This window comes from Aythya fuligula, chromosome 3 (assembly GCF_009819795.1).
Source record: "Aythya fuligula isolate bAytFul2 chromosome 3, bAytFul2.pri, whole genome shotgun sequence".
Classification (NCBI taxonomy): Eukaryota; Metazoa; Chordata; class Aves; order Anseriformes; family Anatidae; genus Aythya; species Aythya fuligula.
The window spans coordinates 21,856,403-21,999,113 of NC_045561.1; the positions used below are offsets into that span (position 1 = coordinate 21,856,403).

Below are 142,711 nucleotides of genomic sequence, written 5' to 3' on the forward strand. Positions count from 1 at the left end.
ACGTGGGCTTCTAAAGGTGGCAGTGAGGACAAGAAGCAGGGCAATGGCAGCACACAGCTTTCAGCATGCTCTTTGGGGCAGCTCTAACAGCTGACATGCTTGCCAGGGCTAAGAGGCATTGTGCAGCCATGCTTAGTCTGCAAGGAGCTCTGGGTAGGTTTAACAAGGTTCAGAAAGAAAAAAAGCACACCCAGGCAGAGGAGCGTGCACACAGCTTCACTGGTCAGAGCGTGGTGAGACATAGATGTTACAGCACTTTCTTTACCCACAGATAACCATGTGCTTAAACACAGACAACCATTCTGGTGGCTCCAGACAAGAAAGCCCAGAGATGTGAAGTCATCTTCTTCAGAGACGTAAGGTCATCTCTCTTGGTCCCTCCACATCTGGGCTTCTAGAGTGTCTCTGTCTCCAAGGCAAAGGACAGATGTTGTCAAGACCTCTACATAGTGAAGAATACAATGTCCTATGGCTAGCACACTTTCTAAACATTTTCAACAAGGAGATATTTTTGATAGCAATGTACATAGACACAACTTATTTTTAATCCAGGGCAGGGTAGAAAAAATATTCTAGCTCTATCTCAAACTGCAGAACTGTCACAAAAACATCTTTCCTTTGCAGCCAGTTCAGCTTGGAGCAGGTAAGATCTCAATTTTTCAAAGATCTTAAGGATCACCAGATATATCACAATCAGAAACACTTTATTTTAGCAAATACCTTCAAATCTGATCTGGATCAAATAAATAACTTGGTTGCAAACAAAACTAAGTCAGACAACATCTCTTCTTCCCCCACTTTAAGATGTGTGTAAAATGCATATTAGCCTGAAAAAAAAACATATATATATACTGCTTTGTATTCAACAACAAGAGTGCGCAATGAGGCAGAAACAGAGCTGTTACTTTGCAGTCTGACTTGAGAATAGTGATTGCTTCTCCAAAGAAAAGTAGTGATACTCAAATATGAGTGATGAGCACCAAAACACCTATTAGATGAGCTGGCTTAAGAGCAAACAGAGATACGTGGGGAAATGATCTTCTCTACAGGTCCCTTATGTACTATGCCATCTTCCTGAAAAAAAAAAAAAAAAGAAGGAGAATTTAATTTTCATAAGACAATCAATCCCTGGCTCCCCTCCAGATCTGCACAAAATGCTGTTAAAAAGACAGGATTTTTTTGCATGTGACAATGGATATTTGTCCAAAAGATGACTACTGACACACCAAACTAATTTTGAATTGTCACCATATCTGCTGCACGTTTGAACTTCTTTCCTCTGGAAAGCAGAGTATCAGAGAAGGGGAAGGGTGCTCACCAGCAGCTCATGCTAGAATGGAGTAGGGATGCAAGGAGCATACAAGCTCAAACCTGTACATAGGCTTTGCAGCCTCTGCTGCAAATGGTAACTGCTAGTGGAAAAAATAATGACAGGCTATTTTTGGTGGGTTTTATCTAGTCTTTTTGTTTGTTTGCTTATTTTCTGTACTCTGTGCTTCAAGCACAAGTGAATCATTCCTGTATAATTTAAATAACTTAAAAAAAAAAAAAAAAAAAGACTGCTCAGTTCTAAACCACAGAACAGGACATTTCAGGTGTTTCTCAATCAAATAACACCTAAAGCTTCATATGCAGGAGAGAAGGCAGGACTCAACCACACCCTGAGATCCTTCAGTGCCTGAAATACCACAATGACCAGCTTCAAAAGTCACTCAAACTTAGCTGGAAGTGTTCCTCTGACTATAATTACATTTTATTAAAAAAAAAAAAAAACTTGTGCTTGAACAAAACAAATTAACCCATCAACACTTGATAATTAAAATGAACACATCAAACTTGGGCGCCTTTCAATTACTACAGTTTTTTTAAGAAACAAAACTGATAGTACTGAATCTGTCAAATAACTAAAAGGCCCAGAACATCACATTTCACAAAAAGACTGGTAAAAGAAAAAGACTGCTGAAAATCCATTCTCATTGACAAGGAAACGCAAGCATGTGAGTTTTGGTGATCCGTACTTCTGCTGAGAATATCCCTGGTGCACCAGGCTGCCCTGAGACATAGAGAATGCAATGTGAAAAGGACAAAGGCAGGCAAGCCACAACAACCTGTTATGAGACACACCACATCTGCAGAGAAAGCTCTCACTGCTATTTATCTCAGACCAATGCAGCCCAAAGCGGATTTGTGCAACAAAGAACTGAATTGTGCAAAAACACCGGTAAAATTGAATTCAGCCTGGATGGTTAGCCAGGTAAAGGAGTTTAGAGAATACTGGAGTGTAGGAGAATTTCTAGGGATGAATCATGAACTTGTCTATAGAGTCAATCCTTTGGTTTGCTTCTCCTTTTAACAGTTAAATGTAAGATATGACAACACGATCATCTGGAATGTGTGTGAGATTAGCTCACTGCTCTTAACAGTGATGGATGTAAATTCACAGCAGCATGGTTGACATCTGCAAACCAACATCAGCTTCACACACAGTTAAATATACGTTTGTTCAGTGGTGCTGTTAAGGACATTCGGGGAGCTGATCAGGAACAACTAATTTATTTATTTATTTTTAATAATGGCCTTGGTGCAGACTGAGGGTAAAATTACACCTGCACTTACACTGGCCATGAACTTTTCTAGTTCATTGCCTATCCCTGTTGTAGAGAAGGTTTAGGATGTGTCTTTCAAATCTCGCTCCTTCTTAACGGCTTTCCTCAGGAAAGGAGAATGTGCTATGTGCTGCTCCCAATGACCTTCAGCATTCCTCTGTACCTTGGGAGTGACTCTGTTACAAAACTGTTCTGTATAAACGAGAAAAAAAATAAATGGGTTATACCAGCAAGGCAGTTTACAAAGGGCCTGCCTGCTTGCTTTCACACTGCTTTTACTATACAACTTCTATTAGTCCTCCACTTTTATCAGCATTAATTCAGTGAACCAGACAGAAAAGAATGAATGTTTGGTAAAGGCATGATATGGCAAGGGGGACACGTAACAATTTTAATCTGCAAATCAGCAGAAAATTTACAGGGCATATATCAATACAGATTTTTCATGTGTGGAACATCTTTAAAGGTAAATTGTCCTACAGAATCATTTATTTATTTATTTATTAAACCTGTATGTTAAAAATGCACACTTACCAGCATTTGAAGTCTGTTAAAACATGAACATTTTCCCCAAGCTTTCACGCAGTACTTAGGTTCCACCTAGTGGCTTTCAATGGCAATAATGTCAGCCTGAAGACTAAATGGGCTTTTTTTTTTTTTTTTAATTGCCCAACTGCTTAACTTTCAAAATCTATATGTTTAGTTGCAGAAATATTCTGAGAGTCTTCTCCAGACACTTAATTTATCTTTCCATCTACCTAAAAGTTCTCTTGGTCCTCTGATGGGAACACTCCAGCTACCTTTATTCTAGTTTAAACATCTAAGCAAAATAGTCTTAAACTAAAGCTTATTCCCGTGCAAATGTGACTGAGAGGATGGGCTAGCTAAGGGCATTAGCAGCTTGCAGACAGGAGCTATGCGGTGCTGTTATGTCTGTTAAACATAGCAGTTACCACATCCATCCCACGCCATGCCTCTGCAGGATAATGCCTGGTCACTAGCAGAACTTAGTTGGTAACAAACCTGTCAGCACCAGGGAGATCTGCCTCATTTAACAACTGACATTTTCAGCACAGACTCCCTTTACAGTCAACTGAGAAACAGGCAAGTTCTAGACCATGATTCAGACAACCTACTTTAGTGGTTTCCCTTCAGGTGAAATCTGTGAGAAGTTTCTCATTTCCTCATTTCTATTATAAAGAGAAGCTAAAGGTCTTACTGATGGCATGGTCTCTCCATCACCTCTTGAATCCTACCCAGGGTGCCTGACAAAGACTGTGTGCTACACTGCATAGAGCTCCCAGTGAGCTTGAAGCAGACAGTAAGGGAATCTAGAGGCAGGGCAATTATGGCATTTACAGACTTTGCACCTAAAAATCAACATTGACAAGTAGCCATACCACCACAGAAAACTTGATTTCAACACTGTTCAGTCCTCAGTATACATCTCATCCTGATGTTCAGCTCTGATAGATTGGTTAAAGTAGGTTTGTTTTACTGTAGGAAGAATGTAAGACCATTCTGCTCCTATCTAGTTTAAAGGGAAAGTTACAACACAAGCTACAATTATATTTCAGTTCCCCCTTGCAGTAACAGAACACTCACCCCAGGCATTTTAGCCCTCTTTAGAAGAGTTTCACCAGCTCTAAAGAGTCACCAACTTCAAAGGGAAGGAGAAAAAAAACAACCATCAAAGAAATGTGAAACTTCACAAATATATCAGCTGCCACATTAGAGGTCAAAAGCATTTTGATAAGATATTTTAAAGTAATTTTAGCGTCTTACATAAACAACAAGACAGAGTTCACCAGAACAGGTTTAGTTTGTCCACAGAGATAATAGCCGTTTAAAGAGAAGGTATAATAAAATAATAATAATAAAAAAAAAAGACCTAGCTCACAATCTGTGGAGTGGATGAAAGGTCTCTAATGCCTTAATGCAGCTTTTTCGCTGCCTTCTTATTTCAAGGAGCTTTATTTTTGGTTACGTGCAATTTGAGGCTTGTACCTAGCAAATTGTGGCTGCTTTTCTAGATGTGATTCCAGCGTTCAGCAGTACTGCCCAGACTCATTACGCCAGAGCAGTGTCTCCCAGTTTGGTTGCCTTTTCACCTTCTCCTAAGCTTTCATGGATGAAGACTTTGCATACAAAAGACCAGCTCTTGTATGCAAAGAAAAATGGAAAATCTTCAATGGTTTCAAACTTTCTTGTGCTGTAAAAAATGAAAAAAAGAAACGGAGGCTGTACAATATCTGTCGGGCTGTTGGTTTCAACATATGCTCGTGGTTTATTGCAAGAAAATTAAGCCCATTTTTCAGCAACAGTTATTTCACAAAAGCTGTTCGGATTTACAACACCAGTTGTAATCTCTCAGTGTAAGCTGTTTGGGGTTTTGTTTTGGGGGGAGGAGGGGGCTTTCACGCTGCACAGAGCATCGGGCAGCCCGACCTCACGAAACCTTCACTCAGCTTCTCCGTAGTGGGTTACGTTGCTAGGTGGTTTGGGGGCTGGAGAATACTTTAACAGCCCTTGAAGAAACACTTTCACAAGCCTCAGTTTGTCTCTGAAATACTTCTTACTGCAATAGTGTATTTAATTATGTGCAAATGTTAGTTTATTCTGCATTTATAGCAACTGCACACACAGTTGTCGATACACTGGGTACTTCAGCCATCCCTGGGCAATACGGCACAGGTGAGCGTGCTGTTTGAGGGGGCTCGGGCTGTGATTCCCATTCAACTAAGCTCTTCCACCTCAGGGTAAATTTTGGGGGACACGACTGAGGAAGGGCAGGAAGACTGAAACACCCCCAAGACCCGAGAAGCAGAAGTGTGGAGCCCGCAGCTCCCTGGCTCTGGCCTAAACGGCTTCCAGCCGCTGCCGAGCCCCGGGGGCAACCGAGGTGGCCCCGAGCTGGCCCCAGAGGGCGACGAAGCCTGGTTGGGGCCACCAGGAGCCCGGCTGGGGCCTCCACAGCCCCGGCTTCGGCGGGCGCCCGGGAGGGGCCGGTGCAAGGCAGGGGGCGCGGGTACAGCAGCTGTCGGCAGGGATAGAACTGATAGGTGGCTCCATAGCTCAGTGGTTAGAGCACTGGTCTTGTAAACCAGGGGTCGCGAGTTCGATCCTCGCTGGGGCCTTCCCAGCTTTTCCCGTCCATAGTTTGTTTTTTTTTTTTTTCCTGCCTTTTCTGAGGAGGTGATTCTCTGCCGGAGCCACTTCCCCGCTGCTGGGCGGGTCCCGGTTCTACCCCGCTCTGGGTGGAAAAAACACGCGTGGCCCCCGGGCAGCAGGAGCCGTGTCGGCCTAGGGCCGGCCTGGGGCCAAGGCTGTGTCCTGGAACAGCCAGTCCAGAAGATGGCAGCAGGAGAAAGCCCAAGGCGGTTCCATCTTAAGCTGAAGCTGCGAAATGGTGCAGTTGGCTTTGGCTCCATGTCAGCCTGAGGGGAGGAGGTGCGGGTCCAGCCCAAGCCAGGCCATGGCTCCGCGAATCCAGCGGATGCGCTTGTCTGTAGCAAACACGCCACTGCTGTTTGTTACTCTCCAGGTTACACCAAGAATAACACAAAAACCTTTTTCTCCAAATCCTTGTGCACATGAGTGCCTGTGCATGAAGGAACTTTGCTATTGCCACGGTGTCTGCACCCCAGAAGCCCTCAAGGCCGAAGCCCTGGCCCCAACACCTCCCAAAAACAGAGAAAACACTTGGGAAAGGAGAGGTGCTATGCCCAGGAACCTGCCCCTGGCTGTACCACGTCCTTGCTGTTCTGCAAGGTCCATGTTTCTGTTCCCTCTGGACACCCGTGCACCTGGCAATGGGGGGAAAATCTGTGTGGTGCAGTTCATGCTGTGGAAGAAGTGTTAAGCAACACAAACTGCCCCGTGTCATGGCACGCAGCAGGACAGACTCCAGCTGCAGGTTTTGTGTTCAACTAGGAGCCAACTAATCGCTCCATTTGGTAGCTCAGCTACAACTGGGTTTTGGGGGGTTGCCTGGTTTCTGTGCTTTCAGCTTGGGTTTTGATGGGTTGGTGGGCTTTTTAGATTTGCTGAACATTTCCAAGCTCATATCGAATCCTTTGGAACCTGTGGGTGGATCTACAACTCGAATAAAATCTTTTAAAAAAAATGTTAATTATATTGTCACCTGCAGGACATCTACTTTTAAAATATACTTGAACTGAAATTCAGTACCAAGGACCAAAAAACTAACCATACCAAAAGAAAGGTGAGGCCAGTGACATATTCTTGTATTAATGATGCAAATCTTGAAATCTGAAGGCAGTTGGATTTATTAGACAGACAAACATGGTCAAAACTTGCCAGTGAATATCCATCAGACTCTCTTATAACGACTTATGTCAGAAAAGGACATCACAGCAGCATTTGCAAAGCAAGTTGCTATTAGGAAGCTGGTGTTAAGGTTTAATGGAACATATAAAGACTGCTAACACTGACATAAACGGAGGAGCGCCTGAGAGCAATAGTGAGCTCGTCCATGAAAACATATTGGCATAACAAATCAACTGATTCTTTTTTTATTTAGTTGCTATTCAAAATAATTGTTTCACCATCTTATAAATAACTTCGGCTTTTTCAAAAGCTGCTGCTTAATCTACTCTCTTTCCTCCTCTTCTCCAGTTTCCCTTATTTCGTGCTGCTTTCTTTGGAAGAAGCTTCTTGGTTCCAGTTAGGTGGGAGCTCTTCTTTTTTGGCACAGGTGGTGCTGGTGTAGTTCTGGAAACCCTTGCAACCTTCTTTTTCTGCTTTGACCTGTGATGTTCATCTTGAGCCTTGATTTTCTGTGTCTTTTTACCAGATGGAGCTGTTCTCACAGTTGATGCTTTTATTTTGGGGGATGGTGTCTTTTTAGATTTCTTAGAAGAAATTGTTGAGACAGCTTCAGCAGGGGTAGAAGATTTTTTCAGAGGTTTGGTTGCAGGTTCATTAAGCAACTCAAGGACAGTCTCTGAGAAAAGCAATTAAGATGTTTCATCATCCCTGCTTTAAGGCAGAAGGCTAATTTAGAAAATTACTGATATAAACCCTTAGTAGAGGTATAGCTAAGAAAAAAAAATCTAACATTCTAGGAAAAGAAATACAGACTGTATAAACATCTTTTCTTCTACCAAAAGACCCTTGGGTTTCTTGGAAATTAAATTTGTTTAATCTTAGAAAGTATGAATTTAGGAAAATAAGTCCAGAAAGAATACGATGAGACCTTACACACTTTGACAAACTTAACGTTATGGACTTTTCATATTACACTAGTGTCTGGAAATCCCAGATAAGAAGACTTCAGCTTGCTGAACATCTTCTACTGAATAATACGATGCAACCCCTGCTCTGGTTGCAAAGGACCTAAAACAGAAAAGCCAGAGAAAGGATCAACTCCCCTAGATTTACGGAGAAGGGATTATGTTGTTTGACCCAAGGAGCTTGTCACAGAGCACTCTGGACAGGCACTCGGAATTTCCCAGACCAAATGCTTACATCAAAGCCACCAATTCTTTTGTGATGCCCATTTACACTGTTACTTGACAATATTTAGAAAAAATCAGAGACTGGGGTTAAGAAAAGGTACAGCATCTAGTAGACAACAGAAGCACACGTTAAACATGATTACCTAACTTCAGGACACGTCCTGCTCAGTGCTTTCGTTTTTAAGATCACTAGCAATGTCAATCACATATATGTAAGACTTGACAGTTTTGTTTCTTGGTGAAATTTAAGCTGAACAACTTACTTGCACGTGGAACAAATGGTATCCGTTTACTCTTTATTTTCACTGGAACAGGCTTGTATTTACACTTCCCTGGTGGAGCTCTCCTTGAAAAACAAAAAGACATGCAGATATCTGAGAAGTTGTTAGGAAGTTTGTTTATTCCAGAGGCATATATCAGCCCCCCTACACACACACATCCCTTGCCTCCACCAGAACAGGTATAAAAGGACTTTAGGCACCTAGAGTGCTTAAAGGTAGAATTTGAGAGCTTAATTCAGGGTACAAATGGTAAAATCCCTGCCTGAATAGCAGTAGCAGCTGGAAAACTACAGCTTATCTTCTACCACCCTTCTGGTAAGCTTTCTGCCATCACACAGCCTGGACTGTCTTTATTCAACACTGATAGCTGAACCGTCAGTCTATGGGATACCTGCCTGCCTGCATGTCTGTGTGGTTTACCACTGAATTCAAGGGTACTGACTCGGTGCATCCAGCTACATCCTGCTGCTGGAGGCACAGCACAACGCTGGTTCCAGAGCCCTGGTGGTATAATGCATTGATTGAACTCCAGCTTAAAAAGCCACTTTGGGTTGCTCTCTCACCCTGCTTTGGAGGAACAGCCAGGTTCTGGTTGTTGTACCCCACGCTGAGGCAGAAGAATCTTATATGTGTATGCTTGCACATGAGGCTTGTCAATGACAGAGTGCTTTCCACCCACCGATAGTACAGCATAAGGAACTCCATCCACGTGGGGGAATATGCCCACTCAGCCCCACAGTTGTTGTTGTGATGTTCAAAGGGCGCTGCTTCAGACACAGCATGGTGCTGACGCAGGAGCTGAGCATGAGGAAGGAAAGGAGCAGGCAAATAAATGCTATCCCAGCTCCTCTCCTGGCAGTCCCCAACAGCTTCCTACAATACAAAAGCACCCCCAAAAAAACACATTACATGACAGTAAGGTGGGGTACAGAGACCTACATTTGCTTATGTTTTTTTTTGTTCTCCACCAAAGGATCTGCTGTAAGATAAATAAGAACAGGCATTTGGCATGCTTGGTAGCACAGAGTAAAGCAGAGCATGACCTCAGGCATTGCATTTTCTTGTAATTAGCATTCTCCTTCAGACATGGGCAACTGCCAAGGAAGTGCTTCCTCCATGCCATTTCAATTAAAAAAAAAAAATACTAAAGCAGGGCTGATAATGGCTTTTTTTTTTTTTTTTTTCTTTCTGCCTCTCCAAGTTTTAAAGCACCTTCTAACACCTTTTCTTTCCAGTCCTAACTGGGGGGAAGATGGAGGGGTGAGGGGGTGCTGGTACCAGTCCAGGCAGAGGCACACCAGCCCCTCTGACGTCTCTGAGAGCATGGCTGGAGAGGCAAGCTGACATGGGGACACCAGGCTCTGATGCCCTTCATTTTCCTGAAAGGTTCATAGGGAAGCTAGAGCTGCCCTCGGGCAGATGCCAGTGCCCCCACCAGCATTTCAGAGCAGGCGTTTGCGTGGCTTGCTACCCTTGCTGAAACACAAGGGGAAAGCAGGGAGCATCCAGGCTGGATGGAACAGGACTGCGCCTGTTAGAGCAGCCTGTTGTCCCAGCCACAGCTCCCTGGGGGACGGAAAGGGAATAATCCCATAAGCAGCATGACATCGCAGAAGGGAATGGAAAAAGCTCTGCACATGGTAAGATCAGAAGACCAGCGTGCAACCGAGGATCTGGAGGTGTAAGGACTCTGCTCCAGAAGCAAGCTGTGCACACCCTGGACAAGCTTGTATTTATTTAATGAAACAGGCGAGGGCAACACTGAGCAGCACAGCTGCTCAGAAAGCCAAGGGAATAAGCGCCCAAACCTGCTCTAGAAATGATGGGTATGAAGCTCCACAAAGCCGTAGGGAAGAGCTGGCTTCTTTCCAGAAAGGCTTTCAGGGCAGTGAAATCATCCTTTCTGCCCCCTGTGGAGTCAGCCTAATGTGGTGCATTACATCTCTTCCTGGAGAGGCTCCCACAGGGTGCTTGGGATACAGAAAGCTGGATGTCTGCCTTTACAGCTAGGAAGAAGAGGATTTATCATTCTGATAGTCTTCATGACAGAGTAAGGAGTGGCACAGGGACTGCATGGCTTTTATTGATGAAACAGAGCATGCTCAAGTAGTCAATGTTTATGCAAGTTCACGGTATTTTATTTTTAGAGATTAAAAGGTTAGGTTTGGTCCGCCACAGTTCATGCAGCTCAAAGGGTTCCTGGCAGACAATGAGCTGCCAAAGACAGGAGGCTCCTTGTAAGCAGTTACAGCAAATGCACCAGAGTAAAGGACTCGAGGTCCTCTTCCCACCACCTTGGCACAGAGCTCAGGTCAACTACCTAGCTTGGGATTTAACTTCCCAAGAAAGCATTTCTTGTTTTCTTCATGGCGTTAATGTCTGAAATCTCAGCAACAGCAGATAGACACTTTATCTTCTTTACAGGGTGATTTGAAAAACTCATTTAATGCTTCTTTAGCGTGATCCAAAAAAATGCTTTAAGTAAGAGCCAGAAGTTTAGTAGGGGAAAAAATTGCATAAGCATGCTTATTATTGTAAAACCAGACTTTTGCAGGGATAACTTCATAGGGAAAAAACATTTTGCTTAGAAAACTTGGGTTCAAGCTCCAGTTATTTGAACACTGCATGAAGCACCAGGTTTCTTTCTCCCTCATTAGAGGGCTTTGCAGCTAAACTGTTAACTGCTTTTTAAACTTTTGTTTATTAAAAATAAATATACATCACAAATATCTTATGTCACTTCAGGTCTCTGCCAATTAAAGTAAGCCTTTCAGAGATTCCTTATTAGACAATTTCCACCAATTTCAGGGAGAATTGGGTATTTAATCTGCAGAAGTGATCTTGCAACCTGTTTCTCCCGTCAGCTTTAATTTTCATCTGTGTAAGATCTTCCTCAAGGTCTCTGCACTGAGAGCTAATCCTCCTTCCCAGTTTCCATGGAGGGGAGGATTTTCACATGGAAAATTAAACAAGGATTCAAAATTACTCATCTGCCTGCCACGGGGTGTTTCTTAAGGGCATACGACATTGACTCCTGCAAGCCCATTTTCCTTTGCATACCTTTAGGGACAGACATCCCTCCAGTCCTTCTGCCAAGTCAGGAATTACAGTAAATCATGGAAGAACCAGTACTTTTCAATTACTTAATGACCAGCAGAAGATCACTCTTAAATGGCCCGAGGAAGATTCATAGCTGATCTTGTCAAATGCCGTTGGCGTTGCAGAGTTCACAGGAGCCTAGGAGGGTGGCCCCAGTGGAGCTTTCTGCATCTGTTTTCTATTTAAATCACTTTAGCAGCAGGAAATGGTCAGTGCTGCTTTGACCATCCAGAAAAACAAAGTCCTTTGCAGACAGAAACTGGGTGGCAGGAAGGTTGGCAGTGCCTTCTTTCTCTGACAGATGCATGGTGCCCACATCTCTGGGCAGAAAGTCACCTATCCCTGCACAGCCCATCCTGTGCCTGCTTGTGCAGGCTGGGGGACAACGTCTCAGGCACACCTGAGTCAGAAAATACAAGTCCCAGTAGGACACGTGGTAAGAGAACTGATTTATGTCTTTAATTTGCTAGTAAAAAGGAAATAGTTTCAACCTTTCACAGCTTAGTCTAGGTTTGAACTTGTGAGATGGACCAAGAGCCATAAAGACCATAACTATTTACTTTAATGTTGCCATGCACCAGTTGCCTTTCACTGTGTTTTACTATTTCGTGGCTTATCAAATCATTTTCTGACCTCCATTTCATGATGGAAAGGGAATTGCTGGCCAGCACAAAGTGTTTTTTTTTTTTTTTTCTTAAAGAAAGAGAGAGAAAGAGGTAGAGAGGGAGAGAGACATTACTTTACTGTTATCAAATTACTTTTAATTTCACAAAATCCTTGCTTCAAGTGTAGACAAAATGTTCTCCCTCCTGACCTTGAGAAATATGGATCATTGTCTTTAACCACCACTTTGTTATACTTTAGACATGCAAACAGGACAACATTTTGATCCTTACTGTCCCAGACCCTAAAGATCTGAACTTGGTCCACAGACATGATAAGTGAGGAGTACATTCACTGAACCTGATAAAGTTGCACCACACGTACAGTGGGTCAGCAGAAACCAAGGCCTGGATGTAGACGCTAGTGAGATTATGCATTGGAAATACTTTGCATTCTGTCTGCTGTGATAGCTGAAGAACGCAAGTGATTATAAAAGAATTTGGCAATGAAAAACCATCTTTAATTACTAACCTTGCAGGATCCACAATTTTGTAGAGAGATCCATGTGGTGCATAGGCACTGGGATAAGAAGTAGACAAAAAATACAGCTCACCTAAATGGAAGTGAAAAAAAAAAAAAGCAGTTTCAGATGCAAGTGCCCAAACTGAATCCTCCTTCTCAATTTCAACTCTGTTTTCTGTCTCTTCACTGATTTACATGGTTAGAAAATAAAACCACTTCAGCCATTCCCTCAGTTGTCGCTTACTTCCAAAAAGTGGGCTTTGGTCTCACCTTGCCCTATGCAGGTGGACCTGGGAACATCAGATGAGCCCCTGGTTGCAGCACAGAGCCAGCAGCCCTTAACCAAACAGTGCATGAGAAGGGCCTTCATTACCTCTTGTTGGTGCCCTTCCAAGAGGTTACCTTCCTATGTAAAAATATATGGTTTTTAATCTTGTTTACACCAAAGAAACATCCAGAAGCTACAAATTAGAAGGGGAAAAAACACACAAAAAATATTTAGCCATCTCACAGTGGTACCAAATATATACGTATATATACCCAACGAGCTAAATTGGCGATCCATGCAAGACAGAAGCTTCTTATTACTGCGTGGCTGCTGAGACCAACTGTTCCTGATGCCTTTTCTTCAGCAGCCACTAAAACAATATCCAGGCAGATTATAGTAGCTTGCAAAAGAGGCAACGCTATTGTTGCATTTCAAATTACATTACAATACCACATTATTTTCTAAAATAACAATCAGTGGAAGAGACATTTAACATCCCCCCACTCTACATGTTGTTAGAACATGTTGTTAGAATTGTACATATTTTACAACAAAGACTACATCTGACAGATATAAGCTAGCCAGCTGATCTAAGATCTTTGATCATGACAAGCAAAGCTCTTTTCTGCTAAATCATGAAACACCAGAGCTCACTAAAGCACATCTGAGTTCTGTCACTTTTTGTGTTGCACAGAACTTAGTCAGGAGACTGAGCAAAAGTGAACAACATATGCTTCAGTACTTCTACCCTGGTGAAAGTTCTGGACATCACAACCATAGTAATTCTTGGCACCGAGGGATTTCCACTAAGCTTTGAAGTTAGCAACTGACTTCATCCCCAAATAAAGCCTTGATCTATAATGTAACAGTGTGAAGTGCTGTTATTGTGAATAAGACTGAGGAATTTGTACTAATGAAGAGAAAAAGATTCAGGTAGATTATAAAATTGACAGTATAATTTCCAATAAAGCAGTGGCTAGCAAGATACTTCACCTGCTTCATCCTCAGCAAATGAGATGATGAATTTGCTATAAGAACTGATCATTCCAGGGAAAGCACAAACTTTTGTGCTACCAATGCAGATATCTCTCTTCTTCCACTTATTTGTCTTCTCATCTTCCTGTAAAGCCATCAGTCGACTAGGAAAAGTAAAATTCCTTGTTTTATGTTTTGGTTATCAAGATTAGTTCCTGGCAAAATCACACATTACTGAAATAAAATGTCAGTGAGCAGGGGATGGTTGACTAGCTTTGTCTTCCAGAAAAATAAGCCCAACCATAAGCAAACTTATCCTAAGGACCCTACGTTTGAACAAGTTTATATCCTCACCAAACTGTTGTTATAATGGTCAAATGCCTTAACCAAATACACAAACATTCGGGATTCTCATTTACTGCAGCTCAAAAGGTTTCAGGATGCTCTACTACATTTAAGGTAAATGCATGTACAGAATGGGAGATGCAGAGAAAGTGATTCGTTTTACCCATTCATGAAATCGCCAAAAATATAGAGACCATTCAAGTTAGGTGATTCACATCCTCTGTATACGTAACCTCCAGTGACTGACTTCCCCACATTGCGGCCATATGCAAATATTGGAAGAATGTCATCTGTTAAACAAAGAACCGTGAGCAATGAGAAAAATTACATCCAGAGAAAAATCAAAAAGCAACTGATCAGTAACAGCAATGGGCACAAATGCAATGAGAAGAATTGGTACAGTTGAATAAACAGCATAGTAAACCTCAGTGGGGATCCAGTAATTTATTCCAAGACAGAAGTGACCCACGGGCTCTAAAGAGCTCCCTGGAGCTGCTCATCAAGGCTTAGTCTTGATGAGCTTCTATAAGATGTAGAACCAAAATTGTCTACACCAAGCAAGTGATGCCTGCAGGAGATACTATCTTACAGGTTTGTCATTGCACCCATCGTTTTAACAGAAATTGTCCTTACAAATTCCAGGATATCTACAGAAGGGGATACAATCAAAGTCAGCTCAGCAGGTTTCCTGCCATTCTCAGCACGGGACACGCATAAATGTGCAACCTACAAGCAACTTTTGCCATAAGGCTTCTAAAGATAAAGGTTTTGTCTCTGGCAATGTTCACATTGAATTCAACCCTTTCTGGAAGCACAATATCAGAACCCACAGAATTTTGGTCTTGTCCTCACTTTTTTCCCCCGGCTCAAATATCTCATCTTTGATATTTAATGATGAGCATAAAGACCACAAATGTAGCTCATTAAAAAATTAACAGGACAAACTAAAGTAGATGTGTTGTCAGTTGACACTTGGGCTATTGTTAAAAACAGTGATTTGCTTTTATTTATTTAGGAAAGCCATGTGGGCACCAGCATAGCAGAAGAGAAATGTTGATAACGAATACTCTGTGTGTACACGCTCATGCAATATTTCCGAAACATGAGCTTAAGACCAGGTGTTGCCTTCCAACAGCTTGAGGGGCTTTATGATACAGAGTTCTTCTACCATGCTTTCCAATAACCACTAGCAGCCTCTAAATAAGCCAGCATATCACATTTGTACTTAAATTCAATCCACTGCCTTCTTCCTTGGGAAAACTGTCTGCAAAAGCCACAGGCTTTGACCCTAACCTCCACCTTCGGAAAAGTGTATAACAATGCTGCCCTTCCCTAGACAGGAAGGGCAGCATTTCATACCAACACTTAAATGCTGGGGAGAAAGGGATTTCTGCTCTTAACAAGTCAGCAATCTCCACTTAACACCCACTGGATTATTTAGCTACATGGAAAAAGTGATACTGTAGTCAACCAAATGCATCGAGTAACCTTGTGTAAGAAGCTTCTTCCTTACCCAAGGAGGAATTGTGGCAAAGCTTTCTGTCATAACATTCAAATCCCTCCTTTGCTCTCCAGCCATAGTTTCCTCCTTTAACAATGATGTCAATTTCTTCAAACCTGTTCTGCCCAACGTCCCCACAGAATATCCTCCCTCTTCCTTTCTTTGTGACAGGGTCCCCCCTGTCAACACCACAGCGCCACATATTCCTGACCCCATAAGCATAAACTTCAGGGCGGGCCTCGGGATCAGACACAAAAGGGTTATCAGGAGGGATGCGATAAGGCTTGCCATCAGGACTGTCTCCATCCACATCAATCCTCAGGACTTTCCCCAACAATACGCTCCTAAGGAGAACAACAGATAAAGACAGGTTTATAAAACCCAACGTGAGAGAGAACTGAAAACATGGACAATTCCCTTCTCTTCCCCCCCTTTCCAAAGGAAAAGTTATCTGTCTAAAAGAAATAAAACAACAGCTGGTACGTCTTCCAAACAAGTCACAGAAGACTCTCCCCCCCCCCCCATTAATGAATTGGGTACCCACAACTTTCAAGACAAAATTTTAACTAATTTTGAGATACTGCATTCGACTACCTGCAGACAAAAAACACTTCTAGGAAGCAATCTTAATTTACTCTTCCACATTGTCTTATTTCCAAACCTAGTGTCTTGATGGACAAGCTCAAGGTTTGTTTTTTGTTTTTTGCCTTTTTTCTACTTACTTGTTCTGAGCATTGCCAAATTTTCCAAAAGGGTCTCCAGCTTTCCCTCCGTCCCCTGTGAATACATACATATAGCCATCTACCCCAAAGAGCAGCTGCCCACCATTGTGATTCGCGGCTGGTTCTTCAAGTTCCAAAAGATTCCTAACAAATAAAAAATAAAAATAAGAATGACCTCCAGATGTAGTTACTGGAAAGACTTGAGGTAGGCCACAGAAACATTGCATCACAAAATCCTGAAGAAAGCAGCATTTCCCAGCTGTGCAGACCTTTCAGCTTGTCAGATATGGTGCAAGGGCTGAGCTGCACCCTATTTCCAGTGAGCCTTCAGTATGGTGCTCGCTGCATGCCTCACGGCAGAGCTCTTCCCAGTACTGCATCCCTTAATGAACCACGTTTGCCATGAGCCATGCAGCACACTCCTGCTCCATGCACCACGCCTGTAACCTGCACTGCATTAACACCTTTGTGCTACCTAGAGTTGTTGCCCTTTAAATTGAGACTGTGACAGGTGGCTTCTCTTTTATAGGAGAAGCAGCTGGTGAATCTGAGGGATTCAGGGCCATCTCTGGGGGCTTTACTTGTGAAACTTGGAAGAAAGTCTGCTATTAATAAATTTTTCTCTATAACTAAGAATTAGCCTTGGTGGAGGGATGAACAGGAGGGGGACACATCAGATCCAATGAATATATAGTGCTATAGTGAAACAGTTTCTACAGTACAAACAACTTCCAAGGCACTTGTTAACTCCACGATAGGCTTAAAGCTATTACTGTTCTTTAAAAAGGCAGGAGTACAAGACAGGAGAATATGACCTGAAAGCCTAGATCTTGGGTTCTATTTTCTAATTCATGCCTTAGCTTGCTGCGTGGCCCTGAACTGAACCGCCTCTGGTAGCTTCGTAACAGCCCTAGTCATGTCCCTAGATCAGGGTGACTGCACATGAACAGATTCTGCAATGGGGAAAGAAAGGGACAGAGGAAATTATTTCTCATCAAGGTATACAACAGCATTCAACATGGACTTTACCTTTCTGAGTGTGGATCAGCTTTGTTGGCATCAGAGGCCAAAACCTTCAATTCGCTGATTCTGACCTTTTCCACTCGCTTCTTATCCATGTATGAATAGTAGACATAAAATTTCCCATTGTGCTTGTAGTTGGGGTGGAAAGCCATCCCCAAAAAGCCTCTCTCGTCCCCTATCCATGGCGTAGCCAGCACCATGCTTTTAATATCCAGAAAGGGTTCCTCCAGCCGGCTGCCGTCAGGTAAGTAGACCCAGACCACCCCCAGCTGCTCGGCGACGAAGGTGCGGTGGGTACGGTCGTTGGCATGCAGCATGAGCACCGGGTTCCTCAGCCCGTTGGCGACCTCGGCCAGGCAGAGCTGGAGGCAGCCCTTGTGGCCCTCCACCACCGAGCCCAGGTTGCGGTTGAGGACGGCGTTCTTCAGCACGTTGGGGAAGCAGTAGTCCTCGTCGTGTAGGTGGAGGAGGTTGCAAAAGCTCGTCGTGTTCCTCTCGCAGCACTCCTGGACGTGCTTGTCGCCAGCCAGCAGGCCGATGGCGGAGTGGCAGTTGAAGTGGAACTCGGAGCAATAGTCAGAACAAAGCCCCGGGAGGTTCCTCAGAGGCGTTCGGGGGTTTTCGGCATCGTAGAGATGCGCAGCGTATGGAGAACATTCCTAGGAAGTAAAAGAAATCAGACGTGTGGCTACGTACACACATCCAGGAGAAGCCAGGACTCCTCTTCATGGAGCAAAAGAAAAAAGTTAAAAATAAGACAGAGCACAGTAAGTCATTTTTGAAGTGGAGTAGCAGAAAGTCACTCCATATATATGGCTAAACAGGCTTTAGAGGTCAGTAGCAATTTCCTTTATCACAGCACAATCAGCTCCACCCAAGTTCCCAAAGGAAGGGTGTCTATGGGGGCTGTGTATTCTCCAGTGCTAGAGGTTTTTAAGGGCATGAAAATCTCCTCTACCAACCTGTTCTTACCTCTCCTTTTAGAAATGTCCTTTTGTTGCCTCTACTAGATTTTAAACTTGGTACTCTGGAACTTGCTCCCAACAGACTGGGAGAAGAATTTTTTGCTCCCTTGCTGCAGTAACCCATTGCTCTACAGAGAACAGTGGACTTCATACTTCTGTAGAAGTCTTCTTCAAGACTTCTGCAGACCAGCAGTCCCAAATGTGGACATACCCTTCAGGTCAGACAGTACCACTGCCTATTTCAGATATATTTAAGATTTCACTTCATTAAGCCACTCAAGCCCATACCTAAATCTAATCAAGCAGTAGGGAAGAAAACACAGAACAAAGAAACATGTTTGAATTTGTACCTATATTTAAGTTCCTCATCTTCCAAAAAATCTGGGCCAGAATTTCTGTAAAACATCTCTATTAAAATCCCACCTATTCATATTAGCAGGAAAAAAAAAGTTAGAAGTGAAGGACCTAAATTCTGCAAACAGATTTTACTGGTTTTCATGCTCAGCCTGAAACAGTCTATCCAGGGCTTTTAGTGGGCAGAAATAATAGGAAGTACATGGACAAGTCTAAGAATGAAGAATTACTAAACTAGTATTTTTTTCTGCTTCTGCTTTTCTGAAATAAGTCTACTTCATTAAATGAAAATAAACAAAGCTGGAGCAACTGCATAAGCACCGACACTATTTTTGTTGTAAGCAGAAGTCATTCCAGGATGTTAAGTGTGAAGTCCACAGGTATCCATTATTAACTTCGTCTAGCAAACTGCTTCCTTTGCTCACAGGAGAGCCCGAGGGTTTTTGGCCACACTAAGAACAGATACAACTCATAAGTAGTCACACACTTTCAGAGAATCATAGAATCATCTAGGTTGGAAGAGACCTCAAGATCATCGAGTCCAACCAGCCCTTACACAGCAGTAGTGCAGCTGTCTCATCTCTGCTGTGCACAGGTCTCCATAATTCACTTGCAGTCTAAAGCTCCTCTTCATTCTGAAGTGAAGAATTTATTAACGTCTTTGAAAACACATTTACCTTCCCTCAGTCAGCGGGAACAGAATGAAGCTCCCAGAAGAGTACTGAGTGCTACCACCACCAATAAAAAAAAAAAAAAACGAAACATCTTCCTCTGAAACAAGGCACACCTCACTGCATCAGAGCTCCATCAGCTCTGTTTTGCTGGCAGCCTGCACTACGAGGGTCTCCCGCAGTCTGTTTCAAGTAATTGGAGCCCCTGAGCCGCTACCATGCTTTTCCAGCCATCCAGCTTCCCAGGCATTATTTGCCTGGCAAAGAATACCCTGCAGCACCCAGAGCCGGTACAGCTCACAGGGTGGAAGCATCCCTTCGACTCTATACACACCCCAAGGATCAGGTGGCCTTGCTCTTGTTATTGATTGTCTGCCTTCATTTTGCTCAAGCATGCACAAAACAATACAATACAGGGAAGTCACTGCACCAAGCCTGTCTGAGTTTAAGAAGCGTTTGGACTGTGCACTTAGTCACATGGTCTGAATTTTTGGGTAGACCTGTGTGGTGCCAGGAGTTGGACTTGATGGTCCTTATGGGTCCCTTCCAACTCAGGGTATTCTATGATTAATGCAGCTACTTCATAGAGCAGAAACTGCCCAGATCATGTTAATATTTCTTTGCTATTTTAAATCAGTTTCTCTGGAAAAAAAAAAAAAACACATTCAGCAATAAAGTTAGGCTTCAGATGGAAGCTGGCTTTAGGAGTAAGTTAATTTGCCCACACCTATTCCTTGCTACTATCATGGCTTTCAATCAGCTTGAAAAAGGCGTAGCTGGCCCTTTGTTTTTCACGATCATTTGGTTTTTAAGCCTTTCCTTTAGCAACTTTCAGAGCACAGAAAAATCCTCTCAGCCAGTGGCCAAACAGCTGTCCTAACGCATGTAGCAAAGTTTGCATCCAGGGCATTTCACAGCCATGCTACTTGTACATCCCCTTAAGAACATTTCAGGCAGTTTTTGGCACTGGTGGAACATCTGCCAGAATGAGTCACTTTGTTACAAGGCATCACTGCTCTCCCAGTCTGCCTCAAAGACATGGAATTACATTAGTTTTGCTTTAGAGCAGCCACTGATTGTTCAGATCTATTAATAGGCACCTACAGTATTTTTTTCTGTTTGTTCAAAAGAAAAGTTCGTAGCATTTTGTCTGCCAATGCTTCTGAATAAACCTTTCTGCCTGAAGTTCAAATAGCATCAGTAAGAAAACTTGCTACCAGGAACAGTTTATCCTGGTACTGCTGCACACAGCAAAAATAAGCACTCGTCAAAATCACATCCTGGTGATATATAAGTGCATCTGTCATCGTGTATTTGAGGGTGCACTAAACATGTCAATGCTTCACAGGCAGTGCCCACAAATTATTGTGATACTGTGGAGAGAAGGTAGAATAGAGACTCATTATTTTCCATCCCTTCCATATGAGATCATCAGTAATAATATGACCTAGCAAAGTGACATCCCTGAAGTGGAACCACGCAGTAGATCTTTGCTTCTCCGCTAATTAAACAGCCAAATAATATTTGCCAGATAACCGGATTTTATTCCCATGGTTGTCACCAATGTGACCAGGAACAGCAAGATGTAACCCAACTGAAAGTTTCTCTCCAAAGACTGAACAGCAATCCTATTTTAGTAAAAGATGAAAAGAGTATAAATGAAAATGAGAAGGTGAAAATGTATAGAGACATTTATAACAAATGCAAAATTCAACTGTGCACTGCAGAACAACCAGCTCAAGTCTGAAGAGGCAGCAGTCACATTTTTACAGTATTTCCTTTCTACCTGCAAGGTGCAGAAAGTCTTCCTTCCTAAGGCCACCACTGGTGGTTCTGCTGGGACCTGTAAGGCATCATTTGCTCGCTTGCCAATTACAAAATGATGAAGAGAAGGCAGCTGTTGCTTTCTCTGCCCTGGTGCTGAAAGGGTTTCCATGCCCCAAGCAGATCCAAAAATCCCTGCCAGCAACCAAGAGAAGAGAAACATTTCGGTGCACAGATACTGTTCTAGGACTAAGGAAATTTTAACGAGAAGAGTTTTTATATGTTCTCAGTAAAACACAGTGTGGCTTTTGGCTGCTTGGTGTTTTGGCACGCAGCAAGTCCTGCTCTGCATGACTAACAGTTGTTAAAAAGACAGGTCAGGTCTGCCCTTTATTCAAAAGCTAGGGGGGGCAGGCAGGGAGAGCCCAGCCAGAACAGAGATTTGGTCTTTTGTCACTGCACCATGCCTGTTTCTGCCAGCCAGGTGCACAGCACCCATGGAAATGCAGGGACTGAAGCCTCAGGACCTTGCAGCAGCTGCCTGAAACCACTGCCTGATAGATGTTGTCCAACTTGAGCCACCACATTTGAAACGTTCTCAGCAGGAGCACTATCAAAACACATCCTTACTGGAACCCAGGGATCTAAATCCCTTCCTGATCATTCTCATGTCACTGCATCCTGCGGCTTGTAATCCAGCCCCTAGCAGCTGCAAGCAGAAAATAAATATTGATCTGGAGCTCTCCCTTTCATTACAGGAAAACAGGCAGAGCAGCAGGATTCCCGTCATCACCTGAGCTGAGCAGAGCTTTCACATAAGCCATTATTGCTATTAAAGCATCAGTACATATTGCCAGCTACCACAGAGTGCTGTCCTCACACAAAGCACTTGGCAGACGGCGTGCTGAGGATCCAGCACCATTACTCTGGCAGCCTGCTTTTCCCCTGCTCCCACACCTCTTCTGCAGCAGGACAGCTAGCTACGAGAGGCTGCCAGAACCAAAACTGACTCAAGAATCAGCCAAAAGCACAGGATACGGGCACTGATTTTCCACCCTACCTGACAGAGAATATCTTTGATGTACGTCCCGCACAGCGCACGCCCCCGCGGATCCATGGAATCCACGATCTCCTGGTACCTTACTGCAATGCTGCTGTCTCTCTGCTGGTCACAGCAGCCAAAGTTCTCATAGGAGGAGCAGAACTCCAAGTGAAGAGGGGGCTGGAAAGGCGGCCCGTAATCCAGGCACTGAGGGTGCCCCCAGAGACCGCCTGCCCAGCATAACAAGGAGAGGCAAAGAAAGGCACGTGAGCAAGAAGAGGAAGCTCTAGAGCTGCTGCTGCTCCTTCCAGCACATGGCCAAACATGTAATGTCTCCAGGGTAGGTTTCCTGAGGTCAGATATAGGGAAATCCTGGGCCTCTTGGTGGTACGATTCAATCATCCTTTCTGCTTTATGAATTGCCAGCCAGAGAGATCAACATTTGCTCAGGTTTGCTTACATTCTCTCTTTCTCTCTGAAGTTTACTATTTGACTGGAGAGAAACCTTCCAGGCTGACTCCTTGGTATTTCACACGTCACATAGCTGAGCCCTCCCCTCTGGACTTTTCTCATGCCCCTAGAAGGGCTCACTAATCTAATCCCTATGGCTTAGTTTAAATAGGCTGAGAAATCACTCACCAAGAAACACAAGCAACATTAAAATGTAGCATATGATCCCTACATAGAGAACGTGATCATCTCTCTCCATTTACAAAACACAAGATAAACAGTTCCCAATTGCTAACTACCATTCCACCTGGCTTTTAAACTGGGTCCAACTTGGGTCTGGTTTCATACAGACTGATCAAGGGTGATGAAATAGAACCAAATTAAGGCAGTAGCTGACCAGAGATAAAAGTCATTTTATGACAAAAATTTTTGCTACCCACAAATCTAGGTGCAGATTTATGGCTAATATGAGACGAAATTCAGAAAGCATGAAAGAGAAAACAAACATTAAGGCATGAGAACAACCTGAGCTTGACTGTGATGTTATGTGGTAGCCCTGACCTTAAGCTAATTGATTTTAGTGGTTCTGATCCCAGGGGATGTTAACTCGATTTCAAGATGCACAGGATTTTTGCCCACTTTCCCCTCTGGTGAAGAATGTGCAAATGCCTCCTCCGCTTGGCTTGTGAAGTACAGCACCAGCTGCACACTCAGGTGTACTGTGCTGGCACACACCGTACTCAGCTTGGGTTTCTTGACACCACAAATGACACCTGCCTAGCTCCACTCTCCCCCAGACCATTCTGATCATAACCAAGCTCCTTTATCACATAACCAAGTGTTTGCCTTGCCTGCATACACCCCTACTCATAACCACACCAGAAACCCAGACCCACCTGAGCACTCATCACCCCCGTGCTGTGTGCATCACAGGGCAGGAACAGCCACACACCGGGAGCCGAAGAGATGTGTTGAAGAGAAGCAAGCTGTGCTTTCCCTTGCAGGCAGGAGCAATGCAGCCCGCACGATTCAGTGCACAGAGAGGCTTCAGCACACACTCCCCCACTAGATGCTTCCATGCGACAGACCTTACTAAAGGACAACACTTCGCAAGCTGTTCTTTTGCTTCTGGAACATTGGTGAGGAACCAAGCAATCACAAAAAGCAGTTTGATATCTTCTTTCCACAGATCCCAGGAGAAATGATTACAGCCAATACAGAGATACGCTTTAAGCTGTTTCTTGTAGCTTCCAACTCACTCTCTTTTCTTGATGGGATACAGGCATAGAATGGGGAAAGGGAAACTGACAGGAGATTTTCTTGTACAGGGACACTTCCACTCATCCAGAACTTCTTCCTCTCTCCCCACACGTAATCATTTACTCCCATGGTCTTATCTGTGTGTGATTCCTGGGGGAAGTCAAAGCTCCAAGTCCTAGATCCTCAACACAATAATCAGGGCAATGTGATAGCTGAGAATACCCTGTGATTATGGGTCTCCTCATGGTCTGTACTGGGAAATGATTAATTTAAAAAAAGAACTTTTTTTTTTTAAAAGAAAACATCATATCTTTTACTGTAGCTCTAACTTGTGGCAGTTTGCCTGTCCAGCCGCCTGTCAGTAACACTGCCTCTGCTTTGGCCTAACTGGACTGGGAATACACCAATCACACAACTCAGTCGTCACGAGGTAAAGCATTTATATCAAAGTACTTGGATCTGTTCAAATATCAGCTTATCTCAGTTATTGCTCTCATACATTGCAGTGTCGCTGAAATTAAGGCATTACCTGCATCCCCTGGCAATTGTGTCATTTTGAAATGGTAACAAACAGCAAGGACAATAAATAAGTTTTTCATTTATAACCACAGCCTAAGCTTTTTCATTCCTTTACCATTAGTGTCCCTTTGGGGTAACTAACATTGTCCACTAGTTCAACTTTTTACTGCTAAGAGCATTTAACCCCCTCTCTTCCTTTCCTAGAGACATGCAGACAAAAAAATAAAAAATAAAAGTAATTAAAAAAAATATTTATGCACTTAGAGAACTGCCCTTCCAAGTTACTGGAGATTTCAGACCAAAAGACAAGAGCACTCCTTGCTGCTCCCCTGATGAGGGCGGAAAGCTAGAACAGCTTTACTGGTATTTAGACAAGGAGAGCACACACCACCCCCCACAGAGCCTGCTCCTCACTTTACCCAAGCACTGTTTGCAGCGGTCGGTCTTTTTTCTTCAGCTAACATTCCCCCTGAGCCACTTTTTAAATGCAACAGGACACGTCTGAGTGGAACTTTCCATTTACCATCACATGTAAGAACATCGATCACAGAAATCCCCCTAAAACTTTAAATTCAAAGCAGTACAAAGCACATCAATGCTCTGATTCCACAGGGGCTACTTCAAGAGCAGCACATGCACCTGTTTAGTGCTAACAACCTGCATACACTGCTCTGAAGTCCTGCCTGAGTTCCAAGACAGCTGCTCACGATGCAGAGAAACTGGTGGGGAAGGTGGGGAGGGGGGCCAGAACAGGTGGGGGGCCAGAACAGGTGGGGTCATTGTGCTTGACAAGCTGCTGACATCTCATTAGCTCACTTTTCTTTGCCTTTAGGAATGCAGTCTTAAAGCTGAGGCTGTACAAACACGAACAAACACAGAAAGCAGAAGGTAGAGCTGAAATGAGTTCTGTGAAATCGTCACGTTCAGTTTGAATGTTAATTGTACCAGAACAAGAGGTGGAATAACAGAAGGACAACACACACTGGGTGGGTAGCCCAGAGATGCGGATTCTCTTAGCAAGTTCCTTGCCTCAGCGTAAGTGGGAAAAGCAAAGATACGCTATGTGCTTCATGGAAGGGAAACAAGCACCTCACAGAAGTTTTGCACACAGAACAAAGAGTTAATTCAGAAGAAAACCAAACCCAGACCACAGAATTCAAAGCCAAAGCAGAATATTCCGATCCACTGGAAGTTACCATTCGAAGTCCAATGCACAGGCTTGAAACACAGCATGTGCTCAATAATCCACAGAGGGAATTCCACACAGGACTTGAGATCTGCAGGTTTGTCTCAGGTGTAAGTACTACATGTAAGGCAGAACTCAGTTCCATTAAGACCTACAACAAAACCCTACACTATTACAGAATGAGGTAGCAACATTCTTATGGAGTCAGAACTAAACTAGCACACAGGTTGAAAACAACTTGGATAATTGCTGGTCTTTTTACCTTTTTTTTTTTTTTTTAAAAAAAAAAGATAGAGCAAGCAGTTACGGCAAGTAGCTCATGATGTTTCAGATTCAAAGCACATCACAAGACTCAATATTAACCCAGACCAAACTCCCAGATAAACACTTGGCTATTAAAAGCACAGATGAACTTATCCATATACCACCATGCTTTTAAAGACATCTTTATTTCATGCCCAGGTGTGGTTCAAGCAGGTCATCCACAGGAGTTCTACAGACCTGCCATTAAGACAGCAGTAATATTTGGAAACGTTGTTGTTTTTAAATGAACCAGAATGCTAGCTTATGACAACACATCAACATTTGCTTTCTAAACACAGCAGCAGTGTGTATTTCAACTCCTAGGCTAGACTGCAAAAAGGTTCTAGCAAATCTCTTCCAAGGTGGTGAAGTTTTCAGTAGTTCTGTGCCTTTCTCTCTCAGGCACTGGCACGCGAGCTTTCCTCTGTAACCATGCAACTGCAGCAACCTTTCCCTCACTGCTACCAGCAGCATGAAGAGGTTCCCTGAACTGGACCCAACCCACAGATGTCACATGCAGGAACACTGATATTGGTTACGTTGAAGTGCCTCATCTACTTGAACAGTCTGCAATAGACCTTCAGGACCTGTAACTCTCAATATACAATGCAAAAAAATAAGGTATAGAGCTCTTCTCGTTTTCCATGTATTTCAGGAAGTCAGTTATAAGTACAAGTTAACATAATATTTACAGGCTGAGAGACTTGTTTTCACACTGTACCACATACTGTTCCTAGGTGAAGGCACCAGCCATTATGAATGCTACAGCTGGCTGTGATTGGATTTCAAACTACTTTCCAGCAGCCTTTTAAATCACCATCTATACATCTGAACATAAGAAGGATCAACCCTAAAACATTTTTGATACAAAAGTTCTATACCACAATTACCAAATACAAGGTGTATTTGAAATCAGTGTTGTTTGCATTTCACACAAAAGCATGGGACTAATATTAAAGAAATTCTTCAGCCCCATATGTTGGTTGATATTCACTTTATTATAAAGTAAGTAAAAACCAAAGCACTTTCTTTTCAAAACAAATATATAAAAAAAACTGACTGAGTTGATAGGGTCTGCCTTTTTAGACCACTACCAATACACAAGTCAGTTTCACAGAGGGGAAAAAACACAGCAAGAACCTCAAAGACGCCTTCTAATCACAGCTGTACAGAAGAACCTCAAAGACCAGATATTCTCAGGCAGACAGGACCGTGCCTATTCACAAATTTCTTCAGTGTCCGAAATCTTTTCACCTGAGCTTTGCAGCCTTGGTGTGATACGTATTTAAAGTACTTACAATCTAAGCAAAAAGAAGAAAAAGTGATGTCAGTTATACCATGATACAAGTAAACAAAATCCTTCCACTTTTTAAACAACATAAAAACATCTAAGTTCTCAGTAACAAAAAGTAATAAAATAACCCAAGGCACATTAGTAACATAACTGCAGTACTAAATAAGCTATCCTCCTCTTACCCAGGAAACATTCTACATTTATATAATTGTATGCTGTATCTTGCAGAAAATTGTATTACTCTTCAGATACAATAAGAAATAAGATGTCAGAAGTGAAGAAATATTTACTTATCACATTGGATAAATAAAATAGAAGCTTGCATCAGCACCAATACACAGAAGCTCCATTAGAGAAAATCAGGACTGGAAAAAATTTATTAGACATCTGGAAATAAAAGCTGGGAGACAATAACATATTACTGAAAACAAGAAAGGTCTGCAACATAAGAAACTGTTTTTATGAATTATGGAAGATAAATTATAGATAAGCTACCAAAATGTCTAATCAAACAGAAGCCCAAATTTGTCTGTATATTTTACTCTCTAGACCATATTCTTATTTTCAACTTCGCTACTGCTTCTCAGCCTGATTTACCACTTAGTTACAGCAGCATTTCAGAGAATGCTACCAAAGAGGTCAGTCTGATAGGAAGATGAGGATCATGACTGTTTCCACTCAAGACCTCCTTCTTCCTCTTTCCAGCACTACAACACTCACTTGGTCCCTAAGGACTGTCTCCTCCCCAGTATTTGCTGATATACTGCACCGACTGTAATCCAGCAAGCAAGCTTTTTCACAGTCCTCACAATACCCATTCAGGAGCCTGTTGGATATTTTTTTAAATTGTGGTTTCAAGGTTATAAACAAGAGAATAAGTAGTATTGTGACTGCTCAGCAAGGCAAATAAAATGGAACCCTAAACCAGGATAAAACAAGTTACACAAAGTATGTGTTACTGAGGAACACCCAACCATTTTAAACAACTTTCTCATGTTCAGCTTCAAAGACCATAGTCAATAAATGAATGGATCTGCACTTCTTACGGAGAGTAGTCCAGTTACCTGTCTTGTTCAGGCTAGAGCTAGACATTATTTCTATCCTATGTAGTAAAAAAGGAAAGAACATTTAGTATTACCTTTTCCTAATAAGACTCCAGCCACCAGAGCTTTTTCATATGTAAGGCTTTCATTTTCCTGCCAATTCCTTTTTGCTGAATAGCGGCTAAAATGGAAGGCAGGCCACCAGTCCTTTCTGGAGTTCCATTCTTCCTTGATCCAGTCAAGATGCTTCTCAGAACTAAAAAAGTAAAACAAAATATAGAAAAACTTAAATTGGGATGAAATGATGAAAAGGAGGCGCTGAATTTTATGATCAGCTTGCTACAAGTCTCAGCAATTGCTAACAGACTGGCCTTACACTGCAGACTGAAATATTAATTGTAAACAGAAATGCCTTTATTTTTTTAATTAAAGTCCTTGGCAGCACTAGTGAGGCAGGAGGTAAACTCAAACAGCCTTATTGAAAGTTGGCAGTAATGCAGATTATGGTGTTAAATGAAGTAAGTTTGACTCCTACGACAGTTTGTCAATAGTAATAAGACATTTGATTCATGTCAACAAATTAGTAGTATGAATAGGTTTGTTTTTTTAAAAAAGGTTTGTGTTACCCTAGGCATACTCAAAGACTAACTTATCCTGAATACTTATCCCAGTAACTCACATAACAAAGACCTTAAACCAAGCATTTCAGAAATGTAAGCAACCTAGAATGAGAAAGTGATATTCCCCTAATATGACCAAGATGTCCTCTATATTTGAAGATACTCTGAAGTTGTGTCTTCAAGTAAAAAAAATGCAGGAAAAGTTCAAGTATTACGCCATTTTTGTTAACCGTATGCAACAACACTCCCAGCTTTAATCCATCAACTTCTGGACCTTAACAGCAGATGTTTTACTAAGAGGTAGAAGCAGCAATGAATCAGAAAAATGGGTCAAATGCAGTACTGAATTAATTTACTATAAATATATTTAAGACTTAAAAATAAAATCTTGTTTGTTGGGAAAAAAGTCTAGACGTTAGAGGCCTTCTGGGCATGGATTGCCTGGAGATGATTCCTTCTTAAATCAGAGTCCCTGTCTGGCAGCAATGAGACATCAATCCCCAGGCTCAGCTTTTAAGAATACACTAGCTGCATTCTGTAACAGTTACCATCATCACACAGCAAAGGACAACACAACACACCAGTTTGTACACTATATACCATGCCCCTATTGCAGCCCAGCAATTCTCAAACCACCTTCTAATAATGTATGCATAACAGAGCAGAAAATCAAACAAGTGTGGTTTTTTTTTTTTTTTTTTTTCCTTTTTAGTGTTTGAGCAGTTCCTTGTGCATAAGCACATAGCCTGGTAAAAACCTTTGTCAGGTGATGACAATACTGAAAACTTGAGAATTTCCTTTAGTAGTTTCTTCTTTTCTCCCAGTGAAAGCATACTGAAGCCAAGCAGTGCCACAGGATTCAGGTGAACTGACTCTTCCATTCACCGGCATGGAAGATGAAGGCTACAAAGGGGGACTTTATCAATTTTTCCCAGAGATGAAGACCTCTAACTGACACACGTTTGGTTTTAGTATATTGTATCAGAGATACCACACTTACATTACAATTTGTTTCACCTGTCTTGCCAAACAACTCCATGCTTTTACGTTTTCCTTTGTGCCAGCATAATCCAAGGCTGCAAAAATTACTTCTAGCCCCAGTCGACGTTTTTTTCGTTTCTCTGGGAAGAGATTAGGCCAATTAATGAATTAGATTAGAACTCATTAGTAAGCAACAAATGAAATACTGTTCTCCATCCAGCCTTCCCACATGTTGCCACTTTCCCAATTACTGAGAGCTCCCCCATTATCTTCTGCTTTTTCCAAGAGAGAAAGTTAAGGAAGGCTTCCTGAGTCTAGAGCATAACTCGTTAGAAAGATCCCCTCTCCCTACTCTCATCCTGCTCAAAAACTGCTGACTCAAGAGGCACACATAAGACTGCTCACTTAGCCCACACAGCCTTGCTTACAACAGTTTCTGCTGTTGTAATCAGAGCTACCAAGCTGGTGCTGGTGTTCAACATGTTCTTTCTACGGGAAGAGAACACAGTGCCCTGGAACACTTCAAGCCCTGAGATACCAAAACAAAGAAATTGGATTGATGTGAATAAAACAGGCATTTCACATCAGCAGCTAATGTACCAGAGGTGTTCTAAAAATGACCTATCACAGCAAGTAAATGTAGGGAAAGTTATCTTTATCATTATAAATTCCTTCTTCAGAAATCAAATTGTCCACAAGAGCTACAAGAACTTAAAGTGTGTCATGCACAAACAGGAAAAGGGAGGGTTTAGCCAAGAGGGTTTTTTTCTTTCCAGAGAAAAAAAAAAAGAACAATCTTGATTCCATGACATTTCATCAATCTGCCAAGTAGCTGAAACATACCAGCTTGCAAGAAAATATGCAGCTTGGAATGCAATCAATGCATGGAAATTAGAAGAAACTTAGAAGAAAATTAGAAAAAATGGAAGTTAGTCTCCAAATTAGAAGATGTTTCTACCAGCCTGAAAATAAAACCTCCCTTGAGGAGGATCAAGATTTTGTTCTTTGATTGGTAATGATAAAAGAAGACGTAGATCCATCTCAATTCCTCCAGAAGAGAAATAAGAAATGTCATGGAGGAAATGGCAAGCCTGGCATTCAGACTAGTGTACCACAAAAAAAAAATAATTTTTGAGATCCTGGCTGTGCATTACAACATACTGCTCTGATCAGCCTTTAGACTTAGAAAGGTATTTGCTTACACAAGTTTGTAAGTGCCTGCTGACTCATATGCATTAAAGTTTCCTATGATCAGAAAGTCAGGTTTGGGGTTTTTCTTTTAATAAACAGAACTACTTTAGTAAGTACAAAGAAGGCTACAGAACAATTTCATATCATTCTAGATTAACAAAATCAAAAAGAACAAATATATTTAAAGACTTACTTGATTTTTGAAGCATGATATTAAAGTCTATCATTAGTTCATGAGAGGGAACAATATCATGCAAGATCTGAAACAAAAAACAGATAGATTATTTCAATGTGAAAGCTTCAAGACTACTGCCTCATCAAGAGAAGCACTAACATCAGAGTTTTGGGTGTCTTAGGTAGGAAAATTAAGCGGTCTGGTACCCAAGTATCTTGATACTAAGAATGATGATCAAGGGCCATTTTGCATGTCTTTGACACAACAATAACACAATGCTAAAAACTGCTGTGAAGATGGAATTTTAAACATACAGACTGCAGTTTAAAAGCCTAAACTTAATGAAGCTTTTCTTTGAAGTATTTGCCCTAACAAAAGCATTTTAGTGCCATCAAGTGGCAGAAGAGATTGAAAACCATTGTTGGAAAGAAGTTAACAAGATCAATAAGCAAAAACAGTGAAAGTGGGAATTTAAAAGCAACTCTGCAAAAGCTTAATGCAGCAAGGCCTTATCTGCCAGCCAGAAGTGAACTTCTACTGCAGCTTAAATGAACGGCTAATTGAAAATAATGAAACTAACTGCTAGACAGGATCAATATGTGAAAAAAACAAACGTCTAATAACTTCTTGAATATTGTAAAGATCAAACTACAACAAAAAAATCAATGCATGTTGTCTACACGCCCCTTCAGAGCCATGTAAACATGCACTCTGAGCTCATTTCTGCCCCAAGTTACAGGATGCATCAATCATACAGGTAGAACAAAGACCTGAACACAAAGATGGTAAGGGACACTGTTTGCTCCACCCATCAGCACCCCTCCCACTAGCTTTCCTCTAACCCTCTACTTTCCACAAAGAGGAAGGTAAGGTAAATACTGTAACAGAAGACAACTGAACTGTCAGACCACCACGTAACACAAATGACCACAGGCTGTATTCACTATGTAATATATACCTTGAGTGCAGATATGAGTGATTTCTTTGATGCGCCGTGTCTCTTTAGGAACTGATAGAAGTAAACGTGAGCGTTGGGATTAGATGGAAACTTTGAGTTGTAGGCATATTCACTTAATACTTCACGAGCTTCCTGGTGGTCTCCATAGAACTCCAACAACTACAAGAAGTTAAGTTCATCATTAGTTTGCCACGTTACCAATCAAACTCTTACAACTCATTTTGGGCTGCCATAGAATTATGCGATAGCACGGTCTGTGTCTAATAATGCAGCAGACTAGATGTAACACCAGCATATTTTAATTTTACTAGTTACTCTTATCACAGGTAACCAAAAAATCGCACATAAAAGAAAAGGAGAAAAAAATTATATAGGAGAAAATTATATCAACGCTGCTTTGATCATTAAAAGAATTACCATCACTGTTCACTGGAAAAAGACATAGAAGCAGCCTGCCATGTCTTTGAAGAGAACTCAGTGACAGAGCTTGGCAGCTGTCAGCACCCAGTAAAATTCCAGAAGAAATACTCAAAGAACTCAGAGCTTATCTGCATTTAGAAAAAGTAAATCTTCTCAAAGTGATTTTAAGATTAGCTTTATTTCTTAGTTACAACTTCTAAGAAGATATTTGAAAAACAGGACTGCATGTTCGGCGTCCAAGATCTAGCATAGCAAGAAAAACATTGCCCTGCCAAAAAGAGAACTTGCTTTCAGGAATTTAAACAAAGCAGCTGTGCTCCTATTTCTCTGCTAGCACCATGAAAACAGAACACGCAAGCTGGTTGTCTTTCTTTTTCCTGGCAATGCAGAAATAAAGTCCTTTTTGTATTCTATGGAGGCTCTGCAGCCCTACCAGGAGCAAACACTCCAAATCAAAGCTAGTGAGGTACTATGTACTATGTGTTTTTTTAAAAAAAAAAACTTCACTGTCACTCACCCACACACATGAAACTAAACTGCAGACAGACATCTTAATGAAAATTAGACAGGGAAACACAAAAGGAAGATGATCTGCAAAACATGTTCTTACATCCACATAGGATTTCACGAAGAGATCCCAGACTCCGGGTATTTTAATGATCTCCTTTAAGCTCATTGCTGCCTTCCGAAAGCAACTGTGCATTTCCCGTTCAACAGACGAGTCTTCAAGTCCTTCCTTCTCTAGGAAAACAGGAAAGAATGCCAGAGTTAACTTTGCTAATCAAGAGAGTTCTTGAAGTGCTGTACCTACAAGACGAACATTTTGCTAAGCAAGGACTCCAGTCAAAGTTTTTAAGAAAAAAAGGACTCAGTTGCACCAGTATTGAAACAAGAATTTTTCATTGCTCTTCACTTCAGTTGAATTGATTGAATTTACAATCAATTTGTGGGGCATAGCAGGCAGTGTTCCAAGACATGAACACTACCAGCACAAAGAGTTTAAACCAACAATACTTAAGTTTCAGAGAAACAAGCAGAGATCCAGCCATACAGCCAAGCAGGTATATGCAAAGTTAGGCATCACACACATGTAGCATATCTTTACCTTTAGAAAAAGGGAAAACTCAAATACGAGTTTTGGGAGCTTTTGTTAGCACTCAATTCTAGCAGCAGTAAAGTACTGATGCAAGGATGAAGAAGTCACTGCTATAGGTGAATACATTCCTTTGATGTTTCTTTTAGGTGGTGTTGGCTGGATATAAGAACTGTGATTCGGGGTAAAAGCATTGCTTTGTTTGAGAATAGCATTTCAGGACACTAGAAAAGTGCACGAGTGTTCTGTTTTGGCACCACCAGTGTTGCTGGTACAGAATTACAATCCACACCCTCAACTTCTGAAACCTAGCATTTCACCTGGGAGCCTTCAGATGTAGACACAGGCAGAAGAGCAGCCCACATGGAAATGCTGCTGCTGCAAACACCAGAACAAGGAAGTTGAAGTTCACAGCTCAATACAAAAACAGTACTAGGACTTACCATACTCTAAGAGGGTGTTCTTCTGCTTGGACCAGCTATAGTAGTCCAGCAGTCCCCTGTAAGCCTGAACCAGTTTCATCTCTTTATCCTGAGCAGTTGTTTGTTCTCCAAACCTCCAGCTTTCCGCCAGGGACAGGTTTTGGTACGCTTCATCTACCAGTCCATTACAAAGGAGATGGAAGGCATGTTCTAAACAAACCTGCAATTCAAACAGTCCATACCACAGTGTTTCACATCAAGAATGGAGAGAACCTCAAAGATCTACACAGATGTGCAGGGCAAGAACAGAGACTCATTCCTGTCACCCATGTACAAATATTGTAAACATAGTACAACATTTTAATTAGAAGCACATTTTACACATTGTTTTTCAAACGGTATCTTTACATGGAACTTTGGAGAAAAATGCCAGAAGGGGAGAATATGGATGCCACTGGGGGACAGAGAGGTACAATAAGAACCTAAGTAATTTTTCCTGTCAGAAGGTGCTGGAGAAAGATTATTAATCAAAAGAATATCTGACATACAAAGATGCATCCCTGGGAGGGAAAAGGGCTTAAGCTCTTGAAATCTGCGTGGCAGGAAGTCATCATTCAGGTGGTAAACATTCAGCAGTACTTACCAGGGCAGCAAAAAGCAGCTGTCTCAAAAACCTACATTGCCGTTAACAAGTGCTCTACCTATTTTAGAAGGCCTAGAAATGACCTGAGGAAAACCAGTTGGGTTACACTTGGTAGCTTACTCAGTTTGTTACCCAACTGCAAAATACCTAAAAGAGGGATGTTCTAGCACCCTGTCATGTTGATTAGGCGCTAAATCAAAGTCTGAGCCTTCAGTTGGCTCTAGTAAACTCTTGTACAGAACTTTCCTTGGAGGCCTTGAACAAATACAACAGAATGAAAGAGAGAAGCATTGACACAAATGAGAAACAGTCAAGAAAACCAAAACAGCAGCAGTTTGAATACACCATCATAGGAAAAGAACTACAGCTGGGTGACACAGGAGCCACAGAATAATGCTTACTATTTTATACACAGATTAGGTACTTGGAAAGTGAGCAGATATTGATGGCAAAATTTAACTACAACTGTAGTCAGGAGCACAGTGGCCAAATTAAGGACTGGACACAAGATTTCAGAGGTGTTAATGTGCAATTAGATGTTAACAGGCCACACATGTAAATGAATTCAACAGTTTTAAATTAAGAATAACCGCAGAATATAGGCACTACTAAAGACTGACATATGTACCTATGATCAAATACACAGATCAAATGAGAAGTGATCAGCTATAGAATAGCCCTTGAAATATCATGCAACTGGTAACTCAAATGTACCATCTTTTTTGGCACTATTATCAACAACATTGAGAGCGCGCTTTCAGAGATAGTAATACTCAAGTAAACATTCAGATAAACGTGAGGAAAATCATCAAGATTGCATTAAGTACACTCACCTTCAAATACCTTTTTACTCCTAAAGTTTTCATCTGTTCCATGAAAGAGTTGAACTCTCCTATGCTGCCATGTGAATGGTTGCATAAAATTTCTGTTCCTACTCTCCAAATAATCTGGGGAAAAAAGATTCAAAATAACCTTAGTATAAAAATGGGATCAGTCACCATATATATATAATCTTATCAAACTTGTAGCAACTGTAGCATATGCATAAAATGTACATTTGAATTGCAAATAAAAGATGAGTACTAAGTGTTGTCTACTGGTATTGTTACCTACATATTAATCTAGCACTGTTATTTATTTTTTCAACTGACGTTCCATGGGTGCTTCGCAATTACTCATTATAAATACAGCACTTCAGTAAAGCTTATGAAAACTGTATCTGTTAAAAGGCTTCCCCTCCTCTTACTAAAAACAGTATGTTTCAGAGTTATTGAAAACTTCTGTTTTCCTTTAATGTTTTCCCACAGAGATGTAAGGTACACAGCTCTTCAGACTTATCAATACAGATCATGTCCAATCAGATGTAGCTTTCCCACCTACATGCATTTGTTTTCAAGGTCTGCATACAGAACGTAAACAAATCAAATTAGTTTATTTATCAACTCTGTTTGATCCCCTTCCTCCTGCTTCTATCCCAATACCTGGTTGAGTTTTGAAAGCACTGGAAAAGCTAGCAGAGGCCTCAATGAGCCACTAACTTTCAAATAGATTCTGATTGATGGCATGCCATTTGAAAACTAGTTTAATAAGGGACTAATTTAATTTATGAACATTTTCTAACTTTTCAGCTCTTACGACTTTTTAATAAACTTATGATTAGCTTGCTAAGACAAATGGTGGTCTGAAGATGACAGATGCTTCTTGCAAGTATTTTTTTTCAACTTCAAAAAAACTCTGATAAGGGACACAGACTTACCTCTGAGGGACCCATGTATTCTATGGAATAGTCTTTCTCTATTGACTCAATGTAGAAGGTTAGAAACTCTGCAGCTCTTTTCCACTGCTTCTGTAATATGGCATCCTGAACGTAACTTAAACATACTTCCTTGCTCTTCTTGAAGCTTAATTTGTGTTCGTGGGAAGATGCTAAACAAATCAAAACACAAACAAAGTGAACCAAACCCATTATTACTCTTTACTCAGATAACAACATACCTGCTATTTTAGCTCTCTTATATGATCTCTCTCAGACACTACAGAGAGTCATCTTAAGCTACACGGTCTTGATGTTAAACACACCTGTTTTCCACAGTAGTGAAAGAGAAGATGGCAACAGCTGGAAATATGAAATGATTTATTCCGCACACAGCATGCAACTGAAGGCACTTGAAACAGCAAAGCACCAACATCACATATTATTGCCCCACCAGACTTAGAAGGCCACAGTGCTTTGATAACTTCACAGTATGTTTTGCTATATTTTGGGGACCTCTCTCTTCAGTAATTTATTGTCAGCTGAGCTTATGGCTCCAGCACACTGATGATTCATACGCACACACGCAAACAGGCCATTCCAGAACTAACAGTTAAATAATCCCCGCTATAAACACAAATACACTTAGAGAATTATTCTCTGAAGCACGAGCATGGAAAGAGGCCACTTACTCTGTTTACATGGACACTGCTTCAAATTCTGTTACGGCACAACACTGAATTCTTGTTCCCACATTTGTTTAAAGCTCACAGCTGTGTGATAGCTACACACTACAGTCCAACACACCCCCACACCAAAACTCATGCCACAGGAGCCTTCTTCATCAAACCCACCCCCTACCTGATTGCTGTAGGAGAAGGAATAACTCAAATACTGGCTCACAGCGCTTTTAATACAGCACATTCTACAGAAGTACCTCTAATTAACCTACAGTATTGTATGATGTGGTCTTCATGCATATTTCTAACTTGACGGGTTTTAAATCCTTTGAAAACAGAACCCATAAGGAACACCCGTGGCTCAGAGGCCGCCAGCGGGGTGTGCCAGCAGCAGCACGGAGGCTGCACAAACCCGCAGCGCCCCAGGGAAGGAGGTCGGAGGGCTGCAGCAGCACACAGCGGGAGAACAGGAGGCGGCGGAGGCCGGCCCGGCCCTTACCGGCTCGGTAGAAGTGCTGCGGCAGGCAGGGCAGGTGCAGGGCCGGCAGCAGGGCGCTGCCCGCCTCAGCCACCAAGCCGTCCATTGCACCGGCTACAACGGGCAGAGCCCCAGGGCGGCCGCCATCTTTGACCCTGGCAGGGGAGGGGCGGCGCTGACGCTGGCTAGTGGCCCCAGCTCGTCCTAGCCGGCCCAACCAAGCCCAGCTGCTGCAGAGGTACAGCCCCCAGGGCTCGTTGTCACAGCTACCGCGCCATCGCTAGTAGCTCTCGGCCGACAGAGGGGCTCCCAAAGGGCGTAGGGCACCGGCATAACCCTCCGAGGTGCCGCGTGCGCCCTGAAGGCGGCGGCGTCACCGCCATGATGAGACCGCCCCGGGCGCCTGCGTAGTGAAATGGCTGCCGGTAACCGGCCGTGTGCTGGGGCACCCCGCACAGGGGGTATCCTAAACCTAGGATATCCCAAAACATGGGGCGTTTAAATCCGCGTTTGGTTTTACAAGCGAGTCCGTCCAGCTCCCACGCCCACCTCCGCCCTCCTTCCCTCCCCTAAAACTCAGCCACGTGAGGATGAGTAAATAATAAAGTACATAGCAAGCTGGCTCAGGTTAAAGGTTCGCGTCACCCAGCATCCTGGTTCAGCTGTAATCAGTAACAGATGGCAAGAGGAAAAATACAAGGCAGAGCAGCCATCTGTGGTGTCTAAAGATTTAACTTCAGTATCGTACCTTAATATGACGTTTAATAAATCAGGGGGGCTACAGATGTGTCCCTTTACTGCTATTTTTCTTAAAGCTGTGTTCTTCCTGTTTTTGATAATAATTTCAGTTCATAAATATTCTGTTTTATTTTTTGATTGCTAACTTGACCATAAACTATCTTTGTTCTGTAGCACAACTTCTTAATCAATGTCATCTTCTTTGTCTGTCCTTCACAATTTGCCCTTCCTATCCGTGTCTCACTGATCACTGGTGTATCAAAGTGTGGCATCACATCCTATTACACTACGTTAATTCACCTTATACTACTACCCTAATTTCACTATCCAGCTTGCCCACAATTTATTTCTCAGTTGTGTGTAGAAGCATGTTTACGTTTGGCTTGCTAATTTTTATCTTCTCTTGCCACTCATGAATCTTTGCTAATTGTTATGTGAACATTGCCAATGGATCTTGTCAATAAGTATTAGTTATTAGTTTGATAGATACCTTTGTGTAGGAAAATTGCTTTGCAAATGTAGACACGCACAAAACTTTACATTCCCCATAGTTAACGGAACACTCTTACTGGAATACACACGTTTCCAATGTTGGGGTTGAAGGCTGAAGCAAATTTTGCCTGAAATACCTAAAATGAAGTGAAATATTTCTCTTTTACATCATGCATTAGGGAAAGCTGTGGGTACCTTGTTACTATGAAATACTTGAAGTTGTAGGAAATGCTACATGTTTGCAGTGATTAGACTCATGTATACATACTGACTGCAAGCTACTAATTATTGCACAATAAAGGCAATGACTTATGTAAGAAGTATGTGATCTTGTTTCTTTTCACATCTCCCTTTCTTGCCCTTGTCTTTATGACTACAGACACCGTTACCTTTATCTTGGTCTTTTACTAAAGATAAGCTTGATAACTTTTACTGACACCTAATTATCCAACAGCTCTGCCTTCACAAGCAAGTGGACTGAAAGACCAGGCTGGAAATTATGTCAAGAAATAATAATAATAATAATAGCAAGGGAAAAATCACTCGTCTTTCATTCATCTGGCTGTTATAAAACGTAACTTGAATATACTTATTCCATATACAGTAGCGTTTTACAATCTTGTAATTTTGTTATGTTTTTACTCCATTGTTCTTTGGTACAGCTTATGTTTGTATTTCTATGGTTATGTTAGGAGTTAAGCATTCTTATGAGGTATTTTTCAAGAGAAGTACAGCTAACAACTCAGGCGGGTTGCAAGTTGTGATAAAACTGAAATCTAAGCTTCAAGTTAGGCTTTCCTAGAGCTTTCATCAGGCAGTACTAGCAATGACAAGTAGGTACCATCTCTTTTACAGAATGTGAACTATAAAAATTTCAAACACAATTCAAATTTCAAAAATGTCAACAAAATGTCAAACACAATTCCAAAGCTTTTTTATAAGGTGATTAAAATACTAAATTGCTGTAGATGGAGGGTGAAAATAGAATGGTTATGTTTTTCTCAGAGATGATGTAGCATCATCTAACTAAGCCTAGCATCATGTAGCTAAGTATCATCCAACTCAGATCCCGTATGGTGAGGCTGCAGACATGAGTGTGTGTAAACTAAAAATCAATAATTGTGATGATACGGTAAAAACATGAGCAGTATCTCTAATACAATTAGCAGTGGTGATTGCAAACTCTTGTGATGGGAGCTGGCAATAAGTGCAGCAGTACAATCAACTGCTTCTTTAGCAGTTGCAGAACAAATCCCCAGTAGCTAATATTAAGTGTGCTTGCAGATATATCATTAGAAGAGGTTCTTAAAAACAAGGAAAGCCAACTTAGTTGTCTGGAGTTGCTCTTTGACATGCACGAAAAAGCGGAGTCCTTCACCTTGACATCAGTTGTGCCAAACACCTGTTCATTTTTGGAGCAGCTTCAGCATTTGCCTTTTGGAAAGTGTTTTTGTTTTTGTTGTTTTGTTCTGTTCGTGTGTTTGTTTTTGTTTGTTTGTTTTCTCCCCCGCCATTTGATAAGCCATCAATAAAACTCTCTGATCATACCTATCCCTTCCTGGCTGTCTTTTATGCCCTTTGCCCAGTCTGCGGTGAATGAATGATATGGGTCTGAAAACAAAGGTGGAGAAGGTGCTTTCTTAATTTCCCTTCTGTCCGTGACTGTTGTGACTTCTGCTGCTCTGCCATTTTAGCAGCAGAAAGCCTCTCTAAAACAATATAAACGTAATAGATGCAACGAGGAGCTAACAGAAAGCTGTACGCGTGAGCAGCACACTTTTGCCTTGCAAGCAATCACGACTAAAACGGGGCAGCAAGCGGAGACCGAGGCCGCGGAAGGCCGGGCCGGTGCAGGGTGCGATGTTTGGGGCACTTTCGCCCTCACCGCTTTATTTGCATGCACTTTCTTCGCCGGGACAGCTGCCGGGGGCTGGCAGGCTGGCCCGGCGACGGCTCTTCGTCAGCGGCGGCGGCCGTTGGGGTCCCGTTGGGGTCCCCTCACGGCCACCCGGCCCCGTGCAGAGGCTCCGGGGCAGCCCCCAGCAGGGGCGGGGAAGGTGCCGGGGCCCCGTCTCGGCCGCGGCGGGCGGATGGAGGAGGGAGGGTCCGCGGCGGGCCCTCCCCCGCCACATCGCCCTCCCGCCGGCGCTGCTGACGTGTCTGCTCCCTCCCTGCCGCCGGCCACCGCCAACATGGCCGCAGCGCCGCCGCCGCCGGACCCCCGGCTGCTCCTCGCCCTGCTGCTGCTGCTGCTGCAGCCCCTGCCGCCGCCGCTGCTCTGCGCCGCCGCCGGGCCCGAGCTGGGCCGCCGCTTCGCCGAGCGCAAGCGCTGCGCGGACCCCGAGTGCAGCAGTGAGTGGCGGCGGCCGCCCGCGGGCCTCCGAGCACGGCCCGCTCCGCTCCGCAGGGGGCTTAACGAGGGAAAGGGGGCGGCGGGGGGGCAGGGAGAGGGGCCCGGGAGGTGCGGGGGGAGCGGTGCTGGGGAGGGGATCCCCAGCGATCCCCAGCGATCCCCTGCCCGCAGCTGGGCGCTCGCCAGCGGCACCCACCCGGCTGGGCTCGTGGTTCCCCCGCTCTTGTCACAAGTGCCCTCCGTGGGTGCTTTTTGTGCTTGGGGTAATAGGAGGGCTGGTCTGCCGTGAAGCAGGTCCCAGCCCATCTTATTTAACGTTAACGCTTAGCTCTGTAGCGTGCTTCTCAAGTAATCCTCGAGTGCTTTATCACGCACTCCACCAGCGAGTTTATTTCTCTCTAACCTCCAATCTTACTCCCTCAATCACATCCTCAGCTCCTGACCTGAGAGTTGCCCCCCGTGAATGCAGGGAGGCCTCGTTTTCGGCGCGTTCCCATCAGGCTGCCTGATTGCGCTGCCAACGCTAACTCCACTTTTCGTTTTCTCCCTACAGTGTTAATGTGCCGAGGGAAGGCAATGAAGGATTTTAAAGGTCCCGACTGCCGCTTTGTAAATTTTAAGAAAGGAGAAGCAGTGTATGTATATTACAAACTAATAGGAAAATCTACGGAGCTTTGGGCTGGAAGTGTAAGTACTGCAAAGCTTTTGTTCTCTTTGCTCTTCTTGGCACTTTCTTTTTGTACAAGGCAAAAAGAAAAAAAATTGCAAGAAGGAGTGGGGTTTTTAACATAGAGAAATAACATAAGGAATGCCATTTTGTCTTGAGACCAATGTAAAATTGGATGGAGTTGCATTCAACTTGAGGTACTAAAATCTGTGGGAAAATGGGTATGCTAATGTGGGATAAAACTGTTTCTTTTAGAAAGCTTCCCTTGTGTAGAAAACCATACTTTGCAGCACTGTAAGTGGTGACCCCTGTGCTATCTAGAAGCTAAGCTTCCCATCCCATCTAGGGAGACTTAAACCTGCACTTGTACTTACCCATGACGTGGTCTCATCCTGCCCTCTGTGGGATCTTGCTAGATTGTTCCACGTACATGTTTTAATTACATCTCTCTTCCTAATGTTCAGCTGCTGTCTTGTCCTTTTTGTCTAAGCTGCATGCAGAATTGAAGGAAGAAAAAGTAACACAGCTAAAAAGAATTAAGGCAAATTGTATTTTAAAATGTCTATGTCTTTCAGCTTTAGTAACTCATTGTAGCAGCTTGCAGAATAGCGACTGTATCTAGGCCGTCATTTTCTTTTGGCAATCTGAGAGAGTGACGTTAATAGGAAAGGAGTATCCCTGTGGCAAGCCCTTCTCTAGATGTGAACTTGCAGTTACATTTATTAAAAAACAAACAAACGAAAAATAACAAAACAAAACTTATCTTGGCTTTCATTATATACAACTTACTTGCCTGACAGAAGCAGAACTGAGAAACCCTAAAGGAAGAGATGGTTTTGTGGGCTTCCCCTGAAAATTGTGGCGGTTGTTTAGTCCCCTTCCCTTGCTTCCCCACACACCTTCTTTGTGTGTCCGAAGTGTTTATTTCAATCTCGTTTCTCACTCTGGCCTGCTACCAAAGGAAGGCAGTTGGCTGTGACAGTGGTCTAGACTGGTTGAAAGCCACAGCTGGGTGTTTGCTGTGGGCCCAGTGATTTAGTGGAAAGCAGGATGTATCACTTTCTCTAACCTGTTCAAGCAGGGTGTGGACAGCCAGGCTCTCAGCAGGAGCTGAATCCAATTAGAACAATACAGGAGAGAACAGAAAACTGCAGCAGTGGTTAAAGAAGAAGGATTTATAATTGTATGGTGCTGTTAATTCCCTTCTGACATATACTGTACCATAAATAATCTGGTTAATTAGATGTTACAGGTTTCCAGGCTTGCCAGTTCTTGAGATGAGTATTAGTAGCATGGGGCCAATTTTGCATCTTTTACTAACGAGATGTAGCACAGGCTCTAAGATCAGACAACACGTTTAAGGTAATTGCTGAGTTAATTTGCAGTTTAACCGTGTTCACCGATAGGAAGCTCATGCAACAGTTAGGTGTGTCTCCAAGTTAAAAGGATTTTTGCTTTGAGTTTAACAAGTAAAAACTGAAGTTGGCACGTCTAAAAGAATTGTGAAACTCCGACTTGTTTGTTGTATTTTTTATTGTGTCACATAGTTTTCTGTTTCTTACAGGACAGTGATATTAGGCTAATTCAATTCAGTCAGTGGCCATGGTCTTTTTTTCCTCATTTCCCTGGTTTTAGTGACTGCTTTTGCCGAGATAGTAATACTGCAACTAGTTTGTAAATGCTGCAGAGTGGTCAGAGGTGCCTCTCCTTGCAGGTTCAGTAGGGGACTGGTACGTGTGACCAGGCCATTGACCCTACTTGCAAGCAGTGCTGCGGTCTCTCTCAGGCTTTGTGACTTCCTATGCCAGGTTCGGCTGGACAGCTTGATTTATGCAGGCCACCCATGCCTGTTGTGTGCTGCTGGCTAATTAAAAACAAGCTACCTGGTGAGCTCTGCGTTCAAACATAGTCCAGTGGAAGGCACGTTACCTTCGGCTACAGCCCTTTTGGTATCTTGTCCCATGACTTCGTGCCTATGTGCGTTATTTGATCCCATGTGTCTACCCTACTGACTCCTTCCATTTGATGAAGTTCTGGGGAAAATTATTTATTAGGGCCTGTTATAAGCTATCAATTCAAGGGACAGCTTTGACTTTTTGACCTTCAGATGGGGACAGAGATCAGGAGAACGTCTGTATGAGAAGTCTGACCTACTGCAACCTGGGGTTTATTTCAAAAGAGTTATAAATATAGGCTCTAATCCTGGAATTGATTTTTGAGGAGCCATGAAAATTGCAATAGTATTTCTGACCAGAAGGGAAATGATCTGTTAAGGAAAGATTCACCAAAGCTGAAAAATCTATACCAGTTGGGTTTGGGCTTTATTTTCTTTGCTTATCGAGTTCACTCCACCCTTTTCAAGCTACTGTTGATTTTTGCACAGTGTCAGTAAACATACTGTATTATAACAAAACAGAGCCTTTATACAAGACTTGGGTCATACTTCATTGCTTGCAGAATTCCTGTTGAGCTCAGTATTTTGCACACGGAAAACTTCTGGCACCCAGCTGTAATACATATTCTGTACATGACCTGGCATACAGTTTTTAGCAGACCTGCTTAAACCTCATTAATACCACAAAGCCAAACGCTAGGAGAATTCTATGAACATTATTTAACAGTGATTTTATGTCGTGAATTTCATGAGTAGCTCAGTTCCAAGAAAATGCTTTTTTTTTTTTTTTTTTCCCCAAAAGGTGGAGCGTATCTGGTACTGTCATTGTCCAGTGCACCATGTTCTACTGTACAAGTAGCTTCTTCTTTAGCATCCACCTCACATTGTTTACAATGTCAAGTTTTGCAATGTAGATTTTTCTCTTATGCAGTTTGCCTGCATTCTGCCTTTGTCTTTAGTAGGGTCCAGAGCTCCAAAACAGCATAGATAATTCAAGTTAAAATCACTCATTTTTATCAAAACATTTCAGCAAAGAAGCTCTAAATTCTTGCTGCAGAAGATTGTTATTTAATCGTACAGCAAAGGGCTGAGGTTTATTACTTTAATTCAAGGTTGAGAAAACTATTTCTGGCCTCATGTTACAAGAAATGGATTTGGCTGCAGATCACACTTCCTCCCTGTTCTTATATGGTGGGGTAATAGAAAAGAAGAAAGGTAAATTTTGGATAAGACAGGAAGGCAGAGTATGTCTGGAGGATCCAGAGGATCAGGAAAGCTGTTCCCGTTGTCTCTGTGTTTTCTTAACAATGCCAGCATTCAGAAAGGGCAGACCAAATTGTCTCTCTTCTTTAATCAGTGTTTTGGCAGTTTTAGGTACCTATGGTGTTTGTCTGTTCTCTCATGGAGGTAGGTGGTGTAAGGATCTGGCTTCTTAGCCAGCAGTGTTTGATGAAACTGCCACAGCTGGCTGTCGCACGTGGGCATTGGTGGGGATAGATGCTGTGTACACAGCCTCATGGTTTGGTCCCACCAGGGCAATTTGTCTTGGAAGGGAGTGAAACTGTTTTTGGAGTGGTGTGAAGGATGCATCTTTTTCTCCCTCATTTACTTGGCATTCATAATGCCTTTCCTCTATCATATCTGTATAGAATAAGGAATGTTTCCTTTATTTGCACAGTGGGGCATATTTTTTTTTCTCTTACAAGACTGGACTTATAGGGAAAGAAACAAAATTTTGGGCATGCAGATCATGTATTGCTCATAAACCACATAAGTGGCAAACTGGGTCATTGCAGAGGACTTGTATGGTCAACAGCTAGGGTTATACTAAATGAGTTCCCAATTGTGATGCCTAATTATAATGGTAGTCATGGATATTAGTCTGTAAGGAGGCTACTTTGAAGCTTCAGCTTTTGTTTTCAAGAGAGATCATTTAAAACTGGAATACATGTTTGTAGAGAGAAATATGTCAATTTAAAATAAAACCGTGGTATTCAGCACAAAGACAAGGTTTTAATTTGACTTGTTTGGTTTAATTTCAATTCCCAATAATAGGTTTGTTCTATTAAGACCTGCATACATGATCTCTCTTCCTTAAGAGTGTAATCAGTTGTCTCTCTAGTGTGTGTTCACAAAATAAGTGTGTGTGATTGGGGATGTAGTAGATTTTTTTAACCTCTTCTCTAACAATCTTCAGAGGTCTCAACTATGGACTGTAGGTTAAGAATGAGGAATAGTTAATAAAGTGTACCCATAGTGTACCAGTACTTACTTTGTTTGCTTAGCAAGCAAATTGGCAATTGTTTTCCTCTTTCAATAACAAAAATTGAGGAAATGACCAAATTTTTTTTTCTTCCAGATATTTTGGTGCTCTAGGAATGCTGCACCTTTCTGGGTGTGTCCACCAGGCTCTAATTGCCTGGATTATCTAATCTGTGTAGTGATAGCATGCTGTTAATATTGGCTTCTTGACAGCAGCTGTCAGAACTCTCAAGTGAGCATTACTGTGTATCTTACCCAGTGAGTGATAAGGGAGATTCGTGTCTTCCACTGTTTGCCTTGGCGTAGCATCTTGCCTCTCGTTCAAATAGCCATCTGTAACTAATTGTTGTTCATATTGCTCACTGCACATCAATGATGCATTGACAGGTGGGGATATATACTTTCCACCCAGTTTTCTAAATACATTATTATGATACCTCAGGGACAATTTTTCATTTTCTTAAAATCCGCTTTAAGAAATTTATTTATTTATTTATTTTCCTTGAACTACAATATAAATTTATTTACAGTCACGTAATGTTGTACACAAATGAAAGTCTTGTTAGTCAAAGACCCTCCTCTGCTTACTGCCTGAGAAAATACTGAAGGCAAATATGGCAGTAACGCGAGCACAGAATAGCAGTTAAGGCACATGCGAGCCAGAGTGCTCGGGCTTCTACTCCTAACTCTGCTAATAACGATGTCAGTCTTGGAAGCACAAATGATAAAACTTACCAACTTCACAAAGGTACTGTGCAATGTAGGTATACAACCTCAATGAAAACTCTTGTAGAAACAAGGTATTGCTAATCTTTTTCTTCTACTTACTGTGTCAAACTCCATCTAGAAATACTCAAGAGTGAGTCTGATGTGTTTGTGACTAGTGTCTGTAATAAGGATTTTAAGTCATATGATTTCAGAAACTTCCTTACTGCTTTTTGTTTGCTTGCTTATTTTCTGGCAGGTTGGAAGTGATTTTGGATATTTTCCAAAGGATCTACTTGAAGTAAATCATAATTATACCAATGAGGAGCTAGAGTTACCAACAGATGTAAGTTTTATTTTTTTTTTGTGATGTTACTGTTTCCTCAGCATTCAGTACTATCAGTGAGAAAAAGAATGGAGATACTGGCAATCGTTAGTTATCTGTTGTTGGTAAGCAGCTGCATATGTTGGGTGGCAAAATGTTTGTCACAGGTATGTATGTGGATGGATGTGTGATTACCAAAATGTGGGCACTGATTTTTCTTTTCTTGAAAAGTTAATTTTTGATCCAACAAAATCTGTTTGGATTGAGCTCTGGAAACACTGCTAACTGGCTCACACATAAGTTGTTTGGTATACAGAATTGTTTTCAAACTTTAGAAGTTTAAAGTATTATCAGAAACAAACAAAACTTGCAATGCTGGCCCTTTGATTTTAGAATTGATCCTTTAACCCTTACACAAATGGCTCTTATGTACTAATAGCTAGTAACTCCAGAACTGCATGGATGCAGCTTCAGACCCTTATGAAATTGTATTCAGTGGTTTGCACGACTTTTTAATTTCGTTTTCAGAAACTGTGTGACAGGCAGCTCCTGCTTGGAGGGCTTAGTCATCTGAGGATTTACCAGCTAATAAAGCCTTGGACAAAGAAGCTTAGTGGCATTTTCTTCTTGTTATTTGCATTCATCAATAGAATTGGTTTTAATTCAGGATGTGGATGACGAGTAAATTACAATACTGTCAAGTCCATTGCTGGCTTCCGTTTTGTTCCTCGCTAGGAGGTCTTTGACGGGGTTAAGGCATGAACTTTTTATTAAGGTTTTTACGAGTCCTTGGGCAAAATTTCAACTGCTTTGAAAAGGAATTCTGAGGATGAAGGATTCTGCATGATTAATAACATTTAACATTTGCTTTGCTGCTGCATCTCTGCAGTCAACCAAATGGATTGGATCTCCTCACTGTAGAAAATAGAAATTGACTACATCTTATTTTTCATTTCAGGAAACAGACTTTGTTTGCTTTGATGACGGAAGGGATGATTTTGATAATTATAATGTGGATGAACTTTTGAAGTCATCGAAAGAGACAATAGCAAATGAGAGGGAAACTGAATCAAGCGATCCAAGGACAAAAGCAGCTGAAGGAACTGAAGGGGAGGAGGAGGTTGAAAAGGCTGATACAGTACAGTCCCTTGATGCTTTGGAGGCAGACAATGTTGAACTAAGCATAGAGAAAGACAAGGAAGCCCTCACCATGACAGAGGAAGTAGATAGTTTTCTTATAGAAGGAACTGAAGGTACTAGGGTAGACTCCAGTGTCAGTAGTCATGAAGAAAACTCTCAGGGAGATCAAACTGCACATGAGCACTTGCAAGGAACACTAAATGAGAGACTAAAAGGGCTAGAAAGTGAAAATACCAAAAACTCTAGTACTGCTCAGGGTGAAACCAGTCAACTTGACAAAGAGAGCGAAGAAGTCGATGCGTATACACTTTTAGACAGAGAGCTCTCTATAAACTTGAAAACAAAATTTGGCTCAACTGCTGATGCTGTTGTATCAGATGACGAAGTGACTCGCCTTGTTACATCATCGGAAGATGATTTTAATGAAGACTTGAGCATTAATGCTCACGATTCAGACAAGGAGTCAGACTTTGCAGATCCATCTGAAGAAATCCCTTTGCTGTCATTTATGGCAGAAGAGGAGGAATCCCTAGGGGATTCAGATGCTGATGAAAACAACAGCTTTGAGTCAAAAAATCATGAATTTGACAAAAATGAAGGTGCTATGGAGCTAAATAACCAAAGAGATGATGAGGAAGAACTTGATTCAGATGCATTAATTAAGGATGCCTTCACTAAGTCAGGGGACAGTATGAATGTGGACAGATTTGAATCTGAGCAAACAAAGGAGAAACAGGATGAGGTGATGCTAATTAGCAAGAGAGAAGCACCAGCAGCTCAACTTGAGGATTTCTCCAAAGAGCTCCTTCGAAATGAACCTATAGGTGCAAGAGATCCAGGTTCAGAAGAAAAAGCAAACAAAACCGAAGAGCTTGAAGAGCCGCTTATGGCTGATGAAATGGTGTTGCATACTAAAGAGCTGAAAAGTACAACCGTGCCTGATCCTCATGCTTTACCCAGTCCACGAGATGGTCTGAAGACCAAACCCTTTGTTGAAAGCAAGCAAGATGCTTTAGGTCTACCTGCTGGTGATGTGACCAAAAGTCCAGAAAGAGTGCCACTTGCTGAAATAGAGAAAGAGGAGAAGAAGTTTGAGGATGACACCTTGGAAGAGATCTCCGAGAGTGATTTAAAGCACAAAAAGTTATGGGAGAAAATGAAGGAGAAAGGAAGAGATCATCCTTCTGCTGATGTTCCAGCCAAACCAGTGGAAGAGGTACAAAATGGATCTCAAAGTGACACAGGAGATACTAAGCTTTTAAAAGCCAAACTGGAGCATGGAATGCCTGCTGTGGAGAAAGAAATTCTAAGACATGAAGAAGATTCAAAACAAAGAGGGGAGGCTGATCATGAAAATCAAAAACCCGCCTCTTTTAAAGAAGAACCTGAAATAAAAGGGAGAAACATAAAAGAAACACCTGCAGGTGAAGGAGACCCAAGCCATAGGGGAGCTGCTGAGCAACCTAGGCCATGGGAAAATGAAACTGAGTATTCAGAGGCAGATGTGAAAGAAGAGCTTTCAGGGAATCTTGGCAAGATGACAGGATTTGAAAAAAGCATTGAAAAAAGTTCCCCTGAAGAAAAATCAAGAAGTACTGCACAGAATACTAATAGAGCAAATTTTACGCAGCAAGGAACTGCTCATACTGAGGATGAAGATTCAAACAAAGATCTTGGCACAAATTTAGCTAGAGAAAAAGCCCTAAGGCCAGAATTACAACCTGAAGAGACAGATGCTGAAGATGAAGCTGACTTGAAACAAGTGGAAGAAGAACTACTGGAAGATGAGAATGCTGCAAATGCAAAGCTGTTGCATGCAAGGGTTGCAAATGTACAGGGTAATACACTAGATGTTGAAAGAAGAAACCCTGAATTAAAAATACCAAGTGAAGCTTTTTCAGGAACTGCAGATCCTACTTATGAAACAGGAGAGGAAACAAACTCGTTTTCTGAGGAGGCTAAAAAAATAATAAGCATGCAAGATGAACACAAGACTGGAAACAAAGAGTTTGATGTACCAGCGAATGAAGATGCTGAACTGGATGAGATGGAACATACCGCAGAAGATGATGAGGAGTCTTCTGAAGCTGAGGAACCGTCATCTGTGGAAGAATATAATTTCAAATCTTCTGACATGGAGGAGAGCAATGACTTTCACCAAAGGAAAGATCATGTCCCTGAGGACATTCCACAGAGAGGCTCAAAAGAGAAGCAAAATATAGCAGATACAGGAAATGACCACCAGCAGTCTGCACGTTTCCCCAGCCCTGCTGACATTTCAGCAGCCACAAATGACACCGTGACAGAATACAGCGAGTCTGTGAAGCGGCTCACAATCATTAGAGGTTTCCTTGATGAAAAGCGTGTAATGCGTCTATACAAGTATCTGGGGCTCCAACACGTGATTAGGATAGAAGCCATGTTTCACGACATGAAGGTAGAGATGGAGCTTGCTCGGAAGGCAAGCAATAATAACGAAGACATAGAAAAAGCTTTGGACCAGATACTTGAGTTTTCAGAATCAAACATTATGGATGTGGTAGGGAAAGTTCTGGATTCCAGGGTAGCAGAAAATAAAGAGGAGGTGGTGAAAGAGATGGATTTGTATGATGAAGAGAGTGCACTGATGGATGATATTCAGGAATTAATATATTCTTTAAGAAGTAAATATTCATCCGCTAGCGAGAGTGTCCCACTGGCATCTTTTCTCGAACAGGAGGATGATCAGCTGAATGCTCAAGGTAGGACGTTTAAATGCATGTATGATGGCCATTCTGTGTAGAGTTCATGAAAGCTTTGTGTTTTTCACTTGCACAGCAAAAACCAATCAAAATCAATAAATCATTAAACCCCAAACCAGTCAATAAATGTAGTAAAACCATATTCCAGACAATGCTATGTAACCTAGAGAAGCTTTAAAAAGAGGGTGACGGAACAGAATTGGAAAAAAACCTGCAGAATCTGCTGGCATTTTATTTCTTTTTAATGCATATTTTTGCCATTGTGCTGGGTGGGAAATCCTGCGAGAGATTGTGCTCGCTATGTTTGTTTTTATGGGCCAGATTCTATGTAAGAAAGGGGGATCAGAGGGTGAATACAGCTAGGAGGAGACATCCAGCTCCCCTTTCAAGAAATGTGGATATGCATACACTGAAGTGCTAAATGGTCTAGGATACTTAGAGGAGTCTTTTTTTCTGAACTAGCTAGCCCCTAATGCAGTGACTAATGCAGCATTCAGGCACTAAATCCACGCACCTAAAAATCTCAGATGTCTCTATTGTCTTATTTTGGTCCACGTTCATAAAAAAGAGTAGAAATACTGAACAAACTGATCTTTTAGCAGGGGAAGAACCCATGCTGGAGTTTGCTACAGTCTTGCTATTTTTTCTTTGTTTGTTTTGTTTTGTTTTGGTTTGGTTTCTAATTAATGTGTAAGGTAGTAAGACATGCTCTTAGCAAGACTTCTTTCATGGTAATAAACATTCAGTATGTGATTTCTGATAAAGTCACATCACAACCAATGGAAATGTCTCATTGCGTGGTCAGTGGTTGATACCTTCTGTAAATTCCATGTGAACATTTAATTAGATGCCACTAAAACTTGACCGAGAATATATTGAAGCAGTACACAAGTTGAAGTGTCAAAAAGTGCCAAGATAGCTTTGTCAAATGCAGTATTTCACTGGAGATTGCTGGGAGTAAGACATGCACATCAGTTCAATGCTTAAATTCATGTCTTTCTGTTACAGGTGATGCAAAAGAAGATGAATATGACACAGATGCTGTCAGGAATCCAAATGCTGCTGATGAGAGCAATCAGAAATTTCAGCAACTTGAAGATAAGAGGCCAGTTCAGCATACTGAAGAGGAGGATGAGAAAAGTGTTAATGTTTCACCTGAGCTTGAAGAAGCCAGCTTTTCGGATAATACAGAAGCCAAAGAAGTGTACAATAGTGAAAGAAGATTGCCACTGGCTGATACTTTGTTTGGGTCAACTGATTCAGAAGAGAGTGCAAGGGAAGATACTGCTGCAGGTAACCTTTTCGAATCTGGTTGTTTTGTTATGTTGCTCTTAGAACCATTCAGCCATGCTCCTCTTATAGGCAAATAGCAAGATTTTTCACTAACGTTTCCATTCTGTGTTGCTGTAATCCTAACAGATTTTAATAATCTGTGACAGTCCCTCTAGTGGTAGTATTGTGTAGCTGCCACTCAGCAGAGGTTTTTCTACTACCTTTTTGTGCTATAGAAATGAGAAAAATAATGTTCTCTTGTAAGCACTGTAATCCTAACTCTATGCAAGGGCTGGTATACTGTGTCTCGGGGTGGTAGCAGATAAGAGCAGAAATGACTGGAAGCCCAGGTTTCCTCACTTGCAGAGTGGACTGGCAATCCAGCCATTAGGCTGTAGAATCATGATCTTGTTCTTTCAAACTTGTGACTCTGGGCTATATCCCTGCCAAAAGTATTTTCCAGCAGGACTATAGCCTCACTTAAGCCACCTAGTCATTTCTGGCTAAAGGGTTTGTTGGAGGAGGAGAAAGGTTTGACTCAGTTCTGCTGAGGGGAGCAAAATTAAACTCAGTCCCTCTCCCTCTGGAGCAAACATGCTGACCTCTGCTGACCGCTCCTTGTGCCAAGGAGGGATCCTGTTACTGTCATCGTCCCGAGCTCTGTTTTGATATCAAATTACCTGTGACCGTTCTCTGTGCTAAGCCCAGCTTTGCTGTTCTGCATTCACCTCTGATTGTGCTTTGCTGAGCATTTAGACAAAATTCAGGTGCTTCTTGCTCAGCCTGTGTGTGCACCTGAGGTACGGCACCCTTAGCCGAGCATTTTTAAGCAACTGCTGAGGGGAAAATTTGGATGTAAAGGTAGCTAACGAATTTTAAACGGCTCTTGGGTTCTATATGGAGTCGAGCAATGGGATTCAGCTGCATTTTAGAGCCCTCTTCCACGTCGCGACGCGCTTCATTGCGGTTACACGCTGTTCGCCGGGAATTCCTGCGGGAACCGCTGCCCAGGCGGGGAAGCAGCGTGTCAGCGAGCCGGGTGGGGACCCCCCGTGTAACAGCGGGCTGTCCCCTGGGGTGAGCTCGGGGCGGCAGGAGGGGCGGCTCGGTGCCTAACGCTCCGCTCCTCTCCCTCCCGCAGCCCCCGGCGACGGCGAGGGAGGCGGCGGCGCCTCAGGGGCAGCGCTGGGCGGGGCGGGGCCCGCTGCCCGCCGCCTGCTGCTGCAGGTGAGTCGCGGCGCGCGCCGATGACGCGGCGGAGGGGGGCGGGGGGAGCCGCGGGCTGACGTGTGCCTGGAGTTGGCTCGCGCCGCCATGGAGCCCGCGGGCGGCCCCGCGCGCCTGGCGGCCCCCCCGGCACGACGCCTGCTGCAGGTGAGGGAGGGGCAGCGCGCGCGGGCGGCCGGTAACGGCCGGTAACGAACGTTAACGGACGTTGGGCTCGGCTCGGCTCGGCTACCCACCGGCCATGGGACGGGGCTCCCGAGGGTGGGGGGGGCGGCCTGCTCGGCACCGCGGGGGTGAGGGGTCAGCCCTGCTCGGGAACGGGGCACCGCGGCGTTGTCCCGAGGCTCCGGCCGCCTCGAGATCTGTGGGGAGAGCCGACGGCTGCTGGCGCCCCGTCACGAAGTGCACGGAGAGCCGCGTCCTTCGCCAGCGGGGGGTGGTTGTCAGGTGTCTCTCAAGCGCCCGCTCGCTCTCCTGAGCGCAGCAGCCTGGTGGTTTTCTTTCTGCGTTTTCGGTTTTCGGTTTACAGACAGCCTGCAAGAAAGCTCTAGATGGTTCTCTGGGTCTGTGAGAGGGATGAAAGCGTTTGTCAGGCTGCTTGTCTTACCCGTGTGCTTGGTGCAAGCGTGTTCACAGTTTTCAATGTTAATTGGTTTTTAGTTGGTTGCTACCCTGCCTGAGGATATTCGTCCTGGGCCTGATTTCCATGGACTTCCATGGGAGCCTATTATTATCACTGCCTTAGTGGGAATTGCCACGCTCGCTGTAATCTTCTGGAGAACCTGCCTTTCAGTGAGTACAATTCCTGCTTAGGAGCCTACTGATACTTAACTGGCTGAGCGGTATTCTGTGACTAAACTTCCAGCATTACCAACGCCAAAGCAATATGCAGTCTTTGGCATTTTTACCTTTTCCGTTTAAAGCATTAATATGAACCAAATGCTAGGGTTCATAGCTAAAGTAATTTGCAATTTTCTTGAAACTAAGAAGGCATTCCTTTTAAGCTTTTAACTGAAGATTTCTTAGTAAGAGGTCATTTCTAAAGCAAAGCAGGGGAACATGATATTGATCTAGAGGGCCGAAGAGAGAAAGGGTCAGTGAATATTTGCAATGAAAAGCTTTCTATATGCTGGAGCCTGTTGCTGTCCAGAACAAGCAGTTAATCACACCCTTCATATTGTCCATAACGCCATACTACAAAACCTAAAAACCTGATCATAATTCTCACCGAAGATCCTCTTCCTCACTCTGCTTCTCACTTTGCATTTCTTCCCTTCTTTCATGCATGGATAACTTTCAGTGCAAGAAAAATGCCATCATCAGCTCTCATTATGTACAGCTTATATTATAGCTATCCAATTCAGTGATGGCATGCACTGGAAATCTGTGGAATACTTCATCTTGTCTTGACAAAAGTAAACTAAAACCAAATATTATCTGGAGTAACACCGGTAATTTTTTTCACTGCTTGACTTTTGATGTTTAATGCACTATGTCAGTTTCAAATGCAAAATACTGTTGATACATAACAGCATAAAGAAATTCACAAGCTCCCCTTTTTAATGGTGTTAGTTTTGAAATGAGCCCCTGTAATGCAAACATGCGTTGCTTTAGGATGGTGGGTCAGGCTGGGGGTGCAAGTGTTTTTTATGTTTGCAGGTTCATGATTGTTGTTTGATGCAAAATAGTTCCATTGTCATGTGTTGTTGTGTTTTTTTTTTTATTTTTTTATTTTATTTTATTTTATTTTTAATGGGATGTGACCAGTTACTGGCAACCTTTCAGTGACTAAGTAAACAGATATTTACTTCGGCACTAGGACAGGGCATTAGCCTAGAAGCTTTTATTAGAAAACAGCTTAAGCTTGTTTGTGGTGTTATTCAACACTCTTGTTGGCAGTGATGGATGTACTTTCTGTATGCTTCTTTAATCTGGGTATGTGTGGTAACTTGCTTCCATAGGGGGAAAAAAAAAAGGACACTTTCACTTCATTATGGCTAATTTTTTTCTTTTCTTTTTTTTTTTTTTTTTCTGTAGGTAAAGAGTAGAATCTATCAAGGTAGGTTTCACTGTGCTTTTTGGTGTACTTGATGGTTAGGCATATAAAAATGTTAAAGATCATTTCAGTGGACAGTGTTAATCTTCACTTCCTTTCAAGGATAATGCTAAATCTGGTTATGGTATAAGCTAGGCTGGTAGGTGATGCTTACTTAAATCTGACTATTTGGAACATGCTCTGATTGGGAGAAACAATGCATTCCACACCTGCAAATTAAAAAAAAAAAAAAAAAAAAAGGCAAGGAAAAGCTCCACTTGGTTCAACTTAAATGTGATCCTTGGTTAATTGGTATGATGGCAGTGGAGAAGAACTTGTTCTGTTTTCTAACACAGTGAATTTGCTTTTGCTTGGTGCTTCTCACAAAAAGCAGTATCCAATTCCTCTTGCCATTTTGTGTTGAAGGGAGCCTGAAACTAGTTGCTTTACAGTTGTGAAGAGACCTTCTAAATGTAGATGTAAATACGTGGATATTCCTGTGGCTAGTTCATAGCTTGATGTATGTAAGATTGGTACTGAGTGGAAAGGAAGTAGAATTCAAAGTATGGTGACTGCTACAATTTGTAATTTAATACAAAATGAAAACATGAAAGAATCGTCTTCGTATATTCTTTCTGCTTGTTTCCTCACAAACCATACTATTTATTTGTCATCTCTCTCTAGTTTTGTTTTAGTTGTACGGCAGTTTCTTTCCATACAGTTCATGCAGATTGGCAAGACGAAAAAAATCCATCTTAAGTCTGTAAGGGGATTTTTTTCTGGAAAACATGTGTTTTTCTCTCTTCTCTAACACTGTTATTCTGGTATATAAATTACTTAAAAGCCTTTCCTGAAAGAACGTGGAATGTGGGTCTAATCTTTTTTTTTTTTTTTCTCCTAAATGTTTTCTTGTATAGAAACTACTGAAGCTAAGTACAAATACTCTTCAAGTATGATAGATTCAGTTGGTACTGAAAAGCCTTTATATAAAATAGAGGAACATTAACAGTGACAAAAATGATAGATTACATTTGGAATACTGAAGATAAAATCTATTACCTGCTGTTTATCACAACAGTAAAAACTGGGAGAGTGGGTTCATGTGGGGATTCCTTCCCCCTTAAAGTGCTCAGAACTGTCTTGTACTTCAGCACTTGTTGCTGGAAGCAGGAAGGGCCGGGAGACATCTAGGTCAGGAGCCCTCACGTAAAAGAGGACAGAGGAGTAGCAGTTGCAATTGCACTGTGTAGGATGCAGTTGGAACAACCGGTGCTTCCTGTTGTTCGTGCTCCAGGATTTGCTGTGAGGCAAATGGGCCTTGGGATGTTCAAATACGGGGGTGGTTTAGGACTTGAAAAAGAATTCCAATTGGATCGGCGTTAATTTGCAATAAAGTAATTTAAGTATGTTAATAATGTACAATGAATCCTAAAGGTTGGTTGGAGAGGTGTTGGGGTTGAGAAGCAAATGCATGACTAAAGAACAGTTCTTAGAACCTTCAGGATGAAAGGTCACAGCCCTTTTTGAAGTCCAGAAACAGTGTCTGTTAGAAAGCTGTGCAGCTCCATGAGGCTCAGTGATGCCATCTGCTAGCTGACGGTCTCTTTTCTGTTCCCACCAACTTAGAGCTTTCATCCTATTTTTTCATCATTTGCTGACCAAACATTCAGTTCCTATACAGCAGAAAGAAGTAGTTGTTAGGGAAAATGGTTGCATCTCCCTTGAGTATCACACAGCAGTCTGAGACCACTCCAACATCCTCACTGTCAATTCTTCCCTTGAATGTACCTTTTCTTTTTCTAGCCAGCACCTCGCTTGTCTCTGCTCTGTGGTCAGTGACCAGCTCCTGTGAACTGGATGCAAGAGCCCTATGCTTTGCATCAGTATTTAATGCCTTATGGTCTTGTTTTCAGTCCTAGCTTTAAATGAAAGCTGGAGATGCTCAGACTACTGCAGAAAGGGCTAATTGCCAGGAAATTTACAACTGTCCTGACTTGTGCTTTATTCCTTTCTTGAAAATGTTCCCTAAAGTGATAGCTCTGATTATTTTTTTTTTTCCTCCAGGATGTGAAGTACAGTTACTATAAGCTTTCTTTTTCTTCCTAGTGACTGAAAAGCAACTTGCAGAAAAGATTAAAAAGCTTCTACAAGAAAAAACGGAAATCCTAGACAAGATGTCAGAATATGATGAAAAGGTATCATTCTAGGTTCTTGCCTCTTGCCTTCCTGACTTTGTTATTGGTTTATTGTCATAGTAGGTGTAACAGGTAGTATATTCTTATTTTCTGTTCTTACTGAATATTACATTGACAGTTTCCTCAGTTCTGTTGGTTGTTCTTGTGCTTAGATAAAGCAAGCAAAGGAATCAGTGAAAGCAGCTCAAGAGCAAAAAAATATTCTCTCTGATGAAACCGCAGGGCTTAAGGTAAGGAATAGTTAATCATCTCTGTACTAAACACAAATGTGCTAATAAAATAACTTGCTTTAGTTGGTCTTGTACCTTTTTTTTTTTTTTTTTTTTTGTAGGACACTGTCAAAGGACTGGAAGAAGCAAATCGTAAACTGGATGACAAAATAAAAAGTCTGCACTCAATGCTTGAAACTGAGAGAAAACAGAATGAGAAGAAACAGAAAAAAGTAAGAGCAATCATACTAAGGTCTTGCATTGTCCTTAAAATGCCCTACAAACTGGCTGCATCCTGTTCATTTACGGAGAGAGGTATAGAAAATGAGATGACCCACCTCCAAAAAGAACTGAAATGAAATTTCAGGTTCATTCCAAGTTTGGGAGGAGATTCTGTTGACTCTTGTTGTTTTTTTAAGATTTGGTGAGCTTCTGTAGTTATACTTTCATACATAAACAGATGTATTCCACTTGTGGGCTGGTCTAATAAATCCTAGCAAAAGCCGGGAAGTTCCATAACAATATGGGCTGAAGGTTTCAGGCTGGTAAGAGAACTGTTCTTGTGATTAGAGGAAGCATCTAATTTGATAGTAAATGTGAAGATCTCTAAGCTGCCCCTAATTTGTGTCCAGAGGTGATACTTTTTTCTTTTTTTTCCTTCCCCTTTTTAAAGCCTGATTTGCTGAAATAATAGAAAGCTCCAACAAGTTCTTTAGTGTTTTGATCAAAGGTTGTTGCTAATGACAGCAACACGTGGTACTTTGGTTCTAGGCAGCGTAGGTATAAAGGGAGCTTTCCCAGCCATGCACAGGCAGAGTCAAAGGCGAAAGGTGACTCTGAAGTGCAGGGTGGTTTTTATTCCTTGCCCTGCTGATAAGGCAGCGCTGTTGCTGCTAGTCTAATGGCTTGTGTGAATGGTAGTTTGTTGGCGTTAAGAATTCTTTTTATGCTTTTCAACATGCACAGGTTAAAATAATGACACACTGAGGTTATGCCGTGTACTAGGCTAATACAGACTCACTGCTCATCTTCTTGTATAGATCTCTGAAAGCCAGAAGTCCTTGGAGAAACTTGAAGAGGCTATCAGTGTGCATTCTGCTGAGCTTTCAGAGGTAAAGATTACCTGTCATCTACAATCATAGAATGGTTTGGGTTGGAAGGGACCTTAAAGATCATCTTGTTCCAAGCCCCCTGCCATGGGCAGGGACACCTACCTCAAAGCCCCATCCAGCCTGGCCTTGAGCACCTCCAGGGATGGAGCATCCACAACTTCCCTGAGCAATCTATTTCAGTGCCTCACTGCCCTCTGAGTGAAGAATTTCAGCCTAACAACTAATCTAAATCTCCCCTATTTTATTTTAAAACCATTCCCCCTTCTCCTGTCATCGTCTGCCTGAGCAAAAAGTTGCTCTCCATCTGTTTTTTATAAGACCCCTTTAAGTATTGAAAAGCTTCAGTAAGGTATCTACATTCTTTCAACAGTCACAGGTATAAGTTCTGTGCAGGAAAATTCATGCCTAGTATCTAATAGAAAATGCTAACTTGTAAGATTTCACTTTGTGCATGTACAATTTTTTTTTCTCTTTCCCGGTAATATGTTGCTCTTACTCTATTACATTTTGACCTTTATCACTCTTTTTGTTCATTTTTTTTGTTTGTTTGTTTCATTTGTAGGTGCAGATAGCCCTTAATGAAGCTAAATTAAATGAAGAAAAGGTAAAGTCAGAGCTCCAGCATGTGCAGGAGGAGAATGCTAGGCTGAAAAAGAGCAAGGAACAAGTAAGTTCTGACCAGACACTGTTTCCCTTTTGACTTAAATATCAGGGCTTTATTCCTAGTTTTCTTGAGTGTATCTTTACTGTGTCTGAGTTTTCTTAATGTATTAGAATTTTCACGTTTAATATTTAAACCCCTCATGCTTCTTGCACAGGCTTTTTGTGCAAGTTAGCCACGCCTACGTTATGCAGGCTTTGCCAGTTCCAGTGATTTGTTTTTTGTCAGTAACTTCACAGAAAACTTGCACTGATACGGTGTCACTGTGTGATCAGGAGATTGCTACTTGGGATGTCAGAGTCACAAATTGCCAAAAAACAATTCTGAAGCAAAGCTAAATGAAGAGCCCCTTTAGCCCTGAAATGTCATGACAGTACTTCTGCAGATACTTGCAAGTGTCTCTGTGCTTTCTTTTTTCATACATGAAGTAAATGCTGTTTTAAGTAATCTGGTTTGGTTAACCTCTGGGCTGCAATTAGTTGTTCGTGTTCTGAAGTATGTGAGCAGTTTGTTTCTGATGTTGGGATAGCAGATGTGAAAACATAAAATTTGGAAAACTGCTTAATAGTGGAATTCGCAAAAAGATTCCCAGCATCCAGTTCTACCAATAGACTAGTGATGTGTGTGATAATTAAGTTCACACCTGATCTCTGACCTGTGGTGATCGGTTATCACCAGAGCTGGTAGTAAAACAGATTTGTTACGCATAGCCTCTACTCAAAATAATGTAAGAAATCGTCTTGCTTTGGTGTTTTGTACAGCTGCTAAAAGAAGCTGAAGGCTGGAGTGAGAGACATACTGAGCTCAGTGAGCAGATTAAACTGTATCAGAAGTCTCAGAAGGACATAGAAGAAGCACTTGCCTATAAGGAAAATGAAATTGAGGTAGGTTCTTTGTAACAAGCCTTAAACAGTACGTGTTGTTAAATACTTTGGAATACTTAAAACGTAGAGCAATTTTCCTTCAGTGATCCTATGATTTCTGTACTAGGTTCTAACTAACTGCATTATGCAGCTGAAGCAGCTTGACATAGATCCTTCATCTGAGGCCAAGAAGGATGGTGAAGGGCATGAATGGAGTAGAGGGGACGATCTGGCCAATGGAGAGTTGCCAGGTACAGTAATCCTACCTGCTGGCTGCTGCACACAGTAGCTAAAGGATATACATGTAAGGTGTTATGTTTGTGTCATATGGGGAACAAGGAGAATCCACGTGTGTAGCTGCTTGTGGGTTTACGAGACTGACGGGTTGAACCTCCAGTCAACACAAAATATCCAAATGAAGGGAGAAGTGGATAAAAGCGCTAAGATTGTTGTTTTTAGATTACTGTTTAGGTGTGTTGTAAGTGTAATGAGTTTTAAAGATAAACAATTAAATGTGTAATGAAGTTAGCAGTTAGGACTGTTTTGAAAGCTGAGAATCTCAGTTCTGTTGCTAGGCTACAGTTATTTTAATACGAGTATTACGGTTACCTCAGGATAGATAGCTAATTCGGGTAATCACATCTTTTAATATGAAAGACTGGAGTGGAAGTTTGCAAGACTATTTAGGAAGTTTGTTTTGCTTAATACTGTAAACATTTGCTGTGTCTCTGATTCTGAATCCTTCCCCTTTCTTGTGGTTTTTCTAACTGTACAGTATAAGTGGGCTGTAAATTCCCACTTCTTGATTTTCACATACTGTGTCCAATAATGGATGCTGCATTCACATTCATGTTAGTGTCATGGCTAGAAGTAGCAACAAGGAGAAATCTTCTGGAATGTCTTTTGAAATAAATCTACCAGTTTTGTTGTTTGAATTACTGTATTTTGTCCTCTTTCCCTGTCCCCTCCCCCCCTTTTTTTCTTTGGACCTCTCCCAGGTTAAAAGGCAGGGAGTATTATTTTTAACAGCTACAGAGTCCAGAGAATTGGGGTTAAAAATAAATTTGTTTTCCTTATTTTTTATCTTCTAGATAATGAGAATGAAAAGATGAAGACTCAGATTAAGCAGATGATGGACGTCTCCAGGGTATGCTGCACAAGATACCTAATAAATGCAGCCATGTTACTGCTATGCCTAAGAACCTAAACATTTTTTATTTATTTATTTATTTTTAGGTAAAAACTATGTTATCCATAGTTGAAGAAGATAGAAATCTTCTGCAGTCCAAACTGAGTGACGAAGTAACAGCAAGACATGAGCTGGAAGGTGGGTAGGCTTAGCAAAAGAATCGCTTAGGACAATATGCTGTTTGTAGTTTAAAAAGAAACAGGACACTTAAGTGGCATAACAGTTCTTTGTAACTTCCCTTCAACTTTTTTTGCTTATCTTTGCTTCTCTGACAGAGCAAATAAAAAAGCTAGAACACGACTCCTGTTCGCTACAATCAGCCAAAGCTCGACTGGAAAATGAATGTAAAACACTACAGCAGAAAGTAGAGATTCTTGGTGAACTTTACCAGCAGAAAGAAATGGCGCTCCAGAAGTAAGCCTTTCATTACTCTTTCACGAGATAACATATTTGATCATAAGCACTATCCACATGCTCTTTGTTCAGTAGGGTCAAATGGTTTCAAGTTGAACTTAGAGTGAAAACTGATGACTGCCATTTAAATACAGTTCAAACTAGTAGCCTACCCACAGATTCTCAAGAATGTCACTTGAGAACAGTGTCACTTTTCACACACAGTATTGTCTTCTACAAAAACAAAGATTAAAAAAAAATAATTGGGGGAGACCAAGCATGGTTTGGTCTGAGAATTCTGTGGTTGGTATGTCGTATTGTCAAGGAGAAGATAGAGAATGTTGATAAAGACTTGTTTCACTTATTCTGATTTTTAGTTTAATGAATCTAATTTTCATAATGTAGCAACTTACTGTTTTAGCCTTGTGAGCTTTTTGCTTTTTTCAAAGGGCTAAATTGAGTTCATGGTGATATCTGAGGTGAATGAAACACTACTGGTGAAGAACGAATGCGTATCTATTCATGTAGCATTCATGCATTCGTTTATTTACTTACTAAAATGTCTGTTAAAAAAAAAAATTGTTCTGTGGAGAAAACTTTAGGTAGGATTCAGGGACGTTGTCAGTTAAATTCTGTAAGAAAACTGGAATTCAATGGAGAAGCAATTTAAAGCGCTAAGGTTCAAATGTGGGGGAATTCGGAAGCTCTAAGGTTCAAGTGTGTGGGCTGGGAGAAGCACAGGGTTGGAACAGGCTAAGGAACTTAGGCTGTATAGCACCTCAGTAGTGAGGCTGTATATCTCGTAACCTCAGGACCCAGATGTAATAATCACGTATTAGAGAGGTAAAGGATAGCTCAATTTTTAAGAAGAAAAAACTTGGCATCTCTGACTGAAGAATTTATATTCCTTCCAAAACTTTTAGGAAGTTACACTGTCTGTTGTTACGTATTGATTTGAATTTAGGACTACCTGTATTTCTGAAAAACTGTTTCTACATGTAGCTATGGAGGTGGATTACATTGAACTGGCTGTTAGCAATAGTTAACTTACTATGAGTTTAATGGCTCCAGTTTTGTGGGATAGCTTTTGTAAGATAGAAACACACAGTGAGCCTCTTTAATTTTTTATATTATTCTGGAAATATTTTTATTTAGCGAACCATAAGGTTAAAAATAGTGTGAAAATTGGTCCCATAATAAAATGATATGGAGAATACTGAAAAAAAGCTTCTTTCCACACATTTGATGACTGTTGGTGTTTGTTACCTGGGTGCTAAATTCCCCCTTTTTCTCTAGACCTTTCCTCAGTTAGATGTTAGCTCTGCGTATTTCTTTGTACCTTTCTAAATCTGGATTATCATCTGTGGAATTGTTAAGTAAATTTTGGGATTGAAGAGATGAATTATTCTACAACTGTTAGATTCTTACGATGTAGAATTGACTGGAAAGACCTGTCAATTTTCAGATCTTACACACAGTTTGTTGGTTTTAAAAGATGGCATTTGTCTTTTTTAATCTTCCTTGATTTTGAGTTGTAGTAGATGTAGTATGGTTGTATGGTGTTGCTGCTTTGTTTGTTTGTTTTTGTTGTGTTGCACTGTTCAGTTTTTTTTTCCCCTATGTAGAAAACTAACTCAAGAAGAATATGAGCGCCAGGAGAAGGAGCAGAAATTGTCTGCTGCAGATGAAAAAGCCGTGCTGGCCATTGAGGAAGTGAAAGTTTACAAGTAACTTATTTTTTCTGAAGACTGTTATTTTCCTTTACTTCAGCTGCTGGGAAAAAACTTATTTAAGCTTCTTTCCTTTTATACAGGCAAAGGATTCAAGATATGGAAGAAGAATTGCAAAAAACAGAGAGATCATACAAAAACCAGGTAAATGACCTGCTTGCTGGCTATTGTTTCACCATTTCCTGCATCCTTTTAATGCTCTGAGTTCTTGGAAATGTTAGTTGTTGGACAAATAAAAGCTAATACAATTCTTTTCTTCTCAGATTGCTGCTCATGAGAAAAAAGCACACGACAACTGGGTAAGAATGTCCTTCCCGTTCTGATACAAAAAAAAAATATTTATTTGGCTTCAGGCTGGTCCAGTTAATGCAGCTGGCAAAATTTTCCCTCACAGCTTATTGCCCGCTCTGCTGAGAGAGCTCTGGCTGAAGAAAAAAGAGAAGCAGCCAACCTGAGACAAAAGTAAGTACAGTACAGGCTGTCTTTATTGCGCTGTGAACATGCTGTGTTTCTTAGGAGGGGAGGAGCTCAAACTATGCCAGTTGCTCAGTTTTTTTTGTGTAAAATGGGCAGTGTGCATACAAGGTAACTGATGTTTAAACTATTAAACTGTTTTGATGGTTGAAGTAAGATTTCTTGGTAAAAGCTGTAACATTTTACAATGCAGTTTGCTTGTGATACTGTTTCATGCTAATGAATGCAACTCACATGTGCTACTTGAATTAAAAATAACTTTATTTTTTAAATTTAGATTAATAGAAGTGAACCAAAAAATTGTTATGCTTCAAAGACCGTTAATTGTGAAGCCAACTCCAGGCAGACCCGATCGTCAAGTTCCACCACGACGAGGTAAATACTGCCATTTCTCCCAAAACTCTGGTCTTCAAATTATTTTATTCTAAAAAAAAAAAAAAAAAGAAAAAAAAAAAAAGGCTTTGATACATTGTAGGAAAGTACATCACTTTTTTATTTCTTGATGTAGGGCCCTTAAGTAGAGATGGCTCTTTCGGCCCATCGCCTGTGAGTGGAGGAAATCCATCACCGACACAGATGATAGAAGTTCCTGGTCGGCCCCTTTCTGCTCCTCGAAGGGAAGGCTCAAGAGGTGAATTTGGTAAGCAGTGAAGCTTCTTTCCTGTCCTGTGTATCCTATATGCTACAAACCCAAGGAGGTCTGATCTTGATTGTAGCGACATTGACACCTGCTTTAGTAATGCAGAGACTTATTTATTTTAATAGAAATAGCTTGAGCATGTGTTCATTAGAATCTCTGGTGTTTCCCTTAAGGTACAGTGGTAGATGGCCCCTCTGTTCCACGAAGGCCACCAGAGATTCCTGGAAGGATGTCTGTGCCTGGTAAGCTATGTGGTCTCTGCAACCAATTGCAATGTACTTGCTTATTTTTTCACTTCAGAATTGGAACTTCAAGACCAATATTCCTTTTCCCAGAGCATCACTAAAAGATGTATGGCTCTCTCTACAGATCTTGGGCCTGCTGTAGCATCCCTGATCAGTAGTGGGCCAAGAACCTCCTCCCCTTCCACAGCAATGGATAGAGCGGTAAGCTGAAAAAAAACAAAAAAAAAACAAAAAAAAAAAACCAAAAAAACAACCTTCAGGAACCATTTCTAATACATGATTCACTGTACTTCTTGCTGCTCCTTTAACTCTGTCATGTTCTGTCTTGTCTATATCCTGTCACTATCCTTATTTGCTGTCCCCTTCCACCCTCACCAAAAAAAGCAGCCCTCTCCCAAAGAGTCTGAGGCCCCCTGTGTAACTACTGATTCACCTTCATCTATTGAACCACCTACAGTGAGTATTCAGAGGCTGAATATGGTGTTACGCTGCTTTGATGGAGAAGAGTAACAGGCTTGGTGTTCTTGTTCTGAACTGCTAAATAACAAAATACTCTGCAAAACTAACCAAGGGCTTATATCTTGAAAGGTTTCTCTAATGATGAATGGTTGCTGTCTTTTTTTTTGTTGTTGTTGTTTTTTTTATGGAATTAAGGAAATGAGACCTTTCTTGTTAAGGGCTGCAGGGAAACACTTAACTTTGGAGTGACTACAGTAATCTTAAGAAGCTGACTTACCTGTCCTATTTAATTCCACATGTACCTTATGGTGCTAGGTCCTTTACCAAAGGGCTATCAGCCAAAAGAGATTGCTTGATCTTCTCTTTAGCTAAAGCTGTATTCAAGAAACTTGCCATCTCAGAAGATACACGAAGTATTCACTCCTAGGTAGTGCACGCAGCCTTCTGGGTGAAGGGACAGTGATGGTGCAGTGTATTTCCTTATCTTCTACTTGGTTACTGCAGTTTGGGCTGTCTTTTTTTTTTTTCTTGTTTTCTCCACCTTTCGGCCTTCAGGTGAGTGGTTGTGGTGTTCGGCACTGTCGAGGTTTCTCTGATGCAGTGAGTAACATACTGGATTTTTAACCTGATCTCACGCAGGCTAACGTTAGTCCCAAAGGCCCGCCTTCTTTCCCTGGGACACCCATCATGACCTCTCCAGTGATGGGACCTCCGCCCCCACCACCTGTTCGTTACGGACCGCCGCCAGCTCCTCTGCGTGGACACTTTGGGCCCCGGCCTCTTCCTGTGCCCCTAGGTACAATTGTATTACCTTCTGCTGAAACTGAGAAGCTCGGTGGCATAAGTTCCGGGTTCTGCTATAGAGCTGGGAATCTGCCACCTGGTGGAATGCAGCCTCCCCATTCTTCATGAGGTCTAGCTGTCTGGCTCAGAAGGTTTGGTTGGCTGTTTCTTTTTCCCAAGCCTCCTTAATGCCAAAGTGTTTTTGTCTGCTTAGTCTAAAATTGAAACGAGCAGCCAAAAGGCATGAGAATATAACTAATGCAGACTTCACAGGCCATGTGACAATGACCTACCCCAGAACTGCTCCAGCAAATTAATAAGTGAGGAAGAAATTGGGAGCATCAAAGTTTATGTCAAAGTACACTTTAATTTACCTCTCATGTTTTCCTTTCCTTCTAGTTCGTGGCGCTCCCTTACCACCTCCAGCTGCAAGAGATTTCTTACCTGGCCCACCATTAGGAATGAGAGATCTGCCCCCTGGCCCGCTACCACCCCCTCCAGATCCCAGAGCGTATGGACGTGGGCACCCTTCCTTCCGACCTCTAGGTCCTCCTGGCCCGAGAGATTATCCTCAAGGCCCACAGCTACCCCCGCCTGGCTCAAGGGACTATACACCTTCTCCTAGCAGAGACTTGCCTCTGTCAGCACCTAGAGACTACCCTGCAGGCCCTCCTCCAGCACCAGCAGGCTCCAAGGACTATACACAGCCTCCAGCGCAGAAGCCCTGACTGCAGTCTCTGGTCAGCAGCTCAATGGAATGGACTCTAGCACACTTCCTGCGGTCAGGATTTTAGGAAATGGTTTTCTATTTGAAGCCATTTGTCTCATTTCAGTATATTTCAGCTTTTGCAGGATTAATTTTTATCCAGTTGCTGCAGACATCTTTATGTGCATTTATGATCACCTTAAACTCATCCATCCTCTTGGGCTGCAAGAACCTTTTTGTGATGGACTTGAACCTACTCTAAACGTGCAATAGAAAGGAAGTACCTGTGTGGCTAGTTCTAATTAAATGTAGCCTCTGTAACCAGTTGGTGAATGAACTAATTTCATGAAAAATGTAAATCAAATCATTTCCTGTGGAAATAATTTTTAAGTAAAATGCTATCTTACTTGCCTTCTCCATCACATCATTCAGCTGCAGCTGTTCTAGTCCAGGAGTTTACATGAGGACTGTGAGGTGTGGGTTGTTTGTTTTTTTTTTTTTTTAACAGATGTCTGGTCAGAGATCAGAAGCACAAATGACACTGTATTCAAAGGAAGGTTATAATAAAAAGCAAATTCCTTTTGCTAAACCCTGACTGCTTTGTTTCAGTGCCATTTTTCATTCAGAATGGACATTGTAACCAGAGAATGCTACCTTATAATGCTACCTTATTGAACCAGCTGTGACCAAGCTGAAGAATTAAGTCAAAGCTGAGTAACTGCAGCTGTTGCAAGATGAATGATTAACTGAATGTTATGCTGGACTGGCCTAGAAAATTACTGATTCACTTCATGCATGAAGATGGTGGGGGATACAGACCTCCTCAGCTGAAGGGCAGAACAGAGCTGGAAACTCTGAACACCCTGAGCTCTTGAATTCCATAGTCATGTGGTTAGTACAGAAACACAGGCTGGGGCTCCAGCACTCGAGAAGTTAAGGAATTGAATAACCACTTTCTGCATTCAAGATTGGCTTGGGAGCATTAAGCAAGGTTTGAGAGGTGAGTTTGCATCTTAGTGGCAAGGAAGCTAAATTGTTCTTCAATACTAAGTCTGTACTTCATAAGATTGTCTTTTTTTTAAAAAATATAAATGAATAAACAAAAATACTAGGCTTGCACATAAGTACTTAGGGAGGTTAAAAAAAATAAAGGGAAAACTAGGAATAATAAAAATCTAATGAAGGCCATTACAGCTTTACTGCCAGAGTACAAGCAGCCATTAAACTTGCCATGTAGGTGTTACAGTCTTACAGTACAAGTACTAAACTTCAGAGTTAAGATGAAGGACAAGATAGAACATTACTAAAGCATAAAATAATACAAGTGCTTGTGGAGTGGGAAGTAGTAGTCCGTTCAATGAAAGACAGTTCACAGAAAAAAAAAGTAAAGGATAGAAGCATAAAAATGGTATTTCACACTTGACAGACATTAATTCACAATTAGTTAAATACAAAGCTCTACTTGTGTATTTAACAAAAATACTTCAAAGTTGACATTTCATATAACGAGTTCATACAGACATCTACAAGCTGGGGAAGAGTCAAGGTAAGCAGCTGAAACAATGGGTTTGTAATTCAAGAGAAAATGTTCAATTTGAGTGGTGGCTAATTCCATATACACAGATGAATATTGAAAGTCAGGTCCTCCAAGTTCAGAATCTTCCCTTCCCCAACACCAAGCTTTGTGATGCTGAACATCTCTTCCCTTCCCCACCCCAGCTGGGATTAACTTAAAGTTGGAAGGAATCATCTTCTGGGAGCAACAGGAGGGCAGCGAGCGTGCTGTGAGTCCCAGGCAGAACATGTAACTTACTTCAGTGCTTTCACCAGGCATTGACCGATTCCCAAAAGCAACAGCAGGATGGCAGAGCGGGGACAGCCACACAACTGTCATTTGCTGAGTGAGACAGCCTGTACACGTTGCACAAAAGCTTGGTGCTACAGATTCCTAGGTCAGAAAGAGACCTGAGCTAGCCCAGGGCTGTTGGCAACACAGCTATTGCCCTAGGTTAGATTTATTTGCAGCTGTAGAAGTTAAACTAACACTTTGCTCTATCCTTTAGTAGTTTGAAGGATTAACAATTATTATTATTTTTTTTTAATTTTTTTTAGAATTTAGGGATCCTCTTTTTGTATGTTATTCAAAATGCTTCATTCAGAGGTATTTTTTGTAACTCATAGGGATATCTTTTCAGGGCTTTATATTTTAATGTTGTCAACATGTCAAACCATTGGAATATGCACTTCAAAGACCTGTAAACAGGAACATTCAAGTACTTTTTTTTTTTTTTAACTCCAATTATTGGTAGAATTTGGAAGAAGCATTGCTGGCTCTTATCATATTAGCCTATTAGTTACTCAGCAAGGAAAATTTATCCCTAGTTACACCAGAACAGAGGAAAGGTGCTAAGGCTAGGACAAGACAACAACAAACAAAAAAGAAGATTCAAAGGTGAGGACAAAACAAAAACAAAGCTGTTCAAAACAGCTTTTTATCCTCATCAGTATGGTACAACAAAAAATATTGAATGCCTGTCTACAGGCAGACAACTATCATGAGAAGACGTAACATCCTTTCCATTTAAAGCACACTGCAACATCTGGGGGGGCTACATGACAGGAAAAAAAAAAAAAAAAAAAAAAGACTAGTGATAGATCTGCATCCAGACTGTTTAAAATAAACTTAATAGTTGACACTAGTTTGGGTGCTGGGTCTTCTGTTAGCATAGCAGAGTATTTAGGCACTAGTTAGATACGCAAGAAATACATCAAACCTTAAAGTATTGTATTAAATATATGAAAGATTTGACTGGGTTCTACTTCTGTCCCTTTATTAGGTCAAAAAGTAAATGCAAGAGTGTCATAATAAGCCCATGTCCTGCAGCTTATTATACACTGACTCAAAAATACAGAAAATGATAATCCTATCAACTTACATAAAAAGGTCATTTTTGGAGTAAGTTTCCAGACTCGCACAAAATATGCAGAAAACTGCATACAATCAGTTTCCATAAGAACAGCAGTTTCTTGTAAAAGGTGGGCCAACCTGCTAGCCAGATCTACTGTATCAAAAGCTCTGGAAAAGCGATCCTGTTGAACACTGAGGGGCCTGTCCTATCACTGAAATGGTGAAATACCCACCACTGTGAGGATGAAGCCCTGAAGAAAGCCTCTCTCCTTTCCCCACCCATCTTCGCAAATCATTCTATGAGGAGATGCACAAAAATTAGTTCTGTTAGGGAGTACTTGTGATTTAAAGAACTGACCCATATCTATTGTATCCAAAACTCAGTAAGAGTGGATCAGGCACAGCTAAGAACTAAGATTCAGCTGTTAACATCATAGTTCAGTTTTCTCATCTGCAGTCGTCCTCCTCCTGGCCTGACTAAAGCGGAACAGCTGACTGAGGAGCTCTTTCGTGGCCACTTGACCCCACATCCTCCTCCCTCACCTTATAATCACTTGCAGTAGCTCAAGCTCCTTCCCACCCCACCTCGTCCCTCCCCTCCATCTTCTGGCACCCAGCCCCCTGCGGAGGACTCTGAAATGCAGATGAGAGGAACTACAATAGCACAGCGAGTGTAAACAGGTTAGTAGGCCTGCCACATCTTTATTGCTACAGGTTTGGCAAAGGGGCAGTCTCCAACCTTCGGTGGAGTTTGAGGCAAAAGGATAATAATGGTTACGATAAAAAGTGATGAACAGCAAAATTAGGAAAAGCAGTCAAAATATTTCAGGGCTCTCAGAAAAACCTGTATCTGGAAGGTACTGAAAAAAAACTTGCACTTGGCTGGTAGGCTTGCCTCTGACCCTGAAGGAGTGCTGTGCAGGATGTGATGGTCCCGTTTGACCTACTGGCATGGACACAGTCGTTCTCCTGCCACTTGAAGCCTAAGGCTACTACACACAGCTACCATGACTTGTGGTTCAGTTCACAGAAGTCTCACAAATAGGGTCATTCCTTGTGCAACGTTTGATGGAGGTGAAGGTAAAGTGGTTTCTTGGTCAACAGTTGTAATTTCTTCCTTTTAAAGTCAGTGGGTTTTTTGTACCTGTAAGCACAAGAAAGTAAATTACTGCAAGTCCTAATGGCTATGAGGAAGATGAAAGCACACTAGGAAGCCTGTCCTGTCCTGATCCTATTACCATAATCTTTAAATACATCAGATGAGATTTACTGGAACAACAATAAATGGATTTACAGGAAGAAATTCAAAGAAGTACTCCAGTTACCAAAGATTAAGTTAAGCACTCTTCCTACAACTGTCCCCACCTGCAAGGTTCACTCCTTCCTGGAAAGAGAAAGCAAACACTCAAAACCCTCACTTGACAGACCTTCACCCACGCAGTAAGGTTAGGATGCACATCATAACTGATGTGCACTATAACTGGCTGATGCATTTCTTTACCTAAGTGAAAAAGCAAACAAAAACCCAACAACAACCACCTAACACTGCTTTGAAGTGTTCCTAAAAGTCTATTTCAAATCAGAATCCCATGTCTCAATTCATATTTCCTGCACAGAAGTCCTGTATCAGAAGATCATGGAAGTTCAAAAATTTTTTTTTTTTAAGTACAGCTGATCTGACATTCAAGCAGACATCAAAATGAAAATCTCCCCTACAGAATCTGTTAAACTGATACAAAATTCAGTTACAAACACCAGCATTTTATTTGGAAATATATATATATATTTTAGAAAGATCTATAGCTATTTTGTTTGTCTAAAAGCATTTTATCTCCCCTTCTTTATTAAAAATAGAATAGTCCTCCTGTAACTTAATCTAATGAGTTCATTAAACCTTCCACAATACAAGCTGCACATCCTAACGGAAGGATAGTTCAGTTCCTCTGGCATCGGCATCTAATAACTGCAAGTCACTTACAGTTCTATAACAATTGCCCCGGGTTTAATTTCATCCATCTCCATGAAAGCAAAGCACTTGGTGCTAGTAAACCTTTTCTTAGGCTTGTAGTGTTTGAATTCAAAGAAAATAGCTGCACCTAAAACAGAAAATGGGTTAATAGTGAAGTTAGCAATTATGACCAACAGTTATCCTAATACTTATCCGCAATTTAAGATGCTCTACATATATTGGATGAAATTATTTCCAACGCTTTAGTAATTTACTTAAAAGATACACCATGTTCTTACAATGCTCGTCATCACAGTCACAAGAGCTTGTACTCTTCACTCAATTATTCACATCCAGTAACTAAAAGCGTCACAAAGAAACTCTATACCTGTGCAGCAGAGCAGACTGCTGCATTTTTATTTGTTTTCATTCATTCCTCCCTTGTCTGCAAGTCATCACAGTGACCAATTTGGAAAAGATAGAATACAAACATCTATTTTTATCCTTGTCTGGATCTTGAGCCCTGCAGCAGCTTGGGCATGGCCTGTTTATTAGATAGGAGCAACCTTCTACCCACACTTCCAAAGCTCCCGGGCCCTGCTTCTGCTACTTCATACCACGTACCTTTTGTTAGTTTTTCAACATGTTTCTGAATCTCGATGTCCACATTAAAATGGACATACGTGTCCTCTTTCCTCAAAGCCACAGGAGTATCTTGCACAGGAGTCAGATCTATCCCATTCAAATCTGCAGGAAAGAAATGGCACGAGAATTGGGAGAAGCTTCTCAGACTTTAAGGTTCTGCTTCCTTTAAGATGCTTATGAATCAATCCTCATACTCTCACAAAAAGTTAATGTCCACCTGGACGGAGAGGGGTAATCACACCCCTTCACAGTCAGTGAGTTTTATCTTTTACCGCAACGTGAAAGCAGGTAGAGTTCTGACAGTTTAAGATGAGAATTTGGAGTGATTCCCATTTTTAAGGGGACATTTCTGTCTGCTGCCAACAAATGATTCCGTTCCCTCTGCAGGCAAGATGTCTGCAGGGCTTCAGAACTGCCAGCGGAACCAGCAGAGAGTTTTATGCACCGAAGGTGCCCCTCTGTGCAGGTCAAAGCTGGCACAGCTCATACAAACTGCAATCACTGCAGGCCCCCCTGCTTTGTTGACTCGATGCAACAAAATCATAGAATCATTTAGGTTGGAAAAGACCTCTAGGATCATCGAGTCCAACGGTTAACCTAGCACTGCCAAGTCTACCACTAGACCTTGTCCCTAAGAAACACTTCTACATGTTTTTTGAATACCAGGGAATGGTGACTGAATTACTTCCTTGGGCAGCCTGTTCCAGTGCTTCACAACCTTTTGAAGAATTTTTTCCTAATACCAAAATTAAACCTCCCCTGGCACAACTTGAGGCCATTTCCTCTTGTCCTATCACTTGTCGCTTGGGAGAAGAGACTGACCCCAACCCTGCTACAACTTCCTTTGAGAAGTAACGGAACTGTAGAGAGTGGTAAGGTCTCCCCTGAGCCTCCTTGTCTCCAGGCTAAATAACCCCAGTTCCCTCAGCTGCTCCTCATATGACTTGTTCTTTAGACCCTACACCATCTTCAGGGCCCTTCTTGTAGCAAGGGGCCCAAAACTGAACACAGCACTCGAGGTGCAGCCTCACCAGAGCCGAGTATGGGGGGACGATCACTTCCCTAGTCCTGCTGGCCACACCATTCCTGATACAAGCCAGGATGCTGTTGGCCTTCTTGGCCACCTGAGCATGCTGCTGGCTCATGTTCAGCTGGCTATCGACCAGTATCCCCAGAGCCCTTTCTGCCAGGCAGCTTTCCAGCCGCTCTTCCCCCAGCCTGTAGCTCTGCTTGGGGTTGTTGTGCCCCAAGTGCAGGACCTGGCACTTGGCCTTGTTGAACCTCACCCCATTGTCCTCAGCCCTTCGGTCCAGCCTGTCCAAATCCCTCTCCTACCCTTGAGCAGATCAACACTCCCACACAACGTAGTGTCATCTGCGAACTTACTGAGGGTGCACTCTATCCCCTCATCCAGATCATCGATAAAGATATTAAAGAGGACCAGCCCCAGTACTGAGCCCTGGGGGATACCACTAGTGACCAGCCTCCAGCTGGATTTAACTCCATTCACCACAAACAAATCTTTGGGTCAAGATTAACTGGATTTAACTCCATTCACTACAATTCCTTGGGTCACCATGCATTCTCTCTCCTGTTTTTTACAGTCAGAGGCACAGGGGGCCACAGGTTGGACCCCAGCTGTCAGCACCAGTTGCGCTGCTCAGGCACAAGCCACCAGAGACAACACTCTTTCTGCTGAGGTTGGGGCCCTGAAGCGCTGCTGAACACACTTCTTTCAGGGAATGGAAAGGGATCACCAACATGGCAGCAGGAACATCTCTCTGCTGATCTGCAGGACAGCAGCCTAATTAAAAACAAAACAGAACAAAAACACACACACACAGACCCACACACAACAAAAACACCCCAAAACAAAACAAAAACACCAAGGAAAACCAACAACTAATCACCCTAAGACTCCTTATAATATGGACAAAATGACCTTTTTGAGTCACTTTTACTCAACAAAAATCTTAAAAAATAAAGTTTAAGGTCACCATTACTAGAAGAGGTGATACACCCCCTACACACACCTCTTTTGACACTAGTTTCCTACATCATTACTTGGCAGCTGCTGTTTATAAGAGTTTGCTAATGAAGTGCCACACGTTAACGGAATGAGTGGTTGGGAAAGCAAGTCTAGAAATACAGCCTCCCTCAGCTCCAGAAAGGAAATGAAAGCTAGCTCTGAAGACAAGCAACAATTTTAACAATATGCAGTAAGTTAGGACTGAGAAACACTTTGGTGGAAAGGAACAACGAATGTTTGCTTTACAAATTCTGGTAAGTTCCAGGATCCAACGTTAGAACCCTGTTAGCGCTGGTATTTCCCTGTTGGCCAAGAAAAACTCAGCATGAAAGAATTAAGTTTGATTAAACCCACATCCATCCAGCTAGCCTCACCACTGAAGTCACCCGTCCCTCAGCTTTCTGGCATAGCGGAGGCAAAGAAAGATCCAAAAGTGACTAGAGAAACGGAGCCTGACAAATAGTTACATAAGCTAAAAATAATGCTGCATACTTGAGGCAACACCATAAACACAAATACTGTGCATTTCTAAGACTGAGAACACAAAAAGGCAGTTGTATCAGCTGAGGAAGGCGAGAGTCATGTTCCAGCTTCACTGCTGAAAAATGATCCCAGGAAGCAGGATTAGGTAAGGCTCCCTGTGTATGTACGTTGGCAGGTAGCATCTGAGAACATCGCTGGGATTCAATGCCGTGACCCCCACTTCTGACACAGAACTTGTCCAGCAGGTGAAGCAGCCTGGTAACGCAGGCATCACATCCCTACACTTGGGACTAATAGCACGTCGAAAGAGGATATAGAGAAGGTCGCTGTCACAACTGAATAGAGGCTGCCACCAACGGAACAGAGCTCAGCTGCAAGTTTTTATCTGATAAAGAAAAATCATACACCTCAAAAGATTGTAAAGATGAGCACAAGTCAAGCAGGATGGATAAAGGTACGCAACTCTGACTACAGTGGCTTCCTTCTAAGAAACGGGGATGAGACAGATGCTCCTGCCAGAAAGACTGAATACCAAAAATCTCAGCCTCAAGCAAAAGCCATCAACCACGTTGTTATCTGAAACAGTGAGAAAACCTCACCTCGCATATCCGCAGCTGACAGAGACACAGGTTCTTCCAGACTCACGGAGACTCTTGAGGAGGGGACAGTTAGCCTAACACATGAGCTGAAATATTTCGGTGCCAAGGCTGGCACTTTAAAGCTTTACTTCTCAACTTCATACCCATTCCTTTTGGTAAGAAGATCTTTGTTTTACTAAAAAGTTGGCCTAATGATAGGGCAAGAATGGAGCCAGTGGGCTGTGGTTTGCTGTCTCCAGGAAGCCCAGAGACCAATATGCGCTGGGGAGTACAAGCAGTCCAAACAGATCTGTACTTAAGAGTCAGCTAATGGAAGTGAAAGAGAGAAGTACGGTCTGCCAAGTCACTAATACTCGTCCTCCAGCTTGGGGAAGGCACAGCTGAGCGCTTCTCCTGCAGTGATTCACCTCCCAGTATCTCCCAAATACAGGATTTTTCCACCCTCGAAAAAGCAGAAGCCTTAAGACCACAACAATAAATGCAGGCCCAAACAAACACTTCTCCCTGCAGGTTGAATAAATAAAAAATGCTACTTTCAGAAAATACTTTCTGCAAACTAGAAATGAGGAGCCAGGAACAGAAATCATTACCCTTTACACTGACTGTGATGTAAGGATCAATGCACTGCCCAGCATCTTTCAGACCAATTTTCTCTATGTTGATGGTGAGTAATGTCATCCCGGGTTCAGATGGCAATCTGGGTAATAAAGTACCTGAAAAGAGTAAAACACATCATTAATCCTTTGAGTCATTTTACAGCAGAGGCCTTGCTCACTCCATCACCTCTCATGGAAGAGGCTGTTTTCCAACGGAGTGCCAAGCCCAAGGTTTCTTATCCCACCAGCACACAGTGTGTGTCTACGCATTAAATGACAGATTTCTAAGTCCACATCAAAAAAGCAAACAAGCAACCCCAAAAAAATCAGGACTGCCTCAGGTTAAATGAATTTGTAAAACAAAACAAAATAAAAATTAAAAAAAATGTCCTAAGAACAGAGAAAAGCTTTGTTTAAAGTGTTCCTTCTTGCTCTCATGCAGAGTAACTCATGCATGGAATTCAATTTATATAGTTTTTCAGGATTAAATTTGGGAAGCTGGATTCAATCTGCAGCTGCAGGAAGTTCAGACACATAATCAAGAGTACCCACCCCGCTGAACATGACTTGGCTTCATGCTGAACATTTAGGCTGGGAGAACAAGGAAGAAAATGGCATTGTTGCGAATCCCACTGGGTGCAAGGGAATCAAAAGAGACATTCTTAATTATCCAAGTTGTATTGATCTGTACTTAAACGGAGGAGTAAAAAAAATGTGTTTGAATCCCTCAAGTTTCCTGCTGCATTTAGGAAGCAGTTCCTAGCTCTTCATCAAGAAAATTTAGGATCAGGTAATCTTTGTGGTCACACACTGTGGACAATGCATGAGAATCCTTGTAGAGTTGAGGAAGACAATGAAAATGACAAGAAAACAAAATTACCCAAACTTACTAAAAGCCATAAAAAAATAAAAAATAAAGAGAGATTCTGTAATCAGTAGAGGGACAGCTTCTTCATGTGGATTTTAAAGAAAACTGACAGGCTTCAGGCCTGTCTCTGGTATTAGATGAATAAGCTCCAAGACAAGAAATGCTCAGACTCATGAGCAAGTTTAATCTAAAGTTTTGTTTTTCTAATTAAAAAATAAAATGTTATCCCAAGGCTTGAGATCTAAACAAAGTAATAATTTCCTTTGGCAAGTCCAATCTGGGTTTTCTTTGATCCTTTTTTTCCCCCGATCAAGGCTTGAAAAGCTGGAGAACTGAGGAATTTTCATCACATTAGAGGGACTAGCTTTAAAAGATGGGGCAGTGTACTCAGTGCTAGCACTACAGACTCAGCAAGATCTTATGAGCCCTTCTGCACTCAGTCCCACGTTCAGGACCACCATCAAGGTCTGGATTCCCATCTGTGAGACACCACGTATCTGTAACTCCCTGCCTTGGCTACCAGCAGAGCCATGACCCCGAGGTACCGCCTCTGTGGACACTTTACAACACGTCATGGCCGAATTTGACCCACTCTTCTGAAGTAACGGGACAGACTTCTGACCGTAGTATACGATATCTTGAAAAGTGAATTTATTCGACAGCATCCCTTTCTGCCAAGAAGCATACACAATCTAGTTCATCTTGCTATATCACTTGAATAGCTGTTAAAAGCCAAAGTTTTTATTACAATCTAATGGAAGGCAAATAAGGGCCTTCTCTTCAGCACAAAACTTTGGTCTACCGCCTTTCAGTTGTCTCCGAAAAGCAGCATGCCCTGCCAAGAGAGACGAACTGTAACTTCCAGTTTTCCTATCCATCTCTGAAATATGCTAAGTGACGGGATACTTGACACACCAAAATCATCTATGAGATGTATCAGACTCTGGTACTTACTATAAAAATTCTGGTTTGAGAAAAATTCTTCTGTTCTTGAAAAACGCTTTCCAGAATGTATGAAATTCCAGAATTGCAATGAACAAAAAGTCAAGCCCACTTCCAACAGGTAAGGGGACATTGTGACAGACGGTCCTTAAGGAATGTGTTCTCCTTGCTGCCTCAGCTGGAGTCACATCTAAACCAGCAATGGACTAAAGCAGCTGACTGTAACCTGTCCCACATGAGCCACGATCACCCATCACACTGCCCGTCTTCTGCCACAGCTTGAGCCCGTAAGTCTTCAGCAGGCTAATTCTGAGGTTTTTCATGAGGATAGTACCAGCCATTTCCAGCACAACTGCAGGAATTCATTGCCAGAGAGGGAAGAGAGCATCTACATTTTATTTTATTATGTATTGTTAGCGTCCTCCTACAAGTGCGTTTCAGATGCATGAAGGTGAGCCAACCTAATAGCTCACTGCCACCGAGACAGAGGTGCCTGGTCTCTCCAGACCCAGCCCCCAGTTCAGAGAAAGGGGAAAAGGTGACGGGTCTCCTGCTGGGTTCACAAACAGAAATGGGCCACAGAAGAATCTCTTGTCAGCACAGCAGTGGAATAAAGTAGTATATAACCAGGAGAAAGGCAGATGGGAAACCTCAGCTGGCAGGGACAGCAAGACCCTGGTCAATTCGTCTTCACACAGCACAGAAGTGTAACTACATGTGTATATATATATTTTTTTTTTAATGTAAGATTGCTCATCGAATGTGTATTCCACTAAAGAAAATCTAGCTATTCCTGCCTTTGGCTACTCTACAAGTCAGCACATCTTTATTAGCACATTAAGACTTCTGGAGAGCAATGTAACATATGTCACCAAATAAGAGTTTCCCTTTTCCTGCTACTGAAGGCAGATAAAACCAACCCCTAGATGCCTAGTACCATGTTACTGAAGGCTGTATTTTGAGCTTTGAAAGCAACAGCTGAATGACAAACATTACAGCTACATGACCATGATCAGAGAAATAACAGTATGTACTAAAATGTTATCATCATACCTTCATTGGCTCCTGGGTTAGATGAATGGTGCAATGTGATAACGATGAAGCCATGCATGTAGAAGACAAGACAATGGTCAGTTAGACAATAGTTATGCACTACGGATTAAAGGCATATTGAAGCAAAGAGTGCAACACTTCTCTCAAATCAATATGTGAAGTCCATTTACCAGGCTCACCTCAGATGGCTGCAAGTTGCTTTTGCTTAAGCCTCGTCACCCACAGAAAGAGCAACCAACTAACATCCCATAAGGTCAGAAACGCCACACAAATTTACATTCATCAGGGAAACAAGATCTGTTTTCAACTCATACAGAAACACCCTAGGGGTTCAGATTATCATAGCTACAGGGAGGTTTACCTTAATGCAAAAAGGTTCAGAGAAGTCAGACAGACAGTTCATGAAGTAGATGACAATGTAAAACATCAGTAAGAAGAGGTGTGAGCAACTCCTCTTAAAAGCATGGTTTTACCAAGGAATAATTCTGTGAGAAAATATATATTTCAAACCTCCCTTCTTTCGGATTTAGTTACTCTACTTCTTTGAGAATAATTTAACTATAGACAAAACCTGCCTACAGTCAGCTTAGATTCTTTCTTAAGCACAGACACCGTCTCTACGTCTGTTATATGCACACAGTGCCAACAGGGTGCACGGAGGTAACTATGGTAATAGTCACAACCTGATTGATTCACAGGCATATCACGAGCTACTCAAGATATCTCTCACTTTTCCCCCAGCTTACACCTTAAATAACCAGTGTGCTGAAAAGTACAGAAAAAGAACCAGAAGTATGCATCTCCCTTTTCCTTGAACTTGACATCTATCTACCTACCTAGAGTTGTCAAAGAAAAAAAAAAATTAATACTTAATACCATGCAGGAAAAAAATGTAATTATGCACATTAACATAATCAAAAAGACTTTAGAGTTTGACATACACACACACACGTACTCAGAGGAAGCCTTAAATGAATTTTCCAATAGGTGTTATACTATCTCTTTCAACCATAATTCCAGTTCTAGTTTCCCTATTTGTTATCTCCTTCTTGAAATAAGAAGGCTGCCAGCCTGCTCTGCAACTAGAAATTTGTTTTTACTGCAAATAAACTACATCAGGAATGAAACAAAAAAAATAACAAAAAACAGCAACAACAACAAAACTTCTGTTGTGACTTCCTACTTCTTTACCTATTAAATTGTCAAAAGTTGAGGCTCCAAGACGACCTCCTCCAGAATCAGTAGGTATATCCACTTATAAAATGCTTTCGTGTGGACAAGCACTAAAGTTAGCAAACCAAAGCTACTCTTCTTTCTCCTCCCCAAGCTTGACTTTAGTCCAAGCTATTGTCTCACCAGATGACATAACAGAAAACTAACCAGCAACAACTCCCCACATCTCTAGCAGGATGTGATGCTCCTTGAAGGAGCAAATATTGCCACAGTTTCTATCTGAATGTGGTTGGAACACTTCACATAATATGGTTAAAAAAGTGCATGGAATGCACAAATTATATGAGGTAGCTGGTACTGCCTCACAGATTAGGGGTACAACTATTTGGAATAGGAGATAGTTTGCTGAGGAAAAAAGTCCACAGGTCACTTTTGTGGTTTTCCAATACAGGACTAGAGTTTCCAATACAGCCTGGTGCTCCTCATCCAAACTTTTAAAATCACAGGTGGAGAAAGAGACAGAACTTACACATGCTGTATAGGTTGGTATGGCAAGGCTGGTGCCCCTACCTGGAACTCTAGCAGGAAGCGAGTCTGGAGACCCTGCTCCAGCTCCTCCTTCCTCATCATCCTCCTCAAACTCCAAGTGTTCCTCTTCTCCTGGTGCTAAAATCTTCCTGTGAAATATGAAAAAAGAGCGAGACCAAAGATCACTCATCATCTCGCTTTCAACTTGCACATCAGCAACTGAGTATAGAACAGGAGCACACACTTTAATGTCATTTCACATTAGCTACTACTGTAGAAAGCTTAGCTAACTGCTGTAGAAAGCTTTCTGCTACACATAAAGCACAAAGTCTAAAAACAAGAGAAAATACTGACAATTCCAGAGAGATGTAGGGCCTACCAAATACTGATTTTACCAAAAGCAAGGGCTTTGGTTTTAGTAGTACCTAGAAAACCTGAATTCAGAAGTTCTTTTTTAACCAGTTTACCCAAAGTAATGCAGCAAGTAGGTGGCTCTAGAAGTTCTCAGGTCTCACATGCAGCAGTTCCCAGACCATGCCCGTTCAGATACCTATGCGTAACACACAGTGACACAGTTCTCTCTCTTACCTGAGTGGGACAGGCTGAACATCAAAGGGGAACTCCTTATTGTAAGTGAGGATATTCTTTAAGACTGCAGAGAAAAAAAAAAAAACAACAGTAAGAATCTATTTTCCTAAATAAGCATTAATTCTACCACTTTGCACAACTAGGTCCGTTCTCATTGCAACTTCACAAAACAATTTTAAAAGGATCAGATCATGGCCATAAAAAAAAATTTCTCATAATTTAAACATCAGTACAGACCTGATGAGTCATGTCACTACAACTTTCATACTGGGTAACTGTGACTGCAGTACTTAACCACCACATTTATACAGGCAGGGAAGATAAACGTAACAAGAACTAAAAGCACCATGAGGAAAAGCTACAGGCCCCTGAGGTAATGGTAGCAACCTTGGGTAGCTATTGAAGCAAGGGTGATGTTGTTACTGGAATCGGCTCCAAACAGTCTGAAGTCTCCAGAACTGACATGCTTAAGCATACAGGTACCTACCCTGCACATTCAGAGAGCCACCGTGGGAGTCCAAGAATGCTGGTAACACATAACTTAGTTGAGATTTCCTACTTCCTCCTGCACGTGGAGGGTAGATTTGCAAAGTTCAAAAGAGACACAGAGCAATATCTGAGCGTTAGATCCAGAAACGTTGGCTATACCTTCCAACATTCACTGTAATACCACAGCTTTGCCATTTGCATTAGGACCTTACTCAAGTTTTAATAATCACAACTTTAGCTTTTATTTCTGAAAGCATTAACTAGTAAAAGTTGTATTTCCAAAAGTGTATAAAAGAAATAAGCATTTCACAATGGCTAAAAGGCCTAAAAAGAGAAGAAAGCTTGCAGAGAGAGGCAGTCCCTATCAGAGAATGAGGATCCTGGCCTGGGCAGGGGAGGCAGGAGGTATTAAGAGCAAGTCCTCTCACTGGTCTCACTTTGCAGTAAGCCCTCTCAAAGCACATTTTTGAAATCTCCCCTTGGAACTTTTGGAGGAGAACAAAACTGTGTTAAAGCAGTGCTAACATAACACAAAATCCCAGACGTACTTACACACCAGCTATGTTTACAGAACCACTGCTAGGCCCTTTCTGTCTCTGCGTGTTATAACTCAGCCAGTATAGCAGGAGAGCTTCTCTGTCTTTCTTCATAGTCACATCACTCCATGTGGGCTCCATCATTAGCTACCAGACATCCAAACGCTACTGTGAATAAAGAACCCCTCAGTAAACTATACATAGACAAACAAAAAACCTTCCCAGTCTTTACTGATCTTTTTTTTCTGATTTCTTTACCATGACCTGAGAAGGTGGATGCTATCTGATTCCAGGGGGACCCAATACATACATACAGAGAGAGCTTTAAGTTGTCTGCTGTTAGATGTGTGACAGACAAAACTGACGCCAAGTCTCTCCTTCTCTCAAGGCTTCTGCCCTGAGGGATCAGCAAGGCAGATCTCAACAGGGTGGCAAAGAATCGCAGCCGCTTCCCAACAGGAAAGTGGCTGATTATCAGCAGACAACAGCCTCCCAGCACAGCTCAGGTTCAGGAAAAGAAGGGATTTTATCTCCCTCTGAATTCCCCTGCTCTTGGAAAGCTCTATCATACCAAGACAAAAAGCGAAACTGCCCCAAATAGAAAAACGTCAGTAAAGTAATATCTCATACAGCTCAGAGGCACGGCATACAGAAGTGACAGAAATTGCAGTAGTTCTCCTTCCCTCTTCCAAAGTTTGGTATGCACTAGGTTCTGCCCTCTTCCCGTAACCGGCTTCTCCCACGACACAAATGAACATCCCCTAAAAAAGCTTTCTCAGAAATAATCTCAGTTATCACTAGAGGGCACAAAGTACTCCAGCAATATGAGCATCATGAGAAATAGGTGGACAGCTTTACAGCACCTGCAATGCACAGGTAGGCATACACACTCCTACCGCAAAGCTGCGCCTACACACTTGTTGGCATCAAACCTGCTTCTGGCAGTTCAGCGCTTTCCAAATTCCCAGGGACAGTATTAACAAAAATGATGCTAAGTGTTCAGATCAGAAACACTTCTGGCAATACCACCCAAAATCTCTTGCCTTTTTGCAGCAGAGCACTGTGGATCAAGTTTTTAGAATGCATTCAACTCTGTTTAGTCACTAATAGCAAGTAATTTTGCAAAGTCACAATACTGGGATTTACTAAACACACCCCTTTAAACACATCATCAGGATAAGAACTGGATCTGCAGCTCTCAGTCTGATGAAATATACAGAAGCAATGCAACATCCACCCTTCGAGGAAAAGGAAAATCCTCTTTACACCTCTCACAAGCTACAGTTTCAGTTGATTTAAATCAAAGTTATCAGATAACAGGAAATATGTTAGGTTATAACGAGTAGGAATCTCCTTCGCAACACTGCATAAGACACCCACACTTCAGAGCTACTTTTATTTATGTATTTATTTTTAAGTGTGCATGTCTTCTGGAGTAAAGAGGACTTCCCCTCTGTAATGCTGCTGCTTAGAAAATGATTCACAGAAAGCTTGCAGTTTGTGTAACTAAAGGGCAGATCCCCAGCAACGTGCCTTGTATTTATGCTGCTTTTACAACAGAAATCTTTTTTAAAGACTGTTCTGCGCCTTCCCAAATACACCTTCTTGCCGGTGTTACTCTCATGCCCAAGGAGGTCACCGAACCGACCCACCAAAACACATGGTTTTCAGCTAGAGCAGTTCTGGATCCACTTCATCTCATTTACACACAGATGCCAGTACTGGCACACAGCCTGTCTAATTCTAAAGTGTGTTATAACACCGGCATAAGCCTTAACAAGAAAAAGATCTGCAAGATCCAGAGTGTGGGCAATGATTTCACGCAGCATAATCTCAAAAGAACTGTTTGTATGTATGGACTCTCCGGTAGCATTATCCTAGCACAAGAGATTCAGTGACAAATCCTAGAAACAAAGCCAGCCAACAGCTTCAGTGCAAAATGCAACCTTAACAATTATGAAAAGTTAGAACCTGACAACACAGGGAAAAAAAAAAAAAGTAAATCTAAGGGCCCTGGTTGTTAGAACACCACCAGAAATAAATTTCTCAGCCATTTTGACCACTTCAGGCACAAAAGTAATTAAATCAACTGAAATTGTGTGAATAGCTGTTTTCATTCCACCCTAACAAAACGTTTTGACCTAACAAAGGAATTGCTTATTTGCATTGCCAGTCCTTTTATTTTTATTTTATTTTATTATTATTTTTTTTTTTAAAAAAAGCTTTTTCTTCTGGAATGTAAGAAAAAATTGACAACAGACAAATTAAAACACTTCACGGGGTGTTTTTTGAAATTACTTGTGTTGGCCTGATTAAGATTTACCCTGTTCAAGATATACTTATAAACCATAAAACAAAGGCACAATTCAGAGGGAAAGAACAATCCAAGCCAGAGAGCAACATCAAGGACATCAATGGTGAATTGTTGTTGCAGAAGCACCCGTTCTCCTCCAAGGAAAATAACTCAGTGTCTTTGAAGACTGATGGCCACACACTCTTCTTCAGTTTTAATATAGTCGCTTGTTGCATGAAGCGCGGGTTGAATGCGCTTCACGCTGGTGAACATTTTTTTGACAGCTAGAAATCAATTCTCTGATGAAGGGGACTCTTGCACTGTAACTGAAATACTGGCTTTCAAGAAAAGGAGGCATTTCCAGGGAAGCTTTACCCTTCAATATTCATTTCCTTGGATTTGTAAATGAGTCTTCTTCCATCATTCAGTCACTCAAAGGCCATTTACCTAATGGAGTCTAAGATCTACAGTCATTAAACTACTTCAACAATTAAAATACTTCGTAAACAGAATGTGTACCGATAAAATAATCCCAAATCAGACAATGCAGAGGCAAAACATGCAATATACAGAGTGAGAAAAAACTCATACTTTTAACACACGGTTAAGACTTTCCTGAGTTTATGGTCTTCACAGACCCAACAGTCCTGTAGTGTACCTCCACTCTCCTTTTTCGGGGAACAGTTTAAAAGCATCTGGACTCGATATTTTTGTACAGACCTTAGGAACCTCTCAGTTCAATGTCCTGCTTCTCCACAACCTTCTCTGTAGGATGCTGTGTTAGTTACTTAGAGAACGGGGACAGAGAAACTGCTTATTCATCAAGTGGCAACACTGCCTGCACATCATTTTTATCCCCAACATCTCCCTAAATGATACCGTTGTGAAAAGAGCAAAATAACCCCCTTTTTTTCCCATCATGAAAGAAACTCTTCCACGTCTCCCGTTCCCCAAGAACAACAATTGTCAGCATCCAGGATGATACTGCTTAGATGTGGAAGCTCTGATCATCAGGATACTTTGCGAATAAAGCAACCAGTGTTACTGGAAGGAAAACATAGCAGACAAACAGATATTTCCTACATGAAAAATTTACTTCTGGATTGACATACCAAAAATTGACCCAGGATCAGATTGGAAAAAAACAGCCACAACACAAAACCCTTCAAAGACCGACTCTCATCCTCACTTTGACTCCTAATTTTGTTAGTCTTATAACATTACTGTGGTTAAGTGGCAAGTGATCGACTACCATGAGCACAAATAAAATATTTTCAGAAGACAAATACATTCAATGCTGCAAGTCGGAAGACCACAGAGCGTTGAAATTCAGTTCAAGTAAGTTATGTGCAGGTAAATTTTCCATCTGATTACATAAGGCACAACTGATAGCCTAAAGTATGATTCTGTGTGAAGTCAGCAGTACCCAAAGAATTACTTGAGACAAAAAGACTAATACATTATCTGAAACATTAGGGCTACTATACTTTGAAGTTACCCACATTAAATTCCTTAATACACATCAAATTCTGCCTATGTGGTAACAGATATTTGGAAGAACTATCTAAAAACAACATTACTGTCAAACCACACTGTGGTCAGTCAGTATTCATCCCGCTGTCATATTTTCCACTGGTGAATGTCACTTACTTGAAATACAAAGATACTACTTACTTGGTTCCAACTTCTTCAGATCCTCAAGCTTAAATTCATCCTGCGACTGGGTGGACTAGGACATTACAAAGAGAGTGTTAAATCTGGGTATGCCCTTTTCCCTCAGAAAAAGCTATCACATCTCATAATAAGCATGCAAGCTGTTCCCTTTATTCAAGCATACCAAGTTACTTCAAAGCTACGTCTTAAAAAAAACAAAGCAAACTACAACAAAACGAAACAACCAAACAAAACCTCCCTGACTGAGGCTAGGTTCACAGATGAGGCAGAAAGTTAGCTACTCCTCATTTATCAACAAAAACGTATCCCATGTTCCAAGTTCTAATACAAGATAAAAAGATTTAAATGAGCTAGTTCATTTTTCATACTTACCATGCACAGGAACATTTGGACAGAGGGACTTACTTTAAACTCTAGCCCAGTCAAGTTGTTCTGAAGTAATATCACCTCTAAGACTGCAAAAGTGATGCTCCCACAGGAGCCCACATTGTTCAAGGCTTAACTCCAGCATTGTAACACTAGCAGAAGTTACAGTATACAGGATATGTCAGTATTTTGTTAAGCCTAAAAGCTCACCACAGTGATTCTCATCTCCACCAACCCTGATGATGAAGCTTCTTCATCTGTCTAGTAGCACATCTGCTTCTCTGAGCAAGCCTATTCAACTTACTAACTCAACAGAAAAGGTTTTATCACCTGGGGCATCGTGTAGACAACCTGGAAAGTCCAAATGTTCAAGGAGCTGTTTGTTCTGTTTCCAGAAGCTTTAGCTATGCCTGAAGACACAAAGCTGTCTAAAACCAGCATTAATTACCTATCACCAAAGTATGAAATCACATGGGAAAGAGAACTATACCTGTAAAGCTGCACTTCTCAGTTCCAAGCATGTTGCAATTTTAGCTATGGTTTTCTGAAAAGAAGAAAGAAAATATTGAAATTGTGTTCTTCCATATTCACATTCTTCTTTAATTCTTCTTGTTAAAATTTTCCCTTTTAGGGAATTGTAGGGTACAATCCCAACAGACCAAGTCAGCCCCCCTCAGAGTTTACAAATGCCCAGTATCTCAGCACTGAAAAAGCATGGTCCACTTTTGCAGGTTTTGGTGCAAAATGAAGTATAAAGGTAGAGTATGTTTCTGAGTTTTTATTTTTGTAATTTGCTAAGACACTTCAAGTCTGACAGAAGCATGAAATAGACTTTCTTGGATTCAAACTTGCCAGCTAAAATACCCCTGAGCAAAACTGTGAAGTAATTTCTCATCTTTATTTTAAAATGTAGAAGGAAAGAAAGAGCTTCATAACCATCCTCCACTAGCAGTCCTACTTTTAAGACAGTGCTACTGAAGCTTTTATGCTTCACAAAAAAAAGAAGCTTGAGGAGCAGCGGTCACATTTGTTTCTATTACTAGCAGATGAAAAACATCAAGAGGAATTCAAACAATGTAACTGGCATCAAATGGACACACCTGCATGGTTTATTTTACTGTTTTTGACCACACAAGTTTGTTCGTTAACCAAAAGACTTTAGTGAAGAAAAACGAAGTCTATATGCAGAGATAAAATACAATTCCAAACAGTCTGTGGAACATTTAGAGGACAAGAGAAACAGCAACAGTGAAGCTATAAAGAAAAGTAGTTCATTTTCAAAGTTTTCCCCCAGAAGGAAGATAAAACTTGAAATATGCACGAGAGACTCGTTCTCTCCTTTTAAATCAGACAGTATCAAAAAATAGCCCTCCCCTTAAGCTAGATGCAAGGGGGAGGCAAAGATTTCCTAGAGTACAGCTGTAGCAAAGAACTTCAAGGGCAGGAGCATCTGGCAAGTTATACGGTATCAGTCGGAAGCCAGAACTTCCCTTTACAGGAGGGTTATGTTTTAGGGATGTGTTTTAGGACTACAAGAGACTCGTAGCAGCATGTACGATACTGGGCATGCTTTCACAGCTTCTTTTGCCAGTCATCTGCCCTGACTTCTGCAAGGGGATATCAGCTGCTTCTAAATCTGCTCCTAAGCCACCACCAGCTCAGTACCCTGGGCTGACAGCTAAGCAGCTCCAGTGTCGGTTTGCTGTATGCCACGCTGAAAGAGCAAAGGAGCTGATCTGTAAGCAGATCGGTCATCACTACCTCACGGGCAGAGCCAACAGACGGACTGTGTAAAAGCCTCAGATAGCTGATTTCTGTCAGCCACCACGGGCTCAAACTTCCAAAGCCTCCCCAGCTGGTTCTCTCTTCTAAGTGCTGTGTTACAACACAGCATTAATCCGCTCTTTACATCCTTGCAGTTTATGTTACTGCCCCTTGTAACAGAATCTTTAAAAGTTCTTTTGAGCACCTTCCAGGAAAGCAGTGAGTGACATGTGCATTATTAGCATGGGGCATTCATTGTTCTTTCCTCTGCCTAGGATATGCAGTGGTGTCTTGTTTGGGAATTTTAACATTGGGCAACCTGACTGCATGCTTGCATGCAACATGGCAAAGTAGAAATATTATGGCTCATCATTTCTGCGGAGCTTAATTCCACAGCCTAGGTTCAGTCAACAAACTTCTACCTCTCTGAAATCAATTCTGCCACATAACAGAGATTTACAGCTGCGTTTCCAGCACAGATTAGGAAAACAGATTTCTGAAAAGGAAAGGAGCACATACGAATGTCCACGCACTGTTTTTGTAGATGTACATACATATTCAGGCTTGGTGCGAGGACATCAGGCAGTACTACAGAAGCAGATTGTCAGTCCCTAGGCAGAGCACACACTGCATCCTTCTCATCAGCTGCAGTGTAACATAAGGAATTCCTTTTTATATGAGAACATCTGGAAAGATATGGTTGCAAAGGTACAATCTCAAAGAGGAAGGTGTGAAGTAATGGATAAAAGAAAGGAATGCAAAGAAGTTCCCTGGGGAAGGGAGGGGAAATCTCTGAGGCTTGCCTGCAACTGCATGATTTGCAAAAACCCAGCTGTTCCTATGGCTCGAGTGTTCATGGCTGAGCAAAGAGCATGCCAGTTCCACGTTAGATCAAACCCCCTTCCAAATGCACCAGAGAAGGAGAGCTTTGAGTAAGTTTGCAGGGTGCCAGCACAGCCTCAGTGCCCCACTATGGAATCAAAACTTGTGAACAGATTTTCACACTGCTCTCCTTCTCGCCATCTTGTACACAGAGCACGAAACCCACACTATAAGTTAGGTCTCAAGAAAGACTTCTCATCTCCAGTCTCGTTAGTTAGCTCACTGATAAGCTCTGCAACAGCACCATTCCCAATCCTGCAGATTCTTAACTCAGTATTCTTAGAACTGCCTGAACTAGGTAACTCGTGACAGGACAAACAGCTGTACAAAATGTGTGTCTTCTGGCTCCTGGGGGCTGAAGGGCAATAATATCCCTAGAAACAGATTAATTGAAGAGAGTTTGGGAGTCTTAAAATAGTAAAGAATAGGTTTTATATGGAATCTATTGAAATATGGCAAGCTCCCAGCAGGCATTATTCATAACTATTTTTTTAAGGAACCACACCCAACCCAAAAGTTAAAAATGCAGCTAAACACTGCTATCATTTTCAGCTGCAACTATCCCATGCAAAAGCTCATTTTTGCAGCAGGGAAAACATTCTGCATCTCATTAGAAAGGCTGAAGTCATAATTAATTTTGCTAGATTAAAGCGGTTAAGAATCAGTTTAATGTAAACTGGTGATTAGAAAGGAAAATGTCAGTTGATCTTGTAGTCAAGGTTTCTTCAGTGCAGTTGTGTGAGTAATGACTGTGCTAACTGTAAAGCAGTCAAAGATGTTTGCATAAATACGGAGCCAGAGCAGAGTTTGGCTTTAAAGAGAGGTCTAGGCTGTTAGGAGACCAGTAGTTCAATGAATCATGCTAAGACTGTGCAACAGTGCTCGTATTTCAGCAAGTTACCATTGCACAAAAAGCATGATTTTCCAATACTGCACAAAACCCAGCCTAGCACAAAAGAAAAAAAAAAAAAAAAAAAAAGCTACACAAGAAACAACAATTGCGGTTAGCAGAGGGCTTTAAAGGTCAAATTTACTGCACAGAGAACTGGGTGACGATAGCTATAGCTGAAGGAAAGCTGACAGCTACGGCCAAACCGAACTGCATCGACTCATGTAGCAAAACGCAGTGATTAATCATGAGTGAAGACATCATTTTAGAGAATGAAGGTAAAATAAACAACAGCAGGATGCAGATGTTAAGACCGAGGTTAAGTCCATCGGTAAGAGTATGTTAATATCCCATATTCGCAGCTTCTAGGTGATGAAATTGCTGCACAGCCTCCTTAAAACTGTTGCAGAGTAACTAGATTTAAACACAATGATTTGTTGTTTACTGTATTTCTCTATAGTCCTCAACAAAATGAAGGTGCAAGACGATGGAATCTTTCAAAACAGATTCCGGATTGATAGCAAAAAGTCAAGCTGTACAAATCTTGAAATGTCTAAATCCTTATCATAAATTCTACATTTACTGTAAAGTAAATAATAACGGGCTCACACTACATCTAAGAAAGAAATTGGTACTATCTATCAAGTTCTGTTAGATTACCAGGCTGAATGACCACGTTAGCAAGTAACACGCCATCAATTAAAATGTAGCCATAGCTGCACTGTACCACCACCTGTGATGCATGAAGTAAACCCAAACATGTTAAAAGTTTATACAGACAGACAGGACTGAGGATTTGAACCTAGTCATGCCCTTTCCTTGTAGTGGCAAAGCTAGTAGTTTTCCCCCTGTACAGAAGAATCACTGCTGAAATCCATCTTCTTCATGTGTAACAAGAAACAGCAACAATCTCACAGGAATTCTCATCAATATTTACAGTCTTTTAAAATAACACCTAGCTGTAAATCCACACAAAGATTGGAATGAGGGTAGACCAAGCAACTGGAAGTCATAACTAGATTCACAAACTCGCCTTCTCCAATCTATGAAATGCCATCTGCAGCCTGGGCTTGTGAGATCAGAGAGATAAACCCTGAAGTGAATACAAATATGCATTCAAATAAAGAAGGGCTCCTACATGACATACAGTACCTGGAAAAGACAAGATATTAGGGAATAAGAAACTTTCCAAAACCCAGAAGAAATAGCACACTGGTGGATGCCTCAGCAGGAACATTTCAGCAAAATTTGCCGTTTAACCATGGACATTTTTGAGGGGTGGCAAGAGAGAAGATATACTTCTAGTTAATTAAGCTGCTTGAAAGCCTAGAAGCATGCTGAACTCTACTCCTAGACATTGAATGAATGGTAGCAGTGATGATAGTAATTGCTCATAGTCGTAAAGTTATACCAACAAAGCTCCTGCAGAGATAGGGAACACCAGGAGAGCAAGGAGCTGTCAGACTACAAGATTTTGCTGTACAGAGTTTCACTGAAAGCAACAGCATAAATATTAAATAAATAAATAAATAAATAAAACAAAAATTATAAAATGTAAATATTTTTAAATACTTTAAAATTATTTAAAAATTGTTACTATAAATTTTTATTAAAAATAAAATAAACACATTCTTAAAATGATTGAGCCCGAAGGACAATGAAATACCTAAAGGAAAGCAGAAGGCAGCCGTCTCATTTGTTGTGACTAGCATCACTCGTGATAGAGGAGGGAAAGAGAACATTCTTACTGAAAGACTACACAAAATGTTGGAGAACTTGGCTACATGCATGTTGCTAATGAAATAGGCATCACAATTTGAGAACAAGGCTCAAAATTTAAGTGCATCAACTGATGAGAAGAGAGGAAAGCAGAGAGATAAATACAGGTATCATTGTGCAGGGATTCAGAACAGCCACTCCAAATTTCTTCTTTTGGAAGACTCTTTCCTTAGAACATGATTGCAGTGGTACAACTTGCATCTGAGGTCGTTTATCTCTGCTTCCTCAACCTCTCAGGCCTTTCCTTGTGGCTGATCTCACTCATTTCCACCATTAGGTCCTTTCTCTACAACTCAGGGAACATCTGGAAACAAAGTCCTGTGTCATTATGGCGCTATACCCTCAGGAGATGGTACCTCTGAAGTGGTGTTAACAGCTTCTCCTGCACGAAATAACCATATTTTCAAAAGCAACCACCGAGGGGAAACATGCAGTAAAGGGGAAACATGCAGTAAAGACAACTATAGCTGAGAGCATTAGAAAAAGATACCAGCAAAGGATACAGAGCAGAAATGATCAAAGAAAAAACATCTGTCCAATGTTAACAAGGATCCTTCAGATCATGAAAGGTGCTTCCAACCCTTCTCCAAGATTGTGACTCAGTTTAGAACTATCATGAGCCTTATCCTCTTCTTCACAGAAGGTAAAGAGAACAGTGGAGGCCAGTTCTTTGCTTTCTTTTGTTGGTACATGTCAAAGAAACATTTACAAGCCACTGACAGACTCTATGTAAAGCTGTATTTCTTTGTGATAAATGAGGCATTGTGTTTTGTTTTTTTTTAAACACATCAAGTTCATCTCCAATTTCTGTAGCCAAGACCTGTTGTCAGGACTGACATTTCCAAACACAGATCCCACTACTCCAGCACCCTTTAACCATACATTGGATTCTGGGCTAGGAAATGTCACTGCTCAGGCAATGCCGTTGCACAAACAAGTGATCTTACCATCTGGAAGTCTGGGAATACAGGCATTCTCTGATTCAGTATTCCTAATAAAAACATGGTTTTATACAAGGTACTAAAGTTTAGCAAGACCTCATATTCCAAAATATTTCCTTTTATTTTGCTGAAGATGTTTGAGTTTGTTGGACCTTAGCTAGCATTTTCTTGTTAAATCCTGCCATCAAATTGCATCAATATGATGCTCAGACAAGAAACAGCCTTTTAATCTGAGAGGAGAGAGGAAGGAGTAAAATCAGCTCAATATTTTGAAAGATTATAAACAAGGAACATTGAGACTAGTAGGGACTATTCTGCCAGGACTCTTCCCAGTCAGGTGTTACATGTTAAGCTAAGATTGTCCGCACACACCCTCGATGGCTGCGGCTCAAGACAATTTGTATTGAGGCTTCACAACATGAATTGTGCTAATGTTGTATATGCAAGTTATCAAAAGGTCACCCACAAAAAGAAACACCCAGGTTATGAAGGGCTCTGGCACATGAGACTTTCAGTATTACACAGCAGGGCATCTGTCACATCTAATGACAACAACTGTTTCAGCCACTCTGGGCTCTGCTTGTGTTTTTGCATACTATGGGACGAAAAAAAGGTGTCACAAGGCTCTGGTCTGCAAGACAGAAAGAACAATATACCACATCAACACCCCTGAGTCAAGTTCCTTGTCTGAGCAAATGGTAACACTTACCTTTTGATCTTCTGTGAATTCTGAGTTGTTGTGCTGAGACTGTGCCTCCTTTTGTAGATGTCTCGCTAATCTGGGGAAAGGGGGAAAAAATCGAAGAGTGAGAACACAACACAGAACCCTGCCGTCGCTGCCACCACCACCACCATCTCCTGAAAGTGTGCCAGCAGAAAGGTTCACAGACTGCTGCTCCAAAAGGTTTCTTTTTCACATGTATGGCAGGCCATACAGAAAAACAAAACAAACAAAACACAAGTCAGACACAGTAAGTGCCTACATTAGGCAGGAAAGACCACATATATAATGTGTCTTGAAGAAAGAACAGGTATGAACGATCTAACCAACAGCCCCTTTTATAAGCACTGACTTTTTTCCCTCTCTCCATCCCTTTTTTGCATGTTTTGTTTTTTTTTTTTACATAAAGTATACTGCTTATGAAAACAAGCCCATGTGTTTCTCATAGAGAATTTGATGGTCAGGAGAAGCGGCTGCAGGCATAAAGAACTGGTACCCCAGGTACTGGCCACACACCCTCCCACCATGAGAGACCCGGGCACCTTGGCTGCTGTCCTCAGGGTGCATTAGCTCCCATCTGCCCCCATCAGCATCATATGCAGTGCCCAGCCTCCACCCGTTACCAGCACAGAGACCGGAGTACTGAGGGGTTTGGGAACTAACAGTCAGCAAACAGCTGGAGAAAGCAAAAGGAAGCCAGAGAGGGAATCTATGGGAAGAGTCACGGCTTCCGTTTGGGGAGGAAGGGGAAAATTAAACAAGCAAAACTGAGCAATTGTTGTCATTCTCTGCAAAAATATACGTATGTATACGTAGATACTTATTTAAAGGCAGTGCGGAGGGGCGTTGAGGGGAAAACTCAGGCAAAACAGCAGCATTTGGGACACCCCAGTGTACTTCCACCTTGTACTGCTATACTATTAGGGGAATTCAGCTTCTCACCATGGGTGCGGTGGGCACCAGTCTGTTTGGGGGTGGGGAGGGAAGGTTAGAACAGATACGTACACAACAAGAGGCTGCTGTCAAAGCCTGTGGCAGGAACAGACACCAGACCTCAACTATTTCTTTGCTGTTTTCCTTAAAATAAGCCCTATTAAAAAGACACAAGGATTGAAGCTCCTGCAGCTTTCAGCTAGCAGTAGCAAAACAGGGTTCCAATGGGACAATGTAACTTCACAGCTCCGTGCCATAACCTTTGTTCGTAATGGGGAAAAGACGGTGGCAGAGAAAAGTCACAAAGCACAAACACGCTGGAACCCAAACACACAGTCAGTCCCTCGGTGCTGCCCTGGCGGTATAACGTGGGTGATAAACAGCAAGCTGTGTATGTGCACTACATAGGGCATTTAAAACCAACAATTTAAGAAAAACATATCACCATAGCAGCGATACACCACCCACAACAGACAGCATCACAGTACGAACAATTCCGCAAGCACTAGTGACACAATGCTCTTTCCATTTGTCACCAATGAAAAAAAAAAAAAAAAGAAAACACCACACACCCTAATCCACATCAATGCATCTGGTGTCCCACTTGAAGCTTGTTCAAAGCTGGATCGGACCAAGTTCCACAGACTGGAGTGTTCGACACAGAAGGTGCTGCTGGGGGCTCAGGGGGCTCTCATGGGATTAAGCACCCGAATGAGCAAGGGCTGATACTTGCAACAAACCTCCCGGATCATCGACCTGGGCAGATGTAGGTCCCCCTGGACACGGGAGGCAAGTGTTCCACACCTGTGTTCTAAGTCAGCGGCCATTAAACCCCTGAAAGAGACTAACTGCAACTCAAGAAGATCTTTTTCAGTGTCAGCGAGCTCATCATAACCAGTTTATGCCCAGCCTTCCTACACTGATCTGTACCGACCTTGGCAACGCCAGCAGCATCCAGCCAGCCCACCAGCACGCTCATTACTCCCATCTCAGGTTGCCCTTTGAAAAGGTGACAGCACGAAACCATGCTGTTATATCTCCAGAGCTACGTGGAAGTATCTTGCTCTGTGCTGCTTACTGGCACCTTCTACTCTAGAGATCGAAGTGGTCACTAATCCACCTGCTGTACCTAAAGGAGGTGGATACGCACACTGAAAAGGTTCTGCTCCTTCCCAGGAAATCCCTGCAATCTTTTGATCTTCTCCTCCCTTTCTTCTTCCTCTGGAGCTGCAGAGTTCATCTACTGACTTCTCTGTTCAGTAAAAAAGTCACTGATCAAGCTTGCGAGAGTAACTTACAGTGTGGCTACCAAGAGGAGCTTTCTAACAAAGATCTCACACTGCTACAAAGCCAGAATAAAGCCAGGGCATGGAGATCACCTCACTTCTCATCAGACATGAGTGATGCTGGGAGGCAGGCAATATACGCCATGCTTCATCTCCTGAACTGGGCTGCCTGCAGACATTTAGTGACCCTTCTTCTTAGCGAAGCAGGCTCAGACTGGGAAGCCTTTAGGCTTTCCGTTCTGAGGGAAAGTTGTCAAATGGAAGTGACTGCTGGTGCTCCCAAGGTGGTCTGAAGCATTAGGATCCTACTCCGCTCCTTGCAAGTGCCCAGGTAAGGGCAGTTATTTAACTTTTTGAGGGATGTTTTTCCTTCCTTTACGTTAGGAAGTTTTTGTCATCTGAGACACGGATCTGGAGAAGATCCCCGTGGCAAGGTTTGCAGTAACGGCCTGGCCCCGATCCGGAGCCCAGCTGCGGACTGCAGATACCTGAACCCACAGCATCCTAACCACGAGCTGACGAGGCCGGGGCACCTCAGGGCTGGGGGCACCTCACAGCACCTCAGCCGTCAGCACCGGGACGCTCCGGGCAACAAGTGCGAGCCCCCTGCCCCCCCTCCAGCACAATCCCACCCGCACAAGCCGCCTTGGGAGCCCCCGGGACAAGCTCCGAGCCCGCCGGGCCCCTCGCTGCCGCCGGGGGTCCCCGCCCGGCGCCGCCCTGCGCTGCCGGCTGCGTCCCGCCGGGCCGGGCGCCATGGCTGCCCGCGGCCGGGCTCCCCCCACACACAGCCCCGGGAGGGGTCCGGCGGTGCCGGGGCGCCCCGCTCCGCCCCCCCCGCGTTGCATAACGGCAGCGGGGCCAGCCCCGGAGCGGGGGGGACCCGGGGCACAAGGCCTAGGCCCCGCGGCCACCTGCCCCGCCCTGCCCCGGCCCGGCCCGGGGCCCCTCGGCGGGGCGCCGCGCGCTGCGTGCCCGCACTCACATCTGGTACTCGTCGATGGCCTCCACCAGCTGCCCCCAGGAGTCGAAGTCGGTGCCCTTCCTGAAGCTGGCGCCCCAGCGCTGCAGGAGGCTCCGGGCCGCCTCCGACATAGCCCCAGCACTAGGGCACCATGCTCACCCCGGGACGGGGCACCGGGACTGGGCACCGACACCGCCGGCACGGCACAGCCCAGCCCGGCCCGGCCCGGCCCAGCCCCGCCGCGGCGACAACCAAACGCGGCGGCCGCCTCCCGCCAGCGCCGCCCAGCGAGGGCGGCTGCGCCGGCCGCGCCCGCGACATCGCTACCGGGGCGGCAGCGCCCGCCCGCGGCTGGGGGAGCGCCGCCCCCGGCCGCCACCGTCACCGAGCCCCAGCCCCAGCCCGGGCGGGGACCGCTCCGCTCCGCTCCTCCCCGCCACCGCAGGGCCCCCAGGTGAGCAGCGCTGCCCGTGGGGGGGTTCGGAGGGGCGGAGGGGGGCAGCGGCGCTGCCTGCGGCCGGGCGCGGTGCTGGGTCCCGCAGCGGCCTCGCTGCGGCCGGGGGAGGGCGCCCGGGCCGGCCCCTGCCCGCCTGACGGAGCCGCCGGGGCCGGGCCGGGCCCCTCCGGGCTTTGTCCCGGGCAGCCTTTGTGTGTCCCCGCCGTGAGGAGGCTGCTGCTGTGACCCGGTACAGACCGCACGGCTTCCTGGGCTTGCTGTAAGCCGGCCTCTCGCCGGGCATCGCTGCTGGAAGCCTGTGGAAACCCCCCGTCAGGCTGCCCGTCGGAGCTAGGTGTCCTGGAACTGAAGGAGAAGAGGAAGGATAGGCCCTTCTGGCCGCGCTCCACCACACCTCCAGCTCTGTTGTAAACACATCCAGGGTTTTTTTTAATGGTTATTACACAATTACCTTCATCGGCATCAATAGGCCTCAGTAACGGCTAATAACGCATCGATCAGACACAACGTAATGATCGTAATGAACCGAGATATGCCTGTAAATGACATAGGAAATATTCAGCCTTATACAAGAGAGAATTTTTTTTTTTTTTTTTTTTAAGTAAGGAGGTGTGTAGGGACATAGAACAAAGAAGGCAGAGCTTTTTGTCCCACCTAAAATAGTTACCTCATAAAAAAATATGTATTTTAACAGAATGAAATTCTAAAGCTAAGCATGTGGACGATGAGGACAAGGCCCATGAAAGCTTAATGTTTCAAGTGGAAAACGTTCTTTAGTGTAATTATATATAGAACTGCTCACATTCATTTCTTTTCCTATTGTTTACATTTGGATTTTGTTGTTGTTGTTGTTTTTTTGTTGGTGGTGGTTTTTTTTGTGAGCTGAGGAGCAACCAATTGTCTCTGTTCCTACAGGCACTCTCTTCTTTCCACACTTCAGACTTGACGCAAACAACACTACAGAGCGAAAATGACTCACTGGTTCCATCGCAACCCTTTGAAGGCTACAGCTCCCGTCCCCTTCAATTTTTACGGGGTAGCCACCACTCCAGCTGCATCAAAGATCTGCAAGTAAGTGTGCCTGTCGTTAACTTGAGCCTGTCTCTGGCAGTTTGGAGGACCTCTTGAAAAATGATGGTTATTCTTCAGTTTTTGTTCTGAAGATAGCTGGAAATGTGTGGGCTGGGAGACAATGAAACACTGATAACGCCAAACATTTATTTACAAAGAATGAATTATCCAGTTTTCAAGTTTCTTAGTACGCAGCAAGACCTATTATAATAATTCAGAGGCAAAAGACTAAACATTTCATTGTCTTTCTGATGACTGTGCATTCTTCTGCAAAAGATTGGTTGAAGTAATTTCCATAAGTAAGACATGAATGTTCGATTGTTGCTAGGAATATAATGGGAAGAGCTCTCAGTCTTCGTAGATCTATTCTTATCTCTTCATATGCTTATCCTATTCTAATGTTGAAGAATGCTTCTTGCTACTTCTTTCCTTCTCTTGCCCAACCTCATGGAGATTTATTCAGGGAACATTTATTAATCTATAGTTCTATCACAAACTAAAATAATAAGTACCGGTTACCCATTGGTATCTGTCCACAATGGATTACACTTTAAACTAAGAAAATCAACCTTTTGTATTCAGAGGTGAAAGGAAGATTTTTCAGTATTGATTGACATCTTTCTTTCAAAGCAGCTTTCCTTGTGTTAAGGTAGCTAAATTGCATGCTTAGCTTCCTTAGCCAGAAGAGTGGTGGTAGACATGGGTGAGTTTAACGGTGTGTTTTCAGGTTAAACTTAGTGGTTTTCTATATTTTTTTTCTTTTTCTCCACCCCATACAGTGATTTGCGATTGTCTCGAACGCGACTATTGGAGCTATTTACAGACTCAAGTTGTAATCCAGAAATGATGAAGAACGCAACTGACTTGTACTTCTCACTCTTACAAGGTAAGAACACACAAAACTGCTAATAAAACTAGAAGTATATAGTTTGTGTTTTAATGACACTTCTCAGATTGTCCGTTGAGCTAACCTTAATGTAAGAAGCTCTGCAGTTCTCAGGAAGCCAGGTATCTTCATGGTTTTTGTGCTTGATGCCAGTCACGGGCTCTTGTGAAGCCCTTTCTGCAAGTTTCAGTGTCCTTTGTGACCTGACAGCAGAAAGCATTGGCAGTCCTCTTGCTTTTAACCTCGTTCTCCCTTCTGGAGGAGGAAATGTCTGTCTCTTACCATTGTGGTGAATTGCTCAGGTATAAACTGAATCTGTTGCTTAGTTGTTAGGAGTCCCTCTTCAGTGTAAACTCCTGGTTTGTCTAATACTAGATAATAGAACTTACTGCAAGTTTACACTTCTGCTGCTATTTATCTTGGGTATATATAGTTTCTCATTAGCGTAGCATCCATATTTTCAGCAGGTGGTCACCTGTGATGGAGCAGTCCCTTGAAATCTTCCTCCTGATGATATTTTTATGACTCTCTCTGTAGCAGTCAGGTGCTCAGACAAGTTACTCAGGATCAGGTTTACAGGAATCAGATGACTGATGAAAAATGTGTTACCCTTCAGTCTGGAAAGTGAAGCAGCTCAAGTTGATGTAGTTCCCTCAGTCTTTGCAGGGGTGTAAGCTAATGAAACATTTTAGAAAAATAAGATAACAGTCAAAGTTACTCCAGATAAGAGTTGGAGAGTTTCTTCAGGAAAGCACTATGTTTGGTCACTAAAATCTCTTGCACATGAAAGAAACAAGTATTTTCTGTCTTTATAAACGTGTCAGAAATGAAAATTGTAGCCCAAATAGATGGTGTTGCAAGTCTCGAGATCTTGAAGTCTGTAAGACCTGACTAGGCCCAAACCAGTCTTTTTCCTCCCTGAAAAAATCTTTCTTAGCCTTGCATACGTTGACATTTGAACATTCCATAGCATGAGCTCCATCCCCACTGACTGCTGCTTTCTGGGCAGCTGGACATGCAGAAGCAATTTCCTGTAGCCCTGACGACTAGCTGAGTCCATGCGTGTAAGCCTTTTTTCTTCTTCCTGTTGACCAGGCAGCTTTCCCTGGAATTTCCCTATCATCGTTACAGTAGCAGGGACAGGCACTCCTTGTGAGCAGCCACAGCCATCCTATACCCAACTCTGTCAAACTCCCAGCTAGTCACCAGATGAGACAGGGAGACAGCTGCAAGGTTTTCCTTAAGCAATCAAGACTTAAAATCGTAGAGTGGCTCGGGTTGGAAGGGGCCTGCCATAGTCAGGGAAAAGCCTGCTGGGCTGCCACTCCACAGTGGTACACTTCGTTTTTAATCACACTTTGTTTTTAATCACAGCAAGTTTGTCTTTTTGCAAGTCTTCCTCTCAAGATATTGAGGTGTAAAAGTCCCAGCGAGTAACGTGGATTTTTGAGTGGTACAACAAGAAACATTTCTTTATTTGTATTCTCATTGATCCCCATTTGATCCCTACTTTCTGTTTCTTACTTTGATATTGCCAGTACTTTTTTTTTTTTTCCTTGTTCCGTAGGTTTTATCCTTTCACTGGATGGCTCTTCCCAAGAATGCAAGTTGCGATATATTCAGAACTTTAAGTGGACAGACACATTACAAGGGCATGTTCCAAGGTATGCACGCTTTTATGATTATAGGGTGTGCAGCTGTTCCCTTTTGTGCTGTCACCTGTGCATATATGGAATAGAACATGTGAAGGAAAACTTGAAAATGTAGCAAATGCTACAAAGTATACAGCAAATGTTACACATGGAGTAGTTTTCAAAAATTTGTTGCATTGTGTTTTTGATAGTTGCCACACTGTGTTAGGTGTACTGAAGTGTACTAAGGCGTACATACTGAAGCACATTTATATAAAAAGAGGTGGTAATGCATGTTAGTGGTAGGAAGACTCATTGTTTTTAAGTTGATCTACAAGCTAGACCTACAGTTGGCTAGAACAGTGCAAAAAAGAACCTTGAGAACATTTGTGAATTGAATAAGAAAGGATAGATTACTGCATTTTAAAACTTTCCCTTTTGGCAATACTACTTTCTGACTTCTTTTCTGAAGTCCAGATGTTTCTCAAGGTCTGATTTTGTTGATTTCTTCTGAAACTCCTACTACATGCACTCCTAGTACAAACAAACAAAGCTTCTGCTTTATGTAGGAGTATAGCTCTGGAGGGAACCTTCTGGATTATTCAATTGTCTCTTTATATCGTAGGTAACTGTGCTGTATAACCATGCTTACACATTTAGCATACTTAATCTAGAAGCAGGGCTTGACTTCCTCAAAGCTTTTATTCCCCTTAGAAGATGACCTGCTGATTAGGACTCTCTTCTGATTTTGTCATGGGTGTGAACATTTGTTCTGGTGCCAGCATTATTCTCCTCACTCTCACGCCGTTCTTTTTAAAGATAATTAGCTCCTAGGCTATACTGAACTTGTGCTTATGAGTTGCAGTCTTTTCAAAAGGCATGTTTTTAGCTTAGGAAACTTCCTGCTATTTGCCCATGCCATTTGACTGCAGTTACATAAATACTTGCAATAGCATTCATTTGAGGGAGATGTAATAGGCTCTGACTTACTAACTTAACAGCTACAACTTTTAAAGCAGACGTTCCAGAGCAAGGCTTTCCACAAAATGTGCAATTTAAAAAAAAAAAAAAAAAAAAAAAGGAAAAATGTCAGCCACACCCAAAGCTAAACAAATCTCAAGTTACTGTTTTAAAATAAAAGTTCCCAAATGGGAAGGGTAGGCATTTGAATGCGGGAAATTAAAATTACGAACTCTTAAAGGGAATAAGTAAAAACAGAAATCTTTTAGTCAGTTCCGCAAGGAAGAATGTTTGAATTGGGAATTGTTGCGTTGTTCAAGAAAAGTGCCTTATGAAGAGAAATGCCTGCTTATGCTGCCGAACTATCAGCAGAGAGTTTGTCAGAACAAAACTGAAAATACTAAATTGTTTAGGGTGGTGTTTTTTTGTTTGTTTTTCTTTAGTGCCCAGCAGGATGCAGTATTTGAACTGGTTTCCATGGGTTTCAATGTAGCTCTGTGGTACACAAAATATGCATCAAGACTTGCTGGAAAAGAAGAGTAAGTATTTTTATTTTCTTAGTAATTCCATTGCAGCAATATTACACCAAAAATCATAGGTTCTGAATTTTGACTGCTATAGTTCCTGTCCAGCTGAGACATTAGATGTTCAAGGGAGCAGTTGGCCTTCATTTATGTTTTTAATGTGCAAGTGCACTTCAGTCCCCTCTTCTGTTTGTGAACGAAGAGTACTGATACCATCTGGCTATGGTACAGAGAAAGTGTCAGTTGTGAGTAAAGCCTTCCTGTTTCCTGCTCTAGACATCTAAGTACAAAGTTCAGATTCTTAAAATCTCAACTCTGCTGATGCTTAGCCCTGCAGATTTCTAAAGCTTTGACTTTTAACATCGAGGGTCCTTTTTACTTAAAAGTCATTACAAGGTCTTGTGTTTCTTTTTTCAAGTGAGTTCTATTTGATTATTTAATGATTGAACATGACAAGAAAGTTTTTACTATGAAGGTAGCACAGCACTGGGACAGATTACTTAGAGAGAGAGAGAGAGGGGTATCTCCATTCTTGAAGGATTTCAAGATTCAGCTAGACAAAGCCATAACTGACCTGATCAACTGTCAGCCTTGGTCCTGCTCCAAAGCTGGATGTTTCAGTAAACGACACTTAGAGGTCCTTTCCAATGAAAATTTCTGTGATTCACTCCATATTCTGTCCTTCCTTAGTATAACAGAAGATGAAGCAAAAGATGTTCATAGAAGTCTGAAGATAGCAGCTGGGATCTTTAAGCATTTGAAGGTAGAAAAACTCTTTGCTGTCTGATATTTGTCTCTGAGTACTTGACTTTTTGTCTTAGAAAAGCCTTTGCTTTCCTGATGAGATTACAGAATAAAACAATGCTTTAGACTACCTGAGTGATACAGGGAAGAGGAGTATTGTTATATATATATGTTGTTAACCACGTGATCCGTTTTTCTCACTGGCAGTGGAAGAGTAATCAGTCTGTCTACCTACTAGTACCTGCAACAGTGTGGCCAGCTGTCTTGGGACCTTCACTGAGTGTTCCATCCATTTAGGAATAAGGGATGTGTTTTGCATTGGTGACGGTGATATTAAACCTAAACTGACTTCAGACTTGCTTTATACTTAGGAAAGCCATATTCCAAAATTGATTACACCTGTAGAAAAAGGAAGAGATTTGGAAGCTCGACTTATAGACTCTTACATCATACAGTGCCAAGCAGAAGCTCAAGAAGGTATCCTCAAATCTACCCGTTTGTTGGGGCTGGGAAATGCTAGTCTTTGTCTGTGACTTCTGTGATGTCTCGTGAAGTCTGCTTTGCAGCAATGCCAGCTTTTTCTTCTGAAGTACTGTGGCTTAGTGGAGATGGTTGCTTTTAATGAAACCTAATTTAAAATTTTAGGAGAAAAATGCCCCAAATCAGTCTGATACTATAAATTTAACTATGGAGAAATATGTGTCCTCTTCTTTACTTTCATGCAGTAAATATCAATATATTCCATACTTGCCTAATGTAAATTCCCAGTTCCTTTCCTTTAAAATATTTGCAGCTTCTGTTTACTGCTTACTCTTCAGACTAACAGTCTTTCAGCTTTCCTATTAATTTGAAATTATTCTATTCAAGAAATGGTCTGTCTTCATTCTGCAGTTTGCTTCACTTGTGAGAACATATTTGTTTTCTGCTAATGTAAAGGTTTTAAAATGTCTCTGCTAATTTAGTGTGACGTTTTCAATTAAGCTTTAGTACTGTGGTGTGGAATGTGTTTTGTTTTGTTTTGTTTTGTTTTTCAGTGACAATTGCTCGGGCTATTGAGCTGAAACACAATCCAGGTCTAATAGCTGCTCTTGCTTATGAAACAGCTAACTTTTACCAAAAAGCTGGTAAGTGTCTTGTTTTTTATCCTCAGTGACCTGTTTATTACCAGCAGACATACTTCATTGCAATATTAATGATGCTTCTCATTGGGTATTTAGTGGTATGAAATGCTGGTGAGAGAAGACAAGACAGTAATGAGCAACCGCAACAAACGTGGTTGGTATAAGTGGAGTGTGTTTGGCTGTCTTTGGGCAGCAGTGTGATGCAGACAAGTAAGCTGTGCAGTAGTTTAATTCTCTGTGTCCTCACAGCTGGGCAAGCTGATCTGTAACTTTGCAAAGGCAAGTGGGAAAAGTGCAAAAGTACGTGAATAAATATGAGAGATAATATTGTAACAGGCATAGTATTTTTGTAAGTCGCTGCTTGAAATTAAGCTAGGATCCAACTTTGAAATGCTGCCTAAAAATACTTAGGAAAATTAGCCTTCCAAATGTAGTGGTCAGCTCTTTCAGGGATTCTAGGAACAACTGCACAACAGCTCAATAAGCTGCATAGTTTTGGTTTTCTCATAGTTTCTTTACCTATTTGTAGGAGTAATTTATGTCACTTGTTTCTAGCTACTTTGTAGTTAAGATCCAATGTTAAGTTTAATAATTCTAGTCTTTGAGTGTGTGGGGGGGATTTTCTTTTTCAAAAAGTCTTAAAGAGTGACATTAGATGTATTCACAGATCAAACGTTATCCAGTTTGGATCCAGCCTATGCAGGTAAATGGAGGAAATATTTAAACTTGAAGACCTGTTTCTATATGGCCTACGTAAGTACTTGATTAATAACAGTCACGATTCTTAATGTTATCTAAGGCTGCATAGGGAGTTATGTATTGCCTTGACTTTCTTTCTATGCTATGAAGAGACACTGCAATATCAGGGCATTTGAGGTGTTTTTGTTGAGCCAGGTGAAATTTCTGCAGTGTGGAATTTACTGTGATCACCTATCTTTAAGTGAAGCCAATCAGGTTGAGCGTAATACTTGTTTTCCATTATCTTTATCAAAGTCTGATTCTAGGCATAATTCAGAGCTGCTCATCTTTTTTTATGAAAGCCTTGAGTGAAGCTGCATCAAATGTTAAGTGCAATTCCAAGTCCTGTCCCTTTTTTCATGACTGATCTCTGGTGCAATGGCACTCTTGGGATTATCAGCTGCTCCGTTTGCTGATTGCTGGTTACTTCTTGTATCCTGTCACAGTATGTGATGTGGTTATTTCATGGTGGGAAAAAAAAGGGCCCAAACTACACAGTTAAAACAGTTGTCTTTCTCTTACTTTAAACCTGTAATTAAAAGCTTCTAGTCTTATTAGCAAGCTTCAGAGTAAGAGATGGTCAGAGCTGTAGTAGTTGACTGTCTTTTACTTTTTAATTTCTGTAATATGGGCAATGACAGATTGATGCTTGATATACTGTGAGATAGGATATTAGAGGAAGATAGGCAAGGTATACATTAGTTCATGACCTTCTTCCTTAACTTACAGTATTTAGTAGCTAAGTATTCAAACTCAATGTCTCCTGATTAATAGCAAAAAGGCCTCAGTTCTCACTGCAATACAGTATTGTCTTTGAGCATAAGTGTGCAGGAATGGGGCTTCTTGGAGTGGAAAAGTTGTTAGACCACAGCAAGATATCTCAGGCAGTAGAACTGGTCTCTCTTCTGGATTCTCTGATGTTTGTTGCAGGCTCAGTTTTTGAGTGTTAAGGTGGTTTAGTTTTTAGTCTTTGCTTTGCTTTGACAGATGTTCATTGTCATTCTGTGATAGGGTTTAATGCTGCACACTGAGACAGTGAGACAGAGGTTGGAACTGGACTATGTACTGATGCTTTTGGTGCGGAAGCCTTCATGAAGCTCCAAGTTACTCTTGGCTAGACTTGAGGCAGATTGCTTTAGACCCAGCTCAAGTGTTTGTGTTGAACTGCATTGTTCAGAGTAAATGTACTTTTGTTGTCAGTGCGTGCTGCTTTGACTTCCATTCCCGAATTGTCAGCCATCTGCAGAGAATGGCAGCTTCAAAGACAGCTGATGTAAGGAAGAGCAAAATGAGTTGACGTGGGAAGTACTCACTGATACTGGTAATGATTTTGTCCTCTCTCATTAGGCGTACTGTTACCATGGTCAAACTTTGCTGGCCAGTGATAAATGTGGGGAAGCAATTAGATCTCTCCAAGAATCAGAGAAATGTAAGTGTGACTGAGATGGGATTATGTATCTGATGATGACATACCTGTTCTATTTTGTTGTGTTGTGTTTATTTGTCTCTTACAAACTGAAGATTTTTATCTCTCGCCTGGTAATAATCCAGTACACTTTTAAATAGACAGAATACTTTTTATTTATTTTTTTTTTTGGGGGGGAGGGAGGAGGAGGGAAGGAAGGATCTGTCATCCCAAAGGCTGCCTTTCATAAAGGGGCTGCAGAAAATTTCTTCTTCATTTCTCAGCCTGTTAAAGGCTGGCTCCGAACTGCCTACAATACACATAAAAAAAAATATGAACTGATTGGTCAGCATATTTTCTGATCTGTGTGTTAAGTTACTGCAATATTTTCTGCTTTGGAGTTGGCTTTGTCTTAGATTAAACAGTAAATCTGGACTATCACTCATTTCTCAAAGTTTTGTTTTGGTTTTGTTCTTTTTTTTTTTTAACAGGTTTCAGTAGTTTATTTCCTTCCTATTAGTTTGAAAGGTAGATTAGCAGAGCTATGTATATGTTTGGAGTAGTTCAAGGACTTCTGAATAGCCTTCTCCTTCAAAACTATTGCTCATGTGGAAATATATTGTTCCTACTGTATTGTGTAAAGACAGGCAGCTTTTTCTGTTTTACCCTGGTGGCTCGCACTGCATAACTTTACCACAACGTGTAAAAATGCTCAAATCATCTTATTTGAAATCTATAATTTTAAAAATATCTGAAAAGAATTAAGTAGGAACAAAGTAAATTTGATTACTTGCAGTAAAACAAATATTGTGTTTTTTACTATGCCTGCTGTTCAAAGAAGAGTGCTTGTTTTCCCACTCCATATTAAGTGCTGTTTATTTTTGTACAGCAGCTCTGCATGGATACCTTCATCCCCATTCTTGTTCCCTATTGTGCTGCACAGTTTTCAGGCTTACTGTTGCATTTTGCCCCCAAAGTAAGAATGCTTTTGTGATTCTCTCTGCTCAGAAAGTGATCTTTTTTTTTTTTTTCTTCCTGTTCCTAGTCTACTTTTTGGATGCAGAAAATCTTGGCTGGAAGTGCTGCTGCCTTTTAGCTAGTTTATTTTTGTTTCTAAGAAGTAAGAAGCCTGAATGGATTCTGATGTCTCTTATAGCTCAGGCTGTAGATCAGAACTGTCCTTTAACAGACTCATGTAACTGATTTTTATTACGTTCCTTTCTTGCAAAGTTTTTGCCAAGGCTGAAGCATTGTGCAAAGAATATGGAGAAACCAAAGGGCCTGGGACTACTGCCAAACCTTCTGGACATCTCTTCTTTAGGAAACTAGGAACTTTGATCAAGAACACACTAGAAAAATGCCAGAGAGAGAATGGTTTCATGTAAGTAATTTGGGGTTGGTGCAGTACTCTGTGTGGACTGTTAATACCTCATTTGCTTTTATTTCAGGGTGGAATGGTAAATTATTCTTCAGTTCTTGTATTTCTTTAGGGTATGAGATGTAACTTGGAATTGCAAATGGCTTTGTTTTTTCTCTTATCAGATTTACTGTGGGTCTGTGCTATCACCCTCTGTTCTATGCCAGTTCAGCTATGTAGGTTGGAGTGATGTGCTGGAGAGCTTAAGCTGTTTCCTTCCCTCATTCCTCAGTTACTTTCTCTTCTACACAAGAGAAAGTCCTGCAGAGACTGCTGGGTTGCATTAATGACCTTTTCCCTGCTGCTGGGATGTTGTAGACAAAAGAGGATGGAGGGGAAATGGAGAAGACTGATAGCTGGTTCTGCTTTGCTACCAGAGAAATCTAAACTCATGCTTTCCATGAATAACATGCTTAGGGTGCTAAGAGCTTTACCAGTCTACATATAATTAATGCTAAGAGTAGGGATTTCTGTTATTGTCCTTTCCAAAAAAGAGTTTCAAAAAGGTTTGAAATAGCAAGATTAGTTTGACTTTAGAACTCCTTTGCTGATTCCCTTCTCCCTTCTCCTCATGACTTAGTATTCCATAATATGTTTATTTCCCATTTGTATAATATTTGAAGACCTATGTAGTAGGAGAATTGACTAAACACAAAGGATTGTGTTGGAGCAAGACTTTGTGGGTGTTGCAATGTCATTGCTATTACGCAGTGTGGCACATTAAGATTGATCTTGCAGTAACAAAGCAAAGCACTGTCTGTATCCTTTTTCTTGGGACTTATTTTGGGGTTTGTTTGTCTGTTTCTCTAAACATCTTTCTAGACAAGAGGAGGTCTTCTTATTGAAGCCATGGGAATAATGGTTACCAAGTAGGAAAGAACCCACCTAACTGGGTATGAACAATACCAAGAAGGAATTGCTTTTGTTTTAAATCTTGCTGAGAGAATGCATTCTGGATGGTGCCTTAATGAAATGGAATGAGAGCAGCAATGGTAGCCACTGTAAAAGCCCAGATTGTTTTTCTTTAGAATTGCAAACGAGACTTGCAGAGAGAGTTCATTGTGTTTTCAATATACTGCTGTATTCTATTACAGCTATTTTCAGAAGGTGCCAGCAGAGGCTCCCCAGCTGGAACTAAAAGCAAACTATGGCCTAGTAGAGCCTGTTCCTTTTGAATTTCCTGCACTGAACGCACACTGGACTCCTGAAACACTTAATGCATTTGATCTCACCAAGAGGCCAAAGGATGACACTGTAAGATAACCTTACACATTTTTCTTTCCCATTAGCTTTATTCTGTCTTTAAATGTTTTGTTCTTTTGTAATGCTTCCCACCTCAGTGAAGGGCATAAACACAAGGCTACCACTTGAGCTCACATTTCTCCTGTGCAAGGAGGCAAGTCAATTAATCTCTGCCACACTGTTGGCATCTAGAAATTAGGAGTAATTCTTTTCCAAATCTTGAATAGGAGAAAGTTCTCTGATGTGTATAAGATGCTGAGATGGTACAGGACTGAATGCTATAGAAAAATCCTTTTAAGAAAATGATTCATTTACGGATGCTGAAATAGTCAACGTTCAGCTTTTTTCCTTCCTCTATGGTCAAAGGCTACAGCTTTGAAAAGAGAAAGGACTGCTAGTTTAGGATATGTAAAGTTAGCCGTGCATAAATGCTGTGCAGACACAGTGGTTTGTACTTGGGGTATTTATTTCTTTTTTTCTTGTTCACAGGCTAAACCAAAACCAGATGAAGAAGTAAAGCCTCTGAAGGAACCAGATATAAAGCCTCAAAAAGACAGTGGATGCCAGATTTCTTAAGTGTCATAAGTGCTTTGAACTCACTTTAAAACTGTATTAATTGGACTCTGGGGCTTTTAGTTCCGATCTCCCTTTTTCTGGTTCTTCTTTGTTAATTTAGAAGACTAATTTAGTTTACTTTGGTTAGTATGCATCTATCTTGCTTGAGCATGTGATGGATTTCTAGGAGTTTATATCTGACTTAATTTTGGGTTTAGTGGGATATCATAGAATGATCGGGCTTAAATGTTCATATTGTGCCTCTAGAGAGTTTCTTTTTGTGGGTTTAGTTTCTGCCCACAAATAGCAACGGAAGTATCATGATTGTAATTTTTAAAGATTTCCCAGTAAAATATATGCTTATGATGTCACATTCTGCAAACCAAAGTTTGCAGGAACAGTTATATTTATTCACATTTCTCATACAGGCTTAGCATCCTGTCATGTTCTGATTCGCTTCAATGTAGCGAGTGAAGAAAATCTGGGTTTGGTATTTAACAATCCTGTGGTATTTAACAGCACTTTCACAGAACTTGGAAAATCTTAAGTTCTGCATAAATGGAACACAATTTATATTCTTCTGAAACTCGTAGCCTCTGTTCTTTCCTTTCTAGATCAAGGTCCCTGTATAAGCATTTGTATTGAGTAAAGTACTTTATCTTGTATGTCCTTAAGTTAAAATCCCTTAGTATTAAATTGTATCTGGAAGTGATGCAGCAGGTAATATGTAAGTGCTTGAAAGTTTTAGTTCTAGCGTAGTTTTTGCCAAAATGGAATGTGGAGCTATTTTGCCAATACAGACTTTTAATTCTCTTAAAAAACCTATTGCAGCTGTAGTCATCTGCATTTGCTTAGCCTGCCCCCTTTAAGGATCAAGCTAAAGTTAACTCCATTTCATAATCATGATTTTTTCAGTTGCTCGTTGTTCTTCAGAAGTGCGTGCGTATGTCAATAAATCTCAACTCAATTGATTTTCTTTCTACACAACTAGATTCCATCTTTCCTTCTCCCCGCACTTTCCCTTCCATCTGCTACGTCCAAAGGCACAGGCTGACCTTTGTTTGCTAATGCACATGTAGATGCTCGGACTTGTTTCCAGTGAGGCTTTTGGCTGTGGGTGTATTTCAGTATATAAATATCTTAAATTAAGCAGACCATGACTAAATCATTCCCAAAAAATCTTCCTAGGAAAGGTTCTTTTATGGACTTGTATTCTTCATTCTTTGGACGTTTTAATGAACCAAGCGGTTTGGTTGAATCAAGTTCACTGTAAATAGTTCAGGGCATAACCAAGTGGATTGTGTCAGATTGCGGTATTACTTAAGCCTAGCTGTGTAACCTCTTATGCCATAGCTGTTTCGGTAAATATGATGTAGTAGTTTAAAAATAGACTAATGGAACAAACTAATTCACTTAACATGTGTTGCTTTTCAAGACAAACTTTGTTTACTCGTAGTTAAAATCCTATGGCAAACACTGGATTGTTTTGCCCAAGAAACTGGAGACTGTTTGTGTGCGAAGCATTGAGTGCTGTCAGTCAATGAACAGTTCTCTCTTTGGTTTTGATGGGTAGTGGCAAGAATTACTGTAAATATTATTGAGATTGCCTTTCCAATATGCTCAAGAATATAGATGAATTGACTGGGAGTTTTGGTTAATCTGGAAGCCTAACAATCACGTTCCTTCCATTATGATTTCTTCTTGTAGTTTTTAAGAATGACGTATTTTGAATGGTGACTTTTTAATATTCTTTTGCTGCAAGAGCCTGTTTTTTCTGGCACTGGTTTTAGAGGCTCTCATGGCTGAATCTGCAAATGTTGTTGGTGTAAATAGTCTTTAAAAACTTGTGCTCAGGCTAAATAGTGAGCACTAGGCCCTCTATTTTGTGCTTTTAAAATGTACCGATAGTCTTTAATCTTCTATAAAGCAAACTATTAAGTTCTTTGTAAGATTTGTATTTAAATACTTTTAATACGCTTCTTCCATGTTTCATGTTTCTGGGTTTACAGTAGTTAATCTCCACCCAGCACGTGACACTCCTGGAACTGAAGGACTAAGTTTGGCCCTTGGATGCTGATGCCTGCCTCCCACTGGATTTGGTAGAGGAGCTTTGCCTGTCAGCCTAAGGATAATATTTGGTCACCTGACTATTTAGCATGAATGTGTGGCGTGCCTGTAATGATGGTACTGGTTCATAGTATAAGCAAGAAAACATACCTGTATCTGTGTAGGATGCAGCCTCCTTTGCACTTGAGAATTTCCAGTCTTGCAATTTTCATACAATATGATTGTAAATATTTCTTTCTGTCCTTTTAGTTTGGTTGCACTGATTTCATTATTGTGCTATTGGTAAGATTTTTATGGGAAACATTACTAAAATGTATTTTAAATTGTCTATGAATAAAATAAACTCATGAAGCAGTTCTCTTCAGAGGACATGAGAAGAGGCAGTAATTTGTCTGTTTTCCATGTGAGTTCAGAGAAGTTAAGTTTCTCAGTATTGGCTGAGGGATGATGTGTTTTACTCTGCACCTAGTATCTAAATTGAAGTTTCAGCATTAACATAAATTTTGTTCGTGCCTATTATTTATTCCTGAAACAAACAAACAGGAAAAAAATATCTTTTAAAGGTCATTGCCAAATTATTACTGCAGTAGGAGCTGGTGGGTTTTATTGTTGTTTTTAAGTATAGCCCAGTTGAGTGAGGAATAAAACGCACTACCACTTGTCTGGCACAGAAGCGGCCCTGTAGTGGGTATCTGTCTCCAGATTTTGAGTGCGCAGCATGTTCACCTTTCTACATTGACGTTTGGATTTGTTCAGATCGTTTTCTGCTGGCGATGCTCTCAAATCAAACAAATGTCACATGGCAGCTGAGGGCCCCTTGATCAGCTTTTCATGTATCAAGTCCTCCGTTCGTTGGTGTTGGTGTCTTTGTGGATTGCAGCCTGTCTGAAGCACGCCTGTACTCTAAACTTCAGTGGAATCAGGTATGATGAGGTTGCCCAAGCAGTCCTGTTTTATGAAAATGGCCACCATGCAATCTTAACCTTCATAGTTGGAGAATTTGTATATAAACACAAGTTTCAGAATATCATTTAAGATAATCTGAATGTGTCAGTTGTTTCATCACTTAAAATATTAAGTAAGTCATTAGGCATGATTTGGTATGCCTGTACAAAGTTCCAGTGCTCGCAAAGGTATGTGATATTGTAGGATATTGTATATGCTATGTGAAGGAAGTTTCGTATGTGCAGATTGCTGGACAATTCTTTACATTGCCAGCAGGTGGCAAATAAATTTATAAGGAACACATTTTTTCATTCTCAGAGGCAGGGCTGGCTCTTTCATTTCCTGGTGTAAATACATGCTAATGCCCTTTAGCCACTGAGGATCTAGCTCAGCTTCTGGAATTAAAAAATAGCTCAGCTTCTAGAAGACAAAAATAGCTCAGCTTCTAGAAGAAAAACATAGCCTAAGGTGGTAAAATGCTAACTATTTCTTCCGAGTGTGGCATACTTGAAAACCTGCAAGTACAACTCTTACCACATTTTTTCAAGAGTAGCAATTTACATACGCCTTTGTGCTCTATTTATTTATTTATTTATTTATATTCCTACCCACCCCCTTGGTCTGCTCTCCATTTTACCTGTTCTTAACCTCATGCAAAGTTTGCAAATAGGCAGGACCTGCCCACAGTTCAAATACAAGCAGCTCTTGCATCCTGTAGCTTTAGGGTTGGGTTTCCTGATTTCCCGCTGGCTCCGCACTGCTGCTAGTGCTTCAAGGCATGTTTTTAAGTGAGTAGATTCTGTGTGAAAACACTAAATATACTGAATCTAGCATCTCTCATTTATTTGTCCTGGGAAATACTACTCTCCCGCATCTATTTTTATGTCATGGGGTGTCCCCACAAATTTTTACAGGTGAGTTTCCTTTTTAATTTGTTGATGCTAAGTATTTTTCAAAAATGCGTGTTTGACCTTTTGTAGCTTTTGAAGCTTCATAAAGTGACTCAACACTGAATTGTTAGTGTAAAGAGATCTGAGACATTACTCTTGTAAAAAGCACAGCAGTACCAACATCATTGCCTAATTTGTTTGTTATTGTAAATTTTTTACTTTTCCTTCTTCACCTTCCCTCCAGTAAACAAGTTGCATGTATAAACAGTGAAAAATACATTTTTTTTCCCTAGCTGGCTTACAGACAGAGAAATGTAAATAAATAATAACTGCACAAAAATGAGTGCCCCCGTGTTCAAGAACATCAGTGATGCTATACTCTTTTCTCAAGGCTTTCCTAGTTTTAATGTGTAGTTCCATATTATGTGAGCTTTCCTATGTTCATAGAATGACTGTTCATATCCTCAGTTGGAAAGAACCTGTAAGGATCATCGAGTCCAACTCCTGATTCCACACACAGGACTGCCCCAAAATCAGACCCTATATCTGAGAGCGTTGTCCAAAGGCTTCTTGAACTCCAGCAGGCTTCAGGCTGTGACCACTTCCTGGGGAGCCCGTCCCAGTGCCCAACCACCCTCTGGGTACAGAACCTTTCCCTAACCCCCAGCCTGACCCTCCCCTGTCCCAGCTCCATGCTGTTCCCTCAGGTCCTGCCTCTTTCCCTGGAGAGAGGAGATCCTGTACCTGTACCAACAAGTTCTCATTGAGGTGTTTTAGGAATCTCCTGGAGCTGTTTGTATCATCTGTGTGGAATTTCCAGTTCATGTCTGGCAACTTGAAGCCACCTCTAATGATAAGGGCGGATGATCCCTTGAAATATTTCATCCGTGTCATCATCCTGGCTGGATGGCCTGTAGCAGACTCCCACAACACCATCCCCTTTATTTGCTTGTCCCTTAATCCCTACCCAGAGGCTCTTGGCTCTGTCATTGCCAACTGCCAGCTCCATGCAGCCCAACCCTGCTGAAGAGCCCGTAGCCACCCGTCGTGACACCACCACAGGACTCGTCCCACCAGGTTTTGCTTATGCCAATGGTGACACAGCTCTGGGACTGAGTCAAGGCTTCAAGCTCCTCTTGCTTGTTCCTGATGCTGCATGCACTGGTGTAGAAACATTTGAAATGTGCTTTGTTGCACATCATGGAGCAGACTGAAGGACCTCACTGGCACACGATCCCTCAGATTTCCGCGTGCTGTCCCATAGCCGACCACCAGTGGGCCTCGCTTTATCCCTTCCCTCCTTTAAAAAATCTCTACCCATCAGCCTTGCGAACTATGCAAAAATCCTTTTTCCCCTCTGAGAAAGGTGCAACCTATCAGGTACCAGCAGGCCTGGTGTGTAAATCATCCCATGACTGAGAACCCAAACTTCTGCTGGTGGCACCAGCCCTGCAGCCCCGTGTCGATCAGCGGGGGCTGCCCGTGCCTTTCAATGTTGTTCCCTGCTACTGGAAGGACAGAGGCAAACACTACCTCTGCCTTTAACTAATTGTCCCAAAGCACTGAAATCCCTCTTGATTGCCCTTGCTCAAGTCTCTAAACAACCAAAATTAGTACAAATATATATAACAAATAGACCAAAAGAAGCATGTTCTTAAACAAATCAATGTTAAGATCTTCTGAAGCCTGTCAGCTGTGTTTGTCACCCTTTCTCTGCCCTTTTGAAGGGCAGTGAAATTACATTTTCTGAGATTCTGACTTGTCTCTATGATTCAGAATTTGGTGGTCTTGATTTTTTTTAGAACGTTCTTATTTTGAAATTCATCTGACTGAATCACCTTAAATGAAGGAAAAAGAAAAAAAAAAAAAAAGCTGCGTCTCTCAAGCAACACAGGAGCCTGTAGGTGATGTAGATCATTAGAGCTGCTCAAAAGCAGCTGTACACAAGATTGTTCCTGCCTGTCTAGTGTTAGTCTTGAGCTCTTTGAGTCTTCATTTTCAAGACTGCTTTGCCTGGGATGCTGTGTAATTTCTAGGGAAGGTGGCATCGAGAAGACAGAGACTTGTACCTTCCGTATCTATGTTCTATGTTCTAGTACTAGTTCTATGTACTAGAACTGTGAAGATGGAACAATGAAGATGGAGACAATTAAGACCTCCAAGAAGCAAAATCTCCAAGGAGGATCATTTTTTTTGCAAATGGTGATACCATGGAAGAATACAGCACAGAAGAGGAAGAGGAGGAGCAGCAGCAAGCCTGTTGACATGATGAGCTCCAGTTATTTTTCTTTGGGGCTCCAGCAGGAAAAACAGGAAGAAGGCAACGCAGCTTGGATGAAACACTTTCCAAAGACTCACCAACTATCTGTCTACATCTGTATATTCAGAACTTTCACATTTTGTCCTGGTCTTGGAAGTGATTCAAGCAGCTTTACTCCTGCAAGTGCCTCCAAGTGATGCATCTCTGAGACACATCTTTCCAAGTAGCTGTTTTCTCCAGGTAGCTGTTGCATATCTCGACTATCCTAATGAAATTACTTTTCATGGTGGAATTTTGTGAAGCAAATAATTTTCTAGCTGAATCTAGCCATGGATAATGGCTTGTGAGGCTTTTTCAAATCAATTATCACATTAACAAGCTTTCTTTGCAAAGTGGCAGATTACTTCATATTAAAATCTGAGTGGTACAAGACAATGTTTAGTGCAACTTCATGGATGAGCTTGTCTTTAGGTTTAAAATTAAAGATTTATTCTTGTTTCTGCTCTGTATCCCATGTTCTCCTGGGGGCTGTATCTTCAGTTTTGGGCAGTTTGAATTGCAACTGCTTCACTTCTTAGTACATTAAGGTCTTCTCTTTCTCTTCTCTTCTCTTCTCTTCTCTTCTCTTCTCTTCTCTTCTCTTCTCTTCTCTTCTCTTCTCTTCTCTTCTCTTCTCTTCTCTTCTCTTCTCTTCTCTTCTCTTCTCTTCTCTTCTCTTCTCTTCTCTTCTCTTCTCACTTGGCTTACGTTAATGATATATTAATCGAAATGCAGTCACTACTCAAACAACAGAGTTGATGCTTTGCTGTTTTTTCTCCTCCTTTTAATATTTATTGGTATTATCTTAAGGGATTATCACCAGGGTTTTAAATGCTTGAAGGTTTTAAAAATTATTTTGTTTCAGTCAGATGATATAAACTATTGACAATGAAATATTCAGACCAGATTGCTTGGTATCAACGTATTGGTCTTTTCAGAAGGACACATTTTACAATAGCCAGAAAGGAGCTGTCCCTGTTTTGGGGTACCTAGAGGCAGCCTTAGTGCAAGTAAAAGAGCAATTTGAAAATAATGGCAGAAACTGATTATCACACAGGTAGGTAACAACCAGAATACAGAACATTAAGTATGCTGTGAATTTTGTGCCAATGAGAACGATGTGGCAGAAAGGACTTGCAGAAGAACCAGAATGGGTTGATTCTAATTAAGGATGGGCCATTTTGTCTGGCTCTCGCCCCAAAACAGATGGAGTCATTCTTGACAGGCTTGTCAAATTTATTCTCAGAGACTTCTAGTCATGGTTACTGCATCAGCTCCCTAGGTAATTGATTCTAGTGGTTTTAAATTATTTCACTAAAATTCTTTCCTCATGCAATGTAGACCATGCCATCTGCATTTCAAGTTTCTCTCTTGCCCTATCAACAAATTATCCTTTTGTCTTTCAGGATCTTTTCCCGTATTTGACTGTTACCATGCCTCCTTTTCGATCTGTAGACTAAACAACACCATGCCTTTGCATCTTTCTGCCTTGGTTTTATTTCCTGAGATATTTACTCATTCTTACTGCTGTCCTCTGGACTTTCTCTAATTTGTCCACGTGCTTTTCAAGTGTTGTCATGCCCCAAACAGAACAGAAGCCTCCAGCTGGGGCTCACCAAGACGGAGTAGTACATAACTGCTACCTAAGCAGCTGTTTCCCATCTTGTCTGAGTGCAGAACCCTGAAATAATTTCCTTACATCCTGTGGCGTTTTTTTTTTTTTTTTTTCCAGAATATTTTGCAGATATTCTTTTAAATTGTATTCTTATTTTCCACAATGCTCTCAATTGTTTGCAAAAATATATTCATATATTCATAGATGTATCCATTGCATCAAGCCATCCACTAATGGATGTACTAAGTATAGTCAGAGCCTTGCTGTCTGTCCCTCTGTGCTGGCAGTGAAATATCGGTAACTAATCCCTGTATGCTCTTTCACTGCAAAGCAACTTTTCTAGGAAAAATCAGACCCATGGCTGACCCTTTTTACTTGAAGCAACATGAAGCAACATTTACGGCTGTTCCTTCCTCTAACTTTGTGCTAAAACTTTGTGCTATAGTGATTTTTTAAAACAAGCACCACATTGCTAAATATAGCATTATGACAGCTGCATAGATAAATTATTGTTTATTACTATTTAATGCAGTAATTATAAATTAAAATGATTTATGTTACAGTTAAACAGCAGAAAGCAGCTTAAAATGGCAAAATAAGTCATGCAAAAAAGTATGAATAGCTGTATGGACCCTGAATTCAGTTCTCTGGCCTTATGCAACATAACAAGCTTTCATTACAAGATCACGCTCCACTTTTTTTCCAGAGGACCACTGCCTGACTTTTTGCAGATAATAGTTACTCACTCGAGAGCGTGGTGTATTTTAAGTGTCTTTTACACATCTGTGCAGACCTCTTTTATTTGCTGTGTAACACTGAAATGCTGTACAGAATAGGGACCTGTCCATCTCCCCTGGGGTTCTCAAGGAGCAGTGGCACATAAGTAACTGAATTCTCTGCAAATGTACATTTTACAATACAAACACAAGAGTCAAAATTGTCCATAGTCAGCTAACTCAGTACCCAGCTAGAGATATCATGGGACATTTAGTATTTTGCACCGTGGATTATAGTCCTATTGTGTGCTTCTGTAGTGGCTATGAAGGGTCAACACTGCTGCCAAAGGACTGCAATTATGTCAAGCCAGAGCCTGGCAGGCACACATCAAGCAAACTATGAACTGTCAAAGTTCACATGGGGATTAAATGGGAGGCTGCCATAGTGTCTGACTCACTGTGTCACCCGCAAGCTGCCTCTGCTATAAAAACATCTTTTCTTCCTCCTTGCTCCTCTGTCTTCTGTTTCATTCATGTCTTCTAGGCTCTCCATGATCAAGGGTGGGGTTCCTATGGACAGCATCATTACTCACCCCGCAGTGCTGACCCGCTCCAAAGGCAGGTTCTGCTAACTCCAACTGATAAGGAGGCGTGACTCATGGGGGAAAATGATGCATGATCACAGGATACACAGCTCCTTTTCCATTAGTCAATGTAAGTAGGGGATTTAATGAAAAAATGCAATGAAAAGAAACTCTGAAACTTGTCCTAAATTTGAACTCTGCCACTCGTCTTTCTTTTAACTAAGTTCACTCTAAGGTTGTACTTTCACATAGTTTAAGTATACTGAAAAAATAAAAGAAGAGGAGAAACAAGAAGAAGAAGAGAAGAAAATAAAAAAAAAAGGAAAAAGAGAAAGAAAGAAGAAAAAAAAATAAGAAAAAAAAGAAGAAGAAATAGAAATAGAAATAAAAAAAAAAAAAAGAAGAAGAAGAAAAAAAGAAAAGGAAAAAGAAAAAGTACTTCTATGGATTGCCCTATGTCCCTTCCACACATGAATCTTCTCTACAGCTTTGTGTGTTTGGATCCTGGGCAAACATTCCCAGGAACAGCAAAAGCTGGATCTATGACCCTCTCTGTTCAATCTCAAGGCTCTGAAACCCTCTAGTTCCTCTGTGGTTTATAGCAGTGAAACAAACAAAGAATCGTTTTAACATGGACTAGAGAAAAACCATTATTTCACTCCTACCCATGTTTTCAAACATTTGGAAGTCCCTTTCTTCTCCATGTGGCACAAAATACATCAGCACTAACAACAGATTATCAGCGACTGGAAATAAAGTTTCTGATAAGTACGTGACATTAATTACTGTATTGCAATCAGTGTGACCTATGGGGTATATTAATTAGGAGGTATTGAGCCAGTTGGGTTTGAGATAACTCTGCTGCAGGTTTACAAAAAGCAGCTGAGCATTTGAGACTGGACTGAGATAACTGGATGGAGAACAGGGTGCAAATACAAAAAAGGTGCGAGGAGCAGTGAAACAGGAGAAACCGGCCCAGGGCCAGGAACCGAGGGCATAAAGTAAAAGAAAATGGGTCATAATAACAACTGCTGCCAAGAACATTGTCTCAGAGAGCTGGCACCTGGACAACGAAGCAGTGCTGCCAGAGGTTTATTCCAGGCTGTGTTTGTCAGCTCGCTGCAGGCAGGGCAGTGCTGTGCCTGACAAGGTGGGGCCTGGAAGCAGTTGCAAGGAGTTCATTTTCTTTGGAGATCAGCAGCTTCCAGAAACATTAAAGATGTCAGTTCAATTTTTTATCCCCTCCGCAGAGGAAGGCGGATGTATGTAAGGAGGTAGAAGTGGTTAATTGCTCTGAGGTTGTACCAAGGTCCTGTAATGAATTAAACTGAGATGAGTTTAATTGAAACACGGTGTGGAAGAAATTTTTTAGACAGCAAACAGAGTAAGTGAGATATGGCTCTCCCAGAAATGCTGGCCAGCCATTTGGAAAAAAACTTTAAGGGCTGGGTTATGAAGGAGATAAGTGAGGAGACTCTCAAGCAGTCAAGGAGGAGGTTTCCACTAAGTAAATGAATTGTGCCCTGTGTCAGCTTGTCTGCTGATCCTTTATGCTCACATGGATGATCACTCCGTATCATTAACTGCCATCAGATGAAATGCCCATTGCCAAAAGCCCTTGAGTATGAAGATGATGTTCCAGTTGTTATTTCTTTTGTGTGTCTTTTCAGCTTGTGGTTTGCTTGGAGGAATGCTTCCCATGCTGTTTGGATTCAATGAACCTAAATACAAATCTGCAACAATAGCGGAACACTACAGGGCCTGAAGGAGGTAAATGAGACCTGTATCTCAGGAGGATGGAGAGGATGCACTTTACTTTACTCCTATGATTTATGCCACATGAGATATTAAAAAGTGGTTTCAGCCCTGAACAATTTACTCTTGGAGCAAATTTGGTTGTGTAAAACTTTTCACTCTTTCACTTAAAGCTCTTTGAAAGCTTTAGGAGAGTCTTGAGCATGATTATTAGTTTGTGTCCTATGACATGCACTGATCCTCTCGTATGGTATGCTCTGCAGTTACTGTATTTACGCTTGATTTTGACTGTAAATGATACATGACATTGAATGAGTAAGAAGTCAACACAGCCTTAGGGGTTTTTATTCCCCAGATCGATGAGGCAGGGATGCATGGCAAAGGTGATGCAGGTGTGTAGTCACATTGTTCATTTTAGTGTCACTTTCTGGTAGCAGAATCAGAAATCAACACTGCTCTGAGCTTTGGGGAAAAATATTGGCCCTATTTTTGGGACTAGAGTCAGGGTATTGTGTTAGCAGTATCTCATGAGGAAAAATCTAAAGAAATAGAGAAGCACCTTAGAAAACTTGGTCTAAGCAGAAAGGTCTCTTGGGAATGTGGGTGATACAAAAACACTCCCCTAAAAAAGTAAATTACAAAATGTTTTTCTTTTGCTGTCACCAACTCACAGAAAGCCTCTGTGAGTGTGATAGCTCTGTTGTAACACTCCAACACTCCTGGTTCTGTTAGTGCTTTTGGCTCTTGGATAATCCAGCTGAATAAAGTACCACAATGTTAATTATCCCTTCACTAATTCTTGCCAGGAACAAAATAACCTGCCCTGCTTTGTTATGCTGAGACACTGGTTATTGACTGCTATGATAATGGTTATATTACTGCACATTTAGTTCATCAAAGACCTGTCCCAGTGTTTCTTAAGGAAATGCTGTGCAGTTGATCATCCAGGTGAAAAATTGTCACTAAGGATGGATGAAATCGTGATGGAGTTGAGTTTTTCCAACAGTAACATTCTCTACAAGAGACAGGTTTGTTTTAACATGGGGGAATAGAAGCTTATGGCTTTGTCATTTTAAGATTGTTTTGCATTGCTGACGGCTGGATTTTAATTTTGGAAATGAATTAGGCATGAGCTCTTGCACTTTAGGGGCAACACCGCTTCCCCTGAGGCCTGAAATGCCAGGTTGTGCCAGTTCATTCTTTTAAAATGAATGTCTGCTTTGAAAAGGAGAAACTGTAAAAAAAGGCAATGTGCTTTTCCAAATTTTGGGTGTGATTATAGCTGAATTTTAAAAGGAGATCTCAGCTCCACTAATATTTCCTGTGATCTTCTGCTGGAGTTTGATTCTCATTAATCAAATGCTACTCTAAGTTCTCTGTGACTGTCCTAAATTTGAGTATTTGATACACAAACGTATAAAATTACCTTTTATCAGGCTTGGATAGGGAAGGGAGTAACCTGAGAGCAGCAAGGCAACAGAGAAGGCTTTGCAGAAACCTCCAGCCTGAGAGAAACCTGAGCCAGAGGAGAATCCAGGTCTCTGTAGGAGACTCCATCTCTGCCACTGATTTCTTGCAATTTTTTGCTGCTGAAAAAAAAAAAAAAAAAATCCATTTTTAAAACCTAATAGCAGATTAGCAGTTGATGTTTTCATATTGTTGCTTTTCAAGGTTTGTTTTAAATACGTTTTGCAGCTTCTGGCATTGCACATGTCTCAGTGTTACTTCACCATGTGAGCTACAGCCTTAAATCAGCTGCAATACGTATGTACGTAGTCGAGCCTCTGCTCTCAAGGTAACTGGAAGCATGGGGACAGCTAGCATCAGTCTGTGCTCCAGATATAAGATACCAAAGCTAATTACCTTTTATCTAATGAAAGTTTTACTCTTTTATCTTCAGGAACACAGATATAGTGGAGAGACTTGTGAGAGAAATGACATGGTGAAAAAAGCCACCTTGGGTGCAGGGTGTTGAATATGGGTCAGTTAAGGATATAGTGGATTTTGCTCAAAGTGCTTTTGCAAATGTTGATGAGGTTTCAGAACATGACCCGTGAAGTTTCTTGACTACTAAATACCGAACGTTGCCATTATAACATGTCTCTAATTAAAGAAATGTACAGGCTAATAATGAATCATTAGCAGGCCGTGGCATAACACATCTCCTCCCTTGGCCATTTGCTTCCTATTTAATTGATCTTGGACCTGTCATTAGTTGATACTTGTGAATATGGAAAACTTACTGCGTGGGACAGTACAGTGCATTTCAATATTCTGGTACACCTAAATCAGCCTGCAAAGTCCATCCTGCTTGGTTCTGGGCCGCTGAAGATTTTTTCTCATTCATCAGAGTAACAGAATGAAAAACAAAACAAAACAACGAAACCTTTAGCTGACTGAAAACATGTAAAATTTACCTTCTAAAATATTCAGTAAAGGAAGTGGTTAAACAGTAATGATCACGATTTCATGAATTCTTGCTTCCGTATTTTCTCTAGAAGCTAAAACCTCAGTTGGTATTCATAAGGAATTGGCTTTATAGGTCAACCACCCTAATAAAAGAATATACTTATTCTAGCTGATGTGCTGCTTCACTCAGCTCCTTAAGAGATATGGAGGGAGTATTGTCCTGAGCTACTCTGCCTTGAACTTTTTCAATGACTCTCATGTGTTAAGAAAGTAAGAAGCACATCTGGAAGAGTGAATTATGTAAAGCGCTCTGCAGGATGAGTTTTCTGGGCAATACTTTGAGTAGATTTCTAAATTATGTTTTTCCCTGACATATTCATGGCGTTTCAGACAAAGTTTGGTTCTGCATGGGCCTGTGTGGTTTCTGGCTGGCTACACATAATATAAAATTCACCAGTTGCGGGATTGTCAGTTGAAAATGAAAATCAGTGCTGCTCTGTTGTACCTGCCAACCTTTTAATTCTCATTTGTTTTAAAAGGCTCGGACTGAGCACAATGGTTTACAGCATGAAGGTTTTTACAAGTATAACATTCCCCTCCATGGAAGCTGTTTTCTTTCTGAGCTAGTCAAAACTAAGTATCAGAAACACAGTCACTGAAAGCAGAAGTTTAATTCATCTGCATGCAAATTGCCACGGTAAACCATGCTTGAGTTGCACAGGGAAGATTGGAAGTGACACAGCCTCCGAGCAAAACTGAAGAGTTCGGCCTATTTCTGCATAACAAGTGCTGTGTATGACTGAAAGCGATGAATTTTCCATCACTTTCTCACAGGCTGATGAGTATCTTGTTTCCTTGGCATTTCTGTTTCTTTCCAGTCTCAGAATTGGAGAGTTGAATTCCTCACCTTTCAACTCCTGCCCTATAAACCAGCCTCAGTAAACATCTCGGGTAAAATGGCACACTCCGCAGGCTTGTCTGTGCAACTGGAGGAAATGTTGAAATCTAAACGATTTCCATTACACATCTCTGTTGTTTTGTGATAACTTTACTGCGTATCAGATCTCAGGATATTGTATTTTAATATAAAGGTCAAATCAGTAGAATTTATTCCCACCAGTCGTTCTCTCACCCATTGTTTTGTTTCTTTGTTTTGTTTTGTTTTTGAGGGGTGGAGGTGTTTGCTTGTAATAGAGCAAGCCTTGAAAGTGATAGAGAAACCTGTTCATGAAGGATTTGTTTGCCTCTTTACTAAACTTCAGATATAGCCAATTGTGCTAATGAAGTTAATCTGTTTCCATGGCTTTGCTGAGCCTGATACAAGAGCAAGGGATATCCCTTCAGTCCTGTGTCCTGTGCCTTAGCCTTGGACTTGCGGGAATGCCTGACCAAAGACGAGAATGGCTGGGAGGGTTCCTGCCCCCAGCTGCAGGTCCACCCTCCTCCGGGTGCTGTTGTCCTTGCTGCACAGAGGTTCAGCAGCTGAGCAACAAAAGCTACCCAGAAAAGACAGCCAACCTTACTAAAATATACCAGCATACACCATGCCATGAGTTCCAGCAGTGACAAAGCAGTGGAAAAAAACCTCTGGTATCAAATGTAGAACTTTTAGAGAGAAGAGTGGGATAAAACATTGCCAGACAAAATCCAGACAGGCATCCATAAGTGAGTTGTCCCCAGTACTGGTCAGAACATCTCTGGAAAAGAGGTGAAACAAATATGGGAATAACTGAACACAGAACGGGCTAAAAGGTACCCTCTCTATTTGTGGGGAGAACTGAGGAAGGATTAGGTGGGTTATGAATTTACATTTCCCATTCAGCATCTGCAAAGAGCTTTGTGCCTTAAGTAACTCCTCTATACACCATTTATTTATTTTAATACAAATCATAGAATATCCCTCTGGACCATAGGCAGGCATTGACAGACTGGTACAGGAGATTCCTCTTAGGTGAACGTCTGCTTCCTTGCACAGCTTTGGGAAGTGTAGTAATGGTTTGGCAATGATTAGAGGCTCTCTCTGTAGGATTTTTGCTTTGCTTTCTGTGCAGATATAGCAAAGCATGACTCCCATATTGAAGATAAAAGGGATAATCACCAAGGATTTGAGTCAATACTCAGTAAATTGAATTTATACTTGTGTCTCAGTCTAAACTGAATGAATTTAACTTCTTTTCAGAATCATATGCTCACTAAAGAGAAAATATATAGCTCTGCTGTTCCTTGTTCAAGTTCAGTTACCTTTTTTAATTATTATTATTTTTTTTCCTCTTCTTTTTTTTTTTTTTTCTTTCAGCTGGTGCCAATGCCTATAACACTGTCTAGGGGAGACTAGTCCAATAAACCTTTGGGAAGGAACAGCCATTTCCACCATCAGTTCTGATGTTTCACCATAAGGCAGAAGACACCCACACCACATCTTTGCTCGGAGAGCAAAGGCTTTCTCATGATTTCATGAGTAAGGGGAGCATAACAAAGGAAGCCATTGCAGTCAGCTATTTCTGCCTGGATAATACACACAGGAGGCTCCATTTCCACCCTCTCTGGCTTTTGGCAGGTTGCCTCTTTTTGCTGTTTCTAGTTTGTATCTGATGGTATCTATGTTGGCAAGGTAGGGGTAAGGATGAGAAAGAGGAAACTGGTGGCTGAGATCTGGAGGGAATCTTTAGGAGAGAGGCACACCCATGAATGGGACATCAACTCAATTGGTTTCCACTTGTTGAAAAATAGAGTTGTTTGCTTTACTACTTTTATGAAAGTAATCAAAAGGTGCTTCTTCTTTTGTGGCATCGTTTCTTGTATTTTCTTGGCAATCTATGAGCGATCATGACTATGGGCAAGTCATACTGCTGATAATTGTAGAATAAAATCACGGACCCCCAATATAACTACTTGTTTTCAACACTCAGGGGTTAAGGTTGAAATGTAGGCAGCAGATCAATGTTGTTGATGTGTCTGGTGTCTTGTCTGATGTGGTGGCAATTCTGTACATGCCTCCAGAAGAGGCAGCAGAGCTATGATGCATCCACCTCTTTCCTGTGTTCTGGCAGTTCTAATTGGGAATCAAGTCTTGTTTTGTGAGGTGCTGCAAAAATATCAAATAAAAGATAGTTTGCCAGTAGGAACCCACCTGTAGCTCATAGAAGATGATAAAAGGTCATGCCCTGTAAGTGGTGTGGCAGCATTCATGCCTCCAGATGAGCTGGCAAGGACACAGCAGCCATGAAACAGAGAGCTGAGTCTCGTGCACCACACAGCTTCCAACAATCCCCCATGTTCAAAACCCTAGTGACCTAGCTAGCTTTACACTTAAGCGGTGAGAGATCATTTCTAGCATTCTCCCCCCCCAGCCCCCAACATTGCTAAAAGAGTGAGATTTTCTAGTTGCTGCCAAAAAATAAAGAATTTCGGGATCCCAGTCTACGTCCTTGTTCTTTTGCTAACCATTTAAAATACCTGTTCAGGGAAACAGCTTGCTGCTCTTTCATCTTTGTACAAAGATGGGTTCTAACGCGATGTTATAAGGAGCCTATGCTAAGTGCTTTGACAAAAAGACATGAAGACTCTGAAATGAAATCTTATTTACTGTGGTGTTATTAAAGTGCTAAATAAACAGACAAGCTCAGAAGGGCTGGTAGGATGTGGGCGGGTGAATAAATGAGCTTTGATGCTGATGTCAGTCAATGCTAATTCCTATCCTTTGAAGAAAATGTGATAAACACAGCTGCCAGGAATGTGATCTGAAATTGCTCTAATTAAATTAAATTTTCACTGGAATGAAAGTAGCTAAGCACCTTGCTTTGTTTCCTTTCTAACTAGACTAATTCAGATAATAATTAGTTTTGGATTCTTTCATCAGTAGGTAGGAGAGTAGGGTTTTCTTAAACCCTGCAATAAACTATTGTATGAAATTATGTATTCATATTCCTTTTATTGTATTTTCCACCTAGAATTTGTATCTCACTTCAGAATCTTTGGTTTTCAAGGGGGAGTTATCTGTACTGCCTGATAAACACTTACTTCATAGAAACATGGTCAGACTTTTTAATATCTGCGTGTTTTTCTCCTAAGTTTATGCATTTAATAGTAAAGAGGGATCAAGGGTACTTTCAATGGTTATGAACTATTTAACTACTGATCGTGGATGGGGTTTGAAGATAAGAACCAAATGTCAGTATTGAGAAAAATATCAAGGGAGGGATAAGAAAATAAAGATAGATGATCTCTGGATAATCCCTCATTTTTTGTCTCCCTTTTTCAAAAAAGCAGCTCACTCCCTTTTGCAGATGCATTAAATGATCAGTCAGTCCAAGCTTTGCAATTTTACTTTGTGAATAAATTTTTTACTGGATTTTGATGGATGGCTACTCCTTTTTGGGTGGGATCTGAAAATGAAGTAGGGTTATCTCAGTTCTCTTTTCTTTTCCTGCAAAAGTTCTCTTTTGCAACCGTTGTTTGATGAAGTGATTTAATTAGTTACCAAGAACAGAATAACCAGCATTAAATAACTGTTATATATATACATATACACATAGACATAATTTGTGAGTGTTATTGATTTTAAATTATATAAAAGTTGTGTTCGAATGTAATACTATAAAATAAATATATGAACAGATATATCTATGCATTTGATACATATGCATAGGTTATTAATTTATAACGATACTTTCTATCAGAGCCATCTTTCAGTTTCCAAAATACGTTAGTTATGGCAAATTGATCTGACGAGGAATCCCATTAGTCACTTCTTTTCTAAATTTGAACACTAGATGGCACTGGAAGACAGGAGCTGAGAAGTGTAAATTTTATTATTTCTTTAAATTTCTCGAGGTTCCTATACTTCAGTGGAGGCTCACTGTGGCATAAATAATATTCTGCAGATATATTTTGTGGGGAAAAAAAAAAAAAAAAGGAAGGTGTCACATGAATTACAGAATCATACCAGATGACTGAGTAGTCACTTGAGCCTAGAGAAGAAATCAGCACAATTAGAGATTAAGTACCAGAATGAGGAATTAAGTGACAAGACCTGGCAGCAGGGTCCCTCTGGAGCAGGAGGGGCAGAGCTCTACTCTTCCACTTGTTCTTGCTGCTTCACAGGAAGATCTCTTCTTAAATTCACTTGCTCTTTCCCATTTACTGTTGCATTCCTGGCATGCTGCTTCAAGCCCGAGTCTCGACAGAGTTAAATATGTCAACTTTCACAGCATTTTTTGTCTGATCAAACGCAAGTTATTGGGCTGATACAGCAGATGTTGCTGGCATTTAGGATGAAATCTGAGCCAGAATGCAGAATTATAATGAGCCTTTAATAAAAACCATGTTGAGTGAAGAGGGAGAGGGAGGGAATTGGTGTCTCTGACTCAGGCTGCCAACCCTGACTCCCAAACCCTGGGTGTTTCACATGCTTCAGAGTGACCTTTGAAGAACCAATTATTCTCACAAAGGGATTAAACCCTAGCAGCCTGTTGTGTGCAAGGGATCAGTGCAGGTTTTCTAGTATTTTATTCTGGTCTTAAAAATCATGAATATGTAGCTTTACATAAACTGCAAAAGTAACCCCTCAAAGCTTAGGCAATACCATGTCTGCGAGTAAGAATGCAACTGTATTTCAGCCCATTCTGTGTGCTAAACGAGGAAAAGATCATTTTGGACAAAATGGGGCGTGATCATGCAATTAAAAACTAACACACATGTGCAAGGCAGCACAATTATGACTGTGACAAGCTTTTCCTGGGATTTCAGCACTTGATTTGCTTATCCAGATGTTCCTGGCTATGTGTAATTTCGTATACAATATTAGGTGGTGTTTGTGTGTGTGTTTTTGTTGTTTGCTTGTTTTGTTTTTGTGATTTTTTTTTTTTGTTGTTGTTGTTGTTTCTGAAAGAGTACCTAGTGTGATACTGCAGGCCAGCTGTGGTGGGCTGAGAAGGGATTTGTGAAGATGAGTTATATCTGGAAGGAAACAGCCCTGTGGTTGTGGATTTGGCTGTTGGAGCCATGGCCAAGGTTTGCCCAAGCTAACCAAGGGTCTTCATCACAGCTTTTATATTCCTGCTCTTCCCGACATCTTTGGCATGTTCCCTATATCGCTATGGTGTGAAGGTCCCTCTGAGACCAACCCCAGTCTGGGTGACTTGATCTCATTTCTTTACTTGAAATTCCTCAGGAAGATCCCATGTTTTCAGATGGTAAAATTACATTCTTTTCCTCGTGGTAATTTTCTTACTGAAAAAGCATTCTTTTAACCCCTGGTATGACTTTCCATCTGTTTAGATCTCTGCTTAAAACTGTGAATATTATATCACACTGAAACACCCTTTCTTGGGAGAACATTAGAAAACAACCATTTGCGCACACCTTGCGGCACACTGTTCCTATTCGGGGCTTTACACTTCCACTCTGACAGGAAAACTCATGTCAGAACCACGTTCCTTCATTTTTATAGGTTTTGGGTAAGTACTTGAGGACAGCCCATGAACTGATCGACTCGCGGCCTATTTTTAATTTTATTTTTAATTGTATTTATTTTTCCTTGGGTCGCCGCGAACCCCAAACGGCCGAGAGCGCCGCATTCAAGATGGCGGCCGCCAGGCGCCGCGCTCAACATGGCTCCGCCCGCGGCCCCTTCTCCGTCCCCCCGCCCCGCGCCCGCCCCGCTGGCGGTGCCTTCCGTCCGTCCCATGGTAACTGCGCCACGGCCGAGACGCCGCGGAGCCCGCTCGCTTCCTGCCGCCACACCGGGCTCGGGCGGGGCGGCCGCGGCCGCCTCGGGGACCCCGCCGCGGGCAGCCCGCAGGTAGGCGCCGCCGCCGCCCTCTCCCCGCAGCGCGGAGGGTGAGGAAGGGAGCCCGCTGGGGCCGTGCCGGTAATGGCCGCGTCAGCTCCGCCGGCCCCCTCAGGCAGCCGGTAGAGCCGATTCTCTTCAGGAGCGGGGTGAGGAGCCGGCTGTAGTCACTTGAGGCGTGTTTGTGTTTTAAGTGACCGAGGGCTGTCCGGTCAGAACTCCCGGTAGCCTGTTGAGCAGCTGTGGGGCTGTGACAGGCGAACAAAAGAGCTGCCGTTGTTACAGACCTGCGGAACGGCAACGGGGAGCTGAGGGTCCAGAGCACCAACGGGCTTGGTGTTAAACCTGCTCGGCGCTAAATGTGCCAACTAGTAGAGCTGGAGGAGAAGTAGGGGGCAAGAAAAAAGTTGGGACTTCTGGATCTGCTTGAGAGAAGATCCTTAACCGGCCCAAGGGACGGGAGCCAGAAGCAGCTGTGGGAGACAGCCGAGGGGATAACTCCCCTTTGCAGGGGGGAAATGTGTATTGGGAAAGCATAAATACTTAAAATATCAGCATTTATAGGCTTTTGCTGTGCCTGTTTAAGTTTGCGGTAACTAAATTGTTGTCTGTAACAAACAATGTTTATAAATGTTTACTCAAAGGAAAACATACAATAAATATAACTTGTTACTTCGGTTTTCCAGCAGCTGCAGCTCGTATTGAGAAGCTGCTGTGCTGATTGCTGAAGGTACACCTGAACTGAGATACGAATTAATAAGTTCAACCACCACCAATAAAAAGAAACTTGATGCTTTAGTAATTAACTTTAACTGGCAGCTTACCCAACACGGCAGCCTTTGCCCCAAGCATTCTGTTTAGGGGGAAAAACGTATGCCATGGTTGCTGTATTAGATATTCTAGAAATCGTTAAATAAAAGGCAAACCTGAATCGTACAGGAAGATATCCTGCTTCACAGTAACATCCTGGAGTAATAAAATGGCCTAATTTGATAATACTGTTATTTTGGGGCTAAAAGCTTAAATGTGTCGCATCAGTTAAAAGCGGGTGGATGTTGGAATTAAGGCCGGATACTGTAGTGCAAAATATGGAAGACCACATTAGGATCTGAGAGACTACAGCATAAATCAGGAAGCTTTTTTCCCTTTTGGAGCTATTGTCTGTACATAGGAAATAAAACGCGGCCATTGGATTTTTCTTTTTTTTAATCTGCCTTTGAAACTCACTAGAGCAGAATTAAGGCTGTTTCTGGGTTATAATTTGATAAACCACCAGTGGCTGTTCACCTGCACTGAGCCTGGAGGAGCGCCGTGCTGGTTTGGGCTTTCCTGTGGGTACACCAGTGACTTTGCCTTTTCTGGCTAATTAGTCGATGAGACGTGACTTCAGGAGGAAGCTTGCTTGTTCTTCATTTTAAAGCATTGCTGAGAAAGTAGTTATATTTTCCTTTAACTGACTTTTCTTTTTCCCTTACCTCTTCCTTCTGAATCTGCTACTGTTACCGATTCCTGATTTTGTTGGAAAAAGCCCTGTGAAGCTGTCTTTGACTGATCCGAGCATTACTGTAGCAGGAACAAAAGATGTTGATAGGGGGAGAGCAGTCCCAAAGGGCCCTGAGGAGAAAGAGATGGAATTCAGCTTAGTAGCCTCCAAAAAAATCTTGCCATAGAAGAGGTGAAAAATAAGACTATAAAAGAACAAAGGTAAAAAGAACATGTGAAAACACTTAGTTCTCATAATGTTACCCTTTCCCATGAGGAGGCTTTTTGAATGGCTTTCATAGTAATGTTTCTCATATGTTAGCCGTAGATTTGAGCAGTAAGCTTTACTTTTCCTCTAAGCCTTTAACAGAGATGACTGATTTATTAGCTTTGATAGAAGTGTAGAATTACCTTCAAACTTTGAAATACATAATAAGCACCTCAGATAATTAGCAAGCATGCTGCTATCTCTCTTCAAAGTGATCAATGGAATTAATTTGGTTTTGTAACCCTGGCTATTTTCTTGTTCAGTGACCATATGGTATTTCTGAGTTTAGTGTGGCTTCCTGTGAGGAGCTTTTACAAAGTCAGCTGTGCCTTGGTGTGAAGTGCAACAAAAATTAAACACTCTTGGAAGGTGTGAAAATTCTCTTTCTGATTTAAGAAAAAAGGAGGGATTTTTCTTCTGCCCTGAAAAAGCAGGTTGCTTTAACTGCTTGGTGTGAGAGTGGACTGTAGCCTCTAAATTATATGCTTGGTGAGACCATAATGCTAAAATAGCAAAAACTTTCAACTCCTGTGTGCTTGATGAAGAGATTTTTAATAAAAATAGCTACTGGTGGATTGATGTTTTGTTATAAACAAAATACTTTTTAGCTGTACTGTAAAAATGAAAGCTCTGTTACAGTAACTTACCTTTCTAAGGGGATCCCTTTTTAATAAGGTTTAATACACTGATCCTGCTGTTGCATGTCTTGATGTTGGTAGAACAGCAAATTTCCATCTGAATTTTTGAGTATTGCAGTAGTCAGAGGTGTGCGTTTATCTATCAAGTAACTTTTGAAACACTGGATTTGACAAATCAAGAGCTTTTGAGAAATGTTCTGGGTGTCGAAGAGTGTGATCCATCTGACTTGGTGAAAACTGGAGTGACAGAGAAGATGCCCTGGTTAGGAAAGCATGAGCTATGTGTTAAGAAACTTTTTAATAGTAAAAGGAGTGTTTGTTTTTTGTAGGGTATCCTCTGCTATCTGTGTGGCTTAACTTTCTCTGTGGGAGATTCTCTAGCATGCAGTATTAACACAAATCACAGAATCATCGTCACAAGAATAAAGGTCTGTGGGGAGGGAAGATGGCATTGAGGAGAGACACAGGGAGAAGCCAATTGGCAGGAAGGCTGAAATTAAGTAGAAATAGATCTGAAAGAAGGGGAAGGCACCAGAATTGGTGCCTGTAAGGTGCCCGGTCTTGGGGATGGTGGTGGAGGTGACAGCAGGGGCATGCAGAGCCTGGTGCTGTGAGGGGAAACACAGCACCAGGTGTGGATCTGGGGGCCTTGTGGCATAGACAGGACACACCGTGTGGCCCAGGGCGAGAGGAACTGCATGGGTACCCCTGGAGCGGGGTGTCCTTGGTGGTGCAGAGCCTGGAGTGGTGGTTGCAGTGTGCTCAGCTTCCAAAAGCTGAGAATGAAATGCTTTCTGCCCCCTCTTCTCCTTCATCCCTCCACGTCTTTCTTTGGTAAAGGTGGAAAAACTTGCAATCTGGTAGACTGGTGGACTCAGCCTATGTCTGGAAATCATGTTAGCCTTCTGTTTTCAAGTCTCTGAAGAAAGGTCTTGCTGTGTATCTTAATCTATAGCACCAACTTGTTTTTGTAGAAACAGGCGAACACAGCATGATAAAACCATTTTTGTGCTGTCTCTGGCACGACATAATTCTTGTGCTTTGTAGCACAAATTAATAAAAATGACTGAATTAAGCCATAACTATTAGCAGATGGATACTGTGCTTTATTCTTCTGTAGTCTCCCCTTGATAATGATCTTGACATGCAGATAAATGGTAATGAGCTGGTTCTAGCTTTAATAGGAGGAAATGTATTCCTTGTCATCTGAAAACGTTTACGTTCCAAGATGAAGCCTGCATTCTAGGCAGTAGTGCCTTCTTGTGCAGAGCCTTGGCGTTCAGGAATTGAACTGCTGTTATTTCTGCATTGTTACAGAATTAAAGCTTTAGAGGGCCAGAGATTCTTATCTTTTACCTTTATGTGACTAAGGTTGGTCAAGGGCTGTAAACAGTCTTCTGTTTTAGACTTCCTGATATGTCTCTGCGCTGCTGCCATCCTTATGAAAGCATAAAGCGTGCCTGTTGGAGCTGTAGCAAGGAGTGAATCTCCAAGGCAGTAAGTCTTATTCCTACAACTAACACTGTGCTTGTTCCTTGCTTTTCAAAATTGTTGTGTTTACTTTTTTCCTGAGCATTTGAAGAGAATTGATGAGCATGACTTCAGGTTTGAATGTTCAAGTACAATATAATCATCTTCTGACTTGTACGTGTTTAATCAATTAGTGTTCTTTAAAAATATTTTGGAAATAATGACTAATGTAAGAAATTGATTCTTTCCATGCATATCTCTTTAAGGCATCTGAACCAGTGCCGCGTTAAACTGTATGTGTAGCATACACACTTTTCTACATTTTTAACTTAGGGACGATGCATTTTCCACTGTTATGTGTTCAAGCTGCCTTTTGTGAAGTGCCTGTCTGCGATTAAATATTTATATACAGGATGGAGCATCAGTAGTGAGATTAGAGAAGATGTATTTTGTAAACATAAAATCTATTCTACCTGGAATGTGAGTGGAATGGTGCATCTCAGATTTCAGTTGTGCTGCAGGGAGTGCTGGAACTGAAGCATTTTTTTGTGGGGCCTCATCTGTGCTCTTCTGAGTTACACACATTGCTGTTAACTGTAAGATATTGCGGGTGCTTGATGCCTACAGATGGAAATGAAGATAAGTTCACTCCGAAGATAGTGAAGACTTAAAGTGAGCCCAAAAATCCTAAGATTTTTTTTCACATTTCTGTTGTCTGAAAGCAGTTACTTTGCTCAGAAATGTGGCTGATGGGAGCCATTTCTGAAGGTAAAAATAGTTAATGTCGAAACACCCATGTTGGGCAACAGTTTTTGGAGTTGAACGAGAACTTGGCGAAGTGCGTTACCTTTGGGTGGAAGGAAGGAGGGTGATTTTGAGAACTAAGAGTAATTAAAGATTCTTGTGGTTACGATGTTTTGAGCTTAGAAAACTTCATAGTGCTGTGTCACATAATTCGAATACGTAAGTTAAAATATTTTAATATGTATGCTGTTTAAAACAATTATTTAAAGCTGAAGGGAGTTTTTCTTCTTGGAATAAACTTTACCCTAGTCTGAAACATGTGTTCTCACTTATTGTCAATAGTTTCTTTTAATACCATAAAAAAACCTCCAGCAGGTATTGCAAGAATTCAGTAACTTAATCTGAACTCTTTGAAGTTAAATCATGTGAACTGTATGTCATGCTGATACCCTTATAAAAACATAATAGAATTAAGAGCAATTAAAAGTAGAATTATTAACGTAGGTTAGAAGTCACTTTTGTAAAAGTGAAGTCTGAGGCCCTAAAAATACAAGTTTTGTAGACCTGAATTAGTTGTCATGTAAGTTTTTGACAGTGAAAGTGTACAGTGGGTGGGAGAAAAAAGGAGGGTTTGCATCAAGGGAAACAGTATAGTGTTAGCAAATACATCATTGGGTGATGTTTATACATAAAGGCTGGTGAAGAAGGCAGTGTAGTGGTCAGCCAGGCCCTGTAACTCTCTTTCCAGGACTACTGCTGACCGGCTGCATCAGTGAGCTGTCTTTCTCTGCTTAATCTGCTGGGAGGCAAAGCCAGTTTAAGATCCCTGTGAACGCAGGACTTTGGCAACTTGTTCTCTGTCTGAAAGTGGTAGAGATGGCATCAGTGGGAAAACAATTACTCGCTTTGTGAGTAGTGCTGCCGAGTTATGACTAAGTATATTGATTTGCCTAGCCAACACAAACTCCAGACAGATTTTTTTTTCCTGTGGCCTTTCCACAAGAGGGTCACGTGGCTGTTTGTTATTGCCTTCAATGCTAAGCTGTACAAACCTAAGTGCTTTATGGTGAAACAGAGGGGTTTTAAAACATTTTTTTGGAAACAGATTTTCATTACCGAAGTGTAAAGAAGGTGAATGGTTGTACAGACTTGGTCCTCAACTTTTTAAAATCTCTTACTTTGCAGAAGCTCTACCTTCTGTCGCAGCTTTACTGATAATGTATGCATACAGAGATTATTGACTTTCAGAAATAAATGAACTTTTCTCTTTATCTACACAGGAGAGGCCAGCTTCTGTTTGCTTGCGTCAAACATTATTTTTATTGAATTGGCGTCTTTTCCTCTAACACCCAAAGGCTATTTGAATATATTGTTCTAAGTTCCTTGCTGTGTTCCAAACTTAGGCTGCTAAATCTGTGAAGAACATAACTTGAAGCTGTAATAGTGGGATTATGAGATTCTGAGGCTTCTTCCTATTTTTGAGGCCTGACAAAACTTGAGCTTCAGCTTGTCTACCTTACCTTTCAGTATTGCCCTCCCTTTGAGAGAAGCGATAGGCAGTCACTACCTTAGTGTCAGAGCTTCTGAGTTGAAATGTAGCAAACTGGAAATAGTGGGTCTGAATGAGAGCCCAAAGCGAATATGCCATTTTGTGCTTCAAGGCTTAAAGCAAGCTTTTTTTGTGAATGCTGTTAAGAGAATATTCTGTGTTATCTCCTTTGCCTTCCCTGGGAGTATGTATTTGTATTTTTGTTACAGACTTTCTGCGTTGTTACAGCTCTAACTAATCAGAAAGACCAGGGCAGAGTAGAAAACAAATAATAGTAAGCAAAAAGACTGAACAAAGTAAATATTTATGTTGGTAGTTCTTAATAAGAAGTATTCATTTATGTATGAGCTGCTGCTGGATAGTCTCTGGCAATTGCCTCTTTAGTGTGATAAAACATGGGCAAAAGGCAGCACCTGTGTTTATTAGAGGGGGCGGGACAGGTTGGGTGATGGAACTGATTCAGCCACTTTGTGCCACTGCATAAGTTCTTCTTTCTCACTGCTATCTTGTATTTCGGTGAACTTAAGACTTGTGTAGACTAGCTTGCTGGGTCTCTTATCTATAATTTGAAAGTCAGGTAGTTGTAGATACGGCTGCCATGTGCAACAGCTGCGTTCTTACTGCGGGTAGTGCTCTGGGTTGTGATGACAGTGCTTGTTGGGAAGTACAAATCAGAAACTTCTGCAATAGCATGCATCCCAGAAGTGTGGTCTTGCTTCCTTCTTTGCAGATTCTTGATGCTGAGAGGCTCATGGCTGAAGACCACACAATTTTCTAAGATGGCAAAAAATTACCTGCTTTGGTTATCTTTATCGTTCACAAGTTGAATGAACTCTACACGTGGTCAGATGTACACAAGAGTGATCAGTGCGGCTTAACCAGAACAAGAGGCAAAACCATGTCATTTAGTGTTCGTGAACTACTTAGTGACCAGTCAGATCACTTCTGTCTAACAGAAGGCTTTGTTTTCCCAGTTTACCACACTGGACTATTGATAACTTGAATATAAGATGGTGCTGGATGTTTACTGTTAAATTAGGGAGCAGACAACCAATAGCAGAGCTGAGTGGTGCAAGTATTTGAAGAAATGATTTGTTTGCAACCTTTTTGGAAAAGGTTAGCTTGGGTGAACTATTTCTTTCATCCAAAAAAAATTCATTTATCATGTTTTCATGCTGTAATGGAAGTACAGATTTTTTCACTATAAACTTGATTAAGAGCACATGTTGGCTGAGGTCATAGCTCTGACACAGAGGTAAAGACAAGTTAATTTTAAAATGAAGATTAAAAGGTCAATGTGGTTAAATTATAGAGATGCATGATACAAAGGCATTATTCTGTACAACACCTCAAACTAAGCTATTTACACTCGTGTGCTGTGTCTTCAGGAAGTGTTCTTCCATGGGCTGTCTGTATCTGTTTGCCGTATTTGGTACCCAGGACATCATCTTCAGTGTACTGCAGTTCAAGGGCACGAGGCAGTGTACTTCTAGAACAGTTTATTTCATGGCACGAGCAATAAGGAAGCGGCCTGCTGTAAGCTTACTGGGGTAAACTGCAATTATACCTTTTTCCAGAAACAGAAGTATGAAATTTCCTCAGATAAGGAAAATAGTGAAAAACACTTACAAAAGTGCTTATCTGAAAAGGGGGAGAAATTCAGCCAAGGTTATTTTGCTTCACCTGGCTCTCGGCTGCAGAGACATATTAGTTTCCATATAGACAGGTGGAATTCCTTCCAGAGGGGTGGGATAAAGAAAAAAAAGAAAAAGTACCTGCATCGAAGGAGATGGCCAAGAACTGCCAGGGAATGGGAGACTATTTGTGAAAACACTGAAATAAATATTAACTATTTTATAAGCTTTTTTTTTTTGAGGGGGTATGGGGAGTACAAAGGCGGTAAATGAATATAAATGTGGATTTTTCTCAAAACCAAATTGTCAAGCAGTCAAATCTCCTTCCCTAATATGCTATCAAATCTTGTAGCTTTGGGAGAAACTAATGTGTTTTTAGTTTAATGAGGCTATTCTAATGATATTACCTACACGAAAAAGCAGGGAGGTGTTTCTCTAAGTACTGGGAAGTTGGTGGAAAACTTTCAATAGTTCCATAGATCAATGTCAGCCCAGAAGGTTGTCTAGACTAAACGGCCTCTGCAGGGTTCTGTCACCAATTTTGACTTAAGTGAAAAGTTAAGGCTTTTATAGCTTTAGCAGCAGATGATGCCAAGCTGGGGGTCTCTGCCTGTGTATTGGAAAACATTTAGGGTTCATAATGATTTGAAGAAGCTTGAAAAGTAGTCTGGGGAGGAATATGCCTTTCAGATAAAACGGAGAACCTTGAATCTTGTCCTTATTGATGATCTCCATACAACTAGACAGTGGAAGAATGAGTTCTATGCAAAGGGTCTGGGGAATGTTGCAATTAAACTGGATGTGATTCTGTGACCATAAATGTTTCAAGTAAAGCCAGGTATACTGTAATACGTAAGCAGGGTAACTATAAATGATGTGACAGTTCTTCACTTGGAGTTGAGGCATTTTACCTCAGAAAAAGCTAGTTTGTTCTCTTTACTTGCTTCTATACTCTAGAAGTAGTCTTGAAAAATATTTTTTGTTTTAAAAAAATTAGAACAGTTTCTTTTCTATAACAGGAGGCTATAGGAAAAAGTTGTGTTCAACTGAGATATTAAAAAAAAAAAGTATTCACTATAGTCATTGTGAAGATTTGAACCATCAGTAATGGGTTTAAACTGCAACAAAGATGTGTAAATGGATACTAGAAAAAAAGTGAATCATTGGAACAGATTGGTACGGGAGGCTATGTTATTTCCATTTGTAAAGTGCCTTTCAAGGCATGGATTAACTATGTCTAGACCATGCTTTTCTAATCCCATTTTGAGAGCATGGATTAGCTGATTTATTGAACTTTTTTCCAACCTTTATTTTATAGCCCTAGAAAATCCTGGCTAGTTTCTAGAAAGCTGGGCCATACAAATTAAAAAGGTATCCAAGCGGTTAATAGCACTGGGTCTGTATTAATCATTTTCTTATTTTGTGCTAATGCGTCTTGCTATCAAAATAGCACATCTGTACTCCCTCATTTCTACTCCCTACCCTTCAAAGAAAGTAATATTGCATAATGGGGAAAATACGTTTATGTATCTTCTGGCTCATTTCCACTTAATGACTGTAAATATCAAATTGATATGCTGAGTGCGTGTACCTGTGGCTACAGACTTCCAGAAAAATGTCTTCAACTTCATACAGAATTTTGGGGATAAGGCAGAAATTACACTCTTCAAACCCTATAGTAAGTTTGATCCCAAACTCAGATTTCAGACTGCATTACTCAGTTAAAATCGAGATATAAAACAAAAAACATTCCCTCATTAGCAGATGCCAGCCTTTATCTTGCATGTGCTTCTTCTTAGAATTAGCAATTACGGTGCACAAATAAGGGGCAGTGCAGCCTGGCACCAGAAATTGGGGCATAGGAGACAGAGCTGTCAGCATCGGCATCTTCATCTTAGATACGGCGTTGAATTATGATTTGCTGAAGGGCATGTTTAATTCCTGGCCCTGCTTTCCACGCAAAGAATGTAGTGCTCTAAGGATTAATTTTTCTCTGTAGCTACAGGTATGAAAATTCTTCAGATACGTATCTCTTTGCATTAAAAGCTAGTATGTAAGCTCAAAGGTTTTTTCGTTCTTGGATTCTTAAGTTGTTTGAATTCGTCCGTTATGGTGTTTTTGGGTTAAAGAAGAACTAGTTAAAATTCTAGTAGCTTAAAAATATCCATCACAGTAGAGTTACTGTTCATATTTCCCCTAATCTTTGTATATGGAAAATGCTGCCTGTTTTCTCCTTTCGCTCTGTTCTTCCCCACTACTGCTAAAGATAGCTCCTTTCTCAAAGAGTTCAACTGTATGTTAGTGGCTTGATTTCGTTCAAGATTTATAAGGGTATAGAAAGCTTACAGAATGTAAGTCTTATTGGAATCCCAGTTCTATTATATTGCCTAGCCTTCTTTGGTTGTATCTGTATGAACTGATGCCACTTGTAGCAAGAAAAAAAAAACAAAAATTTCCTATGTTTTTTTTTTTTTTTTAAATTTGAACTTCGTTAAGAGGCTTGGGGACGTGCTGGTATGACTTAATGCTACTTAGACAAACCAGTAGTGTTGAAGAAAGAGAGGGTGTGGGGGGTCTTTAGGGCAATGAAATAGCTTTCTAAAACTGGTAGCGTCAGACTGAAATCCCTGTGGGCTTCTTTCTGCAGGTGTGGGTTTTAAGTTAGGTCTCCGCTGACATTTGCATTCAAATTTATTATTACAGTGTCACCCTACGGGGTTTATAATTCCTTCAGTGTATTGTGTGTGAAAGAACTGGCATCATTTTTTAAAAGGTTATGTTGAAGTCTGGTTTCCACAGCACAGGTTGCCATGGATATGTCAGGATCTTAATGTTTGTTTACAGAGGAATGAAGGGGAGAAGGTTTGTGCTAGCTGTTCTCAAATTAGTGTTCTGCGTCTGAATGATGCCGTTCTCACTGGGAGTTAACTGGATGGTGAACGTAAGTTCTGTCTACTTGAAAAATAGATTAAGTTCACTCTGGAATGAGTTAATGCAGAGAGGTCCACGTGTGTATCTTCATTTTGTACTAGCTTTTTTGTTGTCCAGGTGTGTGTCTAGGTTGCTTCTTTGCTCTGCAGTAAAATAAGCGTAGTCGTGTGTCCTGTGGTACTTTGGAGGCATGTCAATTAGTATTTAAATAAGTAGACAACGTACGTGCAGAGCCCAGGAACTAAGGAATGCAGCGTTGCCACTGCAAAACCTGCAGGGCTTTATGCATCTTCATGAAGCAAGGGAAGGCCTAAGTCTTCCTGTGATCTGGGAAAAGGGGGTGGTGACTTCTGTCTGGCTAACAGCTGGCATAACAAGAGAATTGAACCATAAATCTGCTGCATACGTAGATTAAATGCCTGGGAGAGCCTTCTTGCATAACACAACACTCAAAGTATGTTTCGGGTCTATTCTTTGCCTTTTAAACCATCTGCTTAGCTTCTTCCTAGCTCTCACTTTACTTTTCTCCTCTTCCAAAATAAGTATGACAAAGACGAATGTGTTCATGCAAGCACTCAGATCTTGATTCAGAGACTGGTGTGCTGACTTTCAAGCCCATGCAAACTACCTGCACAGCCTGCCAGACCCTGCTATTACGTACCCACCAAGAAAAGTGCGTGTTTAACAAAGGAGCCAAATAGTAACTCGCTCATCTCCCAGGTCACGCTGGAAGAGACATAGGGAGAAATGTTTGAAAGCTGAAGGAAATAAACCTCATCTTTGTTATAGTGAAGATACGAGTAGACTAAATACTGCTAATGTCTTATTCTAAGCTGTACAGTCCTTAAGGACAAGGCTAACAACTCCTACAGGACACATGGTTAGTTTCCTTGTCAGAAGAAGCTGGAAGAGAAGCCGAAAGTCAAGAGGCAACATAGTGGAAAAGAGTGAAAAGGTGAATGTCATGTGAAAAGTGAAAGAAGAATAAGGAAGAAAAACATATTAAAGAAGCAGCCCCATAAAAGATAGCTGACTGTGTTAATGAGGCAAATAATTAACTGTAGTTTTCTTGGTAAAATTGAGCCCTGTGTGCATGTCAAGATAAACGTATTGTTTTGGAACTCCACTGTTGTGATGGCTTTGTCCCATCCCTCTTTGTAGGCAAAGGAAAGTTTCTTTACAGGGAGAAGCTTGGGCATGATCTCGTGTCACAAGCGTAGCACAGTGCTGAGTACCAGTTGCTTCCCACGCCTAGTGCAGTTCTTCTCTTAGCCAAATATCCAGTCACTAGTGCATGGGGAAAGCTTTATTTCACAGAGCAGCGAGGCAAAATGTAGTCCAGTTTTCTTGGACAAAGCTCAACTTCTTTGGGAAGACAGTGAATATGAATTGGAAGAGCCCTTATTAGACGTATAGGATTAAATGAAGGTACTAGAGTAATTATTGGAATTACTGAGAAATGCAGCTTCCCGGCTTTGCATTTTCATTCAAGTTCATTCAATTCAGCAAGATGTTTTAAAATAGGAGATTTTTGCTTTGTGCAGTCCATGTTTATTTCATGATACTAAGCTGTAGCTCAGCAATACCAACTATCTGCTGCTAATCATCAGTGACCAAATGCTCCTGGGTTGGTCTGCTTCTCTGGCTGTTCCATTTCAAGCCGCTGTCCAATTTCAAGCCTCTTCTCCAAGTAGATTTCTAGATAAGTGTCTTTTTTTTTTTTTTTTTTTTTGGATTATCCTATGTGTCTGTCTTTGATACTTGGAAATAGTGCTATGGTGAGAAAAGCCACTTGGGCTAGTGACAGGGGAAGAAAACCCCAAGACCTATGTACATCTGTTGGATTACCTCATTTTGCATCAGTCCTCTTGGCCAGACCCAACAGCTGGCTCGCTTCCAAAGCCAATGCTACCAGCCATCAGGATCCTTTTCAGCCTTGAGAAGAGAAGACTGAGAGGGGATCTTATTGATGTTTACAAATACCTTAAGTGTGGGAGACAGAGGGATTTGGCCAACCTCTTTTCAGTGGTTTATGGGGACAGGACAAGGGGCAATGGCCACAAAGTGGAGCCCAGGAAGTTCTGCACCAACATGCAA

At 41.5% G+C, this 142,711-nt stretch overlaps 5 protein-coding genes and 1 non-coding gene across 11 annotated transcripts; 3 read left to right on the forward strand and 3 right to left on the reverse strand.

The window, feature by feature from the left end:
• Positions 1 to 5,670: 5,670 nt before the first annotated feature.
• On the forward strand, positions 5,671 to 5,743 carry TRNAT-UGU. The gene has a single exon. It is a non-coding gene; the product is annotated as a tRNA-Thr (tRNA).
• A 1,146-nt stretch (positions 5,744 to 6,889) lies between these two features.
• Positions 6,890 to 22,714, reverse strand: HHIPL2 (HHIP like 2). The gene is given in 10 exon segments (XM_032184844.1): positions 6,890 to 7,243; positions 7,246 to 7,572; positions 8,350 to 8,432; positions 12,601 to 12,682; positions 13,853 to 13,998; positions 14,343 to 14,469; positions 15,693 to 16,024; positions 16,403 to 16,546; positions 17,432 to 18,084; positions 22,240 to 22,714. Coding segments are annotated over 10 exon segments (2,322 nt in total). The 5' UTR covers positions 22,624 to 22,714; the 3' UTR covers positions 6,890 to 7,199.
• Positions 22,715 to 26,916: 4,202 nt separating this feature from the next.
• Positions 26,917 to 37,964, reverse strand: TAF1A (TATA-box binding protein associated factor, RNA polymerase I subunit A). Its single transcript, XM_032185640.1, has 10 exons — positions 37,712 to 37,964; positions 36,536 to 36,705; positions 35,613 to 35,726; positions 34,158 to 34,356; positions 33,232 to 33,362; positions 32,202 to 32,360; positions 31,262 to 31,328; positions 29,897 to 30,017; positions 28,372 to 28,532; positions 26,917 to 27,240 (listed from the first exon to the last, which is right to left on the reverse strand). The coding sequence occupies exons 1-10, from the start codon at positions 37,794 to 37,796 to the stop codon at positions 27,119 to 27,121; spliced, it is 1,329 nt and encodes a 442-aa protein (XP_032041531.1). The 5' UTR covers positions 37,797 to 37,964; the 3' UTR covers positions 26,917 to 27,118.
• A 3,254-nt stretch (positions 37,965 to 41,218) lies between these two features.
• On the forward strand, positions 41,219 to 68,267 carry MIA3 (MIA SH3 domain ER export factor 3). 2 transcript variants are annotated; one of them, XM_032183919.1, is made up of 29 exons: positions 41,219 to 41,272; positions 41,827 to 41,960; positions 47,061 to 47,147; positions 48,085 to 51,007; positions 52,016 to 52,300; positions 53,421 to 53,506; positions 54,167 to 54,298; positions 55,544 to 55,565; positions 57,648 to 57,736; positions 57,889 to 57,966; positions 58,068 to 58,178; positions 58,986 to 59,057; positions 59,620 to 59,724; positions 60,480 to 60,602; positions 60,709 to 60,832; positions 61,673 to 61,728; positions 61,818 to 61,908; positions 62,046 to 62,184; positions 63,789 to 63,890; positions 63,977 to 64,037; positions 64,157 to 64,192; positions 64,288 to 64,355; positions 64,645 to 64,742; positions 64,876 to 65,007; positions 65,181 to 65,249; positions 65,377 to 65,453; positions 65,640 to 65,708; positions 66,351 to 66,507; positions 66,894 to 68,267. In XM_032183919.1, coding segments are annotated over exons 1-29 (5,856 nt in total). In that variant the 5' UTR covers positions 41,219 to 41,271; the 3' UTR covers positions 67,223 to 68,267. The 2 variants fall into 2 exon arrangements, with proteins under 2 accessions (XP_032039810.1, XP_032039811.1); XM_032183920.1 differs by lacking the exon at positions 66,894 to 68,267 and having other exon boundaries at positions 65,637 to 66,418.
• Positions 68,268 to 70,770: 2,503 nt separating this feature from the next.
• On the reverse strand, positions 70,771 to 97,322 carry AIDA (axin interactor, dorsalization associated). 3 transcript variants are annotated; one of them, XM_032183925.1, is made up of 11 exons: positions 97,099 to 97,321; positions 93,883 to 93,952; positions 87,409 to 87,462; positions 86,553 to 86,607; positions 81,561 to 81,624; positions 81,015 to 81,121; positions 79,272 to 79,283; positions 76,403 to 76,525; positions 72,681 to 72,803; positions 72,087 to 72,204; positions 70,771 to 71,252 (listed from the first exon to the last, which is right to left on the reverse strand). In XM_032183925.1, the coding sequence occupies exons 1-11, from the start codon at positions 97,206 to 97,208 to the stop codon at positions 71,156 to 71,158; spliced, it is 933 nt and encodes a 310-aa protein (XP_032039816.1). In that variant the 5' UTR covers positions 97,209 to 97,321; the 3' UTR covers positions 70,771 to 71,155. The 3 variants fall into 3 exon arrangements, with proteins under 3 accessions (XP_032039816.1, XP_032039817.1, XP_032039818.1); XM_032183926.1 differs by lacking the exon at positions 79,272 to 79,283 and having other exon boundaries at positions 97,099 to 97,322; XM_032183927.1 differs by lacking the exons at positions 76,403 to 76,525; positions 79,272 to 79,283 and having other exon boundaries at positions 97,099 to 97,322.
• A 134-nt stretch (positions 97,323 to 97,456) lies between these two features.
• BROX (BRO1 domain and CAAX motif containing) lies at positions 97,457 to 112,925 on the forward strand. 3 transcript variants are annotated; one of them, XM_032183921.1, is made up of 13 exons: positions 97,457 to 97,531; positions 98,450 to 98,605; positions 99,385 to 99,491; positions 101,059 to 101,155; positions 102,526 to 102,621; positions 103,297 to 103,369; positions 103,722 to 103,827; positions 104,385 to 104,474; positions 105,139 to 105,224; positions 106,557 to 106,638; positions 107,845 to 107,995; positions 109,126 to 109,285; positions 109,763 to 112,925. In XM_032183921.1, the coding sequence occupies exons 2-13, from the start codon at positions 98,505 to 98,507 to the stop codon at positions 109,847 to 109,849; spliced, it is 1,236 nt and encodes a 411-aa protein (XP_032039812.1). In that variant the 5' UTR covers positions 97,457 to 97,531; positions 98,450 to 98,504; the 3' UTR covers positions 109,850 to 112,925. The 3 variants fall into 3 exon arrangements, with proteins under 3 accessions (XP_032039812.1, XP_032039813.1, XP_032039814.1); XM_032183922.1 differs by lacking the exon at positions 97,457 to 97,531 and adding an exon at positions 97,837 to 97,941; XM_032183923.1 differs by lacking the exon at positions 97,457 to 97,531 and adding an exon at positions 98,031 to 98,072.
• Positions 112,926 to 142,711: the final 29,786 nt, after the last annotated feature.

Coding starts and splice junctions, on each gene's coding strand:
- TAF1A (XM_032185640.1), bottom strand. CDS start 37,796: ATGGACGGCTTGGTGGCTGAGGCGGGCAGCGCCCTGCTGCCGGCCCTG. Junction 35,727..36,535: donor AATACATGGGTCCCTCAGAG/GTAAGTCTGTGT, acceptor TTTTTTCCCCAG/ATTATTTGGAGAGTAGGAAC. Junction 27,241..28,371: donor TGGAGTCTTATTAGGAAAAG/GTAATACTAAAT, acceptor CTTTTTGCTTAG/ATTGTAAGTACTTTAAATAC.
- MIA3 (XM_032183919.1), top strand. Junction 62,185..63,788: donor AAAGAAATGGCGCTCCAGAA/GTAAGCCTTTCA, acceptor TCCCCTATGTAG/AAAACTAACTCAAGAAGAAT. Junction 66,508..66,893: donor GCCTCTTCCTGTGCCCCTAG/GTACAATTGTAT, acceptor CTTTCCTTCTAG/TTCGTGGCGCTCCCTTACCA.
- AIDA (XM_032183925.1), bottom strand. CDS start 97,208: ATGTCGGAGGCGGCCCGGAGCCTCCTGCAGCGCTGGGGCGCCAGCTTC. Junction 87,463..93,882: donor AATTCACAGAAGATCAAAAG/GTAAGTGTTACC, acceptor TCTTCTTTTCAG/AAAACCATAGCTAAAATTGC. Junction 81,625..86,552: donor TCTGAAGAAGTTGGAACCAA/GTAAGTAGTATC, acceptor TTTTCTCTGCAG/TCTTAAAGAATATCCTCACT.
- BROX (XM_032183921.1), top strand. CDS start 98,505: ATGACTCACTGGTTCCATCGCAACCCTTTGAAGGCTACAGCTCCCGTC. Junction 99,492..101,058: donor GTACTTCTCACTCTTACAAG/GTAAGAACACAC, acceptor CTTGTTCCGTAG/GTTTTATCCTTTCACTGGAT. Junction 106,639..107,844: donor TCTCCAAGAATCAGAGAAAT/GTAAGTGTGACT, acceptor TTTCTTGCAAAG/TTTTTGCCAAGGCTGAAGCA.